General features: G+C 47.7%; 2 protein-coding genes and 1 long non-coding RNA gene across 3 annotated transcripts; 2 read left to right on the top strand and 1 right to left on the bottom strand.

Moving 5' to 3' along the window:
* The first annotated feature begins 49,651 nt into the window (after window positions 1-49,651).
* Window positions 49,652-100,812, top strand: tmx4 (thioredoxin related transmembrane protein 4). Its single transcript, XM_033026235.1, has 8 exons — window positions 49,652-50,008; window positions 75,300-75,415; window positions 89,210-89,255; window positions 91,477-91,605; window positions 93,467-93,512; window positions 95,061-95,162; window positions 97,149-97,212; window positions 100,273-100,812. Exons 1-8 carry the CDS (start codon window positions 49,830-49,832, stop codon window positions 100,518-100,520), a joined length of 930 nt encoding a protein of 309 aa, XP_032882126.1. The 5' UTR covers window positions 49,652-49,829; the 3' UTR covers window positions 100,521-100,812.
* Window positions 100,601-100,907, bottom strand: LOC116976388. The gene is made up of 2 exons (XR_004412943.1): window positions 100,814-100,907; window positions 100,601-100,747 (listed from the first exon to the last, which is right to left on the bottom strand). It is a non-coding gene; the product is annotated as an uncharacterized LOC116976388 (long non-coding RNA).
* A 5,710-nt stretch (window positions 100,908-106,617) lies between these two features.
* hao1 (hydroxyacid oxidase 1) lies at window positions 106,618-137,423 on the top strand. Its single transcript, XM_033026234.1, has 8 exons — window positions 106,618-106,859; window positions 116,935-117,086; window positions 123,072-123,327; window positions 126,238-126,410; window positions 128,307-128,398; window positions 133,708-133,866; window positions 135,035-135,104; window positions 136,521-137,423. The coding sequence occupies exons 1-8, from the start codon at window positions 106,723-106,725 to the stop codon at window positions 136,589-136,591; spliced, it is 1,110 nt and encodes a 369-aa protein (XP_032882125.1). The 5' UTR covers window positions 106,618-106,722; the 3' UTR covers window positions 136,592-137,423.
* Window positions 137,424-144,179: the final 6,756 nt, after the last annotated feature.

The raw sequence follows: 144,179 nt of genomic DNA, 5'->3' as shown, positions 1-144,179 counted from the left end.
GACATTTACAGACAATTAACCTATAGATCTGCACATCTTTGGAGAGTCGGAGGAAACCGGAGCACCCAGAGAGACCCCACGTGGTCACATGGAGTACGTGCAAACTCCATACAGACAGTCGGAACCGAACCCGGGTCTCCGGCGCTGTAAGGCAGCAAGTCTTCCACCCCTTACTTTAACCAGAAGTAAATAAATTACAAATATGCTTTTCCAGAACTTAAATAAATGTTCTTAATTGTTTTATGCACATGTTTAAGTTTTAAAATACTTCAAAATTGTCAAACATTTAAACAGCCAAATTCATTTACAGCTGTGACAATGTGTCTCCAGTCCAGTACTCCAAATCGTATTGCGTAGATCTTGACCGGAAACGTCACCTACTCCTTTTCTCCGGAGATGCCGTCTGACCCGCTGCGTCACTCCAGATGTTCGTGTGTCTATTTCCAAATTCTACTTTTGGTTTGTTCACTTTTTGGCCCAATGTCACGTGACTCGTTTCACAGTACAATATTTTTATGCTCATTGCTCACATTCTTAATGGCTGCGTCAATCGAGATGTGTCATCATTTCTTACCAAACTTGCCCATAAGGTGGCAATGTATAACGATCATCTCCTCATAATTCGCGCAAAGAGGTTTTGGGATAAAAATGCTCATCCACCATTTTGGGTTTGTTTAGTTTTTGAGACACAGCACTGAAAAGGCCATTCGACCCATCGAGCCCGCACCGACCAGCGATCCCCGCACATTAACACTACCCCGCACACACCAGGGCCTTTTTTTATAACATTTATAGCAAGCCAATTAGCCTACAAAGCTGCACGTCTTTGGAGTGTGGGAGGAAACCGAAGATCTCAGAGAAAACCCACGCAGGTCACGGGCGAGAACGTACAAACTCCGTACAGACAGCACCCGTAGATCAAGCCCGGGTCTCTGGCGCAGTGAGGCAGCAACTCTACCGCTGCGCCACCGTGCTGCCCAGTGTTCTGTGGCCACGATTCAACCCCTCAAACATTGGAAACTAAACAATATGTACATAATTATGGTTATTGACAAGGCGATCAGATTTGCCCTTGCACCAGTTTGTAATGAACGATCTTGTTCATGTTCATAAGTGATAGGAGCAGAATTAGGCCATTCGGCCCATCAAGTCTACTCTGCCATTCAATCATGGCTGATCTATCTCTCCCTCCTAACCCCATTCTCCTGCCTTCTCCCCATAACCTCAGACACCCGTACTAGTTAAGAATCGATCCATCTCTGCCTTAAAAATATCCACTGACTTGGCCTCCACAGCCTTCGGTGGCAAAGAATTCCACAGATTCACCACCCTCTGACTAAATAAATTCCTCTTCATCTCCTTCCTAATGGGACATCCTTTAATTCTGAGGCTGTGACCTCTAGTCCTGGGCTCTCCCACTAGTGGAAACATCCTCTCCACATCCACTCTATCCAAGCCTTTCACTATTCGGTACGTTTCAATGAGGTCCCCCCTCATTCTTCTAAACTCCAGCGAGTACAGGCCCAGTGCCATCAGGAGCTCATCATACGTTAACCCACTCATTCCTGGGATCATTCTTGTAAACCTCCTCTGGACCCTCTCCAGAGCCAGCACATCCTTCCTCAGATATGGTGCCCATCTTGTGTTTCAATCTTAAGGGCTTATCCTTTTGTGTGTCCGACAATGATTATCCCAGAGAAGTGACCAGGCCAGTGGAATACAGAGTCTGCATATATGCCTCTGCTTAAATGTAAAACAACAAAATCATGAGAGGAATAGATCGGGTAGAGTGCTTTACCCAGAGTAGGGGAATCGAGGACCAGAGGACACAGGTTTAAAGTGAAGGGGAAAAGATTCAATAGGAATCTGAAGGGCAACTTTTTCCACACAAAGGATGGTGGGTGTATGGAACGAGTTGCCAGAGGAGCTAGTTGAGGCAGGGACTATCCCAACTTTTAAGCAACAGGTCGGCAGGTACATGGATGGGACAGGTAATGGCGGGTTTAGACCAAACGCAGGCAGGTGGAACTAGTGTAGATGGGACATGCTGGTCGGTGTGGGCAAGTTGGGCCTGTTTCCACACTGTATCACTCTATGACTCTATCACACAGAGCAATCTGTCCAGCCCTGTGGTACATTGAGCAGCATGGCAGAACACAACACAAGGCAGGTCTACTGTCAATGCTTCTGTCCGCCAATGGAGCGACCTTTGATCGTTCAATTTTAATCAATACCCCTCATTACCAGAAAGAGTATATTAATCACATCATTCTCATATCACTGTCTCCGCAAATGTAAAAATCATTCAGCCGAGTAATAGGAAAAGATTTTTCCTTGAAAGAGCTGCTCAGTTTGAGAAGATAAAGGTTTCTGCAGAGCCACTCAAAACCTCTGGATATCAATGAGAGAAACTACAGCCCTATTAGAGGAGCTGATTCTTACACACAGTTTAGATTTATTATTGCAGGCAGGCGGGACGAGTGTAAATGGGGCATTCAGTCCAAAAAAGGGACTATACATTTAATATACTTTAGGGATACATTATGGTGGAAGTCCCAAAAACTGTTGGAGATGATTCAAGTTGCCAGCTAGCGTCTGCCATTAGGCTCTTAGGCCTAAAGGAATCAAGGGACGTGGAAGCAAAAAGCAGGAACGGGGTACTGATTTTAGTCTGAAGAAGAGTTTCAGCCCGAAACGTTGCCTATTTCCTTCGCTCCATAGATGCTGCCTCACCCACTGAGTTTCTCCAGCATTTTTGTCTACCTACTGATTTTAGATGATCAGCCATGATCATGTTGAATGGCGGTGCTGGCTCGAAGGGCCAAATGGCCTACTCCTGCACCTATTTTTCTACGAACACATTCATTTCATTTTTTTCTAGAAAATAGGTGCAGGAGTAGGCCATTCGGCCCTTCGAGCCTGCACCGTCATTCAATATGATCATGGCTGATCATCCAACTCAGTATCCCGTACCTGCCTTCTCTCCATACCCCCTGATCCCTTTAGCCACAAGGGCCACATCTAACTCCCTCTTAAATATAGCCAATGAACTGGCCTCAACTACCTTCTGTGGCAGAGAATTCCACAGATTCACCACTCTCTGTGTAAAAAATGATTTTCTCATCTCGGTCCTAAAAGACTTCCCTCTTATCCTTAAATTGTAGGTATGGAGAGGAGAGGGCCGTCGGATCGCGGGCTGATCCGGTCGAAGGTGAGAGAGGAGGAAGGCCCTGCTGAAGCCTGGGGCTCGCCTGGATCGGGAGCCGCTCCAGTAGACCGAGCAGGCGGGCAGGCTGACCGGACTTTGGAAATGGCGACAAAACATGGCGGCTCCCGCATGTGTAAATATGCACAAAGAATCTCACTGCGCAGTGGCACATGTGACAAATAAGACACCATTGAGTCAAATAACTACCTCTACAGGTAGCGTTCGAACATGCCCTTACAATGTTCACAGTTGTTTCAATGACATTTTCATTTTATCAAAACTCACCCAATAGTGAAAGGCCTGGATAGAGTGGATGTGGACAGGATGTTTCCACTAGTGGGAGAGTCAAGAACCAGAGCTCAGAATTAAGGAACATTCCTTTAGGAAGGAGATGAGGAGGAATTTCTTTAGTGAGAGGGGGATGAATCTGTGTGATTCTTTGGAGGCCAAGTCAATGGGTATTTTTAAGGCAGAGATAGATTCTTCGGTAGACAAAAATGCTGGGAAACTCAGCGGTTGCAGCAGCATCTATGGAGCGAAGGAAATAGGCAACGTTTCGTCCCGAAACGTTGCCTATTTCCTTCGCTCCATAGATGCTGCCGCACCCGCTGAGTTTCTCCAGCATTTTTGTCTACCTTCGATTTTCCAGCATCTGCAGTTCCTTCTTGAACATAGATAGATTCTTGATTAGTACGGGTGTTAGGGGTTATGTGAAGGCAGGAGAATGGGGTGAGATAGATCGGCCATGGTAGAATGGCGGAGTAGACTTAATGGCCTAATTCTGCTCCTACTACTTATGACCTTGTTATATACAAGATTGGCTTAAATTTTGATTACATTGCGCACTCCAATACATTAAAGGGATGTCTAGCAACAGCTGTCAATTGCTCTTAAAACTGTCAGGGCCCTGAGCCGCAGTGTCAGAAAGCAATAAAATCAGTCGGAGTTGACAGATAGGCCAAGCCCCACAATAAAGTGAAATAATAGAGTTGAAAGGCTGGAGAGAGGGAGAGAGGGATAAAGTGTTATCTCATATTGGCAGTAACCTTGGAACACATGAGAACAAAAAATCTGCTGGCCTTTGTAATGTTGCCTGGTAAATATAGGGGTTGATTTACAATCTCACCCTGTCAACCTTTAACTACAGAGGCCGAATTTAGTTTGGCTTTAGATTTTATTCCCGCCGAGTTACTCCGGCATTTTGGGTCTATCTTCTGTTAACTGAGAAGGACTTTTTTCACTGGGATTTTAGTTCATAGCTTAGTTTAGAGATACAGCACGGAAACAGGCCCTTCGGCCCACCGAGTCCGCGGCGACCAGCAATCCTTGCACATTACCACACACACACACACACACACAGACACAACCACACACACACCACAACCACACACACCACAACCACACACACCACACACACACCACAACCACACACAACCACACAACCACACACACCACAACCACACACACCACACACACCACACTCACCACACACACACCACAACCACACCACACACACCACACACACCACACACACACCACAACCACACACCACAACCACACACACCACACACACCACACACACCACACACACCACACACACACCACAACCACACACACCACACACAAACCACACACACAACCACACACCCACACCACACCACACACCCACACACCACACACCACACACACACCACACACACCCACACCACACACACACACCACACACACCACACACACCACACACACCCCAACACACACCCACACACCCACCCACCACACCCCAACCACACACAACCACACACACCACAACCACACACACACACACCACAACCACACACAACCACACACACCACAACCAAACACACACACCACAACCACACACATACACACCACAACCACACACACACCCCCACACACCCACCCCCACACACACCCCCACACACACACCCACACACCCACCCCCACATACACACCCACACACACACCCACACACCCACCCCCACATACACACCCACACACACACCCACACACACACACACCCACACCCACACCCACCCCCACACCCACACACCCACACACCCCCACACACACACCCCCACACCCACACACACAGGACAATTTACATTTATACCAAAGCCAATTGGCCTACAAACCTCTTTGGAGTGTGGGAGGAAACCGAAAATCTTGGGTAAAAACCCACGCAGGTCATGGGGAGCACGTGCAAACTCCGTACAGACAGCACGCAGAGTCGAGATTGAACAACCAGTGTCTCTGGCGCAATAAGGCAGCAAGTCTACAGCTGGGCCACTGCACCGCCCTTAACAATCCTTGTGACGCATTCACCATGACAATAACGGTGTCCAGTTTTGACTCCTTCACACAGAGATGGATACATTGGTCCAGGAAAAAGTTCCACTGAAGTTCCTCCGCTCAGTCCGTCCTAACCAACCTGATCTCCCGGTGGCCCAGCACTTCAACTCCCCCTCCCAGTCCCAATCTGACCTTTCTGTCCAGGGCCTCCTCCATTGTCAGAGTGAGGCCCAGCGCAAATTGGAGGAGCAGCACCTCATATTTCGCTTGGGTAGTTTACACCCCAGCGGTATGAACATCGACTTCTCTAATTTTAGATAGCCCTGGCTTTCTCCCTCCTTCCCCTCCCCCTTACCCAGTTCTCCCACAGTCCTACCGTCTCCTACTTCCTTCCTTCCCCCCGCCCCCCCTCCCGACATCAGTCTGAAGAAGGGTCTCAACCCAAAAAGTCATCTGGGGAGAAGGCAGGAACGGGGTACTGATTGGGGATGATCAGCCATGATCACATTGAATGGCGGTGCTGGCTCGAAGGGCCGAATGGCCTACTCCTGCACCTAGTGTCTATTGTCTATTGTGATATTTCTGAACACACTTGTTCACTGAATGATATTTCCTTCTCTCCATAGATGCTGCCTCAGCCGCTGAGTTTCTCTAGCATTTTTTTGTCTACCCACTGAATCAATACTGTATTTGTAGGAAGGAACTGTGCAGATGCTGCTTTAATAGACAATAGGTGCAGGAGTAGGGCATTCGGCCCTTCGAGCCAGCACCACCATTCAATGTGATCATGGCTGATCATCCCCAATCAGTACCCCGTTCCTGCCTTCTCTCCATATCCCCCGACTCTGCTATCCCTCAGAGCTCCATCTAACTCTCTCTTGGTTTATACAGAAGATAGACACAAATTCTGTGGAATTCTCTGCCGCAGAGGGCGGTGGAGGCAGGTTCTCTGGATGCTTTCCACAGAGAGCTGGATAGGGCTCTTAAAAATAGCGGAGTCAGGGGATATGGGGAGAAGGCAGGAACGGGGTACTGATTGGGCATGATCAGCCATGATCACATTGAATGGCGGTGCTGGCTCGAAGGGCCGAATGGCCTACTCCTGCACCTAGTGTCTATTGTCTAAAATGCTGGAGTAACTCAACGGGGCAGGCAGCATCTCTGGAGAGAAGGAATGGGTGACGTTTCGGGTCGAGACCCTTCTTCAGACTGAGAGTCAGGGGAGAGGGAGGCTAGAGATATGGAAGGGCAAGGTGAGAAAACAAGAGATCAAAGGGGACAAAGCTAAAAGAAAATGTAGCATGGATCATTGTTAGCTGAGGGGAAGGTGACAACGACTCATTTTACTGTCCACCTGATTATATTTTACTGATTGTATGTCTTGTTCACTGAATTATATTTCTGAACAAAAAAAATAAATTAAACGACCCTTTCTTTTCTTCTATGCTCCTTCAATCCTTATATTTTTCAAACTGGAGTGAAGTTTTCCATGGGGATGAGGGGAAAGGTGTAATTGGCTTGGTTAGGTGTTTGCTAGTCTGTGCACCTTAGTGAAAATAGATGTCAAACCTCAGTGAATAGAAAAGGAAAATCACATTTTACATTATTTTACCAATAAAGAAAAAGAGAATGAAAGTAAAGTCTGAAGGTCACTATTAAGAAACTTTAAACTCATAGTGGGTGGTACGGAGGCGCAGCGGTAGAGTTGCTGCCTTACACAGCGTCAGAGATCCAGTTTTGATCCCGACTACAGGTGCCGGCAGAAAGGAGTTTGTACGTTCTCCGCGTGACCCGCGTGGGGTTTTTTTCCGGGGTCTTCGGTTTCTTCCCACATTCCAAAGATGTACAGGTTTGGAGGCCAATCGGCTTCGGTAAAAATTGTAAATTGTCCCCAGTATGTTGGGTATTGTTAGTGTGCGGGGATCGCAGGTCGGTTGTATCTTTTGATCAGTTTAGAGATACAGCGCGGAACCAGGCCCTTCGGCCCACCGGGTCCGCGCCGGCCAGCGATCCCCGCACATTAACACTATCCTACACCAACTAGGGACAATCTCTACATTTACCAGGCCAATTGGCCAACAAACCTGTACGCCTTTGGAGTGTGGGAGGAAACTGAAGATCTCGGAGAAAACCCACGCAGGTCACGGAGAGAACATACAAACTCCGTACAGACAGCACCCGTAGTTGGGATTGAACCCGGGTCTCTGGCGCTGTAAGGCAGCAACTCTACCACTGCGCCACAATAATGCTTGCTTTACCCCCTCTCCATACTGCACTGGAATATTAACCCATGTTTTTTGGTGGTCATGATTTGTGGATAGGGAATTGAACCCTTAACCTTCTGACTAAGAGGCAAGTGTGCTCTCCACTCAGCCACAGCTGACACTCTGAACTAAACTATAATTCCAAGGCTATTTAATGCCAAAATGTCATTGGCTCTAGCTGTGGGTTATATTTAGCACAGTATCCAACCTTGCCACATCTAAAAAATATATATCCTCCACTATGAATGTGCTCTAGGGGCTAGTGGAATGGAGAGATATGGGGAGAAGGCAGGCACGGGTTATTGATTGGGGACGATCAGCCATGATCACATTGAATGGCGGTGCTGGCTCGAAGGGCCGAATGGCCACCTTCTGCACCTATTTTCTATGTTTCTATGAATAACTAACGACTAATGACTCCGTTAATCTCTCCTACCCATGTCATTGTACCTGTTTCAAAGTCTTCTTGTTGAGTCTCGTTGTCTGTAACTCGTTTTCACCTAGCCCACAGCTAACAATGGCCCGTTAACTTTATCAACGTTACTTTTGTGCATATCTTTCATTCATTTGTCCTACATCGCCGTCTACATCTTTCGTTCCCCCTCTACCCCGACTCTCAGTCTGAAGAAGGGTCTCGACCCCAAACGCCACCCGTTCCTTTTCTCCAGATACCCGCAGAGTCCCTACAACATTTTGCGTCTGCCTTTGATGAGGAAACAAATATTTGCTCGCAGTGCAAGTCATTCTAAAGCATTACCTTGTGCTCTCATGTGTTGCAATTTACGACAGAAACATCTGCAAGGAACCTGCAATCACAACATCCTTCCGAGATCCGTGAGCAACTTCAAGAAGAACGTCTCGCCAGATTAGCCGCGCCACAGAAAACAGTACATCAGCCGAGGAGAGTTGGTGCCAAAAGCAACTGGATTAGAATAGTGGAAGGTGGCTTCTCCCTGTGGTTTTCCCATGCATCATTGAACCACACATAAAGCATCAGCAAGCTGCAACATCAATGATTCAACTTTCTACCATTTCACAATTAAGGATGGACATTTACATGAAACATTCTAACAGCTTGTCCGGCACAGTGGTGCAGCGGTAGAGTTGCTGCCTCACAGCGCCTGAGACCCAGGTTCGATCCTGACTACGGGTGCTGTCTGTACGGAGTTTGCACGTTCTCCCCGTGACCTGCATGGGTTATCTCCGGGTGCTCCGGTTTCCTCCCGCACTCCAAAGACGTGCAGGTAGCTAATTGAAGCAGGTACTATAAATAGCAATTAAAAAAAACACTTGGACAGGAAAGGTTCAGTGACTAGTGAAAGGCCTGGACAGAGTGGATGTGGAGAGGATGTTTCCACTGGTGGGAGAGTCTAGGACTAGAGGTCACAGCCTCAGAATTAAAGGACGTTCCTTTAGGAAGGAGATGAGGAGAAATGTATTCAGTCAGAGGGTGGTGAATCTGTGGAATTCATTGCCACAGAAGGATGTGGAGGCCAAGTCAGTGGATATTTTTAAGGCAGAGATAGATAGATTCATGATTAGTGCGGGTGTCAGGGGTTATGGGGAGAAGGCAGGAGAATGGGGTTGGGAGGGAGAGATAGATTAGCCACGATTGAATGGTGGAGTAGACTTGATGGGCCGAATGGCCTAATTGTAACTTATAATAACTTATGAACATGAAAATGTCCCCGAAAACTGTATTGCTGTGTTTCAGTGGGAAAATTTGAAGAATTTCAGATCGCAGCCCCAGGCTAAACTGAGAGGCCTCCACACTTCAGGGCCCAGGGCTGATGTACACACTCACCTTGTCACACCCATATAACCATATAACCATATAACAATTACAGCACGGAAACAGGCCATCTCGACCCTTCTAGTCCGTGCCGAACACTTATTCTCCCCACCCGCTGGGTGTGTGGATGTAGTTAAGGATTCCTGTCTTTATCTGATTCTGTTGTAAGAAGAGAAACTTTGTTCTTAAAGGCACATGCTCGCTCGCACACACACACACGCTCACTCGCACACATACACACGCTCGTGCTCATACACACGCTCATACACACGCTCATACACATACACATGCTCATACACATACACACGCTCATACACATACACATACACACGCTCGCTCGCACACATACACACGCTCGTGCTAATACACTCGCTCATACACACGCTCATACACACGCTCATACACATACACACGCTCATACACATACACACGCTCATACACATACACACGCTCATACACATACACACGCTCATACACATACACACGCTCATACACATACACACGCTCGCTCGCACACATACACACGCTCATACACATACACACGCTCATACACATACACACGCTCATACACATACACACGCTCATACACATACACATACACACGCTCGCTCGCACACATACACACGCTCGTGCTCATACACTCGCTCATACACACGCTCATACACACGCTCATACACATACACACGCTCATACACATACACACGCTCATACACATACACACGCTCGCTCACATACACACGCTCGCTCACATACACACGCTCATACACATACACACGCTCGCTCGCACACATACACACGCTCATACACATACACACGCTCGCTCACATACATACACTCAGACTCACACACACATGCTCGCACATACTCATGCACACTCACTCGCTCGCTCTCATGCGCTCTCGACCCCAACTACGGGTGCTGTCTGTACGGAGTTTGTCCGTTCTCCCCATGACCACGCGGGTTTTCTCCGCGATCTTCTTTTTCTTCCCATGCTCAAAGTCGTTCAGTTTTGTAGGTTAATTGGTTTGGTATGAATGAAAAAAACTGTCCCTAGTGTGTGTAGGATAGTTTTAATGTGCTGGGATCACTGGGCGGTGAGGACCTGATGGGCCGAAGGGCCTGTTTCCGCGCTGTATCACCAAACTAAATTAAATTAGTAAAAAGCAACATCCATGATACAACGTTCTACAATTTCACCATCCAGGGTGGACATTCACATTGAACATTTTTACAGCTTGTGCTGTTATGTGTTAAGTTTCATAACATCACGGTTCCAAGACATTCAGTCCTTGTAATCAGTCGGAAAGAAGCATTAAATACCTCAAGTTATTGGAAAAATGTTGTCAAGCTGGAAAGGGTGCAGAGGTTTACAAGGACGTTGCTAGGACTCGAGGGCCTGAGCTGTAGGGAGAGGTTGGGCAGTCTGGGACTCAAGTGAATCTCATCGTACATCTCTTTTTTCTTTTAAAATCTTTTTGTTAGGTTTTCTTTTCCTAAAAAACAAAAACAAAACAAGACAGAACAAAAAGAATAATGATAAACATAACAATGATATTGATACATAGGGATCAGGATTACATTAATAATAGGTGTAACCTAATATGAGCCCAGTGACAAAATACACATTGACTATAGACCTCCCGGTCTCTATGTAAATACAGTTAAATGTTTAAAAGAAAACTTATATATGTAGAAAAAAAATCAAAGATAAAAAGACAAAAAAAAAAGAGAAAAAGAGGAAAAACCCTAAAGGGGAAAAAAAAAAAAAAAGCAAAACAGAATCTGAACTGCGAATTTCAACAATTTAAGTCTGTTTGTCGTCAAGTCCGTTCCACCATATAGAGAGAGGTAAAATAGTTTTTATAACGGTTGGAGAGGGAGCAATTTATGTTGTATGAAAGTGTTGAATAAATTTTCCCCAAGTCTTATCAAATTTAACCAGGGGTTCAACAGTGTCACTCCTGATTTTTTTTCAAAATTTAAACATGTTATCGTTTCAGAATACCACTGGAGTGTGGTTGGAGGGTTGGAGTCTTTCCATTTAAATAAAATAGATCTTCTGGCGATTAGTGTGGTAAAAGCAATCAACCGATGGGCGGAGCGGGGCAAATGAATAAAATCTAACATTGGCAGCCCAAAAATTGCAGTAATAGGGTGAGGTTGTAAATCAACACCTAAGGCTACAGAAATAGTATCAAAAATTTATTTCCAATATTTTTCCAAAAGTGGGCAGGACCAAAACAAGGGGTGGTGAGGCCACTTCAGAATTACATCTGTCACAGGTAGGATTTATATGACCATAAAAACGAGCTGACTTATCTTTTAACATATGAGCTCTGTGAACCACCTTGAATCATATGTCTTGCACACATTGAAGAGGTATTAACAAATTGAAGAATCCTCTCCCATTTCTCTATAGATAAAGAAATTTGGTTCTCTTTCCCAGTCATTCTTAATTTTATCAAATGTATCGATTTGTAATTTCAAAATCAACTCATAAATAGTTGTTATTAATCCTTTCTGATAAGGGTTCAAATGTAAATTTTTTCCTAGATTTCGGTTTGATGTGGTAGCGGTAAAAAGGGTAGAGTAGCCTTCAAAAAAGGTCTAATTTGTAAATATCTAAAAAAGTGTGAATCAGGTAAATTATATTTATTGGAGTTGTTCGAAAGACATAAAACAACCATAAAATAGGTGCAGGATTAGGCCATTCGGCCCTTCGAGCCTGCACCGCCATTCAATATGATCATGGCTGATCATCCAACTCACTATCCTGTACCTGCCTTCTCTCCATACCCCCTGATCCCTTTAGCCACAAGGGCCACATCTAACTCCCTCTTAAATATAGCCAATGAACTGGCCTCAACTATCTTCTGTGGCAGAGTGTTCCAGAGACTCACCACTCTCTGTGTGAAAAATGTTTTCCTCATCTCGGTCCTAAAAGACTTCCCCCTTATCCTTAAACGGTGACCCCTTGTTCTGGACTTCCCCAACATCGGGAACAATCTTCCTGCATCTAGCCTGTCCAACCCCTTAAGAATTTTGTAAGTTTCTATAAGATCCCCCCTCAATCTTCTAAATTCTAGCTAGTACAAGCCGAGTCTATCCAGTCTTTCTTCATATGAAAGTCCTGACATCCCAGGAATCAGTCTGGTGAACCTTCTCTGTACTCCCTCTAAGGCAAGAATTACTCCCTCTATGGCAAGAATGTTGGAAGAGAAAATTAGATAAGATAGGACTCGATAAGATAAAATCATTTAGTCCAAAAAACTTACGAAATTGAAACCATGTTCGAAACGTATGTCTTATTATTGGGTTTCATTGTCCATCGCAGGTGCTGGGGTGACACGGTGGAGCAGCGGTAGAGTTGCTATCTCACAGCGCCAGAGACCCAGGTTTGATCCTGACTACGGGCGCTGTCTGTACGGAGTTTGCAGAATCCGTAAATTATCCCGCGTGTGTAGAATGCGAAGGTGGGATAACGTAGAACGTGTGTCCAGTTCATATCAGAGATACAGTGTGGAGACAGGCCCTTCGGCCCACCTATTCAGTGCCGACCAACGATCACCCGATACAGTAACACTGTCTTACACACACACATACACACGAGGGACAATTTATAATTTTTACCGAACCTACACGTCTTTGGAGCGTGGGAGGAAACCGGAGCATGCCGGGAAAACCCACGCGGTCACGGGGAGAACGTGCAAACAGCACCCGTGGTTAAGTTCGAATCCAAGAATTTTGCGCAGAAAGGCAGCAACTCTACCGCTGCACCAGCGTGCCGCCCGGGTGATCGATGGTCGGCGTGGACTGGGTGGGCCGAAGGGCCTGTTTGCATGCCGTATCTCCCAACTAATCTGAAGGGGATAGAACATTTGCAATTTGCCTGCTGGAAACTTGGCACTCCTCCCATCCCTTGTGCAAGAGGTCTCCCACATTGTTAATATACTGAAGAGCTCACACTCCAAGATATTTCACTTTTGTTTAGAGATAGAGCAGAAACAGGCCCTTTGGCCCACAGAGTCCACACCGACCAGCGATCCCCACACACACTACCCTACACAAACTAGGGACAATTTACATTCATACCAAGCAAATTTACCTACAAACCTGTATGTCTTTAGTTTAGTTTAGAGATACAGCGTGGAAACAGGCCCTTCGGCCCACCGAGTCCGCACCGACCAGCGATGCCCGCACATTAACACTACCTTACACACACTAGGGACAATTAACAAGCCCATACCAAGCCAATTAACCTACAAACCTGTACCTCTTTGTAGTGTGGGACGAAAGCAAACTCGGAGAAAACCAACGCGATCACGGTGAGAGCGTACCTACTCTTTCAACTAACTTAAATGGCATAGAACCTTTACAATAGACCTACTGGAAACTTGGTATTCCATCCCACCCCTCATGCAAGATGCTTCCTACATTGTCTATACACTGAAGTGGTAAAGCTCCGAGATATTTCATCGCCAATCCATAAATAAGAAAACTTCAGCACATTGCTAAAGTGTACAACTCAGGCCATCAGCTGATCTGACATTAGCTTTCAGTGCAGCCAGTCACATTTTGTTTGCATCTAATGAGTGGAACAGATATCACACAAGTCACTTCAATTACTGGCAGATATTCAGGGCACGGATGATTAATTTTTGTAAATGAATATGGCAACACAACAAAATATTAAGCAATAAGCCCGTCAGAAGTGAAACAAGAACAGAAGGATGGCACAGTCTCACAGTGCCAGTCACCCGGGTTTGATCCCGACTACGGGTGCTGTCCGTACAGAGTTTGTACGTTCTCCCAGTGACCTGCGTGGGTTTTCTCCAAGATCTTTGTTTTCCTCCCACACTCCAAAGACGTGCAGGTTTGTAGGTTAATTGACTTGCTATGAATGTAAATTGTCCTTAGTGCGTGTAGGTTAGTGTTAAATGCCTGTGCCACTTGGCAATTTTTTCAGCGACTGCCAGCATCATTGACTGACGTATCAGGTCACCGAAAAATTTGCGACACGATACCGCGTGATGGCATATTGACACGAGGCGTTTTCTCAAGTGTCGCAACGTATTTTTGTCGCCGCTGGATTTCGAAATGTTCAAAAACTTTTGCCGACGCTGATATGACACCGGCAGTCGCCGAAAAAAAATCCGCAAAGTGCGGGGATCGCTGGTCGGTGCGGACTCAGTGGGCCGAAGGGCCTGTTCCTGCGCTGTATCTCTAAACTAAACTAAACTTGCGGATTTTTGTTCAATCAAAAAGGGAGCAAAGCGTCAACAGATGAACCGGTAACTAAACACGCACATAAAGGATGGACACTAAAAACTGGAGTGACTCAGCGGAACAGGCAGCATCTCCGGGGAAAAGGAATGGGTGACGTTTTTGGTCGAGACCCTTCTTCAGACTTACTGTCTACTTTTTCCCCGACACGGTGGCGCAGCGGTAGAGTTGCTGCCTCACAGCGCCAGAGACCCGGGTTTGATCCTGACTATGGGTGCTGTTTGTACGGAGTTTGTACGTTCTCCCAATGTGCTTTCTCCAGGTGCTCTGGTTTCCTCCCACACTCCGAAGAGATGCAGATTTGTAAGCTAATTTGCTGTCTGTGGGGATCGCTGGTCGGCACGGACTCGCTGGGCCGAAGAGCCTGTTTTCTGCGCTGTATCTCTAATGTTTAAAGTCTAAAGTCTGGGACGACAGATGGCACAATGGGCTAAGTGTTCGGCTGGCAACCGGAAGGTAGCCGGTTCGAATCCCGCTTGGAGTGCATACTGTCGTTGTGTCCTTGGGCAAGACACTTCACCCACCTTTGCCTGTGTGTGAATGTGCGTGAATGTGTGTGAGTGACTGGTGGTGGTCGGAGGGGCCGTAGGCGCAGATTGGCAGCCACGCTTCCATCAGTCTGCCCCAGGGCAGCTGTGGCTACAGAAGTAGCTTACCACCACCGAGTGTGACTGAGGAGTGAATGAATAATGCGATGTAAAGCGCCTTGAGTATTAGAAAGGCGCTATATAAATCCCATCCATTATTATTATTATTAAATTGAGGGGCAACTTGTATTTTTAAACTATTTCACTACACACAGAGGGTGGTAGGTATTGAATTGAATTAAATTTCTTTCAAAAACAAGTTTGAACAAAATTTCGATGCCTCGCAGTCATAACAGTAACAAGCAAGAAAATATACAACTAAACACAAACTCCAGGCACCTCCTCACTGTGATGGAAGGTTAAAAAAGTCTTATCACTATCCTGCCCCTTTTCCCACGGTCAGGCAGTCAAACTGCTGGTTTAAGGCAATCGAGGCTCCCGATGTGGAAGCCCCCCGTCGGGCGATGGAAGATCCCGCGCCCAATTTTAAGCCTAGCCGAGCAATGAAAGGCCCTGCGAATGGGCCGATTCAATATGAAATGAGCTGCCGGAGGGGGTAGTCGAGGCAGGTTGCAAAGACATTTGGACGGGTACATGAATGGGAAAGAATTTGAGGGAAATCGGCCAAATGTGGGTAGGTGGGACTAGTGTAGTGGGGCATGTTGGGCTGAAGGGCCTGTTTCCACACTACAACTGAACTGTAATGAAAAGGAAAAAACACACCAGAAAAGCAAAAAGGAACGAGAGAATGCTTTTTCACACATTGTGGAACAGTACATCCCACTGATGAAGTAATATACAAAAATATAATATACAAAATACCAAAGCATTTATTTTCCCCTTAAACCACCAGATGGATGATTTATTTATCGTGATGACAAATCTGCATTCTTTTCAATCCAAAATGGCACCGCTATTTGCTGCACAGTTTTACATTTTGCTGCCTCATTTATTGGGAAGAAAGAGCTACTTTAAATGTAGTTGCATCTGGTTGGGTAACTATAGTTGGGTGGAGATTATTCCATGCTTTAATTGTGCGGGGGAAGAACGAATTGCTGTACACATCTGTCTTTGTAGCTGGGATCACAAATTGGATCGAATGCCCTCGTCTGCTCCTAATTGGTTTGGGTTTGGTGTAGGTCTTCCGGAAGTGGCGGCGCTGTGAAACGGCTGCGGCTCGCCTGCAGTCTGTCTGTTTTTACTTTTTTTGTGTTGTTTTTTTTGTCTAGTTCAGTTAAACTTTTGGTTATTAGGTGGTGTTATGTGTGTGTGTGGGGGGGGGAGGGGGGGGGGGTGAAACAGGGCTTTCTGTCTCTCCCTTCGGGGGGAATGCGACTTTTTTGTCGTATCCCCCTTCTCTTCCCCCCGCCCGAGCTGAGGCCTAATGGCGGAGCTGGCGGCCTCCAACCTGCGACCGACCTCGAGGCTCCGGAGGTAGAGCCAGCCAGGACTCACCAACGCGAGGCTGGCCGTCTTCGAGCTGCGGCAACGTTCCGGCAGCGGCACGACTCGGCGCTCCGGTGAGGGCGGACGGCGCGGGGCTGAGACACTCCTGTGTGGGCGGCCCGGCTACCGGCTGGAAGGCGCTCCCGTGAGGGCGGCCTGAGTCCTGGCTGGAAGGCGCTCCCGTGTGGGCGGCCCGGCTCTCGGCTGGAATGCGCTCCCATGTGGGCAGCGCGGTGCGGGGCTGAGACGCTCCCGTGTGGGCGGCCCGGGGTGGAGACGGTGCTCCGGTGGCTGAGGCGGCGTTATGGCGGCGGCGACCTTAATCCGGGGCTTGGCCGCGGGCCAGTGGACGACATCGTCGGGAGCTCGCAGGTCACAGGCTGGTGCCTGCTATCCGGAGCGCCCGTGGCAACAGCTGCGTCCGCTGGACTGGAGGGCGGCAGCTTCGACCACCCCCGGGCCGCGGAGCTTGAACCGCGGGACTGACTTACCATCGCCCGGTGGGGTATCGCCTCGGCGCAGAGGGAGAAGAGGAGGGAAGAGACAGTAACTCTAAGACTTTTGCCTCCATCACAGTGAGGAGGTGCTTGGTGAACTCACTGTGGTGGATGTTAATTTGTGTTTATTGTGTGTTGTTATTATTACATGAATGACAAATAAAGGATTCAATTCAAGTCTTGTAGTCTATGTCCAGCTGACCATTTAACATTTTGTAAAAACAGGAACTGCTCCAGGTTTCAACAAGGCAACCCTCGGCAAGGCCCAGCAGCATAATCAAGGGCCAGTCTCACCCTGGTCACTCCCTCTTCTCCCCTCTGGCACGAGGTACAGAAGTGTGAAAACGCACACCACCAAATTAAGGGACAGTTACCTCCCAGCTGTTATCAGGCAACTGAACCATCCCATCACCAACTAGAGAGCAGTCCTGAGCTGCCATCTACCATACTGGAGACTTTCAGAGAATCTTTAATCGGACGTTATGGGACTTCATCTTGCACTAAACGTTATTCCCTTCATCGACACAAAAAGCTGGAGTAACTCAGCGGGACAGGGACCATCTCTGGAGAGAAGGAGTGCGTGACGTTTCGGATCTTATAGAAACATATAACATTATAAAAGGATGGACAAGCTAGATGCAGGAAAAATGTTCCCAATGTTGGGCGAGTCCAGAACCAGGGGCCACAGTCTTAGAATAAAGGGGAGACCATTTAAGACTGAGGTGAGAAAAAACTGAGAGTTGTGAATTTGTGGAATTCCCTGCCACAGAGGGCAGTGGAGGCCACATCACTAGATGGATTTAAGAGAGAGTTAGTAGGGCTCTAGGGGCTAGTGGAATCAAGGAATGATGATGAAGGAGACAGGTCATTGTAAGCTTCATCTGTACACTGTGGACGGCTTGATTGTAACCATGTATAGTCTTTCCCCCGACAGGATAGCACGCAACAACAAAAAACTTTCACTGTACCTCAGTACATGTGACAAGAAACAAAAAATTAAATAACATTAAGGGCAGCACGGTGGCGCAGCGGTAGAGTTGCAGCCTTACACCGCCAGAGACCCGGGTTCGATCCTGACTACGGGTGCTGTCTGTGTGGAGTTTGTACGTTCTACCCGTGACCTGCATGGGGTTTGTCCAGGTTTCCTCCCACACTCCAACGACGTACATGTTTGTAGGTTAATTGGCTTAATATCATTGTAAATTGTCCCTAGTGTGTGCAGGGTAGCTATAGCGTGCAGGGATCGCTGGTCGGCACGGACTCGGTGGGACGAAGGGCCAGTTTTCACGCTGAATCCCTAACCTAAACTTTAAGACAGTAAATAGGAAGCCTTTGCCAATAGGCGAATGCACGAAAAGCGTGTAATTCTGTAAAAACATATTTGGACAACTTTTCAATAGACAATAGGTGCAGGAGTAGGCCATTTTGCCCTTCGAGCCAGCACCGCCATTCATAGAAACATAGAAACATAGAAACATAGAAATTAGGTGCAGGAGTAGGCCATTCGGCCCTTCGAGCCAGCACCGCCATTCACTGTGATCATGGCTGATCATCCACAATCAGTACCCCGTTCCTGCCTTCTCCCCATATCCCCTGACTCCGCTATCTTTAAGAACTCTATCCAACTCTCTCTTGAAAGCATCCAGAGAATTGGCCTCCACCGCCTCCCGAGGCAGAGAATTCCACACAGAAAACCATTTTTTTTTTCAGACCAATCGCCCGGCATCAAAACTAAGTTTTGCTTGAGGATTGTTTCCAAAAATTAAACTCTGCTCGTTGTGCCAATGGGCGGCCTAATGACTTTACTGGTTATGGTTCCGAGCATCTGCTCTTAATTGCTTTCAGCTGCAGTCATTGCAGGCAGATAGCAAGGTCTTGACAAAATACCAGACAAAATGCATGAAGATGTTGAACAGCAGATGGTCTTATTAACACTGTCATTTCTTCGTCAGGAATGTCTCAGTTTTCCCATCTGGAGAAGGTGCAAGGCAGAAATGTGAAGAGCAACAATACTGGAGGAACTCAGCAGAGTCAGGCCAGCATCGCTGGAGAACATGGATACGGGACGTGTCGGATTGGGACCCTCTCGAAGTTAGAGTTAGAGCATGGAAACAGGCCCTTCGGCCCACCGAGACCGGGCCGACCAGCGATCCCCGTACACCAGCACCATCCTACACACACACACACACTAGGATAATTTACCATTTTTAAACCACAGCTAATTAACCCACCTACCTGCAAACTCTGTACAGACAGCGCCCATAGTCAGGATCGAACCAGGGTCTCTGGTGCTGTGAAGCCCCTGTCCCACTGTACGAGAGTTCTCCTGAGTTTCCCCTGATACGAACTCGGGGAGTTACGGTAATGGCCGCTCGTAGGTACTCGGGGCTCTCGTGGACATTTTTCAACATGTTGAAAAATCTTCACGAGCTTACCGCGTTTCCCAGAGTACCTGCCGTTAGCGTTACAAGCCGCTAAGAGACGTCCCCGAGCTCCGACGTACATTCTACGTACTTACCACGAGGTTGATTTTTTTTTTTTTTTTTTTTAAACTCGGGAGAGCTCTTGGGTAAACTCGTACAGTGGGACAGGCCCTGGCAGCAAATCTACCACTGCGCCATCATGCCGCCCCTCTGTGAGGTAAATTGCAGTTACGCGATTCAGTTTGCTCTGTGGACAAAGATGCAGAATGCCAAGACCCTGGCTGTTTGCAGCAGTTTGGCACAAGTCCTGTCGAAGTGGATATTGTGTAGCCTGACCTCTTCACCCCTTGTTCATGGCGTATCAACCACAAACATTAAATGCAATCAGCTATACCAAGCAACAATAAGCCATCATTCAAGTGAAATTAGGTAATGGCATACAAAGGCATTTCTCTCTCTCTCCCTCTCCATTTATTGATTATCAACTGTGCACTGTGGTCAGACACGTCGAACCCTAATTACTTATTTAGATTCAAATGAGTGCCCGTAAGTGGTCATTTAATAAGCAAATCTTTCTGCCAAGTGAATAAAGAGCCAAAAAAACAAACGAACGCCATAGGTCTCGACCCTGAAACGTCACCATTCTTTCTCTCCAGAGTTGCTGCCTGTCCCGCTGAGTTACTCCAGCATTTTCTGGTGATTTTAGTTTAGAGATAACACGCACACAGACCAGGGACAATTTACATAAACATCAAGCCAGTTAACTTACAAACTTGGAATGTGGGAGGAAACCGGAGCACCCAGCGAAAAACCATGCAGGGGGGGGAAAACGCACAAACTTTGTACAGACAGCACCTGTAGTCAGGATCGAACCCGGGTCTCTGGCACTGTAATGCCCCTGTCCCACTTAGGAAACCTGAACGGAAACCTCTGGAGACTTTGCGCCCCACCCAAGGTTTCCGTGCGGTTCCCGGAGGTTGCAGGTGGTTGCCGGAGGTTGCAGGTAGTGGAGACTGACAAAAACCTCCGGGAACCGCACGGAACCCTTGGGTGGGGCGCAAAGTCTCCAGAGGTTTCCGTTCAGGTTTCCTAAGTGGGACAGGGGCATTAAGGCAGGAAGTCTACCACTGCGCCACCGGGCCGCTCCACAACTCGTACAAATAACATTGAAGTAAAGGACAAGAACTTATTAACATCAACAGTTTCCACCGGTTTCTTCCCACATTCCAAAGACGTACAGGTCTGTAGGTTAATTGCCTTCGGTAAAGTTGTGAATTGTCTCTAGCGTAAGCGTAGGATGGTGTTAGCGTGCAGGGATCGCTGGTCCGCACAGACTCGTTGGGCTGAAGGGCCTGTTTCCATGTTGAATCTCTAAACGAATATTCTGGAATGGGAGACAAATTCGAATTCAGAGAAGAATTTGGGTGTATACACATGTACGGCAAAATTCTTCTCGGAATTCAATTGGTCTTCTATTCCAAAATAGAATGAATATATATGAATGAACATATATAAATATATATATATATATACACACGAGGCACTAAGATCATAAGTGATAGGAGCACAATAAGGCCATTCGGCTCATCAGGTCTACACCACCATTCAATCATGGCTGATCTATCTCTCCTTAGCGGGAAACATGTTCCCGATGTTGGGGGAAGTCCAGAACCAGGGGCAACAGTTTAAGAATAAGGGGTAAACCATTTAGAACAGAGATGAGGAAACACTTTTTCCACAAGAGTTGTGAGTCTGTGGAATTCTCTGCCTCAGAGGCCGGTTCTCTGGATACTTTCAAGAGAGAGCTAGATAGGGCTCTTAAAGATAGCGAAGTCAGGAGATATGGGGAGAAGGCAGGAACAGGGCACTGATTGGGGATGATCAGCCATGATCATATTGAATGGCGGTGCTGGCTCGAAGGGCTGAATGGCCTGCTCCTGCACCTATTGTCTATCTCTATGTAACTCCATTCTCCTGCCTTCTCCCCACAACCTCGGATAACCGTACTAATGATAGCTTGGATCTTACCTGAAGCTTGGTGTTTGGGTTGGGCAAGTAGCAGAATAAATCATTAAAACAAGCTAGGATGATTACAATATTCCAATATCAAAATGCTTTGAATGTCCTCATGCCAACCTGAAGTCACGGAGGTTTTTAAAATGCACTTACCTGCAATACATTTTATACTCGTGGGTTGTGCCACAGTGAGATTTTAATTGTTCAAATTAAAATTATGCTTTCACCACAATTTTATTCAGAAATCAGTGCTGATTTTGTTAATGGAATAGCTTTGGTCGTGTCACTAAACAATTCGATATAGTCTTTAGAAAAAAAAAGTGTTTAAATATTTATTTTTCTAATGTGATATTTAAACCCACTTTCATTAATCCATTGTAGAAACAAGGAACTGCAGATGTTGGTTTACCAAAAAAAAGCATAGTGCTGGAGTAACTCAGCGGGTCAGGCAGCATATCTGGAGAACATGAACAGGAGACCCTTCCTGAGATAAGGGAAGGGCCCCACCTTAAAATGTCGCCTGTCCATATTCTCCAGAGATGCTGCCTGGCCCGCTGAGTTACTTCAGCATTTTGTGTCTTTTTTCCCCCCCAATATTAATCCATTCTTGCGTCCAATACACACAACATTCCAAACATCTTCAACACAAGATTCATTTGGAATATTTCCTACACATAATTTTCCCTACGCATTTTGTCAGCATCTGCAGTCAGGTCGGGGGTGGGAGAGTTCCCCCCCCCCTCCACGGGTACCATGTAATCCCGTGCCACCTGCTCCATGGTCAGGTAGTCAGCGACAAAGCCGTCTCCCCTACCCGGTTTGCCAGGTGAGGAGGGGGCTGTGGACCCCCAGCAGGACCATAAAACAAGACCTGTCAAAGAGCCGACGGCCACTTCAGTAGAAGTTGCGATCACTGTCGTACATTGCATTGTAAGGAATGATGATAAAGCACACGCACACACCAAAATCCTACACTTCCAGCGGCGGAAGTCTGCAGGAACTGGAGGACGGCGATGTGTGGTGCGTCCGTCACTGTTCCCATTGGAAACTGGCACTAATGTTTTCAACAATGACGATGAATGCAGTTTCCTACACATTTTGTCTCCGACCAGTCTTACTGTCCCAGACTACATATTATCTCTGCAGTGCCACTCCCCCGACATCAGTCTGAAGAGGGGTCTCGACCCTGAAACGTCACCCATTCCATCTCTCCGGAGAAGCTGCCTGTCCCGCTGAGTTACTCCAGTATTTTGTGTCTATCTTTGATTTAAACCAGCATCTGCAGTTCCTTTCCTACACATTCATTTGGAATACTTGTTTGCGTAAAGAGAGAAACCACTGTTTTGATGCATTGGTGAAAAGGAACACACAATTAGCTGATATGAAACAAAAATCCACCCCAATCACCTCCACAGCAAAATAAAAACAAATGTCCCGAAGTTATACAGCATCAGCAAAAGTCATTTATCTGGATCAGTGTTTTGTGGCGCCATCTGGTGGTTGGGCCAGTTATTGATCGAACCCTCGTTGGTAGTACTGGAACTGGACTGCGTTTGAAGGAAAGATGACATAGAAACATAGAAAATAGGTGCAGGAGTAGGCCATTCGGCCCTTTGAGCCTGCACCGCCATTCAATATGATCATGGCTGATCATCCAACTCAGTATCCTGTACCTGCCTTCTCTCCATACCCCCCCTGATCCGTTTAGTCACAAGAGCCACATCTAACTCCCTCTTAAATATAGCCAATGAACTGGCCTCAACTACATTCTGTGGCAGAGAATTCCACAGATTCACCACTCTCTGTGTGAAAAATGTTTTTCTCATCTCGGTCCTAAAGGATTTCCCCTTTATCCTTAAACTGTGACCCCTTGTTCTGGACTTCCCCAACATCGGGAACAATCTTCCTGCATCTAGCCTGTCCCTTAAGAATTTTGTAAGTTTCCATAAGATCCCCCCTCAATCTTCTAAATTCTAGCGAATACAAGCCGAGTCTATCCAGTCTTACTTTATATGAAAGTCCTGACATCCCAGGAATCAGTCTGGTGAACCTTCCCTGTACTCCCTCTATGGCAAGAATGTCTTTCCTCAGATTAGGAGACCAAAACTGTACGCAATACTCCGGGTGCGGTCTCACCAAGACCCTGTACAACTGCAGTAGAACCTCCCTGCTCCTATACTCAAATCCTTTTGTTATGAATGCGAACATACCATTCATAACATGACATCATTAGCCACGTGTGTTCCCGACTGCAACTGCAAGGACTCAGTTAAGGGCCTGTCCCAACGCGGGGTCCTAATTTGCGAGTTTAGAAGAGTTTACGCTCGACTCAAACTCGCAGCATGGTCGACACATGGTCCTAGGAGGTCTATGTAACTCTCCTTCATGCTCGAGAGAAGTTCCTGCATACTTGTGGCCTCATTTTTGTTCGAGGAGTATTTTTTTTAGCATGCTGAAAATTGGCCGCGAGTAAAAATTGGTCGGCATGGAAAAAAAAAAAAAAAAAAAAAAAAATATAAAACATTTATATCATTTTTTTTCTCGTCGGTTTAGCCGAAGTAGGTCGTAGTAGGTCGGCATGTTATTCAAAGGCAGTCATAGAGAGTGATAGTATAGTCGAAGGTGGTCGTCTTCACTGTTCGGTGTCCAGAAGTTAGTCGAAGCTAGTCTTCAACTTAGTCGAAGAAGATCGAAGGAGGTTCTCTTCTCTACATAGTCGAAGGAGGTCGTAGGAGATGTTCTACTTCGGTGATACAACAAGACCATGATACTTTAAAAAAAACTTTCCTAAACTCTTCTAAACACACAAATCAGGCCTCCGCAGTGGGATAGGCCCTTTAGTGCTCACCCTTCAGCGAGCGAGTAGCCTGTGAATAAAGATCACTTTATTCTGAACTGGTGACTAGCCATAGTTTATATTGAAAAGAAAAGAGAAACTTCTCAACAATGGCAATGGTTTCTTTATTATCATGCGAGCCAGGTTGGGTGAGATAAATACATTTTCTGCATCCAGATCCGGTGTGGTGGCTCAGCGGCAGAGTCGCTGCCTTACAGTGCTTGCAGCACCAGAGACCCGGGTTCGATCCCGACTACGGGCGCTGTCTGTATGGAGATTGTACGTTCTCCCCGTGACCTGCGTGAGTTTTCTCCAGGATCTTCGGTTTCCGGCGGGTGTAAGCTAGACTTTACTTGGCCCACGTCTCCATTCACCCCCCCCCCCCTCTCTTTGAGGGTATGCAAATGGGTTCCTGATGATAGGTTCATTAATTAGCAGGAAGGAACTGCAGATGCTGGTTTACACCGAAGATAGACACAAAATGCTGGAGTAACTCAGCGGGACAGACTCTGGAGAGACTGGTCTGTAGAAGGGTCTCAACCCCGAAACCGCACCCATTCCTTCTCTCCAGAGATGCTGCATGTCCCGCTGAGTTACTCCAGCATTTTGTGTTTCCCTTCATTAATTAGGACTTCATTGGCAGTCTATTGAGTGGAGATGCCAGTCTCAAATGGAAGGTGTTCGAGTCATACAGTCATGGAGTGATCCAGTATGTGGTCAGCCACCAATATACACTGCGCAATCTGTACAGGATACAACGGATTAGAATAGAAATAGCAGAAGCTTGACTAGGAGATCCCACTGCGAACTTGCTTGCTATTTTAAACTAAACATGGTAGAGGTGAGCTTTCTGCCTGAGAAAATTCAAGAGTCGGAGGTCACGTGGTACAGTGGTGGAGTTGCTGCCTCACAGCGCCGGGGATCCGGGTTCGATCCTGACTACGGGTGCTGTCTGTACAGAGTTTGCACGTTCTCCCCGTAACCTGCGTGGGTTTTCTCCGAGATCTTCGGTTTCCTCCCACACTCCAAAGACGTACAGGTTTGTAGATTAATTGGCTTGGTATAAATGTAAAAATTGTCCCTTGTGGGTGTAGGATAGTGTTAGTGTGCGGGGATCGGTGGTCAGCGCGGACCCGGTGGGCCGAAGGGCCTGTTTCCACGCTGTATCTCTAAACTAAAGCCATGTTTCTTGTGGAAACAAAGGACTGCAGATGCTGGTTTACAAAAACAAGACACAAAGGGCTGGAGCAACTCAGCTGATCAGGCAGCATCTCTGGGAAACATGGACAGGTGACGTTTTGAGATGGGACCCTTACAGGAAGAGCTAGATAGGGCTCTTAAAGATAGCAGTGTCAGGGGATGGACATATAGAAACATAGAAAATAGGTGCAGGAGTAGGCCATTCGGCCCTTTGAGCCAGCACTGCCATTCGATATAATCATGGCTGATCATCCAACTCAGTATCCCATCCCTGCCTTCTCTCCATACCCCCTGATCCCTTTAGCCACAAGGGCCACATCTAACTCCCTCTTAAATATAGCCAATGAACTGGCCTCAACTACCTTCTGTGGCAGAGAATTCCACAGATTCACCACTCTCGGTGTAAAAAAATGATTTTCTCATCTCGGTCCTAAAAGACTTCCCTCTTATCCTTAAACTGTGACCCCTAGTTCTGGACTTCCCCAACATCGGGAACAATCTTCCTGCATCTAGCCTGTCCAACCCCTTAAGAATTTTGTAAGTTTCTATAAGATTCCCCCCTCAATCTTCTAAATTCTAGCTTGATATGGGGAGAAGGCAGGAACGGGGTACAGATTTGGGACGATCAGCCATGGTCACATTGAATGGCGGTGCTGGCTCGAAGGGCCGAATGGCCTACTGTCTAGTTGTGAGCCAAGTCAGGTGTGGACTAACGCAGGCATTTTAACATGGTTAACACAGGGTGGACCTGCATTATAATTGACCATCGGAGTTTAGGCATCAGACGCAGCACCATTATTACAGACAGAAATAGAATTTAGAACAGTTTAAGAGATAACAAAATGAAATTTCTCCTGATGTTTATCATCTTGGGCAAGCTGGCAGCTTTGATTAAGCCTCACCGTTGTTCAATATGTTCCATTGCGAATGATAAATTGGATAAAACTAGTTTCTCTCCTGAAAACAAATGCCCAAGGTCAAGTTTCTTTTCCCCATCTGCTTTTTTTCCCACCCCCCACAAAACTTCCACAGAAGAGGCGGCACGGTGGCGCAGCGGTAGAGTTGCTGCCTCACAGCGCCAGAGACCCGGGTTCGATCCCGACCACGGGCGCTGTCCGTACGCAGTTTGTACGTTCTCCCCGTGACCTGCGTGGGTTTTCTCAGAGATCTCCGGTTTCCTCCCACACTCCAAAGGCGTACAGGCTTGTAGGCCAATTGGCTTCGGTGAAAATGTAAATTGTCCCCAGTGTGTGTGTAGGATAGTGCCAGTGTGCGGGGATCGCTGGTCGACGCGGACCCGGTGGGCTGAAGGGCCTGTCGTGGCGCAGTATCTCTAAACTAAACTAAACAAATAAAAGCAGGATTAAAAATAAATCTAAGATGGACACAAAACGATGGTGCAACTCAGCAGGACATGCAGATTGCAACCTTCACGTAGTCCACCCCGTTTCCATGAATGCAATCAACCTGGCGTGCACGATCAAATAGAACAAGTTGTCGTACAACTTTAGGCTGCACACTCCATACACAAGAAGCAGGCAGCATCGCTGGAGAGAAGGAATGGGTGACATTTCAGGTCGAGACCCTTCTAATCTTTTTGACATCATTTCCCTCACTTTGAATTTGAAACATCATAAATCGCACGGCTGTTTGCCTGACAATCAATACTAACAGCTGAAGTGACATTAAATCATTCACAGCTAATGTCAAGGTCGTTTTCACTGCTCCATGCCTGCATAAGCCCAATGCTTTGAAATTCCTCCCCTAATCTCACCACTGTTGTTCTTTCCAAAGCTACCACTACAGCCAGGCTTCAGATCAGCTGTCCCATCCTTGTGTGGCCCTGGGTTAGACTTTGATTCAGTTTAGCTCAGAGATACAGTGGAAAAAGAGACCCTTCGGCCCACTGAGTCTGCGTAGGCAGTGTCCTTTGATTATTTCCCCCCCCACTCCCACTTTGAAAGATGTGCAGTTCACAGCATGCATCAAATGGTACAATGGTTAAACTCATGGTGAACAAAGCAAAGACCTTTTTAAATGGACCTCATCTCATCAGGATACCAAAAGTGCCAACGTCACACTTTCCTAATGAAACGGTGATGATCTCAGGAGAAACTCAGCTCGTTAATCACTCGACAGAGGGCACGGACAAGAGATGGTTTGTCTTTGCGGGTCCATTTTGCGACAGAATCTTTCCCCTTTGATCTTCTGTGTGATGTCCCGTCCTCAACTCCAAGAAGACGAAGGAACTTATTGTCGACTTCAGGAAGGTCAGAGGGGGCAGACATACCCCCATCCACATAAACGGGACTGAGGTGGAGCGCGTCTCCAACTACAAATTCCTCGGGGTACACATCTCGGAGGATCTGTCCTGGTCCCTCAACACCTCCAAGATGATCAAAAAGGCACAGCAGCGCCTTTACTTCCTGAGGAGGCTCAAGAAAGCCCACCTGTCCCCCCAGATACTGACCAACTTCTACCGCTGTACCATCGAGAGCATCCTGACCACCTGCTTCACGGTATGGTACAGCAGCTGCACTGTTGCGGACAGGAAGGCACTACAACGGGTGGTGAAAACCGCGCAGCACATCATCGGTGCCCCGCTCCCTGCCATGGATGCCCTCCACCGAAAACGGTGTCTGAGACGGGCTGGGAAGATCATTAAAGACCCCTCCCACCCCAACCATGGACTGTTTGCCCTCCTCCCATCAGGGAGACGGTACAGGAGCCTCAGGTCTCGTACCAGCAGGATGAGGAACAGCTTCTACAATTATACCGTCGCATTGCTGAACTCGGAGTCCCGCCGATAGATTTCTCCGGTCCCTCCGTCCCCATTGTTTAATTATTCTGTATTTTTGATTATTCTGTATCTTCTTTTTTTTTAAATTTCTATATGCACTACTACTACGGACTGATGCAAAACTGCATTTCGTTGTACCCATACTTAGTATTTGTGCAATGACATTAAAGTTGAATTGAATTGAATTGAATTGAATGTAGTTCAGATGAAACGGACATTTTGCTCTAGTTAAATGTACTTGTTTGGGCAATGTGGAAACTGAGCCATACAAAACAAGAGGGGAGACCCGTGCAAATAATGGGTGTAGGAATTGAACTGCAGATGCTGGTTTAAACTGAAGATAGAGACAAAAGCTGGAGTAACTCAGCGGGACAGGCAGCAGCTCTGGAGAGTAGGAATGAGCGACGTTTCGGGTCGAGACCCTTTCTGCAGACCTGGCGTATCAGGGTGGAGGTTTGGGGCGGGTGCAGGAGAGATTTACACTTTACTTTATGAAGATACAGCGTGGAAACCAGCCCGTAGGCCCATTAAGTCCGCGCCGACCAGCAATCCCCGCACACTAACACTGTGCTACAATTTAGAGTTTTACCGGCCAATTAACCTACAAACCTGTGTGTCTTTGGAGTGTGGGAGGAAACCGGAGCAAACCCACAATGGTCACAGGGAGAACGTACAAACACCGTACAGACAGCACCCATGGTGAGGATGAAACCAAAACTGCACACTGCAGAGAGAGCACAACACACACACAACCACACCCACACCCACACCCACAACCACAACCACACCCACACAACCACACACACAACCACACCCACACACACACAACCACACTCACACTCACACACAAACACACACAACCACACACACAACCACACACACAACCACACACACAACCACACACACAACCACACACACAACCACACACACCCAACCACACACACAACCACACACACAACCACACACACAACCACACACACACACAACCACACAAACACACAACCACACAAACACAACCACACACACACTGCTTACCAAGTTAGAAATGAATGAAAAATAGGAAGCCGTTACTTTTAACCACATGTAATCATGTTTTTGCACCGATTTCCCCCAATGCTTGATGTTTTGCTCAACAATGACAGCATCGTGTGTTGTGCATGTTCCCTGCAGTTGTTGAGGGATCGACACTGCTGTGATCTTCCTCACACCATCCGTCAGCACATCACAGGGATCTCACTCCACTTGCTCTTCACCTCCCCTTCCTCTCCCCACAATAATCCATTCTCCATCCGAGTCATTGCTCATTTCAAGGTCTTGGCTATTTAGTTTAGAGATACAGCGCGGAAATAGGCCCTGACGCCCAGCGAATCTGCGCCGACCAGCGATCACGATTGCCCCCACACCCTAGAGACAATTTACGTTTATACCAAGCCAATTAACCTACAAACCTGTACATCTTCGGAGTGTGGGTGGAAACTGGAGCACCCGGAGAAAACCCACACAGTCCACGGGGAGAACGTACAAACTCCGTACAGACGGCACCCGTAGTCGGGATCGAACCGGGGTCGCTGGTACCGTGAGGCAGCAACTCTACCACTGCGCCATCGTGCTGCCCAATTGTGGGAGATACCAATGAGTTAGCCATCATTGACGATCTATCTAATGCTTTTCCACCAGCAGAACAGTTCATTTTTGTTGCAACTCTCAGCTCCTTTAAATCTAGACTGAAGGCTTTTCTGTTTGCCGCTGCCTTTCAGTAAACAATACAATTTATTAATTACCTCTACTGCACTGTAACTTCTATTCCTGGTTTTATTCTATTTTAAATATTTTATTTGATTGCTTTTAATTTTGTGATTATTTTATCTGAATAATCTAATAATCGTTTTACATCTAAATGTCATTTTATATGCGTTTCTTTCCAATGCATTTAATGTTTTATGTAAAGCACTTTGAATTACCTTGTTGTTGAAAGGTGCTATACAAATAGACCGTCTGAAGAAGGGTTTCGGCCCGAAACGTCGCCTATTTCCTTCGCTCCATAGATGCTGCTGCACCCGCTGAGTTTCCCCAGCAATTTTGTGTACCTTCGATATTCCAGCATCTGCAGTTCCCTTTTGAACGCTATACAAATAAACTTGCCTTGCCTAAGCACATTAATTTGTTGAGGCGTTATGTTTAGGGTGAGCACATACATAGTGTCCTTATCACAGTTAACTAATTGCGCCAATGCAATTAGTCTGAGCCTGGCATGAAGTTTACCTTCTGCTCTATCTCACGCGCATTCATTCTGAACTACCAACTCATCCAACGGATATAGATCACGGTAAATGTATTCCGCACAAACACATCCTTGTCACTAGAGCAAAACAAAGGTAGGTAGACTCACAGAAATACCAGAGGAGTTGAGCTAAGCAAAGATCCACAGTCTATTCAATAGACAGTAGGCAGTAGGCAATAGGTGCAGGAGTAGGCCATTTGGCCCTTTGAGCCAGCACCACCATTCTATGTGATCATGGCTGATCATCCCCAATCAGTACCCCGCTCCTGCCTTCGCCCCATACCCCCTATCTTTAAGAGCCCTATCTAGCTCTCTTGAAAGCATCCAGAGAACCTGCCTCCACCACCCTCTGAGGCAGAGAATTCCACAGACTCACCACTCTCTGTGAGAAAGTCTCCGTTCTAAATGGCTTACTCCTTATTCTTAAACTGTGGCCCCTGGTTCTGGACTCTCCCAACATCGGGAACATGTTTCCTGCCTCTAGCGTGTCCAAGCCCTTAATAATCTTATATGTTTCAATGAGATTCCCTCTCATCCTTCTAAACTCCAGAGTGTACAAGCCCAGCCGCTCCATTCTCTCAGCATATGACAGTCCCGCCATCCCGGGAATTAACCTGTAAACCTACGCTGCACTCCCTCAATAGGGAGCCTCCTATACAGAGCCTCCTCCCAACTACTCACTACAATTAGTCCACCCCACCAGACAGAGACATTATTAATATCTTGAACATGAATCTTTTGGATTTCCACAAGTTCTTTGCATTTGTACACAAGACAGCATCAGCAAGTCTCAACACGGTGGTGCAGCGGTAGAGTTGCTGCCTTGCAGCGCCAGGGACCTGGGTTCGATCCCGACTACAGGGTTGTGCCTGTACGGAGTTTGTACGTTCTCCCCGTGACATGCATGGGTTTCCTCCGAAATCTCCAGTTTCCTCCCACACACCAAAGACACTGCAGGTTTGTAGGCTAATTGGGTTGGGACAGCTTGTGTAGGATGGTGTTAATGTGCGGGGATCGCTGGCCTCAATGGGCCCGTAACCACACCGTACCCCGAAACTAATAACAAACTAGGATAGGCATGAAGCAATTGGGTGAAGGGCCTGTATTCTGCTGTACAATTATGACAAGAGAAATTCGGCTCATGATCATAAGGTCATAAGTGACAGGAACAGAATTAGGCCATTCGGCCCATCTACTCCGCCATATCTCTTAACTAAACTAAGATATTTGCCTTCCAGGTGTAAATCCTGTACCCAGAATTACAGGGAAGGAAGAGGGGACTTCAAGCCTTTGTATTCTTCTTTACTTTTTAATTAACCCAACCTTGGAAGCATTGGAGTTAAATATCATCGATTAGAAGTTTGTGTTCCAGCTTGGTCATCCGGTTATTCCCATTTAACCATGTCCAACTCCTTACAATGCTATCATCAGGGACCTCATTGAAACTTACCGAATAGTGAAAGGCCTGGATAGAGTGGATGTGGAGAGGATGTTTCCACTAGTGGGAGAATCTAGAACCAGAGGTCACAGCCTCAGAATTAGAGAACGTTCCTTTAGGAAGATGAGGAGGAATGTATTTCGCCAGAGGGTGGTGAATCTGTGGAATTCTTTGCCACGGAAGGCTGTGGAGGCCATCAGTGGATATTTTTAAGGCAGAGAGAGAGAGATTCTTGATTAGGACAGGTGCCAGAGGTTATGGGGAGAAGGCAGGAGAATTAAGTTAGGAGAGATAGATCAGGCATGATTGAATGGCAGAGTAGACTTGATGGGCCAAATGGCCTAATTCTGCTCCTATAACTTATCAGTCAGGCGAAAATGAAATGCTCGGAGAAGGAGAAAGAGGTGCAGCGCATAGGTCTTGAACCTGGTGAGATGCAGGAGGAGCCCGGCCAGGACTCACCCCACAGAGTTCAGTCCCTCCACACACACTAGAGTCTCCCAACCCCTGCAGAGTGGTTACTAAGATGGCTGATCCGTGGGCAGTTGCTGCTGGGCCTGATCAACCACGGCTGGGTGAGGGTGTCTGATGTTGTGAGACCCGAAACACCCGATGACCCCTGGTCACATCAATGAGGATGTGTCCCAGCGCATCTAGAAGATGTATCTTTTTCACATGACCTGATGATCATGAACAGTATTTATTTTGTCATAATTGTACAACAGAAAACCGGCCCTTCAGCCCACTGCATCAGACGAATCATAGTTTGTTTTTTAGCTTTGAGATACAGTGCAGAAACAGGCCCATCGGCCCAGAGTCCTCACCGACCAGCAATCCCTGCACACTAACATTATCCCACCAATTAACCTACAAACCTGTACATCTTTCAGGTGCGGGAGGAAACCGGAGCACCCGGGGAAAACCAACGCTGCTCACGGGGAGAAAGTACAAACTCCGTGCAGACAGTGCCCGTAGTCGGGATCGAACCCGGGTCTCTAAGAGTTGCAAGCACTATAAGGCAGCCACACTAATGCTGCACCACCGTGTCCATGCCAACTGCTTGGTGTGTAAAGCAAGTCAACAAAGAAAATGCAAAGGTCAATTCTTGGCTTCAACACCACATCGAAAACACTTACTTCATTCAGAGGAAGATTTTGATCTGGAGGTAGTAATAATTTATAAACTACAGACCGATCGCTTGCAGCCCTGCACAGGCAGGTCTGGTGCTCGTCTGCTTTGATTTAAAAGGAAAAAGGTGCTGCTGTTAACCTGTGCTTGGCTTTAATGACACTGGATAGATGCCACCTGTGGCAAATTGGAGCAATTAGCCAAACACCTCAAAGTCATTAGTGGCTTCAGAGTGAAAACATGACTGTGGTTTGGCATCTGTGTGCAGGTTCTCAGCTTCACAAAACTGGGGCGGGGGGGAATGATGGGATTTGTTTGATATCACTATTGCAGGAAGAGATGGAGTCATAGATTGATACAGTATTGAAACAGGCTCTTCAGCCCAACTTGCCCACACCAGCCAACAATGTCCCTGCTACCTTTTTGTCCCACCTGCCCGTGTTTGGTCCATATCCCTCCAAACCTGTCCTATCCATGTACCTATCTAACTGTTTTTTAAATGTTGGGATGGTCTCATCTTTTTATTCTGGATTTAAATTCATGTATTGTGTTTTATTAACATATAATTTTATGATGTTTATAAGTGATATACTAAGATTTTATATGTAATATATTTTATGATTTTTAATATGCAATGCATTTTTATGTAATGTTGTCCCTTGTCTGGACCTTGAGTCCGAAATAAAGTTTATTATTATTATTATTATTATTATCAACTACCTCCTCTGGCAGCTTGTTCCATACAGTTACTCCTCAGATTCCTATTAAATCTTTCCCCTTCACCTTAAACCTATGTCCTCTGCTCCTCGATTCACCTACTCTGGGCAAGAGACTGTGCAATTAGTTATCTGATCTAATCCTCTCATGAATGTATAAACTTGTGATCAAATTTGGGCCCCATATCTGAGGAAGGCTCATCTACCCGATCTATTTAGCTCATGATCTTGTACACCTCTAAGATCACCCCTCACTCCTCATCCTCCTGTGCTCCAAGGAGTAGAGTCCCAGCCTGCTCAACCTCTCCCTATAGCTCACACCCAGAGCCATAGAGTGATACAGTGTGGAAACAGGCCCATCAGCCAAATTGCCCACACCAACCAACATGGTCCCACCTGGCTTGCGTTTAGTCCATATCCCTCCAAACTTGCCCTATCCACTATATATGTGTAGGAAAGAACTGCAGATGCTGGTTTAAATCCGCTGTTCCAGGTGTCAACTCTTGTACATCGGCGAGACCAAGCGCAGGCTCGGCGATCGTTTCGCCGAACACCTCCGCTCAGTCCGCCTTAACCTACCTAATTTGTCTGTTGATCAGCACTTTTCTCCCCCTCCCATTCCCACACTGACCTTTCTGTCCTAGGCCTCCTCCATTGTCAGAGTGAGGCCCAGCGCAATTGGAGGAACAGCACCTCATATTTCACTTGGGTAGTTCACACCCCAGCGAAATAAATTTTATTATTATTATTATTATTATTATTATTATTATTATTATTATTATTATTATTATTATTATCAACTACCTCCTCTGGCTGCTTGTTCCATACACTCACCACCCTCTGTGTGAAAAAGTGAAGAAGTCATTGACTTCTCTAACTTCAAGTAGCCCTTGCTTTCCCTCTCTCTCCATCCCCTCCCCCTTCCAAGTTCTCCCACCAGTCTTACTGTCTCTGACTACATTCTATCTCTGTCACGCCCACTATCGTGGCATCAGTCTGAAGAAGGGTCTCGACCCGAAACGTCGCCCATTCCTTCTCTCCAGAGATGCTGCCTGTCCCGCTGAGTTACTCCAGCATTTTGTGTCTACCTATCCACTATCCATCTCTCTATCCATCTCTCTATCCATCTCTCTATCCATCTCTCTATCCATCTCTCTATCTATCTATCTATCTATCTATCTATCTGTCTGTCTGTCTGTCTGTCTGTCTGTCTGTCTGTCTGTCTGTCTGTCTGTCTGTCTATCTATGTATATGTATATATATATCTAAGTTCTGTTGTGACTGGCAATTAGAAATATTTATCTGCCGAATGCTCCTCGGTAATTAAACCTTTTTGGTAAATTCCCAGTGACATTTGCAGCTGGTGCAGTAACAAATGAAGCTGAATCATAGACTGCTCGTGATCTTGTGCAGTCTTTGCTTCTAACTGTTCTTCCAGGTGCGTTATAAGGTTCTGAAGTGTTAATGGAGATGAGAACAGAGCAGCATATTTTTAGAACGTACAAAGCACAGTGTCTCAGCCTGACACGAAACGTTACCTATTTCTTTTCTGCAGAGATGCTGCCTGACCCGCTGAGTTACTCCAGCACTTTGTGTCTACCTTCGGTGGAACCCAGCATCTGCAGTTCCTTCCTTTACAGGAACAGGCCCTTCGGCCCATAATGTCTACGCTGAACATGATGCCAAGACCAACTCCTATCTGCACGCACATAATCCATATCATAAGATTCATAAATTGTAGGAGCAGAATTATGCCATTCGGCCCATCAAGTCTACCCCGCCATTCAATCATGGCTGATCTATCTTTCCAACCTAACCCCATTCTCCTGCCTTCTCAGCATTATTACCTGCCACTGTTTCTTTCCACTTCTTACACCACCTGGTGTACCTGTGCATGGTTTAATTGCAATCGGGTATAGTTTGACTGTAATATGAGGAAAGATTGGAAAGACTGGGCTTATTCAATGGAATTTAGAAGGATGAGCGGGAATCTTGTGGAAATGAGTAAAATTATAAAAGGACTGGACAAGCTAGATGCAGAGTTTTTTACCCCAATGATGGGGGAGTCCAGAACCAGGGGCCACAGTCTAAGAATAAAGGGGAGGCCATTTCAAACTGAGATGAGAAAATAACTTTTTCACCCAGAAAGTTGTGAATTTGTGGAATTCTCTGCCACAGAAGGCAGTAGAAACCAATTCACTGGATGCATTTAAAAGAGAGTTAGATAGCGCCCTGGGGGCTAGCAGAATCAAGGGATATGGGGAGAAGGCAGGCACGGGTTACTGATTGTGGATGATCAGCCATGATCACAATGAATGGCGGTGCTGGCTCGAAGGGCAGAATGGCCTACTCCTGCACCTGTTGTCTATTGTCTATTATTTCTATGGTTTGCATGGAGAGCAGGAATTGTGGACGCAGCCCAGACCATCACACAAACCAACCTCCCTGCCAGTGATTCCATTTATACCTTAAACAAAGTTTATCACAGCATCTTGGTACACGTGACAATAATAACCACGTCAATAGTTATGCCAATTAATTGTGGACAAGGAGTGTGAACAGGAGTCCCGATACTGGAGTCAGAGTCATACAAGACTGGAACAGGCCCTTCAGCCCAACTTGCCCATGCTGACCAAGATGCCCCATCTAAACCAGTCCCATTTGGCTGAACCTCCTGCAGTATTAGTTCAAGTTCTGATTTACTTTAGTTTAGTTCAGAGATCCAGCACGGAAACAGATCCTCCGGCCCACAGAGTCCACGCCAACTGTCGATCGCCCGCTCACACTAGTTCTATGCTATCCCACTTTCTCATCGACTCACTACAGACTAGGCACAATTTACAGAGGTCCGATTAACCTACAAGCCTGTGCGTCTTGGGGATGTGGGAGACAATAGACAATAGGTGCAGGAGTAGGCCATTCGGCCCTTCGAGCCAGCACCGCCATTCAATGTGATCATGGCTGATCATCCACAATCAGTACCCCGTTCCTGCCTTCTCCCCATATCCCCTGACTCCGCTATTTTTAAGAGCCCTATCTAGCTCTCTCTTGAAAGTATCCAGAGAACCCGCCTCCACCGCCCTCTGAGGCAGAGAATTCCACAGACTCACAACTCAGTGGGTGAAAAAGCGTTTCCTTGTCACCGTTCTAAATGGCTTACTCCTTATTCTGAAACTGTGGCCCCTGGTTCTGGACCTGTTTCTTGCCTCTAGCGTGTCCAAACCCTTAATAATCTTATATGTTTCAATAAGGATCCCCTCTCATCCTTCTAAACTCCAGAGTGTACAAGCCCAGCCGCTCCATACAACGTGTGGATACAAACAGTGAAACCGAGAATGACCACAGTGAAACTAGTACAACGACTCGGGTGTGGGGGAGAGGCGGAGGGAGTGGGGATTGCAAGGGCTACTTGAAGTTGGTGAAATCAGTATTCATATCACTGGGTTGTAAGCTGCCCTGTTCTCCTCGGGATGGTTAACCGAGCAGTAATATAGTTTCCACCAGGGCACCTGCTACTCTCTGGCACTATGCCCATCCGTCTTCATAATGAGTGAGGCTAGACACAGCCTTGTTGTGCTGGTCCCAGGAGGGTTGCAGTCAAAGCTAATCCAAGCAACCTCACGTCCAAGTGTAGACAGAACAAGTGTATTATAACCAACAATAAGCAACATTTTCATTCCTGTATTACATTGAGATCCTAGGAATGGGTAGGTTAACCTACGATGAGCGTTTGTCGGCACTGGGCCTGTACTCGCTGGAGTTTAGAAGAATGAGGTGGGGGGGGGGGGGCCTCATTGAAACATTCTGATGAAGAATCTCATTTGAAGACCACCTCTGTGTCAAGTGGGCACCGAGCTGCTTGTAGATTCTCTCAGCAAATATCTGGGGGCTTCACTATCAGCTGCATAGTCACACATGATGAAACACAGATTCCATCTCAGGCACCTGTCACTTAAGCTGTGGAATTTGCAATCTGGGTTTTATCTGTTGACTTGCCAAATCTGCAAACTTTCAAAGACACGGGTGGCACAGTCGCTGCCTCACAGCGCCGGAGACCCGGGTTCCATCCGGACTACGGGTGCCGTCTGTACGGAGTTTGTACGTTCTCCCCGTGACTCGCGTAGGTTTTCTCCGGGAGCTCCGGAAGTTTCCTTGCGGCACTCCACTCCACTCCATTCTTAAAAGGACCCGTTCACTCCTACTCTTTGCTTCCGGTCTGCCAACCAATTTTCTATCCATGTCAACACCCTACCCCCAATACCATGTGCTCTAATTTTAGTCACCAGTCTCCCGTGCGGGACCTTAAGAAAGGCTTTCTGAAAGTCTAGATACACTACATCCACTGGCACCCCTTCGTCCATTTTACTTGTCACATCCTCAAAACATTCCAGAAGATTAGTCAAGCATGATTTCCCTTTCATAAATCCATGTTGACTTGGACTAATCCTTTTACTTCTATCCAAATGCCCCATTATTACCTCTTTAATAATTGACTCCAGCATCTTTCCCACCACCGAAGTCAGGCTAACTGGTCTGTAATTCCTCGTTTTCTATCTCGCTCCTTTCTTGAAAAGTGGGATAACATTAGCTACCCTCCAATCCACAGGAACTGATCCTGAATCTATTGAACATTGGAAAATGATCACCAATGCGTTCACTATTTCTAGAGCCACCTCCCTGAGGACCCTGGGATGCAGACCATCTGGCCCAGGGGATTTATCCTTCAGTCCCATTAGCCTAGCCAGTCATACGTTCATAGGTTCTAGGAGCAGAATAAGACCATTTGGCCCATCAAGTCCACTCTGCCATTCAATTATGGCTGATCTTCTGCCTTTCCCTCAACCACATTCTCCTGCCTTCTCTGACCCCTGACACCTGTACGAAACAAGAAGCCGTCAATTGCCACCTAACAAATATCCATTGACTTGGCCTCCACAGCCGTCCGTGGCAATGAATTTCACATATTCACCACCCTCTGGTTCAAGAAATTCCTCCTCATCTCCTTTCTAAAGGTATGTCCCTTCATTCTGAGGCTGTGGCCTCTGGTTCCAGTCTCTCCCACTAGTGGAAACATCCTCTCCACATCCACTATATCCAGGCCTTTCACTATACAGTAGGTTTCAGAGGAACCCCCTCATCCTTCTAAACTCCAGCGAGTACATGCCCAGTGCCTTCAAGCGCTCTATTAATCAGTCACTATTAACAAGGATGTTGCCAGGACTTGGTCTGTGTGACAGAGAGAGGATGAGCAGACTGGGACTCCATTCCTTGGAATGTAGAAGGATGAGGGGTGATCTTACTGAGGTGTTTGAAATCATGAGAGGCAAAGATTGGATAGAGTAGGCGCATCGAGGACCAGAGGACATAGGTTGAAGGTGAAGGGGAAAAGATCTAGTAGGAATCTGAGGGGTGGTGGGTGTATGGAACGAGCTGCCAGAGGTGGTAGTTGAGGCTGGGACGATCACAACGTTTAAGATACAGTTAGACATGTACATGGATAAGGACAGGTTTAGATGGAAATGGGGCAAACTCAGGCAGGTGGGACTAGTGTAGCTGGGACATGTTGGCTGGGGTGTGGGCAGGTTGGGCCTGTTTCCACGCTGTGTCTCTGTGATTCTATCACCTATCCATATTCCGAAGGTTTACTCCAGCACTTTGTGTCCTTCCAGCCCACTTAATTCCTCTGATGATCAAGAGAATCAGGAGAATACCAAGCCAGTTAACGCCTTTGGAGTGTGGGGGGGGGGGGGGGGGGGGGCACGGGAATCGGAGATCTCGGAGAAAACCCTCGCAGGTCACGGGGAGAACGTACACACCCGTAGCCGGGATCGAACCCGGGTCTCTGGCGCTGTAAGGCAGCAACTCTACCGCTGTATCACCGTGCTGCCCAACTCTGCGACTCCGAGGCTGACAAAGGTGGAGCCGGTGGGGAAGCAAGGAACGGCGGGCAGTAGCAGGTCCTTACTTGATGCATCCGAGCATCTATCCGCAGATGCCAGTGTTGGCTGCCCAGTGAATGACAATGGATGCTGACTGCAGCATCATTATTGCAGCGATATCTGGACCATTCCATCCAAGGACCAATTAGTAGAAGCAGCGAGCAGTGCAAAAGTTGGGACTGGTTCGCTGGCACAAACATTAGTTAGTTCGACAGCAAATGCAGATGGTATATTTCTTGGAAGGGTCCCAGTTGAATAATTTTCCGCACTTTTGATCAGGATCCAACACATTCTTGGCTCCGGAGTCTTCTTTTTTAATATTTCATACTTTTAATTTAACTTTTTTTTAAGCCATCGTTTGGGTAGCAGTGGGCTGACAAATCCCACCTCATGAATCCACAACACGGATTTCGTCTGGCCAAGAATTTAGATTGCATCCTCAAAAAAAAAAGTAGTTAATTAAATCTGCTTCATTCCAAAAGTTTACTCAAAGAATTGTCTGACTTTAATTGCAATTCACACGGTACCCAATTTGCTGATGAAGGTTGACTCGAAGTGCTGGAGTAACTCAGCGGGTCAGGCAGCATCTCTGGAGAAAAAGGATAGGTGATGATTCGAAGGGTCTGAAGAAGGGTCTCGGCCCGAAAGGCCACCCATTCCTTTCTCTCCAGAGATGCTTGCCTGGCCCGCCAGCATTTTGTGCCTATCTTTGGTGTAAACCAGCATCTGCAGTTCCTTCCTGCACATTTCGTCTGAAGGAAAAGGATGGGTGACGTTTCGGGTTGCGACTCTTCTTCAGACCCACCCTTTTCCTCCATAGATGCTGCCTGACCCGCTGAGTTACCCCAAGCACTTTGTGTCAATCTTCGTTATACACCAACATCCGCAGTTTTTTTCTACACCTTCTTTATGAATCAGCCTTGCGTCATTAGCCTTGAGTCAAACAACAGAAAGCTAGCTTTCAAATTAAAATAAAATATGGGCAAAATCTTTTTTTGCATAACATCCCAATGTTGGGCGAGTCCAGAACCAGGAGCCACAGTCTTAGAATAAAGGGGAGGTCATTTAAGACTGAGGTGAGTTAGATAGAGCTCTAGGGGCTAGTGGAATCAAGGGATATGGGGAGAAGGCAGGCATGGGTTATTGATAGGGGACGATCAGCCATGATCACAATGAATGGCGGTGCTGGCTCGAAGGGCCGAATGGCCTCTTCCTGCACCTAATTTCTATGTTTCTATGTGTTATTTCAGACTCATAATAATAATAATAATGGATGGGATTTATATAGCGCCTTTCTAATACTCAAGGCGCTTTACATCGCATTATTAATTCACTCCTCAGTCACACTCGGTGGTGGTAAGCTACTTCTGTAGCCACAGCTGCCCTGGGGCAGACTGACGGAAGCGTGGCTGCCAATCTGCGCCTACGGCCCCTCCGACCACCACCAATCACTCACATACATTCACACACAGGCAAAGGTGGGTGAAGTGTCTTGCCCAAGGACACAACGACAGTATGCACTCCAAGCGGGATTCGAACCGGCTACTTTCCGGTTGCCAGCAGAACACTTAGCCCATTGTGCCATCTGTCGTCCCTCTAACTCATAACTTCATATACCAGGCCCTTCGGCCTGACTTGTCTCTGCTGACCAAGATGCTCCACCTTATCTTGCCCCATTTTCCCCATGTTTGACCCATATCTCTCCAAACCGTTTCTATGTAGGTTTAGTTTAGTTTAGAGATACAGCGCGGGGACAGGCCCAACGAGTCCGCACCGACCTGCGATCCCCGCACACTAGCACTGGCCTACACACGCTAGGGACAATTTACACTGAAACCAAAGCCAATTTAACTACAAACCTGTGCGACTTTGGAGTGTGGGAGGAAACCGAAGATCTCGGAAAAAAAACCCCGCGCGTTCACGGCGAGAACGTACAAACTCCGTACAGACAGCGCCCGTGGTCAGATCGAAGACGGGTCTTCGGGGCTGCAAGTGCTGTAAGGCAGTAACTTTACCACTGCGCCACCGTGCCTCCGTATGTACCTGTCCAATATATCGCCAGTTATTCATAAGGGTATATATTTATAATACAGTTTTAACAATGGAACCCACATTTTATCGTATAGTATTTAAATGAGATGTGGTTATCTCCTTTCATTATGTTGCAACTATTAATAATATGTACAGCTGAATGAACAGCTTCAATGTTCAGCTGAAGATTGACACAATTGCCCTGAAATTTATCTGTGGTGTTACCGCTAAAGGTTGCATATAGGAAGGTCAATATAATATGTAGGAAGGAACAGCCATGATCACATTGAATGGCGGTGCTGGCTCGAAGGGCCGAATGGTCTACTCCTGCACCTATTGTCTACTGTCTTTGACCTCCCCACCATCGAAGGTATCTATCGTAGTCGCTGCCTCAAAAAGGCCGCCAACATCATCAGAGACCCACACCATCCTGGCCACACACTCATCTCACCATTGCCATCGGGAAGAAGGTACAGGGGCCTGAAAACTGTAACGTCCAGGTTCAGGAACAGCTTCTTCCCCACAGCCATCACAACATGTTAAACACATCAAATAAGCTCTGAGCTCTGAACTGCAAAAGACTATATTATTACTGCACTATATTTATTATTTATTGAACTTTTTATTCTCTTCCCCCATTATGTACTATGTTTACATATTCACATATTCTGTTGTGCTGCAGCAAGTAAGAATTTCATTGTCCCATCCGGGACAATTGTGTGTTGTGTTATTTTACTGTTATTTTACTGTATGGCTGTTTGCAAAAACAAATTTCAGACCTCGGTCTGACAATAAAGTGCCATCGTATCGTATCGTTTAAAACACTCTTGACTCTTTGTCAAGTCAAGTCAAGGTTATTCGTCACATACACATATGAGATGTGCAGTGAAATGAAAAGTGGCAATGCTCGCGGACATTGTGCAAAAAGACAAACAAACAAACAAACAACCAAACCAACTACAAACTGAATGGAACAGAATCACATATTCAAGTTCAAGTGAGTTCAAGTGAGTTTATTGTCATGTGTCCCTGTATAGGACAATTAAATTCTTGCTTTGCTTAAGCACACAGAAAAATAGTAGGCATTTACTACAAAACAGATAAATGTGTCCATATACCATGATATAAATATATACACACATGAATAAATAAACTGGTAAAGTACAAATAACAGAAAGTGGTTATTAATAATCAGAGTTTTGTCCGAGCCAGGTTTAATAGCCTGATGGCTGTGGGGAAGTAGCTATTCCTGAACCTGGTTGTTGCAGTCTTCAGGCTCCTGTACCTTCTACCTGAAGGTAGCAGGGAGATGAGTGTGTGGCCAGGATGGTATGGGTCTTTGATGATACTGCCAGCCTTTTTCAGGCAGCGACTGCGATAAATCCCCTCGATGGAAGGAAGGTCAGAGCCGATGATGGACTGGGCAGTGTTTACTACTTTTTGTAGTCTTTTCCTCTCCAGGACGCTCAAATTGCCGAACCAAGCCACGATGCAACCGGTCAGTATGCTCTCGACTGTGCACCTGTGGAAGTTAGAGAGAGTTTTCCTTGACAATCCGACTCTCCGTAATCTTCTGAGGAAGTAGAGGCTTTTTTGATAATTGCGTTATGGGGCTTTTTCACGGGGCGACTTGACGCAAGAGTTAACCAGAGTTTAACATCATGGGAACCTCGTACGATAACAGTACGGCATTCGTGGACCACCGTGGACCACCGTGGCGCTAACGGCAGGTAATCGTGTAACTTGGTTACTCGGGAGAAAATTCAAGCAAGTTTGAATTTCTCCAAGAGTGACGTACACTTGTGGTTGAGCATTGCAACATTATATGAACGTAGTGGCCAGTGCGATATCCGTGCGATATCCGTAATAACTCTTGCGGTTACCGTGGGAACTCCTGCGAACGGTGAACCCGGAAGCTGGACAGAGGGGACAGAAGGTGAGTAAAAATTGTGGGATTGAATTTAAAAAATAAAGATTTGCATCCGCATATGGACATCAACTTATTCATGAGTTATGTTAATGAGATTCAAGAATCTTTAAAAGGGACTTTACTGAAAGGTCCCGCATTTTTAGGGTCCGAAATTTTTCACATGTACTTCTTTGAGAGATACAGCTCGGAGTCCTCGCCGACTAGCGATCGATGCCTTTCCGAAGCAGGGTCCGGAACGCTACCAATCAATGTTCTCCAGAGACCCGTGTAAGGAGTGAACTGCACATGCTGGTTTAAACCGAAGACAGACACAAAAAGCTGGAGTAACTCAGCGAGTCAAGCAGCATCTCTGGAGAAAAATAGGTGATGTTTCGGGACGAGACACATCTTCAGACTCAATTCCGATTAGGATGTCTGAAGAAGGGTTCCAATTCGAATCCCCCCCCCCCCCACCCCACCCCCCACCCCCCAACTCCCACCCACACACACAAATGCTGGAGAAACTCAGCGGGTGCAGCAGCATCTATGGAACGAAGGAAATAGGCGAAAAGTTGCCTATTTCTTGTGCATGTGTCGGAAGGAACAGCAGATGCCGGTTTAAAGAGAATGCTGGAGTAACTCGATGGCAGGCAGCATCTCTGGGGAGAAGGAATGGGTGACATTTCGGGTCGAGACCCTTCTGATATGCTGCTTGTCCCGCTGAGCTACATGTTGTGTCTATTTTCGTTTTAATCCAGCATCTGCAGTTCCTTCCTGGCCGAACCCGATTGAAAGATGAGAGGCTGGGCGATAGAGCACTAGGTGTGACAAGGATCAGGCTTCAGTAAGCAAAATAAAGAGAGGTGGCAACGTTATGGAAATGAAGCGGGTAATCCGAGTGATGGCGAGACGGTATCCTCTAATGTGTCGGAAAGAACTGTAGATGTTGGTTTGCGCCAATGATAGACACAGTAATACTGGAGACAGACATAAAATACTGGACGGCCAGCATCTGGATAAAAGGAATGGGTGACGTTTCGGGACGAGACTCTGAAGAAGGGTCTCGAACCGAAACGTCACACATTCCTTCTCTCCAGAGATGCTGCCCGTCCCGCTGTGTTACTCCAGCATTTCGTGTCTATCTTCCGTATGCTCTGTGATGGTCATCTCGGAGTCAAGTGGCAACTCTGGTCTGTAGACACGAGGAACTGCAGATGCAGGAATCACGAGCAAAACACAGAGCGTTGGACGAGCCTGACCCTTTGAGTTCCTCCATCACTTTGTGTTGAAGTCAGGTCTGGACATTGCTTGGCTCAGTCTCAGGCGCCGGCTAACTAGGAAGGTCGAGTCAAAGTCCAGCACTAACACTCAAGAAATAACGTTTGCGGCCTGATGTTCCCAATATTTAATTGAAATCATTAATAAAGTAAATAAATAGATACCGGTCTAATCAGTATCTACGGGATTGGACAGGCTAGATGCAGGAAGAATGTTCCCGATGTTGGGGGAGTCCAGAACCAGGGTCCCAGTTTTACAGTCTACTGTGGGAACTCTTTAACTCAGTAAAGTAAAGTAAAGTAGCCTTTATTGTCATATCAGCGCACAGGCAGCAGTTGATTGTTGCTCTATTCAGTTTCCCAGGGGGTCGGGACGGGACTGGAGTTGGGAGGGAAAGGTGGGGGAGTCGAGGGAGAGGAGGGGGAGACAGATGGGGGTGTCTTCATTTACTGGCGGCGGGTGTCTGTCACTGAAACAGGCAGGTGAGATTTCACATCCACCTTGTGTGTGCCTCTCTCTCTCTCTCCCTCCCTCCCTCTTACACAGGCTGAGAGACTCTGCCTCTGTGAGTGTACGTCTCTTTCTCCCCCTCTCCCACACACAGTAAGACCGAGGTACTGTGCTCAGTCCATCTGTGTCTCCCACATACACAGTAAAACATGTCTCCAAATGAGCCAATTCAACCAAGGGAGGATATTTATAGTGTGTGAAAAAAAAGTGACATCATTTGTGCCACGTGATGATTTGACAACACTTCACGATGTTCATTCAAGATTTAACGGGAAAGCTCGGGAGACGGACAAGTCACTCGCACAAATAACAGAAATGCCGAGTACCGTGGGAACTCTTTATCTACCCCCCGTTATATCGTGTGATATCGTGCTAGACCACGACCACTTCACTCTGGTTACATCTTGCGTCAAGTCGCCCCGTGAAAAAGCCGCATTAGTGTTCTCGGACCAGGAAAGATCTTCAGAGATGTGCACGCCCAGGAATTTGAAGTTCTTGACCCTTTCAACCATCGACCCGTTGATATAAATAGGGCTGTGGGTCCCCCTCCTACTCCTTCTTTTCCATATTAAATATTGTGGGCGGAAGGAAAAAGGGAAAAAAAACAGCAATTTAAAAAAAAGCAGTCGAGTGGTTCAGTAAAGTTAGTCCCTGGTGAGATAGGAGTTTACAGTCCTAATGGCCTCTGGGAAGAAACTCCTTCTCAAACTGGAGCACCCGGGAAAAGCCCACGCGGTCATGGGGAAAATGTACAAACTCCGTACAGACATCGAACCCGGGTCTTTGGCGCTGTCAGGCAGCAACTCTACCGCTGAGCCACCGTGCCGGTCCATTTGGATTCCATAGTAAAACAAAGCTTTTCATTTTACCTCGATGCACATGACAATAATAAACTTAAAGCTAAACTTTGTAGGTTATAATTAGGGCAGTCAGCTAAGGGAAAGTATTGTCCAACTAATTTTCTGAGAAGTTTTAAAAAGGTCAAGTTAACACTTCCACAGTAGATTTGTTGAATTTCAGCCATGTTGTGAGCACAAAATGGTGGAGTAGCGGGCCAGGCAGCATCCCCGGAGGTCTCAGCATGACCACGAGCAGAAATGTGGCGAATAGAATGTGGCAAGCAGAGAAATGTGAGGCAGTTAAAGGAAGTGAATAACGGGAAGAGTTCGGGAAGTTTATCGGAAAAATAGAAAGATCTTGGATCGTTCAGGCCTACAGGACTCTTCACTCAAGATAGACGCAGAACGCTGGAGTAACTCAGCAGGACACGGAGCATCTCTGGAGAGAAGGAATGGGTGACGTTTCAGATCGAGGCCCTTCTTCAGACTGAGAGTCAGGGGAGAGGGAGAGACAGAGATAGGGAAGGGTTAAAGTGTGAAAACAATAGACAACAGGTGCAGGAGTAGGCCATTCGGCCCTTCGAGCCAGCACTGCCACTCACTGTGATCATGGCTGATCATCTACAATCAGTACCCCGTTCCTGCCTTTTCCCCATATTCCTTGACTCCGCTATCTTTAAGAGCTCTATCCAACTTTCTCTTGAAAGCATCCAGAGAATTGGCCTCCACTGCCTTCTGAGGCAGAGAATTCCACAGATTCACAACCCTCTGTGTGAAAAGGTTTTAAATGGCTTACCTTATTCTTAAACTGTTGTCCCTGGTTCTGGACTCCCCCAAAATATGGAACATGTTTCCTGCTTCTAGCGTGTCCAAACCCTTAATCTATCTATATTACTAAAAGTCTGATCTTGACCACTTCCTGTTGTTCTGTATATTGATTTTAGAAAAAATGCTACCACTTACTGTCACTCCCCTCTCATCAGCCCAACTCTCCTCACCTGTTGCACTCAGTTGCCTCTGATCACCAATTAACCCGGTATATAGACTCTCCTCACCGTTCACACAGTACCAGATTGTTCTCAGCATTCATGCAAGACTCTCCAGCGATTTCCCGACTTCCTGCCTGGCTTCGACTCTCCTTTCGTCTGTCCCTCGCTGGTTTGTTTGCATCGTGTGTTGGATCTCCTGGTGACCGGACCTTCCGCTACCCCGACTACGTCTCCTGCCTGCCCCTCTTCGGAACCCTCGCTCAATCCTGAGCCTCTGTGTGAGTACGGTGTACCCATTCCTGTGTTACCACTCTGTGTTACAGTATCGTAATAAAGTTCATTACCAACTATACCTGCCTGATTCTGTGCTGCTATTGGGTCCAAGCTATACCCGTTACACTTACGACTGCGATTTTTGGCCATCTTACTCAGTCCCCCCTCCACTCATCAGATGCAGAGGATTCTTCCCATCAATTAAAAATAAAAGTGTTATTAGTGTTTAAAAAATGTTGAGAATCTGTGGACTTGTACCCTGCTTGAAGTGGTATGAAACTGCACTTGAGTTTGGTGGCCTTGCACCCTGCTTGAAGTGGTATGAAACTGCACTTGAATTTGGTGGCCTTGCACCCTGCTTGAAGTGGTAAGAAACTGTAAGAAGATAGCCTCTCATCCTAAATTCCTGAGCATTCAAGTCCAGCCGCTCCATTCTATCAACATATGACAGACCCGCGACCCTAGGAATCAACCTGGTGAACCTACGCTGCACTCCCTCAAACGACTGATCAAGGAGATGCAGATTGGTTCATTGTTAGCTGAGGGGAAGGTGACAACGAGGCATACAATCAGTATAATTATTCAGGAGGACAGTGAAACGAGTCGGAGATCTAGGGGTGGGGAGAGAGAGAGAAAGCAACCTAATTGCTCCCTTCCCATTCCCACACTGATCTTTCTGTCCAGGGTTTCCTCAATTGTCAGAGTGAGGCTAAACGCAAATTGGAGGAACAGCATCCCATATTTCGCTTGGGCAGCTTATGAATATGCATGGTATGAATATTGATTTCTTTCACTTCAGGTAGCCCCGACATTCCCTCTCTCTCTCCCTCCCTCCCTCCCCCATGTACATCGCACCAGCTTCTCGTTTCCACCCAACAAACAGCTATTATCATTATCAGTTATCATTACTTTTGTGCCTATCTTTCATTCATTTGTTCCATATCTCTCTAAATCATCGTCTATATCTCTCGTTTCCATCTCCGCTGACTTTCAGTCTGAACAAGGGTCTCGACCCGAAACGTCACCCATTCCTTCTCTCCAGAGATGCTGCCTGTCCCGGTGAGTTAGTCCAGCTTTTGGTATCTATCTCGGGTTTCAGGGTATAATTGACCTGAAACGCAAACAAGGTTTTTCACTGAGTCAAGGGCGTGTCCCACTTGGCCGTCGTTTGCGCGTCACGCAGATGGCGCGGGAAGATTTTGTACATCACAAAATCCTGCGACGCAGCGTGTGGCCGCGGGTCACTGCCTATGTCATCATGCACCATGCGCGCGTAATGCGCTTCATGTCCGCATCATGTCGTGACTTGTGACGCGTCGATGATGTTGCGCAAATGACGGCCAGGTGGGACAGGCCCTTCAGTCTCGGTCTACCCCACGACCAAAGATTGCCCACCACATGAGAGGGGGGAGGGATGGAGTTGTACAGTTTGATAGCCACAGGAAAGAAGGATCTCCTGTGGCGTTCTGTCCTGCATCGTGGTGGGTTACCCCAACAACCCGCTGAGTTACTCCAGCATGTTGTGTCTATCTTCGGTTGAAACCAGCATCTGCAGTTCCTTCCTCCAACAAGTGTATCTGGGCACTTCTTTACCAAGCCGCTCTATGATCTTTGAGCATTACTTTCAGTTTGAGGGCGGAGTTACTTGAAGCACTCTGACCTCAGCCGCTGGGGGTTTGTGCGGCAGCGACGATACAGGCGGTAGTTGGTGGGAGCGCGAACGGAGTTTGAAATAGAGGCGGCTGGTTTATTTATTTTTAAAAACCAGCTTCTTTGAAAACCCGTTGCATTTAAGGTTTTGGAGGGGGGGGGGGAGAGGCAACGACAACAACAAAAATGGTGTGTTGCAGGGTGCAATCGGCCTGGATTTGGAGCCTGTGGCTGGTGCTGGCCCAGTCTGCCCGCTGCACGGCAGAGCAGGGAGGCAGAGCCGAGCTGACAGCCGAGCCTGCGGTCGAGCCGCTGGGCGACACCAACTGGACGCTGATCCTGAGCGGAGAGTGGATGCTGCAGTTGTGAGTAGCAGAATACAGTGCGGGCCCGGATTGTTACAGTGCAGGGGGGATTCCCCATGGAACGCGGGCCCAGATTGTTACAGGGGAGGGGGGATTCCCCATGGAACGCGGGCCCAGATTGTTACAGGGGAGGGGGGATTCCCCATGGAACGCGGGCCCAGATTGTTACTGGGGAGGGGGGATTCCCCATGGAACGCGGGCCCAGATTGTTACAGGGGAGGGGGGATTCCCCATGGAACGCGGGCCCAGATTGTTACTGGGGAGGGGGGATTCCCCATGGAACGCGGGACCAGATTGTTACTGGGGAGGGAGGATTCCCCAAGGAACGCGGGCCCAGATTGTTACTGGGGAGGGGGGATTCCCCAAGGAACGCGGGGCCAGATTGTTCCGGGGAGGGGGGATTCCCCATGGAACGCGGGTCCAGGTTGTTACAGAGGATTCCCTCTGGAGAGATTGCCCACCTTGTTACAAGGGGGGCTCTTCCTGGAACGTGAGCCCAGGTTATTATTACAGAGGGGGATTCCCCTTGGAACGCGGGCCCGGGGCTCAGGTTTTTACAGGGAGGATTCCCACCTGGAGCGTTTGGCCACCTTGATACAGGGGATTCCCCTGGGAACGTGCGACAGACCCTGTTGCAAGGGATCCCCCCTTGGGGGAGGGGGGGGGGGGACCTTCAGGTTACAGGGGGATTCCTTCTGGAACACAGGGCCCACCTTGTTATGAGGTCATGTGATAAGAGCAGAATTAGTCAATTTGGCCCAACAAGTCTACTCGCCATTCAATCATGGCAGATCTATCTCTCCCTCCTAACACCCTCCCTATTACAAGGGGTTCTCCCTGGAGCACTTGGCCCAGACCCTACTACAGGGGGATTCCGGGGACCACCTGACCCCCAGGTAGCTCAATAGACTGTACGCCAAGCAAGTACGATTGAGGAGTGCTGATGTGGGCCGCTGCATGCTCCTGGAAATACGGCGGAGGTCACACAGTGCAATGCATCATTTGAATGAAGGCTCTCTATTTTTTTAATACAATCCAATGGTGCAATAGTGCTGACACGGCATTTTAAATGGCGAAAGGTCGTTGCAACTCAATTGCATCTCAGCTTTTACACGTCCACTGCAGACGCAAGGAACTGCAGATGCTGATTTACAAAATAAAGGGACACAGAGTACTGGAGTAACTCGGCAGGTCGGACGGCAACTGCGGAGAACACAGATGGGTGATGTTTCTGGTCGGGACAGCGTCATTCTTCAGTCTGAAGAAGGGTCCTGACCCAAAACGTATCCTATCCAGGTTTTCCAGAGATGCTGCCTGACCCACTGAGTTACTCCAGCACTCTGTGTCCTTTTTTACATGTTCGCCTTTTGTATGTTCAGTCAGCCTGTGCCGTGTCAAACCCGAACTAGTGATATTAGATGACTTGCCTTATGATGACGGCTTACAGCTAAAGCTTGTTGAGTTGCAGTCATTCAGCGTGGAAACTAGCCCAACGTGTCCACACCGGCCAACATGTCCCAGCTACACTAGTCCCACCTGCCTGCGTTTGGCCCATATATCCCTCTTAACCTGTCCTATCCATGTACCTGTCTAAATGTTTCTTAAACATGGTGATAGTCCCAGCCTCAACTACCTCCTCCGGCAGCTTGTTCCATACACCCACCACCTTTGTGTCAACAAGCTAAATCTCCCCCCCCCCCCCTCACCTTTAAGCCCATGTCCTCGATTCCCCTACTCTGTGCTTCTACCCGATCTATTCCCCTCATGATTTCATACACCTCAATAAGATCAGCCCTCATTCTGCACTCCAAGGAATAGAGTCCCAGCCTACTCAACCTCTCCCTGTAGCTCAGACCCTCTAGTTCTGGCAACATCCCTGTAAATCTTCTCTGCACCCTTTCCAGTTTGACAACATCTTTCTTATAACATGGTGGCCAGAACTGAACACAATACTCTAAAATCGTCCAAGATCATAGACAGATTTGTGTGACAAGACATCCTTATGAATAAAGCATGTTTCCATGTTGTATCACCAAACTAAACTAAACTAAGAAAAAGACGTCAATGTTTCCAGTGGAGGCCCTTTCGTCAGAACTTAAAGCAATAAAATGAGAGTAGTACTCATTTATAAGCAACTTCAAGGAATAAAGTCCTAGCCTGCTCAACCTCTCCCGAAAGCTCAGGCCCTCGAGTCCTGGCAACATCCTCATAAATCTTCTCTGCGCCCTTTCCCGCTCGCCAACATCGTTCCGATAACACGGTGCCCAAAACTCAAAACTTGGGGTTACTGACCATCCCGCGTTCTAGGCATAAGCTCAGGGGCGACTGCGCCTTTGCGGTTGCAACTCCTAGACTGTGGAACAACATCCCTCTTCCCATCAGAACTGCCCCCTCCATCAACTACTTTAAGTCAAGACTTAAAACTCATCTCTACTTCCAAGCCTTTCTTGACGTCCTCTGAGGGAGGGCTATATGTATGTATTTGTATGTACTTAATCTATGAACCAATGTTGTATAACGTTAGTATCTCCACCAATGTCAAGCACTTTGGCCAACGGGCCTTGTTTTTTAAATGTGCTATAGAAATAAAAGTGACTTGACTTGACAATACTCTAAATGGGGCCACAACAACATCTTAAGGGCCTGTCCCATTTGGGCGTTATTTGCGTGTAATTTACGCGACATCATTTACACGTCACAACATGGTGCCTGGTGACGGAGGCAGTGACACACGGTCGCGCACGGCGCCCCAGGATTTTGGGATGTACAAAATCTTTGCGCGCCATCTGCGTGACGTGCAATTGACGCCCAAGTGGGACAGGCCCTTTATAAAACTGCAACATGACTCCCCCCCCCCCCCCCCCCCCCCCCCCCCACCCCCCACCCCCCCCCCCCCCCCCCCCCCCCCCCCCCCCCCCCACAACCTCTGTACTCAATGCTCTGACTGATGAAGGCCAATGTGCCAAAAGCCTTCTTGACCAACAAGCCACAAGTTATATCAAAGATCTGTAAGATGCAGCAAAGTCTAAATCTTTCCTCTCTTGTGAGGTGATGGTAGGTTTCTGGATCAAACCATATATGACAGGAGTTGATATTACAAGATATTAACGTAATCATAAAACTAATTCCTGTGCCCAGAAAAGTCATGGAATATGATCTGGATATTGCTCCCTTCAGATCCATTGCGCATTGCACAACATTTTGCAAAATTAATTACACAGGCAGTTTAAAATGTGTGATTTCAATATGATATGCATTGCTGTATCATTGATAGCTAATTTAAAATGTTAAGGAAAGTTCATGTTCATAAGTGATAAGAGCAGAATTAGGTCATTCAGTTCATCAAGTCTACTCCACCATTCAATCGTGGCTGATCTATGTCTGTCTCCTAACCACATTCTCCTGCCTTCTCCCCATAACGTCTGGCACCCGTACTAATCAAGAATTTATCTATCTGTGCCTTAAAAATATCCATTGGCCTCCACAGCCTTCTGTGGCAATGAATTCCACAGACTCACCACCCTCTGACTAAAGAAATCCCTCCTCATCTCCTTCCTGAAGGAAGTTTTTTATTCTGAGGCTGTGACCTCTAGTCCTAGACTCTCCCACTAGTGGAAACATCCTCTCCACATCCACTCTATCCAGGCCTTTCACTATTCGATAAGATTCAATGAGGCCCCCCCTCGTTCTTCTAAACTCCAGCGAGTACAGGCCCCAGTGCCGTCAAACGCTCACCATAGGTTAACCCACTCATTCCTGGGATCATTCTCGTAAACCTCCTGTGGACCCTCTCCAGAGCCAGCACATCCTTCCTCAGATATGGGAGCCCAAAACTGCTCGCAATACTAAAAAATAATTAGTAGTTGCGTGCAAAAGGTAACAAACAACAGAAATCCTGTATTCTTTATTGAAGGGAATGATTCTCTCTCCTCAGGCTTGGCAGCGTCTGTTACAACAATGTTTCAAGTTCATCCCAGTTGGTACACTTAGTTCCTCAAGACCTGAATATGGCTTCCCCTTCAAAAATAATTCCCCGTACATCCATTAAATATGATGTGGCTCGCAGTTACAACGATATACGGTTAAATTCAACCAGTCTATTAATTCTAGACACAGTGCTGGAGTTTTGGGCGGCTCAGATGTCGAGTTACTGCCTCACTGCCCCAGAGACCCTGGTTCGATCCCGACTAAGGGGTGCTACCTGTAAGAGGAGATTCAAGAAATATTTATTTGTCACATGTACCAATTGGTCCAGCGAAATGTGTGGTCATCATACAGCCATACGAATAAAAAAGAACACAGAACACAATAGACTTTAACATAGACATCCCCACACAGCGGGATCAAAGTTTCCCACTGTGAGGGAAGGCACCAAAGTTCAGTCCTCCTCTGTTGTTCACCCGTGGTCGGGGGGCTCCCGAATGTCGCCGCTACGGTATGTTCAGGCCCGCTCGCCGGATGATGGAACTCCGACGTCGGAACGGGAGAACATCCTCAGCGGCTTGGACTCCCGAATCGGCCGCTGTACGGAGTTTGTACGTTCTACCCGTGACCGCGTGGGTTTTCTCCGGGTGCCCCGGTTCCCTCCCGTACTCCAAAAACGTGCAGGTTCGTTGGTAATTGAGGCAGGTACTAAAGTCACTTGGACAGGAAAGGTTCAGTGAATAGTGAAAGACCTGGACAGAGTGGATGTGGAGAGGATGTTTCCACCAGTGGGAGAGTCTAGGTCACAGCCACAGAATTGAAGGACGTTCCTTTAGGAAGGGGATGAGGAGGAATTTCTTTAGTCAGAGGGTGGTGAATCTGTGGAATTCTTTGCCGCAGAAGGCTGTGGAGGCCAAGTCAATGGATATTTTTACGGCGGAGATTGACAGATTCTTGATTAATACGGGTGCCAGGGGTTATGGGGAGAAGGCAGGAGAATGGGGTTAGGAAGGAGAGATAGATTAGCCATGATTGAATGGCGGAGTGGACTTGATGGGCCGAATGGCCTATAACTTATGAACATGAAATGTTCCCCAAAAACTGGATTGCTGTGTTTCAGTGGAAATATTTGAGGCATTTCAGATCGCAGCCACAGGCTAAACTGTGGCCTCGAGCACTTGGGCTGATGTACACACTATCCTTATCACACTCGTAGGGTGTGCAGATGTAGTTAAGGATTCCTGTCTTCATCTGCCCATTATCTGATTCTGTTGTAAGTAGAGTCTTAAAGGCACACACTCACTCGCACACAACTCACTCAGACTTACGCACTCACTCATACACTCTCATGAGCACACACAAAAAAAAAAAAAAAAAATATATGAAGTTGTACAGGGAATGTATTATGTTAACATAATTTTGGGAACCTGTAAAAAGGTACCACTGTATTGTACTTCTAATTTAAAAAAAAAAATGAGCACACACACACACGCACACACACACACACACACACACACACACACACACACACTCGTGTGTGCTCTCTCTCACACACACACACACACACACACACACACACACACACACACACACACACACACACACACATAAAGATGACTGAGCAGGCAAACATGTAAAAGTTTAATTTTTTGATGTTGATCCTGCTTGGAAGTCTTTCACGTGCAGGAAAGAACTGCAGATGTTGGTTTAAATCGAAGGTAGGCACAAAGCTGGAGTAACTCAGCGGGACAGGCAGCATCTCTGGGGAGAAGGAATGGGTGACGTTTCGGGTCGAGACCCTTCTTCAGACTTCTTTCATCCTTTGCATTTAGGGAGCAGAAAATAAAATGTTTTTGTAACTTTGTCAGCACCAGGAACGTGGTGACCTCAGTCTGAAGATGGGTCCCGACCCGCAACGTCAGTTACTTCAGCACTTTGTGTCTATCCACGGTGTAAACCAGCATCTGCAGTTCCTTCCTAATAATAATAATAATGGATGGGATTTATATAGCGCCTTTCTAATACTCAAGGCGCTTTACATCGCATTATTCATTCACTCCTCAGTCACACTCGGTGGTGGTAAGCTACTTCTGTAGCCACAGCTGCCCTGGGGCAGACTGACGGAAGCGTGGCTGCCAATCTGCGCCTACGGCCCCTCCGACCACCACCAATCACTCACACACATTCGCACACATTCGCACACAGGCAAAGGTGGGTGAAGTGTCTTGCCCAAGGACACAACGACAGTATGCACTCCAAGCGGGATTCGAACCGGATACCTTCCGGTTGCCAGCCGAACACTTAGCCCATTGTGCCATCTGTCGTTCCCACACATACGACACAACGTTCATTCCGCCTGGACCTATCTGATCACCCGGTTGCCAAACACTTTAATTCCCATTCCCATTCCCACACTGACCTTTCTGTCCTGGGCCTCCTCCATTGTCAGAGTGAGGCTAAATGAAAATTGGAGGAACAGCATCTCATATTTCGCTTGGGCATCTTACACCCCAGTGGTATGAACATTGATTTATCTACAAGTAACCCCGGCATTCCCTCTCTCTCCATCCACTCCCCCACCCAAGTCGCACCAGCTTCTCGTTCTCACCCAGCAAACATGTTTCCTTTATAATTGTTACATTTTTTGCATATTTTCCATTCATTTGTTCTATATCTCTCCTTTTCCACTGACTACTCTGAAGAAGGGTCTCGACCCAAAACGCCACCCATTCCTTCTCTCCGGTGATGCTGCCTGTCCCGCTGAGTTGCTCCAGCATTTTGTGTCTGTCTTCGGTTTAAACCAGCATCAGAGATAGATAGACCCTTGATTAGTGCGGGTTTCAGAGGTTGTGGGGAGGAGGCAGGAGAATGGGGTTAGGAGGGAGAGATAGATCAGCCGTGAATGAATGGCCTAATTCTACTCCGATTCCTTATGACCTTATGACTTGCAGTTTGTTCCTACACACTTGTGTACATTCTAGGTGTGGTCCACTGTGTGATTTTACTGGATTGTATGAAAAGCAGATAATATCACTGCATCGATGTGGGTGCTCCCGTTTCCTCCCACACTCCAAAGACGTACAGCTTACTAGGCTATTCGGCTTGGCATAAATGTAAATTGTCCCTGGTGTGTGTGTACGGATAGTGTTAGTACGCGGGGATCGCTGGTGGGCGTGGACCAGGTGGGCCGAAGGGCCTGTCTCCGCGCGCTGTGGCTCTAAACTAAACCAGAGTAAAGACCAGCTGACTGGACATGCTGTGTTAGAAAAGGTCAGAAGAGTTCTACTGCAGTTGTACAGGGTCTTGGTGAGACCACACCTGGAGTATTGCGTACAGTTTTGGTCTCCAAATCTGAGGAAAGACATTCTTGCCATAGAGGGAGTACAGAGAAGGTTCACCAGACTGATTCCTGGGATGTGAGGACTTTCATATGAAGAAAGACTGGATAGACTCGGCTTGTACTCGCTAGAATTTAGAAGATTGAGGGGGGATCTTATAGAAACTTACAAAATTCTTAAGGGGTTGGACAGGCTAGATGCAGGAAGATTGTTCCCGATGTTGGGGAAGTCCAGAACAAGGGGTCACAGTTTAAGGATAAAGGGGAAATCTTTTAGGACCGAGATGAGAAAAACATTTTTCACACAGAGAGTGGTGAATCTCTGGAATTCTCTGCCACAGAAGGTAGTTGAGGCCAGTTCATTGGCTATATTTAAGAGGGAGTTAGATGTGGCCCTTGTGGCTAAAGGGATCAGGGGGTATGGAGAGAAGGTAGGTACAGGATACTGAGTTGGATGATCAGCCATGGTCATATTGAATGGCGGTGCAGGCTCGAAGGGCCGAATGGCCTACTCCTGCACCTATTTTCTATGTTTCTATGTAAAGGGAATAGTTTTGGGGAAAAAATAGTGCTACAGTGTTATTGGTGAAGATGGACACAAAACGCTGGAGTAACTCGGCGGGACAGGCAGCATCTCTGGAGAGAAGGAATAGGTGACGTTTCGGGTCGAGTCCTTTCCTCAGGCAGCTATGAGGAGCTGATGTCAGCATTATTATCTGTGTGGACAGAACATCTTCTGCGGGGGTCTGTTATAGATAGCAGTCTGTGAAGTGGATAAAGTTGCGGTTGACTGACGATGAGAATAGATTAAACATCAAAAAAAGCAACTGGTGCATTTGCACAAAATGCTGGAGTAACTCAGCGGGACGGGCAGCATCTCCGGAGACAAGGAATAGATGACGTTTCGGGTCGAGACCCTTCTTCAGACTGAGGGTGAGGGAGGGGGGAGACTAGGGGTATCCATCTTCCCTGAGTTTTCGATGCGTGTTCTGGTCCTTCCCCTGTCCCTGGAGAGACTTTGATCAATAACTACCAGCAGACGTCCAATCAGTTGGGCTGAAGGGCCTGTTTCCATGCCGTATATATCTCTAAAGTTTCCGATAGTCCAGTTTGTAGTTTGTGAGAGAGAGACACAAAATGCTGGAGTATCTCAGCGGCAGGGGCAGCATTTCTGGATGGAAGGAATGCGTGACGTTTCGGGTCGAGACCCTTCTTCAGACCCGAAACGTCTCCCATTCTGCCTGTCCCGCTGAGTTACTCCAGCATTTTCTGTCTATCTTCAGTGTAAGCCAGCATCTGCAGTTCCACCCGACACATAATCCAGTCAGAGACACAGTTCAGCATAAACATGGGTTAAAATAAACATGGGTTTTCACCCAGAGAGTTGTGAATTTATGGAATTCCCTGCCACAGAGGGCAGTGGAGGCCAAATCACTGGATGGATTTAAGAGAGAGTTAGATAGAGCTCTAGGGGCTAGTGGAGTCAAGGGATATGGGGAGAAGGCAGGCACGGGTTATTGATACGGGACGATCAGCCATGATCACAACGAATGGCGGTGCAGGCTCGATGGGCCGAATGGCCTCCTCCTGCACCTATTTTCTATGTTTCTATGTTTCTAAAAGAGTGGGTTAGACTCAACATGGGTTAGACTGAAGAAGGGTCTCGACCCGAAACATCACCCATTCCTTCTTTCCAGAGAAGCTGCCTGTCCCACTGAGTTACTCCAGCATATTTGTGTCTATCTTCGGTGTAAACTAGCATCTGCAGTTTCTTTCTTCCCCATTGTAGATTGTGAGGCCTGTGATGCCCCTGGCGGCCAAGATCTTCTCCTTAGACAACAGACAATAGGTGCAGGAGTAGGCCATTCGGCCCTTTGAGCCAGCACCGCCATTCAATGTAAATATAAATATATTTTTAATAATCGGCTGTGTTAAAGAAGAGGGCGGCACGGTGGTGCAGCTGGTAGCTGTCTCACGGTGCCAGAGACCGTTTCGATCTTGACCTCGGGCGCTGTCTGTGTGGAGCTTGCAGGTGCTCCCCGTGACGGCGTGGGTTTTTGCGGGTGCTCTGGTTTCCTCCCGCATCCCAAATGCAGGCGGGTTTGTAGGTGAATTGGCTTCTGTAAACTGCCCTCTAGCGTGTAATGGTCGTGGTATAGATCTAGTGTGAACGGGTGATCGCTGGATAGTAATTCACATGCTTCATCATAATAGTCCGGACAAGGAGCTCTTAAAGATAGCGGAGTCAGGGGATATGGGGAGAAGGCAGGAACGGGGTACGGATTGGGGATGATCAGCCATGATCACATTGAATGGCGGTGCTGGCTCGAAGAGCTGAATGGCCTACTCCTGCACCTATTTTTCTATGGTTTTCTCTAGTTTACGTACTTCTGGATGTGTTCGGTTTGAGTTTTGTGTTGTTCCTTGCCCTTTTAGTTCTCGACATGTTTTATGATTGGTGTGGGAGATCTTGCCCCTTAGCTCCGTAAACTCTTTCAGTAACACATTAAATGTTAATGCGCTGGAGAATTGGCGTGATAAATCATCCCGACCCCAGCTCCACAGGGCAACTGGTGGGTTTGTCTTCCACTTTATCAGCCGGCTGCGTTTATTTAAGTGTGGTATTGCCATGAAGGTAGTTTAGCTCTCTGGAGAGCCACTCTGTATATGACTCTGATGCTTGTTGGAGGAAGTGAAGTCTGTGTTGCTCGCGATATATGATATGATGCAATAGAACTTTATTTATCCCAGGAGGGAAATTTGATTAAAACACAACAAGACACGTGAAACATGAAATTAAAGTGACGAGTGGAAAGGATTGGGGATGTGCAAAGATTGGGCAGGAGGGAGGGGGGGGGGGAGGTGGATCTGGGGAGGGGAGTCATTCTCAGTCTCAGTCTACCCCACGACAGAAGGGGGAGGAGTTGTACAGTTTGACAGCCACAGGGAAGAAGGATCTCCTGTGGCGTTCTGTGCTGCATCTTGGTGGAAACCAGTCTGTTGCTGAAGGTGCTCCTCAGGTTGACCAGTGTGTCACGGAGGGGGTGAGCTGTATTGTCCAGGATGCTCCGCAGTTTGAGGAGCATCCCCCCCTCCGAGACCACCTCCAGTGAATCCAACTCCGCCCCCAGGACGGAGCCAGCCTTCCCGATGAGTTTGTTGATCCTGTTGGCGTCTGCAGCCTTCGCCCCAGCGCACGGCAGCGAAGAAGATGGCACTGGCCACCACCGGTTGGTAGAACATCTGCAGCATCTTACTGCAGATGTTGAAGGAGCGGAGCCTTCTCAAAATGTACAGCTGGCTCTGTCCCTTCTTGTACAGGTCTGCAGCGTTCCTGGACCAGTCCAGTTTACTGTGTGGGCAGGTTGGGCCGAAGGGCCTGTTTCCACACTGTATGACGCTATGATTATTTCTGTCTGTATGGGAAGTGGACATTTCATCTTATTAGTTTGGTCGTTTTCCCCCCTTTGGGCTGTGGGCAAGCCTCACCACGTTGCTAGTGGCAACACCTAATGCAGACCGCGGCGAGGTGGCGCATCTGGTGGAGTTGCTGCCTCACGGCACCAGAGGCCCCGCTTTGATCCTGACCTCGGGTGCTGTCTGTACGGAGTTTGCACGTTCTCCCCGTGACCTGTGTGGGTTTCCTCCAGGAGCTCCGGTCTCCTCCCACACTCCAAAGACGTGCAGGTCTGTAGGTTAATTTGATTGGTATAAATGTAAATTGTCCCTAGTACGTGTAGGATAGTGTTGGTGTGCGGGGATCGCTGGCCAGAACAGACTCAGTGGGACGAAGGGCCTGTTTCCTCGCTGTATCTCTAAACTAAACCAAACCCAAAGATGTGTATGTTTATAGATTAATTGGCCCCTATAAATTATTTGTAGTGGGTTTACATGCACCTATATCCATGCAGATCTCTAAACTATACTCTTAAGCAGGCAGTGAGGTGAGATGTGATTCTAACAATTGTGTTAACTCATTTGGTCTCGCCCTATGGAAGATATATTTCCTTTATGGTGGAGACAAGAGAATGCAGATGCTGTAGTCTTGAGCAAAATACAAAGTGCTGGAGTAACTCTGTGGGTCAGGCAGCATCTTTGAGTCTGAAGAATGGTCTCCACCTGAAACGTCACCCATCCCATCTCTCCAGAGATGATGCCTGTCCCGCTGGGATACTCCTGCCCTCTGAGCATCTCAATTCAGTTTAGTTTATTGTTGGGTGTACCAAGGTGATCTTATAGAGAGGTGTGTAAAACCATGAGGGGAATAGATAGGATGAATGTGTTCCAGTCTATGGGGAATCTTTTACCAGAGTAGGGGAATCAAGGATCAGAGAACATTGGTTTCAGGTGAGAGGGGAAAGATTTACTCGGGACCGGAGGGGAAATGTTTTCACAGATGGTGGTGGGTGCATGGAACGAGCTGCCAGAGGAGGTAATTGAGGCAGGTACGATAAACAGCAATTGGACAGGAAAGGTTCAGTGAATAGTGAAAGGCCTGGATAGAGTGGATGTGGGAGAGTCTAGGACTAGAGGCCATAGGCCCAGAATTAAAGGATGTTCCTTTAGGAAGGAGACCAGGAGGAATTTCTTTAGTCAGAGGGCGGCCACGGTGTCGCAGCGGTAGAGTTGCTGCCTTACAGCGAATGCAGCGCCGGAGACCCGGGTTCGATCCTGACTACGGGTGCTGTCTGTACGGAGTTTGTACGTTCTCCCCGTGATCTGCGTGGGTTTTCTCTGAGATCTTCGGTTTCCTCCCTCACTCCAAAGACGTACAGGTTTGTCGGTTAATTGGCTTGGTAAATATAAAAATTGTCCCCAATGGGTGTAGGATAGTGTTAGTGTGCGGGGATCGCTGGTCGCGCGCGGACCCGGTGGGCCGAAGGGCCTGTTTCCGCGCTGTATCTCTAAACTAAACTAAACAATAAAAGGTGGTGAATGTGGGGAATTCATTGCCACAGAAGGCTGTGCAGGTCATGTCAATGGATATTATTAAGGTCCATGGATAGGACAGGCTGAGAGGATGTTGGGGGTTATGGGATGAAGGCAGGAGAATGGGGTTAGGGTGAGAGATAAATCAGTCATGATTGAATGGCGGAGTTGACTTGATGGGCCGAATGGCCTAATTCTGCTCCTATCACATGAATTTATGTTTAAGAAAGAACTGCAGATGCTGGGACAATCGAAGGTAGACAAAAATTGCTGGAGAAACTCAGCGGGCAAGGGAGCATCTATGGAGAGAAGGAATAGGCAACGTTTCGGGTCGAGACCCATTCCTTCGCTCCATAGATGCTGCCTCACCCACTGAGTTTCTCCAGCTTTTGGTCCACCTTCAATTATGGCTGATCTATCTCTCCCTCCTAACCCCATTCTCTTGCCTTCTCATAACCTCTGACACCCGTACTAATCAAGAACCTGTCTATTTCTGCTTTAAATATATCCATTGACTTGGCCTCCACAGCCGTCTTGTCCTAGTGCAACGCCCTGTCAGTGACTCATGCAGAAGTGCCTTCAGAACCTGCACACCCGGCAGATGTTGGGCTTTGCCACACTGCAGTAAACCACACGCCCGCATCGCTGAAGCTGCACAAATCAAATGCAGCAGGGCTTGCAGCTGGGAGGAAACTGTCCCTGAATCTGGAGGCGTGTGCGTTTTCACACTGCTGTGCCTCTTGCCTGATGGGGGAGGGGAGAAGAGGGAGTGGCCAGGGTGCGACTGGTCCTTGATTATGCTGCTGGCTTTGTCCAGGCAGGGTGAGGTGTAGGTGGAGTCAATGGAAGGGAGGTTGGTTTGTGGTGATGGTCTAGGCTGTGTCCACAACTCTCTGCAGCTTTTTGCATCAGTTCCTCTTTAAAGACAGCACAGATAATATCTAATGTGGCTGGGTGCCGCAGAAAAGTAGGAAGGAAGGAGATGAGATGATTATATTTAAGAACAGGTCGTCGCTGAAATGTCCTTGCTGAAACAGGTCTTCTTCTGAACAGTGCAGGAAGGAACTGCAGATGCTGGTTTAAACCAAAGATACACAAAATGCTGTCGTAACTCAGCAGGACAGGCAGCATCTCTGGAGAGAAGGAATGGGTGACGTTTTGGGTCGAGACCCTTCTTCCTTATTCTGAAGTGTTTTGCAGTGTATTGAGAGAGGAAGAGAATAGGCAGAAAAAAATAAAATGATTATAAAAGACCAACTCTTCAACATATTACTTATTCTAAAAGTGGACTTTAACTTGGTCCAAACTTTTGGTTGATTCTACTTCGAGTGAAAGATTCATCATGGAAACGGGCCTTTCGGCCCACCGACTCACCACTGGCCATCGATCACCCGGGCGCTCGCACTAGTTTTATGTTATCCCACTTTCAATTCTGCTCCCCGCACACTGTGGGGGCAATTTACAGACCCGCGCGTCTTTGGGATGTGGGGGGAAGCTAGAGAGCCCACGCGGTCACGGGGAAAACGGGAAATGCCCACACACACACATAGACAGCGCCCGAGGTCAGGATCGAACCCTCGTCCCTGGCACCGTGAAGTGGCGGCTCTTCCAGATGCTGCTTTTCCCATCACTCGCACCCAGGGTGTTCAAGGATTATGACAGATTAGTGGATTACTTGCCTGTTACAAACTGGAGGAACGGCATTTCATTTTCCAGTTGGACCCGGTGTGGGAGGGGGGGGGGGCACTGTAAGGGAGGGGGAGGGGGAGGGGGGGAAGAACAAAGGGGGACCTGGCGCGAGGGGATACTTTGTAACTTTGAATACGCCCTTTATGTGGTGACTATTTGCATACCTTGAGTGTGCAACGAAGAATTTCACTGTGTTAATCCATTCACTTGGGTAGTTTACAACCCAATGCTATGAACCTGTAACAAACCCTCCCCCCCCCCCTTCCTCCCAAACAACTTGGAACTTGCTTGTCCACTTCCTCCTTTGTTAAGATGAGTTCAGATATCATAAATTTGAGCAATAGTTTTGTTGAGAAGCAATTTCCGCTTTAAAACCCCCTTAAAGTTTCCCCATAAGCTATTGCCCCCCCACACAGGTTAATGGACATGTTAATCACTACAGTGCAGACAGAATATGTCATCTATTGAAGGTACACAAAAATGCTGGAGAAACTCAGCGGGTGCAGCAGCATCTATGGAGCGAAGGAAATAGGCAACGTTTCGGGCCGAAACCCTTCTTCAGACTGATGGGGGGTGGCGGGGAGAAGAAAGGAAAAAGGAGGAGGAGACAGCCCGAGGGCTGGGGATGGGGAGGAAACAGCAATGGCAAACAGAATTGGGAGAATTCGATGTTCATGCCCGCAGGATGCAGACTCCCCAAGCGGAATATAAGGTGCTGTTCCTCTAATTTCCGGTGTTGCTCGCTCTGGCCATGGAGGAGACCCAGGACAGAGAGGTCGGATGGGGAATGGGAGGGGGAGATGAAGTGTTGAGCCACCGGGAGGTCAGGTTGGTTAATGCGGACCGAGCGGAGGTGTTCGGCGAAGCGATCGCCCAGCCTCCGCTTGGTCTCACCGATATAGATCAGCTGACATCTAGAGCAGCGGATGCAGTAGATGATGTCATGTATTGATTTTTTTTGTCACCTTGCATTAGGGGCGGCACGGTGGCGCAGAGGTAGAGTTGCTGCATTACAGCGCCAGAGACCCGCGTTCGATCCTGAGTACGGGTGCTGTCTGTACGGAGTTTGTACGTTCATGGGTTTCCTCTGGGTGCTCTGGTTTCCTCCCACACTCCAAAGACGTACAGGTTTTGTAGGCCAATTGGCTTTGTTAAATTATCCTTGGTGTATAGGATAGAATTGGGTGTGAGGGCGATCTTTAGCCAGCGTGAGCTCGGTGGGGCGAAGAGCCTGTTTTCATGCTGCATATCCAAACTAAATTACACTAACCTACACTAAACTGCACTAAACTGCACTAAACTGCACTAAACTGCACTAAACTAAACAACTAAACTAAACTAAACTAAACTAAACTAAACTAAACTAAACTGCACTAAACTAAACTAAACTAAACTAAAATAGTCCTCATAGAGTGATACAGTGTGGAAACAGGCCTTTTGGCCCAACTTGCCCACACCGGCCAACATGTCCCAGCTACACTAGTCCCACCTGTCTGCGTTTGGTCCATATCCCTCCAAACCTGTCCTATCCATGTACCTGTTTGTCCTCCAGTTCACTGCATGGCAGAAGATGATCTGAGTTGGATGATCAGCCATGGTCATATTGAATGGCGGTGCAGGCTAGAAGGGCCGAATGGCCTACTCCTGCACCTATTTTCTATGTTTCTAAGAACTTTTCCAACATTTATCGAGTCCCTAAAAAAAGACCTTAAATTATCCTCCTCTCTGCCCGTCCCTATCAGGAGGGAACTAATAGCTTGGAGTGCATAATTGCTTCTCTTGGTATTAATTTAGTAATCCACCCCTGCACACTCACTCGCTACACTCTGGGATCTACGTGGGCTGACATAGGCACTGAAACTACTCTTCACCAAAAAATGTTGCCCCCTCTATCCCCAAGCAGACAGTGTTTGTTTTCTCCACCACTGTCCTGCCCTGGGATGATCTACACTGAGCTGACAGCTTTTAGCTTAGTTTAGTTTTGGGATACAGTGCGGAAACGTATCTAACGAGTCTACACCGACCAGCGATCCCCGCACATTAATACTATCCGACACACACTTTCTACTGAGTTAGGTAGAGCTCTTAAAGGTAGCAGAGTCGGGGGATATGGTGAGAAGGCAGGAACGGGGTACTGATTGTAGATGATCAGCCATGATCACAGTGAATGGCGGTGCTGGCTTGAAGGGCCGAATGGCCTCCTCCCGCATTGTCTATTGTCTGCTGGCTGGTTAATAGGCAACAAAAGCTTTTCACTGTACCTCGATACAGGTGACAATAAACTAAACTAGGGACAATTTACAATTTTGCCGAAGCCAATTAGCCTACAAACCTGCACGTCTTTGGAGTGTGGGAGGAAACCAGAGCTCCCGGTGAAAACGTACGCCGGTCACGGGCAAACTCCGTGCAGACAGCACCCGAGGTCAGGATTGAACCCAGGTTTCTGGCGGCTGTAAGGCAGTGACTGTACCACTGCGCCACCCTGCCATCACCTATCCATGATCTCCAGAGATGCTGCCTGACCCGTTGAGTTACTCCAGCACTTTGTGTGCAGTTCTGGTAGACACCTTAGATTCAAGTCAAGTCAATTTTATTTCTATAGCACATTTAAAAACAATTCTCGTTGACCAAAGAGCTTTACATTGGTGCAGGTACTAACTTGCTACATACAGCGCTCCCTCAGAGGATCTCAAGATCTAGTCTAGACTTAAAAGAGTTGATGGAGGGGGCAGTTCAGATGGGAAGAGGGGATGCTGTTCCATAGTCTAGGTGCTGCAACCGCAAAAGCGCGGTCGGCCCTGAGCCGCGGGAGGAAAGACGAGTTGGCTTTGGAGAAGTTGGCTCGGAGCTGGGGCAGCGGCCACCCGGCCTCGAAGCTGGGGCAGCCGCAGCGGCCACCCGACCCGACCGCGGGCCCAGTGGACGACATCGTCGGGAGCTCGCAGGTCACAGGTTGGTGACCTGTTCTCCGGAGCTCCCGCAACAACAGCTGCGTCCGCTGGACTGGAGGGCGGCAGCTTCGGCAGCTTCGACCAACCTCGGGCCGAGGAGTTGAACCGGCCCGTTCGCGGAGCTCGGATTCAGCCGCGGGACTGACATTACTTACCATCGCCCGGCGGGGTCACAACATCTGAAGCCTGGATCGCCTTGGCGCAGAAGGAACATAAGAAGGGAAGAGACAAAGACTTAAGACTTTTGCCTTCCGTCACAGTGAGGAGGTGCCTGGTGAACTCACTGTGGTGGATGTTAATTTGTGTTTATTGTGTGTTTTTGTCATTTTTACTATATGTAGGACTGCAAGGCAACAACATTTCGTTCAGACCACAAGGTCTGAATGACAATAAAGGCTACTTTGACTTTGACTTTGACTTTGAGAAGGTGCAGAAGAGATTCACCCGGAAGCTGCCTGTATTGGAGTGGATGAACTACAAGGAGAGATTGGACAAGCTTGGAGAGTTGTTGCTTTTTCCCCAGAATGAGAAGGTTGAGCTTGGTAATGGGAGGAACGTATATGAAACAAAATGAACAAAATTTGTCTTTAGTCATGAAACTGGCTCCAGGGAATTGGCTGTGCCTTGTTTGCAAGCTGGTGATCTATCCTGAGGATTAGTTATTTGACTTAAATGGCTTTTCACTCTATTTCCAATTATAAATGTTAAAATGAACCTCGCATAACTTGAACAATTACAGGGCAATTGTTGCTTCGAGAGCTTTTCCATTAACAGGGCGGCACGGTGGCGCAGCGGTAGAGTTGCTGCCTTACAGCGCCAGAGACCCGGGCTCTATCCTGACTGCAGGTACTGTCTGTAAATTCTCCCCATGACCTGTGTGGGTTTTCTCCAGGTGCTCCGGTTTCCTCCCACACTCCAAAGCCGTACAGGTTTGTAGGCTAATGGGATTCGGTAAAAAATGTAAATTGCCCCTTGAGTGTTTGGGATAGTGTTAGTGTGTGGGGTGATCGCGGGCACCGGAGGCTGAAGGGCCTGTTTCCGTGCTGTATCTCTAAAGTCCAAAAACAACCTACTTATTATATTTGGCTGCTTGTTCCTTAATATGATTAGGTCATTCTTGCTATTGAGGGAGTGCAGCGTAGGTTCACCAGGTTAATTCCCAGGATGTCGGGACTGCCATATGATGAAAGAAGGGGTCGACTGGGCTTGTGTTCACTGGAATTTAGGATGAGAGGGGATCTTATAGAAATTCGTAAAGGATTGGACAGGCTAGATGCAGGAAAAATGTTCCCCATGTTGGGGGACTCCAGAACGGGGGGTCACACAGTTTAAGAATAAGGGGTAGGCCATTTAGGACTGAGATGAGGAAAAACCTTTTCACCCAGAGAGTTGTGAATCTGTGGAATTCTCTGCCACAGAAGGCAGTGGAGGCCAATTCACTGGATGTTTTCATGAGAGAGTTAGATTTAGCTCTTGGGGCTAAATGAATCAAAGGATATGGGGGGAAAAGCTGGAACGGGGTATTGATTTTAGATGATCAGCCACGGTCATATTGAATGGCTCGAAGACTCCTGCACCTATTTTTCTATGTCTATGTTTCTAACTAGTGCACACACAGACGACTCTTAACATTATGGGCATTTGGGTTACATACAACATTGGAACAGTATGGCACAGAAAACATCGAAAGTAAGTGCAGAAGTAGGCCATTCGGCCCATCGAGCCAGCACCGCCATTCAATATGATCATGACTGATCATCCAAATTCAGTACCCCGTTCCTGTCTTCTCCCAATATCCCTTGATTCCGTTAGCCCTACGAGCGATATCTAACTCTCTCTTGAAAATATCCAGTGCCTTCTGTGGCAGAGAATTCCACAGATTCATAACTCTCTGGGTGAAAAGGTTTTTCCGCATCTCAGCCCTAAATGGCCTCCCCCTTATTCCTGAACTGTGACCCGTGGTTCTGGACTCCCCCCCCCCCCCCCCCCAACATGGCAAATATTTTCCCTGCAAATGTTCAGAAACAGGCCCTTCGGCCCACAATGGCTGTTCTGAACAGAATGGCAAGCTAAAACTATCTCATCTGATCTCCCCTCTTGTAAAAATTCACAGTTTGCTGACTAAGATCTTGAGACACGGAATAAAATTCACTCTCACGGGACTTTATGTGGAAAAAAAGTAAATAAATCAATATTTGAGCATAACACGGCGGCGCAGCGGTAGAGTTGCCTCCTCACAGCGCCGGAGACCCGGGTTCGATCCCGACTACGGGCGCTGTCTGTATGGAGTTTGTACGTTCTCCCCGTGACCTGCATAGGTTTTCTCCGAGATCTTCGGTTTCCTCCCACACTCCAAAGACGTACAGGTATGCAGGTAAAATTGGCTTGGCACAAGTAATGTGCAGGGATCGCTGGCCGGCACTGACCCGGTGGGCCGAAGGGCCTGTTTCCCCACTGTATCTGTAAACCTAAAACTAAACACATGATTACACTGTCAGCAGTACATTTGAGCATTAAATGTTGGCTGCAGAGGTTATGGGGAGAAGGCAGGAGAACGGGGTTAGGAGGGAGAGATAGATCAGCCATGATTGAATGGCAGAGTAGACTCGATGGGCCGAATGGCCTAATTCTGCTCCTATCACGCATGTCCTTAAATGAACAAGGGTGGCACAGAGAGTGGTGAATCTCTGGAATTCTCTGCCACAGAAGGTAGTTGAGCCCAGTTCATTGGCTATATTTAAGAGGGAGTTAGATGTGGCCCCTGTGGCTAAAGGGATCAGGGGGTATGGAGAGAAGGCAGGTACGGGATACTGAGTTGGATGATCAGCCATGATCATATGGAATGGCGGTGCAGGCTCGAAGGGCTGAATGGCCTACTCCTGCACCTATTTTCTATGCTTCTATGACCTTTGTGGGCCGAAGGACCTGTTTACATGCTGCATCTCTAAACTAGTTTAGCTGGGTTAGTTTATTGTCACGTGTACCGAGGTACAGTGGGAAAAAAAGCCTTTGTTCACTGTACCTCGATACAGGTGACAATAAACTAAACTAAACAAACAAAACTAGTTTAGACTAAACTAAAAACTAAACAATGCATAGAGATTAAGGGGTTGCAGCTTGTAAAATGCTGCAGGTATTTTGTTTACTAGTAAATAATAACATTGCACTTGGGAAAATGTGATGCTTACTATTCAGTACTTTTGGATCTGTTTATTCTTCACCAAACTTTACCGGGAGGCAATGAAATAGCAATGCATAACACAGTACATTATTAATGGAATAAATAAGATTTCAAAACTGGTAGCGATTTTTTTCCTTTCCTTTTCATTACTGGCTCAAAGCTTTAGGGAAAAAGCTGAATGCATTTTAAACACAAAACTAATTTTCCTTTAATTGAAGTCACTAAAATGAAGCATGACTTGTGTGCCCCAAGGGCTTTTTGAGTTGGGGAAGGCAGATGAGTTTGCATTGGTGTGGTTAGGATAGATCTTCATCCAAAGTGTATTGGTCATCCCACCCATTGCAGTTGATAGAATTAAATATAGGGCACCGTGGAGGTCCACGCGTTGTGTAAACTGTTTCTTTATTAATCGATACAGCCCCGTCACTCACATGCATTCAGTTAATATCTATATTACTAAAATTCTGATCTTGACCACTTCCTGTTGTTCTGTATATTGATTTTAGAAAAAAACACTGCCTCTTACGGCTGTGATTTTTGGCCATCTTACTCAGTCCCCCTCCGCTGCGCAGGACAAGAAGATTTTTCCCATCGATAAAAATTAAAAGAGTTATTAGTGTTTAAAAAATGTTGAGATTCTCTCTCCTGAAGGCCACGCCCCTTCCGGAGGGACTATAAAACCCGGAAGTGTTGAGTGCCTCAGTCAGTCTCTGCAAGATGGGGGAAGTGAGAGGGTCACGTCTCTCAGTCCGAGCTGTGTATAACACCGAACACATGTCAACCTAACTGTGAGTGTGGTTTTACTGACGTTGAGTGCCCTTAATGTGGTTTGAAAATGAAAATGTGGTTGGTTTGAAATAAAGCACAGCAAATGGCTGGTGGTGGTTGGTTTGAAATAAAGCACATGATTAAAAGTCTAAACTTGACAACTTCCTGTTTGCACTGTATATTGATTTACGATTTGAATTTGGTGGCCTTGCACCCTGCTTGAAATGGAATTTCAAGGAATAGTCGTGAGTCAACTGCCAGCCCACCAGCCGTGAGTGAGCTGCCAGCACATCAGGCTTGAGTGACTGAGCTGCCACCCCAAGAATCCATTTGGCCCACAATGTCCATACTAGCCCTCTGGAAACCAGTCCCTTCAGCCCACAACACCCAAGCTAGCGCTCCAGAAAGCCCCACCCCCCCCCACTGGCCACCAATATTGGAAATGGTGGAGAGGTGGAATATTACGTTGGGGGACCAGCCCTCCCGTGTGAAGATGGGACCCAATGGATCCCTCTTAGTCTAGTTTAACTATAACCGTGCCGTCGTTCTTGAGCACACACACCAGTTAACTCCCAACTCATAAATTCCGCGCGGCAACGGCCTGCCGGCCCGCAGCCGCATTGAGGCCGTACGCACCGCCTCGACGGGCATACGCAGCGTCTTGACGCCGTACGCAACGTCTTGATGCCGTACGTCACGCGCGAACTTCCCGCGGACGTCACTCGAACTTCACGTCGCTCACTCGACCTCCGCGCGGCCCCCGCTTCCGGTTTGGTCGCGCAGTCGCATGCTCGGGGGCCATGCCCTTAACACTACCCTACACACACTCGGTACAATTTTACAATTTTTACCAAGCCAATTAACTTACAAACCCGTACGTCTTTGCAGTGTTGGCAGGAAACCGGAGCTCCCGGAGAAAACCCACACGGGTCACGGGGAGAAAACGGACAAACTCCATATAGGCAGCACCTGTAGTCAGGATCGAACCCTGGTCTCTGACTTTGGAAATTGGCGTTACAGAACGTTTTCTAACAACAAAGGCGGACAAATGGGACAGGCTTTGATGGGGGCATGTTGGTTGGCATGGACGAGTTGGGCCGAAGGGTCTGTTTCCGTGCTATAAGGCACTACGATTCTTTGACGCCTGGAGTTGCCCATTGTGTGGTTTAGCTTTATGTTACGTAAATATCTTTTGATGTTTGATTATTGATACTCTGTTCATATCTGTCGGAATTTCAGGCTGGCTATATTAATATCCGTGAGAAGCTGGCAGTGTGATGAGGACAAATGTTTTTAATATAATGTTCACAGGCAGTTCTTATAGTCATGGTTGGGATCCGATGTTCCTCAACGTGTGTTTAACTACTGTGAAATATTATTTATTTCCTATGTTTAAGAAAGAACTGCCGGTGCTGGAAAAACTGAAGGCAGACAAAAATGCTGGAGTAACTCAGCGGATGAGGCAGCAGCTATGGAGCGAAGGACCCGAAACGTCACCTATTCCTTCGCTCCATAGATGCTGCCTCACCTGCTGAGTTTCTCCAGCATTTTTGTCTATTTATTTTCTATGTTCCCATGAGCGGCACGGTGGCGCAGCAGTAGAGTTTCTGCCTAACAGCGCCAGAGACCCGGGTTCGGTCCCGACTGCGGGCGCTGTCTGTACGGAGTTTGTACGCTTTCCTTGTGGTTTTCTCCGAGAACTTCAGTCTCCACCCACACTCCAAAGGTGTACAAGTTTGTAGGTTAATTGGCTGGGTGTAAATGTGCGGGGATCGCTGGTCGGCGCGGACTCGGTGGGCTGAGGGGCCTGTTTCAGTGCTGTATCTCTAAACCAGACGAGAAAAGCTAAACTCTCTGCCTCTGTAATGTTGTTCTCAATGACTCAAGCTTTCTCGAAAGGTTGGTTTGTAGGATGGGGCACGGCTGTAATACACTATTACACAACAACAGCTTCAGACGTAGGAGGAGGAGGGGGGGGGGGCATCATTTAATAAGGATATTATTCCACCAGAATTATTCCTTTGTCATAATATCGCCACTTCTATGGACCATTATCCATGTCCATAAATTACCAGGCAAATAGGCTTTAAGTAACGTGCAGGAAGGAACTGCAGATGCTGGTTTCCACTGAAGATAGACACAAAATGGTGGAGTAAACTCAGCGGGACAGGCTGCATCTCTGGAGAGAAGGAACAGGTAACATTTCGGGTCGAGTCCCTTCTTCAGACTGGGAGTCGGGGAGAAAGGGGAACTAGAGATATGAAAAGGGACAAAGAACGAGAGAAAAAGAAGTGCGGCACGGTGGTGCAGCGGTAGAGTTGCTGCCTCACAGCGCCAGAGACCTGCGTAAAAGTGAATGATTTGCACTGAAGCATTTTCAGGCCCTTGGTACTCTCAGTAACATTGCAACTCTCATATGTGTGCTAACCTTGAGCGACAGTGTATGGGTGTGGTTCAACTGAGTCAGAAACAAACCTACTTCCCTTCCATTGACTCAATCTACACCTCGTGCTGCCTCGGCAAGGCCAGCAGCATAATCAAGGACCAGTCGCACCCCTGGCCACTCCCTCTTCTCCTCTCTCCCATCAGGCAAAAGCTATAGAAGTGTGAAAACGCACACCTCCAGATTCAGGGACAGTTTCTTCCCAGCTGTTATCAGGCAACTGAACCATCCTACCACAACCAGAGAGCAGTGCTGAACTACATTGGAGTCCCTTGTAATATCTTTGATCGGACTTTACTGGATTTTATCCAGCATTAAACACTTTATTCCCTTTTATCCTGTATCTGTATGCTGCGAACAGCACAATAGTAATCATGTATTGTCATTCCGCTGACTGGTTGGCACGCGACAAATGCGTTTAAATGTACCTTAGTACACGTGACAATAAATTAAACGAAATAAATAACATAGAAACATAGAAACATTGAAAATAGGTGCAGGAGTAGGCCATTCGGCCCTTCGATCCTGCACTGCCATTTAATATGATCATGACTGATCATCCAACTCCGTATCCTGTACCTGCCTTCTCTCCATACACCCTGATCCCTTTAGCCACAAGGGCCACATCTAACTCCCTCTTAAATATAGCCAATGAACTGGCCTCAACTACCTTCTGTGGCAGAGAATTCCACAGATTCACCACTCTCTGTGTGAAAAATGCTTTTCTCATCTCGGTCCTAAAAGATTTCCCCCTTATAACGAAAATCAATAACTAAATGTGGTACAGCTGGTGGTGCCCCTGCCTCATGGTTGATCCAGACCTCTGGTGCTGTCTATGGGGAGTTTGCACGTTCTCGCCTCGGGTCCAAGACTCTTCCAATAGTGGAAACAACCTCACCACATCCATCCAGGCCTTTCACTAAGTTTCGATGAGGTCCCCCCCTAAACTCCAGCGAATAGAGGCCCAGTGCCGTCAAACGCTCATCACATGTTGACCCATCATACCCAGGACTTTGTGCCTATCTTTGGTATAAACCAGCATACAGTCAAGCGGTATGAACATTGACTTCCCTAACGTCAAGTAACCTTTGCTTCCCTCTCTCTCCATCCCCTTCCCAGTTCTCCGACCAGTCTGGCTGTCTCCTACTACATTTTATCTCTGTTTGCTTTGTTGTTCCCTTCTCCCAACTAACGATGATCAATTCTACATTATCCTTGATCTCCATTCCCCTTTGTCCCGTTTTCACACCTTACACTTCATTATCTGTGGATCTCCCTCTCCCCTGACATCAGTCTCGACCCGAAACGTCACCCATTCCTTCTCTCCGGAGATGCTGCCTGACCTGCCGAGTTAATCCAGCATTTTGTGTCTTACAGTAACTTCAGTTTAAACCAGCATCTGCAGTTCCTTCCTACACATTTTGTCTGCAGTTCCTTTCTACAAACAGTATTGTTCACATGTAGAGTTGCCAACTTTCTCACTCCCAAATAAGGGACAAATTCCCGACGGCAATTCGTTGACCGACTCGGCCGTGGCTGGGTGAATGATGAGTTGGCCCGGGTGCTGGACTGCACACAAAGCCCAGCCGGCGGGCCAGCTGAGGAGTTTTGGCCCGGGCCGCGCGACGTCGCGCGCAAAGTCCGGCACCCCATCCAACTCATGAACCAATGATCGGCCATGAGGTGGTGGTGTCGGCGGTAAGCGAAGGTCCGAAGGTCGGACAGCTGGCCGGGCTGCCGACCGACGGGGCCACGGGCGAGGCGCTGCTGCTGCACTCCATGGGCTGCACTACGTCGGGACGGGTGAGGCGGGGCTGGACGCGGCGCTCTGACCCGACAGTCCCCTCGACCCAAGTAGTAGCAGTCAAATACGGGACAAGGGCGGTCCCGTACGGGACAAACCAATTTAGCCCCATATACGGGATGTCCCGGCTAATACGGGACAGTTGGCAACACTATTCGCATGTAACTGGACCTGGGTCTTTTGCCCAAAAAAAATGCCTCAACCAAAATGCTTGGGTTGAATAAAATTCCTGTTGTAATCTCCGGCTTTCCTTTCACTCCGGCAGCCATGCACCCTGGTGTCCCGCCTGCAAACAGATCCAGGTCGACTGGGAAGATCTCGGGAAGGCCCGCGGGGATCTTGGCATCCACGTCGGGAAGGTGGACGTCACCCGAGAACCAGGTACGCTGACTGACTCCGTTCCCACCGGCGGGAATTCCGGGCGGCACGGTGGCCATTGCAGAGTGTAGATCGATAGGCACAAAATGCTGGGGTAACTCAGCGGGACAAGCAGCGTCTCTGGAGAGAAGGGACCGGGTGACGTTTCGTGTCGAGACCCTTCTTCATTGAGTCTGAAGAAGGGTCTCGACCCAAAACGTCACCCGTTCCTTCTCTCCGGAGACGCAGCCGGTCCCACTGAGTTACTCCAGCATTTTGTGTCTATCCTCGGTATAAAGCAGCGTCTGCAGTTCTTTCCTACACAGGATGCTTGAGTGTTTTGGTTTAGTTTAGTTTAGAGATACAGCGTGGAAACAGGCCCTTCGTTCCACCGAGTCCGCGCCGACCAGCGATCCCCGTACACTAGCGCTAACCTCTTGGTCTCATGAAAATAAGTGATACGGAACTACAGCAGTGATTTATTATAACTTGGGTGGATATTATTTTTATGAACCCATGGAGGGTGCAGAAGAGGTTTACAGGTCCCGACCGAAACATCGTTTGAGGCGGCACGGTGGCGCAGCGGTAGAGTTGCTGCCTTGCAGCGCCGGAGACCCGCGTTCGATTCTGTCCACGGGTGCTTGTCTGCACGGAGTTTGTACGTTCTCCCTGTGACCGTGTGGGTTTGCTCCGGGTGCTCCGGTTTCTTCCCACACTCCAAAGACGTACAATTTGTAGGTTAGTTGGCTTAGTAAAAATGGTAAATTGTCCTTAGCGTGTGTAGGATAGTGTTAGTGTGCGGGGATCGCTGGTGGGCGCGGACTCGGTGGGCTGAAGGGCCTGTTTCCGCGCTGTATCTCTAAACTAAACTGAAGCCCCAAAGACGTGCGGGTCCGTCGGTCGTTTGGCCCCCTGTAAATTGCCTCTATGTGTGTGGGGGAATGGATGTGAAAGTAGGAAAACATATAACATAAGTGTGATCGGGCGATCGATGGTTGGCGTATACATGAGGGGCTGAAATGCCTGTTCCCGTGCTTTTCCTCTAAGCTGATATCATTGTTATCATTACCTGTGTGCTCTTAAAACCAAAATGTGGATCTCTTCATAGTTTCATAAGGTTGCCAAATATTTAATGCATGCCAAATAAAATGTAAAAGACCACACCGTTATACAATATCACATGAGCAACATCCCCCACATATAATACTCAAAGCTGATGTTGCTCCTGCCTTTTGAAACTATTTTTTCTATTCACTTGCTACCTGCTGGATAAGTTTATAATTAATTGGGGGAGAGTAGGAGCGATCTTTCAAAACTCCTATTTCTTTATGGGGGAAGTTTGCATTCCTGATTAGGAAGTCTAACATGGGCAGGACCTGCACAGTGGATGATAGTGGGCAGTGTTGTAGGGCAGAGGGATCTAGGAATACAGGTGCATGGCTTCCTTAAGGTGGATTTGCAGGTAGAGCAGGTGGTCAAAAAAGGCTTTTGGCACATTGGCCTTCATCAGCCAGAGTATTGAATATAGAAGTTGGGAGGTCATGTTGCAATTGTATAAATGTTGGCGAGGTCACATTTAGAGTAATGTGTTCAGTTCTGGGCATCTTGTTATAGCGGCTGGGCTTGTATTCTCTGGAGTTTAGAAGGATGAGAGGGTATCTTATTGAAACATATACGATTATTAAGGGTTTGGACACGCTAGAGGCAGGAAACATGTTCTGATGTTGGGGGAGTCCAGAACCAGGGGCCACAGTTTAAGAATAAGGGGTAAACCATTTAGAACGGAGTCGAGGAAACACTTCTTCACACAGAGAGTTGTGAGTCTATGGAATTCTCTGCCTCAGAGGGCGATGGAGGCTGGTTCTCTGGATACTTACAAGAGAGAGCTAGATAGGGTTCTTAAAGATAGCGGAGTCAGGGGGATATGGGGAGAAGGCAGGAACGGGGTACTGATTGTGGATGATCAGCCATGATCACATTGAATGGTGGTGCTGTCTCGAAGGGCCGAATGGCCTACTCCTACACCTATTGTCTAGAAATATATTGTCAAGCTGGTAAGGGCACAGAGAAGATTTACGAGGATGCTGCCAGGACTGGAGGACCTGAGCTATAGGCAGAGGTTGAGCTGGCTGGGACTCTATTCCTTGGAGCGCAGGAGGATGAAGGGTGATCTTATAGAGGTGTGTAAGATCATGAGAGGAATAGATCCGGTAGACGCACAGAGTCTCTTGCCCAGAGTAGGTGAATCGAGAACCAGAGGACATAGGTTTGAGGTGAAGGGGGAAAAGATTTAATAGGAATCTGAGGGGTAACCTTTTCACACTGAGGGTGGTGGGTGTATGGAACAAGCTGCCAGAGGAGGTAGTTGAGGCAGGGACTATCCCGACATTTAAGAGACAGTTAGACAGGTACATGGATAGGACACGTTTGGGTGGATATGGACCAAACGGAGGCAGGTGGGACTAGTGTAGCTGGGACATGTTGGCCGGTGTGGGCAAGTTGGGCCGAAGGGCCTGTTTCCACGCTGTGACTCTAAATGTACTCCATTTGCTTTAGAATGTCGACTGTGACTATGACGATGACTCAATCTATTCCTCTCAGAGGATTGAACCTGGGTCACTGGAGCTAAAGCAAAAATGATGGCCAATTTGCACACAGCGGGCTCCCATAAGCAGCATCATGCTTTGTCATTGATTAATTGAGAGAGTTAATCGAGGGTAAGAACTGGTTCAAAGTCTGCATCGAGGCCCATTTCCAGCACGCAGGCCTAGCCCCAATAGTACTGGAAACCCGTGCCAGTGACAGGACTGGCTGGCGTACAACCATTGAGTATGCGGCCGGCTGTTTCGAAGGTACACGGTGGCGCAGCGGTAGAGTTGCTGCCTTACAGCGAATGCAGCGCCGGAGACCCGGGTTCGATCCCGACTACGGGTGCTGTCTGTACGGAGTTTGTTCGTTCTCCCCGTGACCTGCGTGGGTTTTCTCCGAGATCTTCGGTTTCCTCCCACACTCCAAAGACGTACAGGTTTGTAGGTTAATTGGCTTGGTGTAAATGTAAATTGTCCCTAGTGGGTGTAGGATAGTGTTAGTGTGCGGGGATCGCTGGTCGGCGCGGATCCAGTGGGCCAAAGGGCCTTTTTCTGCGCTGTATCTCTAAACCAAACTAAATAATCGCCGAAGCCGACTTGTTAGTGCCAGAGACAGGAGGAAGGAAGAGACAGGAGGAAGGGAGGACATTTTATACAACTGCAACATGACCTCCCAACTCAATACTCAATACTCTTTTTCACCCAGAGAGTTGCGAATCTGTGGAATTCTCTGCCACAAAAGGCAGTGGAGGACAATTCACTGGATGTTTTCAAGAGAGAGTTAGATTTAGCTCTTAGGGCTAACGGAATCAAGGGATATGGGGAGAAAGCAGGAACGGGGTACTTATTTTGGATGATCAGCCATGATCACATTGAATGGCGGTGCTGGCTTGAAGGGCCGAATGGTCTACTCCTGCACCTATTTTCTATGTTTCTAAGGCTGCAGCCCTAAGTAGCGCCCTTCGCATGCCTCCACTGCGCCAGCGTATGTGTGGTCTCTTGAGCCACACTCGATCATGGGGCAAGGTGGCGCAGCGGTAGAGTTGCTGCCTCACAGAGCCAGGGTCCCGGGTTCGATCCTGACTACGGGTGCTCTCTGTATTGAGTTTGTTCGTTATCCCCGTGACCGTGTGGGTTTTCTCTGGGTGCTCCGGTTTCCTCCCATATTCCAAAGACTAGCAGGTCTGTAGCTTAATTGGCTTCTGTAAAGCTTTCCCTAGTGTCTAGGGTAGAATTTATATACATTTTGATCGATGGTCGGTGCAGACGCGGTGGGCCGAATGGCCTGTTTCCACGCTGTAATTCTAAACTCAACTAAACTAAAGTACCTCATCCCAAAATGTCACCTACCCACGTTCTCCAGCGATTCTGCCTGATCCGCTGAGTTACTGCAGTACCTGGATAGAGTGCAGGCCTAGATAGAGTGGATGTGGAGAGGATGTTTCCACTAGTGGGAGATTCTAGGACCAGAGGTCACAGCCTCAGAACAGATCATCAGATCTTCCTTCAGGAAGGAGATGAGGAAACATTTCTTTAGCCAGAGGGTGGTGAGTCTGTGGAATTATTTGTCACAGAAGGCTGTGGAGGCCAAGTCAGTGGATATTTTTAAATCAGAGGTCATAGACATAGAAATAGAAAATAGGTGCAGGAGGAGGCCATTTGGCCCTTCGATTGTGATCATGGCTGATCGTCCCCTATCAATAACCCGTGCCTGCCTTCTCCCCATATCCCTTGACTCCACTAGCCCCTAGACCTCTATCTAACTCGATAGATTCTTGATTAGTGCGGGTGTCAGAGGTTATGGGGAGAAGGCAGGAGAATGGGGTTGGGAGGGAGAGATAGATCTGCCTTGATTGAATGGCGGAGTAGACTTGATGGGCCGAATGGCCTAATTCTGCTCCTATCTCTTATGAACATGACTATTATCTTTCCAAAGTTGAACTTCATTGCATGCCAGACAGAATATCTGCACCTTCACATCATGGTCAGTAGCAATGTCACACATTGGCCTTTCTACATATTATCCTCAGTAAATCAGTACAAACTAGTTTTAGGAACATTTTGTTCCGAAATTTGAATTTATATACAGTAGATATAGTTATTGCCTGAAATAAAACATATCTCGATTGAAAAATATTTCTTGGAGAAAAAAATTGTCTTGCATACATCCGGTTTAAAGTTCAAACATTCGAGTAAATTGTGCTGTTGTGGTAAGGAGCTTGGATTAATCTTATAATTATCAGTGCCTCAGAGCACACCGAAAGAATTTGTAACCACAAGCAGAGTTGCTGCCTTACAGCGCCAGAGATCCGAGTGCAATCCTGACTACGGGTGCTGTCTGTACGGAGTTTGTACGTGACCTGCGTGGGTTTTCTCCGGGATCTCTGGTCTCCTCCCACACTCCAAAAACATGCAGGTTTGTAGGTTCATTGGCTTTGATGAAATTGTAAATTGGCCCTAGAGTGTGTAGGATAGTGTTAATGTGCCGTGATAGCAGGTTGGCCATCTTGGCCGATCTATCTCCCCCTCATCACGTCATAAGTAACAGGAGTAGATTTAGGCTGTTCGGCCCATCAAGTCTACCCTGCCATTAAATCATAGCAGATCTATCTTTCTCTCCTAACCCAATTCTCCTGCCTTCTCTGGGCTGCAGGGCCTGTTTCCGCGCCAAATCTCTAAACTAAACTAAACCAAACACAAACTGTTTTAGCATTGTTATCTCTGTTCATGAGTTGGCAAGTGCCTGTATCCAATTGACCGCAAGAGTCCACAAAGGCCACATGACGTGTATGTGCAGGAAGGAAGTGCAGATGCTAGTTTAAACCGAAGATAGACACAATAAGCTGGAGTAACTCACCGGCACAGGCAGCATCTCTGGAGAGAAGGAATGGGTGACGTTTCGGGTCGAGACCCTTCTTCAGACTGAGAGTCAGGGAAATCGACCCTAAACGTGACATGTCAGACTGGTTAATATGTTCACACAGAGAGTGGTGAGTCTGTGGAATTCTCTGCCTCAGAGGGCGGTGGAAGCCGGCTCTCTGGATGCTTTCAAGAGAGAGATAGATAGGGCTCTTAAAGATAGCGGAGTCAGGGGATATGAGGAGAAGGCAGGAACGGGGTACTGATTGGGGATGATCAGCCATGATCACATTGAATGGCGGTGCTGGTTCGTAGGGCCGAATGGCCTACTCCTGCACCTATTGTTTATTGTGTATTGTCTATTGATTACAATGGTTGAGGGGAAGGCAGCGTTGAAAGGCAGCAAGCGATGGTTATTAATATTGATGCTCCCTCAACCCTGAAACAGCCAGGCTGGTTGCCAGTTTAGTTTCTTAGTTTTGTTTAGATTTTCACCGTGAAAACGTGCCCTTTGGCGAGTGTTGCCAACTGTCCCGTATTAGCCGGGACATCCCGTATATTGGGCTAAATTGGTTTGTCCCGTACGGGACCGCCCTTGTCCTGTATTTGACCGCTACTACTCGGGTTGAGGGGACTGTCGGGTCGGAGCGCCGCGTCCGGCCCCGCCTCACCCGTCCCGACGTAGTGCAGCCCGTGGAGTGCAGCAGCAGCAGCGCCTCGCCCGTGGCCCCGTCGGTCGGCAGCCCGGCCAGCTGTCCGACCTTCGGACCTTCGCTTACCGCCGACACCACCACCCCTCCTTCTCGTGGGTGAAGTGCCTTGCCCAAGGACACAACGACAGTATGCACTCCAAGCGGGATTCGAACCAGCCGAACACTTAGCCCATTGTGCCATCTGTCGTCCCGAGTAGAGTCCATCAAGTACGTAGCTTGCACCCCAGCAGTCTGAATATTGACCTCTCCAACCGTAACCGTTGCGTCCCCTCACTCTCCATCCCTCCCCCACCCTCGCCATTGTTCTAGTTTCTTCTTTAAAAACATTTTTTTTAAATGTTTATTTTATTAGAAGCAATGGTACAAGAATAAAGCAATCGGCATAACAATGATACAATTTTCATACAGCTTCATTTTTAACATTTTATAAATTGATACGTGAATCGGGGGAAAAATGTTTCCAAACTGTATCACTCTATGACCCTATCTTGGTTCTTGGTTTCTTGGTCCTCCAAAATATTCCAAATGGAATTTAAACTGGAGGTGGTGGAGGGAGGGCTTAAGCCAGAAAGGGTTATTGGGAAGAAAGAGCTACTTTAAATTTAGTTGCATCTGGTTGGGTAACTATAGTTGGGTGGAGATTATACCATGCTTTAATTGTGCGGGGGAAGAACGAATTGCTGTACACATCTGTCTTGGTAGCTGGGATCACAAATTGGATCGAATGCCCTTGTCTGCTCCTAATTGGTTTGGGTTTGGTGTAGGTCTTGTAGTCTATGTCGAGCTGACCATTTAACATTTTGTAAAAACAGGTCAAACGGTGAGCTTCACGTCTGTCTTGGAGAGGGTCACACCCCAGAGAATTCAGAAGTTTGGTGACACTCGCTTCTCTCTCATAGGTGTTAGTAACAAATCGAGCTGTTTCTCTCTCCCCAGACTCAGTTTGAAGAAAGGAACGTCACCTATTCCTTTTCTCCACAGATGCTGCCTGTGTCCACAGAGTTACTCCAGCTTTTTGTGTCTATCTTCAGTTTAAACCAGCATCTGCAGTTCCTCCCTACGCAATATATAGACCTTCCTATCTGCAACATTTAGCATTAACACCACAGTTACATTTCTGGGCAATTATATTGTTCCCTATAGATCAGTTTAATAACCTACTAAATTGCTTGACATTATACACTGAAAATTCACTCCTGTTTAACATATAAGGGCATATTTCAATCCTCGTTACCACACTGGAGATATTCCAGGTACGGCGCGCAAAGGATTTTGATCCGATTTTTATTTATCACCAGTTTTAAAACTGAGATATGAATGTTGTATGTATCCAAGGTAAGTCTCATAAATATATTTAATTAAGGCAGCATAAATTGCTTCACTGCAAAAATCTCCACAAAGTACAGTTTAGTTTAGAGATCTCTTTGTCTTGTTATATATGGTTATATACAGTGTGGAAACTTATATGAGAGAGTTAGATAGAGCTCTGGGGGCTAGTGGAATCAAGAGATATAGGGAGAAGGCAGGCACGGGTTATTGATTGGGGGCGATCAGCCTTGATCGCAATGAATGGCGGTGCTGGCTCGAAGGGCTGAATGGCTTCCTCCTGCACCTATTTTCTGTGTTTCTATGAAATAGGCCCTTCAGCCCACCGAGTCCACACACACACACACACACACACACACACACACACACACACACACACACACACACACACACACACACACACACACACACACACACACCTACACACACACACCTACACACACACACACACCTACACACACACACACCTACACACACACACCTACACACACACACCTACACACACACACCTACACACACACACACCTACACACACACACCTCAAGTTTAGTTTAGAGATACAGCACAGAAACCGGAGCACCCGGAGAAAACCTGTTCTCTCCCGACAGGAAGTAATTGCCACCCTCTCTATGAAACATCAATAGACAATAGGTGCAGGAGTAGGCCGTTCTTCAAGCCAGCACCGCCATTCAACGTGATCATGGCTGATCATCCATAATCAGTACCCCGTTCCTGCCTTCTCCCCATATCCCTTGATTCCGCTAGCCCTAAGAGCTCTATCCAACTCTCTTTTGAATGTGAACCTGCCTCCACTGCCCTCTGAGGCAGAGAATTCCACAAATTCACAACTTCAGGTGTGAAACAGTTTTTCCTCATCTCCGTTCTAAATGGCTGACCCCTTATTCTTAAACTGTGGCCCCTGGTCCTGGACTCCCCCATCATTGGGAACATGTTTCCTGCCTCTACCTTGTGCAATCCCTTAGTAATCTTATATGTTTCAATAAGATGCCCTCTCATCCTTCTAAATTCCAATGTATACAAGCCCAGCCGCTCCATTCTTTCAACATATGACAGTCCCGCCATCCCGGGGATTAACCTTGTGAACCTACGCTGCACTCCCTCAATAGCAAGAATGTCCTTCCTCAAATGTGGAGACCAAAACTGCACACAATACTCCAGGTGTGGTCTCACTAGAGCCCTGTATACCTGCAGAAGGACCTCTTTGCTCCTATACTCAACATCACCTGTCCATTCCCTCCACAGACGCTGCCAGGCCCGAAGTTCCTCCAGCACTTTGTACTTTACACAAGATTCCAGCATCTGCATTTCCATGTGTCTCCATGTATTTGAAAGCAGCTCCCTTTCATTGCAGAAGATTTATTTTTATTTCCACGAGGCTTCATAAGATCATGTTCGTAAGGGATAGGAGCAGAATTAGGCCATTCGGCCCATCAAGTCTACTCTTCCATTTGATCATAGAAACATAGAAATTAGGTGCAGGAGTAGGCCATTCGGCCCTTCGAGCCTGCACCGCCATTCAATATGATCATGGCTGATCATCCAACTCAGTATCCCGTACCTGCCTTCTCTCCATACCCCCTGATCCCTTTAGTCACAAGGGCCACATCTAACTCCCTCTTAAATATAGCCAATGAACTGGCCTCGACTACCCTCTGTGGCAGAGAGTTCCAGAGATTCACCACTCTCTGTGTGAAAAAAGTTCTTCTCATCTCGGTTTTAAAGGATTTCCCCCTTATCCTTAAGCTGTGACCCCTTGTCCTGGACTTCCCCAACATCGGGAGCAATCTTCCTGCATCTAGCCTGTCCAACCCCTTAAGAATTTTATAAGTTTCTATAAGATCCCCTCTCAATCTCCTAAATTCTAGAGAGTATAAACCAAGTCTATCCAGTCTTTCTTCATAAGACAGTCCTGACATCCCAGGAATCAGTCTGGTGAACCTTCTCTGCACTCCCTCTATGGCAATAATGTCCTTCCTCAGATTAGGAGACCAAAACTGTACACAATACTCCAGGTGTGGTCTCACCAAGACCCTGTACAACTGCAGTAGAACCTCCCTGCTCCTATACTCAAATCCTTTTGCTATGAAAGCTAACATACCATTCGCTTTCTTCACTGCCTGCTGCACCTGCATGCCTACTTTCAATGATTGGTGTACCATGACACCCAGGTCTCGCTGCATCTCCCCTTTTCCTAGTCGGCCACCATTTAGATAATAGTCTGCTTTCCTGTTTTTGCCACCAAAATGGATAACCTCACATGGCTGATCTATCTCTCCCTTCTAACCCCAATCTCCTGCCTTCTCCCCATTACCCCTGACACCCGTACTAATCAAGAATCTATCTATCTCTGCCTTAAAAATATCCATTGGCCTTCTCAGCCGTCTGTGGCAAAGAATTCCACAGATTCACCACCCTCTGACTGAAGAAATTCCCATGCATCTCCTTTCAAAAAGTATTCTGAGGGTATGGCCCCTGGTCCTCGACTCTAGTGGGAACATCCTCTCCACATTCACTTTAGTCCGACTTTAACGTTTGACGAACTATTTGGAGGGTAAACATTGCAATCTAATGGAGACTATGTAGGGAGAAACTACAGATGCTGGTTTAAACCGAAGATAGGCTGAGAATGCTGGAGTAACTCGGCGGGATAGTCAGCACCTCTGGAGAGAAGGAATGGGTGACGTTTTGGGTCGAGACCCTTCTTCAGACTGATTCACAACACTCCAGTTCCCCAATGCAGTTCCGCCATCTAGTGGAATTAATTTATAATTCTTCCGTTGAAAGATTCAGAGTGCAGCAAAATCTTCACTAACTTGCTGGACCCGTTGGACTCTGCTTGTTATTGCCTTTGGTTTTTAACCCTAGCCTGACACAATCTAGAAAGGTAGACACAAAATGCTGGAGTAACTCAGCGGGACAGGCAGCATCTCTGGAGAGAAGGAATGGGTGACGTTTCGGGTCGAGACCCTTCTTCAGACTGTGGCTTCAGAGCCCTTCCGGCACAATTTAGATCACGGTGAGCTAGGAGTGATCATGGATGGACATTTGTGGGACACATATCTCCTTTATGTTGGGTTGGGTCAACAGCAAGTCTCATTCTTAACTGTGATCACATCACGACACAACCTCCTTTCCCACTTCTGAATTTGGTCCCTACACTACAATCAGCCACAAGTGAGAGGGCGATTTGTCTCGACCCGAAACATCACCCATTCCTACTTTACAAAGATGCTGCCTGTCCCGCTGAGTTAATCCAGCATTTTGTGTCTATCTTCGGTGTAAAGCAGCACCTGCAGTTCCTCCCTAGACAGTTATGAACATCTCTGAATAAAGGTCTCGACCCGAAACGTCACCATGTTATCCAGCGTTGCTGCCTGACCCGCTGAGTTACTCCAGCGTGCCGGATATTAGATCAGAAAGTTTCAGTCATAGAATGATACAGCGTGGAAACAGGCCCTTTGGCCCAACTTGCCCACACCGACCGACATGTCCCATCTACACTAGTCCCACCTGCCTGCATTTGGCTCGAACACCTCTAAACCTGTCCTATCCATGCACCTGTTCAAATGCTTCTTTCCAACTACCTCTTCCACCAGCTCGTTCCTTACACCCACCAGTCTTTGTGTGGAAAAAAAGTTACTCCTCCGGTCCCTATTAAATCTTCCCCCCCCCCCCCCCCCCACTGTTCAATCGATAATGTTTTATTATTAATCTTTAATGTTTTGTGTGTCATTCCTGACTGTCACTATATGTCATGTTGTCACTTGCGGGCGGAGCACCAAGGCAAATTCCTTGTATGTGAATACTTGGCCAATAAACTTATTAATTAATTCATACATTCATTCCTTCACATTAACTCAACCTTAACCTATAACAATTTGACTCTTGACCTTAAATTCACCAGGGTAAGGGAATCAAGAACTAGAGGACATAGGTTTAAGGTGAGGGGGGAAAGATTTCATAGGGACCTGAGGGGCGACCTTTTCACCCACAGGGTGGTGGTTGAGGACATCGAACGAGCTGCTGGGGACGTTGCAGAGGCGGGCACTCTAACATTATTTAAAACACACCTGGGCAGGTACATGGATAGAACCAGTTTAAATGGATCTGGGCCAAAGATGGGAACAAGGGACAACATCCCATATCATGTATCTATATCCATGCACCATAAATGGCTCGATAGTAACCATGATCCATCCTTCCGCTGACTGGACAGCACGCAACAAAAGCTTTTCACTGTACCTCGGTGCACGTGACAATAAACTAAACTAAACCTGCCCAGTTATAGTTTAGACAAAAATGCTGGAGAAACTCAGCGGGTGAGGCAGCATCTATGGAGAGAAGGAAATAGGTGACGTTTCGGGTCGAGACCCTTCTTCAGACTGATGTGAGGGTGAGGGGAGGGGGGGGGTGGGAAAAAGAAAGGGAGAGGCGGAGACAGTGGGAAGGGGAGGGGAAGGAGGGAGAAAACAAGGACTACCTGAAATTGGAGAAGTCAATGTTCATACCGCTGGGGTGTAAACTATCCTCTCTTTCGTAAACAATTTTATTTGCCAAGCCTGTCATACAAATAAAAAGCATCGGAACACACAAAACACATTTTAACATAAACATCCACCACAGTGACTCCTCCACATTCCTCACTGTGATGGAGAGGTGGAAAAAATGTTCCGATCTCTCCCCTTCTTTGCTCTCCCGTGGTCGGGGGCCTCGATCCTTCCGTTGCCGGGACGATCTTGACTCCATTTGCCGGCGGCGTTTGGGCCCTCGCGTTGAGGCGATCAAGCTCCCAGAAACTGAGCAGAACTGAGGTGGGACTAGCACGGAGGGGACTTCTTGGCCAGCACGGGCTAGTTGGGCCGAAGGGCCCATTTCCGTGCTGTGTGACTCTATGACTTTAGTGGTTCATTTCGCCAAATTGGCACACAAAGAAGTGAGTGTGAACCTTGAGTGTGACGATACTGACATCCAAATTCTCAGTTCTCAGTTTATTTTATGTCCCGTGTACCGAGGTAAAGTGAAAATCTTTTGTTGCGTGCTATCCAGTCAGAGGGAAGACAATACGTGATTACAATCAAGCCGTTTACTGTGTATAGATACTTGACAAGGGGATAATGGGCGGCACGGTGGCGCAGCGGTAGAGTTGCTGCCTCACGGTGCCAGGGACCCGGGTTCGATCCTGACTACAGGTGCTGCCTGTACGGAGTTTGTACGTTCTCCCCGTGACCTACTTTCTCCCCGTGACCCGGTTTTCTCTGAGATCTTCCGTTTCCTCCCACACTCCAAAGATGTACAGGTTTGTATGTTAATCAGCTTGGTATAAAATGTAAATTGACCCTGGTGTGTGTTGGATGGCGTTAATGTGCGGGGATCGCTGGTCGGTGCGAACTTGGTCCAAAGGGCCTGTTTCCACTCTGTATCTTTAAACTAAACTAAAAAGAATAACGTTTTGTGCAAGGTCAAGCCAGTAAAGTCAGATCAAAGATAGTTCAAGGGTCACCAATGAGGTAGATAGTAGTTCAGGGCCAAGAGTTCAATCCTTTCAAACATTAACTTAAAACTCAAAATTAAAACGCAAGCATTTACTGGAATCCACACAGTGTTACGACAAATGTAAGATTAAATAGGAATCTGAGGGGTAACTTTTTCACACAGAGGGTAGTGGGTGTATGGAACAAGCTGCCAGAGGAGGTAGTTGAGGCTGGGACTATCCCAACATTTAAGAGACAGTTAGACAGGTACATGGATTGGACAGGTTTGGAAGGATATGGGACGAAACGTGGGCAGGTGGGACTAGTGTAGCTGGGACATGTTGGCCGGTGTGGGCAAGTTGGGCCGAAGGGCCTTTTTCCACACTGAATCACTCTATGACTTTGAATGCACACAATTTGCTTTAGAATGTCCAGAGGTGATGAAAAACAAGTTATAAACGCAAGGTTTTATGTAAAAATATAAGCGCACATCATGTTAAATACATTGGGTCCTTAAAGCATGTGGTATAATTGTATGTTTAAGAAGGAACTGCAGATGCTGGAAAAATCAAAGGTAGACAAAAGTGCTGGAGAAACTCAGCGGGTGAGGCAGCATCTATGGAGAGAAGGAATCGGCGACGTTTCGGTTCTCAGTCTGAAGAAGGGACACGACCTGAAACCTCGCCTATTCCTTCTCTCCTCACCCGCTGAGTTTCTCCAGCATTTGTGTCTACCTTGTATGGCTGTATAATTATTTTTCTTTTCTAAAATCAATAATTGTATATGCATTAAGACACGTAATACTTTGATTAAACTTTTTCTTCAAAATCTCTTCCTTAGGTTTGAGCGGCCGTTTCTTTGTGACGACTCTGCCGACCATTTATCAGTAAGTGCATTTCCATCCATTTTCAGTGTCCAATTCTTAATTAAAATTCAGTTTTATTAACACTCGTCAAAATGACCTGATTATCTGCAGCCCTTGTGTTTTCGGGCACTTGGTGATGTGATGGAAGTTTCCTTGTCCTGGGTGTCAGGGGTTGTGGGGAGAAGGCAGGAGAATGCGGTTAGGAGGGAGAGGTAGATCAGCCATGATTGAATGGCGGAGTAGACTCGATGGGCCGAATGGCCTAATTCTGCTCCTATCACTTGTTGGCTGTAAGTTGGAATGCTTCGGGACCCCAACAGCAATGGTAAAATGCACAAAGTGCTGGAGTAATTGAATGCTTTATTGTCAGATGTGACAAGTCAGTGATATTCTGTGCGCGGCAGGTCCCCCTTTGTTCTTTCCCCCTCCCTCACGACGGTTCTGCCCACTCCATTGTTACTTCCCTCAGCAGCGGCGTCCCCACTTCCACGTGTCCGTCCTCGTCCGTCGGTCGACGCCATCATCGACCGCCGCACCGACCTCTCCACTATCGCCGCCGGGTCCCCTTCGGACACGGACCCAGGTCCCAGCCGCGGGCTCCGCAGACCCAGGGGCCGATGGCCGCGGGCTCCGTCAACCCGCCAGGCTCCGGCCTCGGCTACTCAACGGCACCTCCGGAAGGCGGGAAGCAACTCGGTCTCCATTTCGTCTCTCCAGAGATGCTGCCTGTCCCGCTGAGTTACTCCAGCATTTTGTGTCTAGCTTCGGTGTAAACCAGCATCTCATAGAAACATAGAAAATAGGTGCAGGAGTAGGCCATTCGGCCCTTCGAGCCTGCACCGCCATTCAATATGATCATGGCTGATCATCCAACTCAGTATCCTGTACCTGCCTTCTCTCCATACCCCCTGATTCCTTTAGCCACAAGGGCCACATCTAACTCCTCAAAAAGTTAGAGGAGTTAATAAAGTTAAAAGTGATGTTCCTTCCTACACAGCAATGGTATAAAATTAGTCAAATGTGTTTGAAGTCTTGGGGAGGATGGGAAAGAATCTTTTTCAAGTTCAAGATTCAAGATTCAAAAGAGTTTAATGTCATGTTTCCCAGATAGGACTATGAAATTCTTGCTTTGCTTCAGCACAACAGAATATTGCAGGCATAAATAAATACAGAACAGTTCAGTGTGACCATATACCATTGAATATATATATACACACATAAATAAGCATATAAAGTGCAATAGGCTATTAATGTTCAGAGTTTTGTCTGAGCCAGGTTTAATAGTCTGATGGCTGTGGGGAAGTAGCTATTCCTGAACCTGGATGTTGCAGTCTTCAGGCTCCTGTACCTTCTACCTGAAGGCAGCGGAGAGATGAGTGTGTGGTCAGGATGGTGTGGGTCCTTGATGATGCTGCCAGCCTTTTTGAGGCAGCAACTGCGGTAGATCCCCTCGACGGTAGGGAGGTCAAAGCCTATGATGGACTGGGCAGAGTTTACAACTTTTTGCAGTCTTCAGATCATAAGATCATGAGTGATCGGAGTAGAATGAGGCCATTCGGCCCATCAAGTCTACTCTGCTATTCAATCATGGCTGATCTATCTCACCCTCCTAACCCAATTCTTCTGCCTTCTCCCCATAACCCCTGACACCCGTACAAATCAAAAATATATCTATCTCTGCCTTAAATATATCCACTGACTTGGCCTCCACGGCCTTCTGTGGCAAAGAATTCCACAGATTCACCACCCTCTGACGAAATAAATTCCTCCTCGACTCCTTCCTAAAGGAACGTCTTTTTTAACTGTTGTAGTGCTGTTGGAGTCGTGATGTAGATTGAGCTGCCTGACTGTGTTGTCTGACGGAATCGAGCCTCCGTTTTCCATAAAAACATAGAAATTAGGTGCAGGAGGAGGCCATTCAGCCCTTCGAGCCAGCATCGCCATTCATTGCGATCATGGCTGATCGTCCCCAATCAATAACCCGTGCCTGCCTTCTCCCCATATCCCTTGATTCCACTAGCCCCTAGAGCTCTTTCTAACTCTCTCTTAAATCCATCCAGTGATTTGGCCTCCACTTCCCTCTGTGGCAGGAAATTCCACAAATTCACAACTCTCTGGGTGAAAAAGTGTTTTCCCGCCTCAGTCTTAAATGGGCCCCCCCCCCTCTATTCTAAGACTGCGTACCCCCGGTTCTGGAGGTGTTCCAGTGTGCTAACCGCTGCCTCTTGCCTTCCGTCGACAGTGCCAAGGAAGGTGTTTTCCGCAAGTACCACGGCGCTCGGATGCTGGAGGACTTCCATAGTTTCGTGAAGGAGAAGAAGTGGGAGGCTGTGGAGTCGATCAGTGGATGGAAATCACCGTCTTCCATTGTGTAAGGACCGCATTTCTCTCCATTGGGGCCACGAGGGGGGAGAGCCACTCTATCCGTGACTGTAAGGTAGACTGGAGAATCTCAGCGGGCGAGGCAGCATCTATGGAGCGAAGGAAATAGGCGACGTTTCGGGTTGAGAGACCCTTCCTCAGATTAATGTGGGGATGGAGGGGTGGGGGGGACGGGAAGAAGAAAGGAAGAGGCGGAGTCGTAGACTCCGCCTCTTCCTTTCTTCTTCCCGTCCCCCCCCACCCCCACTTCAGTCTCAACCCGAAACGTCACCTATTCCTTCGCTCCCTAGATGCTGCCTCACCTGCTGAGTTTCTCCCGCATTTTTGTCAACCTGCGATTTTTCCAGCATCTGGCGTTCTTTCTTAAACTGTACATAACTCTGATGCTTGTTGGAGGAAGTGAAGTTTGTATGACTTGAGATACAATACAATACGATATGATACGATAGAACTTTTTTTATCTCAGGAGGGAAATTGATCTGCCGACAGTCATGAAACACAAAATACATGACACATGAAATTAAAGTGACCAGTGGAAAGGACTGTGGATGTGCATAGATTTGGGGGAGATGGGGAGGGGAGTCACTCTAACCCTGGGATAAAATGGGGAGGAGTTGTATAGTTTGATAGTCACAGGGAAATACGATGTTTCTGAAGACGTGGAGCCTTCTCAAAATGAATATGACGTGGAAATAAGCCCTTCGGCCCAACATGCCCACCCGAGCCAACATGTCCCATCTACACTAGTCCCACATGCCTGAGTTTGTCCCAAATTCCTCCATACATGTCCTATCCATGTACCAGCCTAACTGTTTCCTAAACGTGGGGATAGTCCCAGCCTCAACCGCAGGAAATGCTACCTACACCTGTCGCTTTACCTCCCCCCCTCGACTCCATCCAAGGACCCAAGCAGTCGTTCCAGGTGGGGCAGAGGTTCACCTGCACCTCCTCCAACCTCATCTATTGCATCCGCTGCTCTAGATGTCAGCTGCTCTACATCGGTGAGACTAAGCGTAGGCTTGGCGATCGTTTCGCCGAACACCTCCGCTCGGTCCGCATTAACCAACCTGATCTCCCGGTGGCTCAGCACTTCAACTCCCCCTTCCATTCCGAATCTGACCTTTCTGTCCTGGGCCTCCTCCATGGCCAGAGTGAGCACCACCGGAAATTGGAGGGGCAGCACCTCATATTTCGCTTGGGTAGTCTGCACCCCATTGACTTCTCCAATTTCCGGAAGCCCTTGCTGTCTCCTCCCCTTCTCAGCTCTCCCTCAGCCCTCTGGCTCCTCCTCTTCCTTTCTTCTTCCTGCCCCCCCCCCCCCCCCCCCCATCCTAGAAGAAGGATTTCAGCCCGAAACTTTTCCTATTTCCTTCGCTCCATAGATGCTGCCGCACCCGCCAAGTTTCTCCAGCACTTTTGTCTACCTGGGAACAAGGCAAGGCATTTGAGACTGAAGAAGGGGTCTGAACCTTTTAGTTTAGTTTAGAGAGATAGCGCAGAAACAGGCCCTTCGGCTCACCGTGTCCGCGCCGACCAGCGATCCCCGCACACCTACACTACCTTACACCCACTAGGGACAATTTTTACATTTACACCAAGCCAATTAACCCACAAACCTGTACGTCTTTGGAGTGTGGGTGGAAAGCGGGAGGTCCCGGAGGAAATCCACGCAGGTTACGGGGAGCTCGTGCAAACTCCGTATGAGTGCTTGGGATCGAACCCGGGTCTCTGGCGATGTGAGGCAGCAACTCTACCGCTGCGCCACCATATGTTCTAAAATGGTTGACGGTGGAGCGCGGCTAAATAGTACGTGTCATGAATTTGCTCTTGTTTACCCCTTTCTCCTTTAGGATGTCCGGAATGGCGGGACTTTTCCGGCTCTCCGTATGGATTAGAGTAAGTGTCAACCTTGCAAAACTACTCATGGAGCAAATATTAATTTTTTTAAGATTATATGATCATAAGAGATAGAGGAGTGGAATCAGGCCTATGTCCAGGTCTGGGCCTATAAAGATCTATTTCTAGTGTGGAATATCACAAACTTGGGAGACGAGTGACACAAAGCCACATCGGTCTAGGTAGATATAGCTATTTAACAGCCAGAATTAAAATTAATCAGCCCCATAGCCTTCATCAGAGTGTAAAATGGACCAAACAAACGACCATGGATGTGGAGAGGATGTTTCCACTAGTGAGAGAGTCTAGGACCAGAGGGCAGAGCCTCAGAATAAAAGGATGTACCTGCAGAATTGAGCTGAGGAGGAAATTCTTTGGCCAGCGGGTGGTGAATCTGTGGATTTCATTGCCACAGATGGCTGTGTAGGGCAAGTCGATGGATATGTTTAAGGCAGAGATTGATAGACTAACATGCATTAACCAGTGTTAATGGGAGGTCCTTCTGCAGTTGTACAGAGCCCTAGTGAGACCACACCTGGAGTATTGTGTGCAGTTTTGGTCCCCTAATTTGAGGAAGGACATTCTTGCTGTTGAGGGAGTGCAGCGTAGGTTCACAAGGTTAATTCCCGGGATGGCGGGACTGTCATGTGCTGAGAGAATGGAGCGGCTGGGCTTGTACACTCTGGAGTTTAGAAGGATGAGAGGGAATCTTATTGAAACATATAAGGTTTATTAAGGGTTTGGACACACTAGAGGCAGGAAACATGTTCCCGATGTTGAGGGAGTCCAGAACCAGGGGCCACAGTTTAAGAATATGGGTAAGCCATTTAGAACGGAGACAAGGAAACACTTCTTCACACAGAGAGTTGTGAGTCTGTAGAATTCTCTGCCTCAGAGGGTGGTGGAGGCCGTTTCTCTGGATACTTTCAAGAGAGAGCTAGATAGGGCTCTTAAAGATAGCGGAGTCAGGGGATATGGGGAGAAGGCAGGAACGGGGTACTGATTAGGGATGATCAGCCATGATCACATTGAATGGCGGTGCTGGCTCGAAGGGCCAAATGGCCTACTCCTGCACCTATTGTCTATTGTCTATTGATAGATTTTATATATGGCATTGTATATAACATTTGATCTTATAGAGGTGCATAAAATCATGAGAGGAATAGATCGGGTAGACGCACAGAGTCTCTTGCCAAGAAGGTGAATCGAGAACCAGAGGACCTAGGTTTAAGATGAGGGGGGAAAGATTTAATAAGAATCTGAGGGGTAACTATTTCACTTTTTCAGTGTGTGTACGGAACAAGCTGTCAGAGGAGGTAGTGGAGCCGGGTCCTATTGCAACGTTTAAGAAAGATTTAGATGTTACATGAATAGGGACAGGTTTAGAGGGATATGGACCAAATGCAGGCAGGTGGGACTAGTGTAGATGGGGCATGTTGGTCGGTGTGGGCAAGTTGGGCCGAAGGGCCTGTTTCCATGCTCTATGACTCTAATAAAGTCTTGAGCAACTTACACAGTCAATGTCAAATATTTCCTTTTGATCCACAGCAAATGCATAGTTATCTGACTGAGACGATGGGAATTCCAGTCTGGGGCTCCTATATCATCTTTGCTTTGGCAACTCTCGTGGTGGGTCTCATTCTGGGCCTGGTAAGTCTATATCCACTGTCCGGTTATGAATGGCTAGAAAGTGTTTCGTGGGCTATTGGCCAAATGCAAGCAAACGGCACTGGCCCAAAAATGCCAACTTGGTCAGCATGGACAAGGTGGGCCGAAGTGCCTATTTCCGTGCTGTACAGGTCCGTGATTCCGTATAATCAGGCATGATATCCTTCCAATTTAAATCGGAATTCCGTTTTTTTTTTTTTTTTCCTATTTGTCAATTTTTTGTTGCCCGATTTTTTGGCGGCCAATCAATTGCTGTCTCTAAGGGGGGTTTATTTAGCGAATGCAAAGTCCTTTAGCCAAGCAGTTGCCTCTTGATCTGCTGTATGAAGGGTGACAAGTCCTCCTTTGAGTCTTTGTTGAGGGCATGCTTCAATGATGTGTTGCATTGTTTGCTGCTCTCCACAAGCACACCGTGGGGTTGGGCTGCTGCCCCATTTGTGAAGGCTGGCCAAGCAGGGGCCATGTCCAGTCCTGAATAGCAAAGAAGATCAAAGCCATTGATGGTGTAACGGCCCGCTTCCTCTGTGCCCAACGTGAGTCTCTTGGAGACAGATGACGTCGATGGAGTGTTGGTGGGCAAGGACTTCGATGAGGCGTCGCTTGGCTGCAGAGAGGCCTTCAACATTCAGTTGTAGTATTCGGAGAGCAGGTCCAACTGCTAGGTGCTCTTGAGGCTGGTCGTTGTTGCTGCTTTCGGCTTTGGGATAATGACTAGGATTCTTTGACTTGGCTCTCAGGCGTCGTCTTGTAGAATTTAGTCTGCTGGGAGGATCATTGGCTTCCCCAGGCGAGCCTGGGTACTGACGGGGGGCGCGGCGAGAACGCTGATCCATTGCCCCCCTAAAGGACTTTGCATTCGCTAAATAAATCTAAGGGGGGTTGCGTCCAATCACCGACCAGATTCCCTTAAAATTCCCGTCCAATCAACAAATTCCCGTCCAATCAGCCGCTGTCTCCAAGGGCATTGTGTCCAATCACATAATGCACAGGTCACTCGGCGCCCAATCAGACGCAGTCTCCGATGGGAGCTGCGGCCAATCACCGACCAGCTTCCCTTACTGAAGCAGAAGATGGCTGCAGCCAACACTTTTTCACACCTGTTTGCACACAGTGCTAGGCAAAGAGACATTTCAGGTAACATTTTTTGTTATGATTTTTTTTAGCTGTAGGAAGTCATTTATTTCATGAAATATTTATCTTTTGGGGGTTATTTTACCGGTTATGTGTTCGAAAAATTCTAAGCGTTTGTTATGTAAACTACCAGCAGAAAGCTCGGGAATCACTTTCAATTTATTGAAAATGCAGGATCCCCCTGAATCGCCACTGGGGGGCCTAACTGGCCTCCTGGACCCTCCCGGCCAATAATTCCTACTTTTTTTCTGGGGGTGAATATCATGCCTATATAATATAGAGTCATACCGGGGACCACCCCAGGTTTGTCTTTCACATTTCACAGATGGATCCATGGAGTGATGTTAAGGGGCGTACTAAATGTTGGATTATTTAGAAGAGAAGATAGACACAAAATGCCGGAGTAACTCAGCGGGACAGGCGCAGCATCTCTGGAGAGGAGGAACGGGTGACGTTTCAGGGTCGAGAGCCTTGCTTTAGTTTAGTTTAGTTGAGAGACACTGCGCGGAAACAGGCCCTTCGTACCACCGAATCCGCGCCGACCGGCGATCCCCGCACATCACACATTATCCTACACACACTAGGGACTTTTTATACATCCACCAAACCAATTAACCTACAAACCTGTACGTCTTTGGATTGTGGGAGGAAACTGAAGATCTCGGAGAAAACCCATGGGGAGGTCACGGGGAGAACATGCAAACTCCGTACAGGCAGCACCCAGAGTCGGGATCGAGCCCGGGTCTCTGCCGCTACAAGGCAGCAACTCTACCGCTGCGCCGCCGTGCTCTTAACTCCTAAAAAGTCAGTGTTCAATTTTACCTCTTTGGTTTTCAGATTTTGGTCTTAATTGCTGATTGTATATGTCCTCCGAAGCGCCACGAGAGCAGCGAAGTATCAGGTAAGAACTTATTTAGTGAGATATTTCCACTCAATGCAACAATCTACATCCACATGTAAACTTGCAACTATCCAAGTGCCTCTCGAAAACCCTCTTAAATTCCCCTACTTATCTGCATTGGTCCGTAACTCACTGAAAGTGGCAAGGCAAGTAGATGGAGTGGTAAAGAAGCCAGATGGGGAGGAATTTCTTCAGTCAGTGGGTGGTGAATCTGTGGAATTCATTGCCACAGACGGCTGTGGAGGCCAGGTCTTTGGGTATTATTAAGGCAGAGATAGACAGATTCCTAATCGGTACGGGTGTCGGGGGTTAAGGATAGTTAAGGATAAGGGGGAAATCTTTTAGGACCGAGATGAGAAAAACCATTTTTCACACAGAGAGTGGTGAATCTGTGGAATTCTCTGCCACAGAAGGTAGTTGAGGCCACAGTTCATTGGCTATATTTAAGAGGGAGTTAGATGTGGCCCTTGTGGCTAAAGCGATCAGGGGGTATGGAGAGAAGGCAGGTACAGGATACTGAGTTGGATGATCAGCCATGATCATATTGAATGGCGGTGCAGGCTCGAAGGGCCGAATGGCCTACTCCTGCACCTAGTTTCTATGTTTCTATGTTATGGAGAGAAGGCAGGAGAATGGGGTTGGGAGGGAGAGATAGAATTGAATGGCGGAGTAGACTTGCTGGGCCGAGTGGCCTAATGGTGCTACTATTACTCATGAACTAAGTTCATATACGCCTCAACCTTCTCACCGCGGCAGCGTGTTCCAGGAACTCACCACCGTCTGTGTAAAAACAAACCTTGCCCCTCTTACATTCTAGTATTTGATATTTGAACAATAGACAATAGACAATAGGTGCAGGAGTGAGTAGGCCATTCGGCCCTTCGAGCCAGCACGGCCATTCAATGTGATCATAGCTGATCATCCCCAATCAATACCCCGTTCCTGCGTTCTCCCCATATCCCCTGACACCGCTATCTTTAAGAGCCCTATCTAGCTCTCTCTTGAAAGTATCCAGAGAACCGGCCTCCACCGCCCTCTGAGGCAGAGCATTCCACAGACTCACAACTCTCTGTGTGAGAAAGTGTTTCCTCATCTCTGTTCTAAATGGCTTACCCCTTATTCTTCAACTGTGGCCCCTGGTTCTGGACTCCCCCAACATGTTTCCTGCCTCTAGCATGTCCTAGGATTTCCATCCTAGGATAAAGGTGTTGACTGTCCACCCTCTCTATGCCTCGCATTATTTTATATAAACAGATAATTTCGTCAACTCTCCCCGCAACCTCCGGCACTCCAGAGAAAAGTCTGTCCAACATCTCCCAGTAGCTGATGTCCCCTCATCCAAGGATATGTGAATGGAGCAGAATTAGGCCATTCGGCCCATCAATCTGCTCCGCCATTCAACCGTGGTCGATGTATCTCTCCCTCCCAACCCCATTCTGCCGCCTTCTCCCCATAACTCGTCTTTCTTCTGAAGTTGTATAGGGCTCTGGTGAGACCACATCTGGAGTATTGTGTACAGTTTTGGTCTCCTAATTTGAGGAGGGACATCCTTGTGATTGAGGCAGCGCAGCGTAGGTTCACAGATTGATCCCTGGGATGGCGGGACTGTCATATGAGGAAAGATTGAAAAGACTAGGCTTGTATTCACTGGAGTTTAGAAGGATGAGGGGGAAATCTTATAGAAACACTAGACCAAGTGCAGACCCGTTGGGTCTGTTCCCCCAACGTGCGATTGTGGGGGGGGAGGCGGCATGCAGCGTCACACACTAACTATCCCCCCCCCCCGCACTCACGCTAATTACCCCCCTTGATATTATATTAATATTATTAATTTGCTCCTTTTACCCCATAACCACCCTATCTACTGACGCATAGCCCCCAACTTGCAGTCACATCTAGAGAGGGGGGGGGGGGGGGCGGGGGTAGAGAGGGAGGGCAGCGAGAGAAGGGGCAGAGACGGAGAGAGAGACAGAACACAGAGAGAGGGGCAAGAGGGATAGGGGGGGGAGAGGAGGAGAAGAGGGAGTGTGGGTGAGGGGGAAGGTGGGGAGGAGGGTAGGGAGAGGAGAGAGGGTGCGATGAGGGGGAGAGCGCGGTTGTGAAGAGGGAGGTGTGGTGAGAGGGGGGGAGATGAGAGGGGGGAGAGAGAGAGGGAAGGAGAAAGGGAGGGGAGAGAGGAGAGGAGGAGAGGAGAGTGGTGCCTTTTTACTTCAACCCAAACCCCCCAAACAACCATTTGCAGGCAGTGCTTTTTTTCCCTCAAACTAACCATATTTTCATTTTCAAACCACATTATGGGTACTCACAGCTGTGGAGACATTTGTTCAGTGTCATTCAGAGCTCTGATTGAGGCACACCACTTGCAGAGACTGATTGAGGCACACCACTTCCTGGTTTTATAGTCCCTCCCCCTCCCTCCAGCAGGGGCAGCAGAGAGAATGGGGAATTTTGTTAAAACATAAATATCTCTGTCACTTTTAATCGACGAAAAAATCCTCGGCACACATGCGGCGGAGGGGGGCTCTGAGCGAGGTGGCCAAAAATGACGGCCGTAGGTGGCGGCGTTCTCTCGGAAATTGCAGCACAGATGGCCAAAACCGGTCAAGAACAGACTTTTAGTAATATAGATACAGATATAAAATTATAAAAGGACTGGGCAAGCTAGATGCAGGATAAATGTTCGCAATGTTGGGCGAGTCCAGAACCAGGGGCCACAGTCTAAGAATAAAGGGGAGGACATTTAAGGCTGAGGTGAGAAAAAACGTTTTCACCCAGAGAGTTGTGAATTTATGTAATTCCCTGCCACAGAGGGCAGTAGAGGCCAAGTCACTGGATGGATTTAAGAGAGAGTTAGATAGAGCTCTAGGGGCTAGTGGAGTCAAGGGATATGGGGAGAAGGCAGGCACGGGTTATTGATAGGGGACGATCAGCCATGATCACAATTAATGGGGGTGCTGGCTCGAAGGGCCGAATGGCCTCCTCCTGCACCTATTTTCTATGTTTCTATGTTGAATCGACTGTGCCGAATGATAACGGACTCCCTGCTTTCTGCGATGACAGAGGTTTTCGAGGTAGAAAACGAGGCGGAGGAGGAAGAGGACGAGGAGGAAGGGGAGAAGAAGGTTCCGGAAGCTCCCGGTTGGGAAGCGGATGGCTCGGAGGCGGAGGATGAGAGGGAGGCCTTTGACGATTCCCCGGTTGAGGGTGACCATGGCAACAGTGAGCATGAAGACGAGTTGGAGCCACAGCCTTCCAGCAGCGAGACAGATGGTGCGGTCAGAAAGAGAATACTGAAGGAAGACTCCTAAACGAACATCACCCATTGGAACCTGGACCAAAGCAATGTGCTTCTGGGGATTTTCTGCCCCACACTTTTGAACTTAAAATCTTTTTTTTAGCTTGTTTGAATTCAAAATTATTTTTTTTTCTCCCGTTTCTGAATTTATTGGCTGTGACAATCTGAGGTCAAATTTCAATTTGCTGGATATGCCTGTAAAAAAATAATCGTACAAAAAAAAATGTTCAAAAAAATAATCTTACAAAAAAAAGCGCTTAAAAAAAATAAATAATTATATTTAAAAAACGCTTTAAAAAAAAAAACGCTTGACGAATACTCCCGAACGAAAGGGGCGGCATTTGAACGAATGGATGAATGAGTGAATGATGCGTTATTATCACGTGACGAGTCGCAGCGAGATTCTGCGGCACCCACCGCCAACGCGACCTCATGAGGGGTAGAATCAGGCCATTCGGTCAGCCAAGTCTACTCCGCCATTCAATCCTGGCTGATTTATCTCTCCCACCCAACCCCATACTCCTGCCTTCTCCCCATAACCTCTGACACCCGTACTAATCGACCTCGGCTGGCCGACCCCTTGCGCGACCTCGACCGCAGGCATTTGTTCAGTAAGTAAGCTTTACCTGCCCCACCGCACGTGTGCAAATGGAGGTTATCTTCAAAACAAATAACATGTTTGCCGACAGTATACACAGGCACATTGCCTTGCCTCACCCAGGCATACCCTGCGCTTCCTGTGCACCCTTTTACAGTGTGCATCTTAATAGGAATTCTGTTTTTAGTAGAGCCATGGATACATACAGCGTGGAAACAGGTCCCTTCGGCCCAACTTGCCCACGCCGGCCAACAGGCCCCATCTATGCTAGTCCCACCTGCCTGCGTTTGGCCCATATCCCTCTAAACCTGTCCTATCTATGTACCTGTCTACCTTGCAACAATACCTGCCTCAACCACCTCCTCCGGCAGCTCGTTCCATACACCCACCACCCTGTGTGAAAATGTTACCCCTCAGGTTCCTAGGAAAACTCCCCCCCCCCCCCCCTCCTCCCCTCACCATAGATAGAAGTTGGATGGTTTAAGTTTCAAAGTTTGGAACTTTTGAATGCTTTTGGCACCTTACACTTGGAAAAGTGAATTCAATGAACTCGGTAAGATCAAAGTAAAACAGTAGGATGGGTCTCGAACTGAAAACGTCACCTGTTCCTTCTCTCTGCCTGTCCCGCTGAGTTACTCCAGCATTCTGTGTCTATCTTTGGTGTAAACCAGCATCTGCAGTTCCTTCCAGCACAGTGAGATTTCCATTGAAGGGCATAGTTCAGTTTAGTTTATTGTCACGGGTACTGAGGTACAGTGAAAAGCTTTTATTGCGTGCTAACTCGTGAGCGGAAAGACAATACACGATTACAATCGATCCATTTACAGTGTATAGATACATGATAAGGGAATCACGTTTAGTGCAAGGTAAAGCCTCATCAAGGATAGTCCGAGGGTCATCAATGAGGTAGATAGTAGTTCAGCACTGCTCTCTAGTTGTGGAAGGATGATTCAGCTGTCTGATAGACAATAGGTGCAGGAGTAGGCCATTCGGCCCTTTGAGCCAGCACCGCCATTCACTGTGATCATGGCAGGACAAAGTCTGGCAAGTGATGGGTGAATACAGGTGAAGGGGGGGGGGGGATTAATTTGCAGATGAGAAGTAAGTGACAAATCTTAGAGGTGAATGGGAGACAAAAGGGTGTCGGATGAAGGGAGGAGAGGAGGAGTGAAATGTAAAACTAGAGGGGAGGATAGGGGTGGAAGGGAACAGGAAGACCTGCACTACTAGGCCATTCAGCCCATCAAGTCTACTCCGCCATTCAATCATGGCTGATCTATCTTTCCCTCTCAACTCCTGCCTTCCCCCCACCCCCCCATAACCCCTGTCACCAGTACTAATCAAGAATCTATCTATCTCTGCCTTAAATATATATCCATCGACTTCACCACCACAGCCTTCTGTGGCAATGAATTCCACAGATTCACCACCCTCTGACTGAAGAAATTCTTCCTCGTCTCCTTCCAAAAGGAACGTCCTTTAATTCTAAGACTATGACCTCTGGTCCTAGACTCTCCGTTGGTGGAAACCTCCTCTCCACATCCACTATATTAGCTTTTTTGGTGCCTGTGTGTGTGTATGTGTGGGTAGATTTATAACAAGGAACCGTTGATTTTGGGAATGAAATGGAATTACGTTGTTCTGAAATGTTTCACATTGTCTATATATTTTGAGCAATATTCTAGCACGTTTGCATGTGCCCCGTGCGTTTGTCAGATGGGTTTAACAAAACTTTTGCTTTTTGTACATAATCGGTGAGTAATCCTCCCTCAATATCCTCCCTCAATCTAACATTGGGCTTGAAGTGTGAAGATTTGTACTATTTTTGTAAAGAATCTTTCTTTCTGGGTTTGTATTGAGGGGGGGCAAGGAAAGCTGTATTTTGAAATTCCGGTTTTTTTTGTATTTCAAGACCACAGTGCCCACAATATATCACTTTTGTAAGATGAATGCAGAAATACCTGTTATATTTTGTATTTATTGCTTTGCCCATAGATTGGCTGCACCCTTGTTACAAGTCATGCAGAGGTTTCTGAAAACTTTAATAAAAAATTATCTGCAGATGCTGGTTTATACCAAAGATGGACACAAAGTGCGTGGAGTGACTCCACGGGGTGACACCATGGTACAGCGGGTAGAGTCGCTGCCTTGCAGCGCTTGCAGTGCCAGAAACCGGGGTTCGATCCCGACTACGGGTGCTGTCTGTACGGAGTTTGTACGTTCTCCCCGTGACCTGCGTGGGTTTTCTCCGAGATCTTCGGTTTCCTCCCACACTCCAAAGACGTACAGGTTTGTAGGTCAATTGCCTTGGTGTAAATGTAAATTGCCCCTAGTGTGTGCGCGCAGGGTAGTGTTAGTGTGTTGGGATCGCTGGTCGGTGCGGACTCGAAGGGCCTGTTTCCGTGCTGTATCACTAAAGCAGGTCAGGCAGGAACATGGAGAGGTGACGTTCTGGGTCGCGACTCGAGAGAAGTTTTAAAGTGTGACCCATGAAACGTCACCTATCCACCTTCTCCGGAGATACTGCCTGACCCGCTGAGTAACTCCAGCGCTTTGTGTCTATCTACTGAAAGCTTTCGCGCCTCTGCGCTGCGAGTTACCGGGATGAGTGCAAAGTGAAATGAATGGCTGCTGCTCTTATCCATCCACCTTGCCTTTTTTTTTTTTAAACAAAAATGTTCACAAGTTTTATTGTTAATGATGTGCAATGTTAATTTATGAGTTCCCATGAAAGCTCAGAGGGGTGGATAATGCTTCTTGGTTTCCTGGTCCTCCAAAATATTCCAAATGGGATTTAAACTGGAGGTGGTGGAGGGAGGACTGAAGCCAGAAAGGGTTTTTGGGAAGAAAGAGCTACTTTAAATTTAGTTGCATCTGGTTGGGTAACTATGGTAGGCTGAAGACAATTCCATGCTTTAATTGTGCGGGGGAAGAGTGAATTGGGCTGTGGAGCCAAGCACATTGGAGAGGTCAGGAGACCAGAAGATGTACGGCACGGACTTCCCACTCGTTAATAGCTGTTCCCGTTACGCAGCAGAAGGTATGTAATCACTTAAGCACGACACTTTCTGTTTGTTATTTTTGGAACCAGAGGCATACTTTTTACCACGCGGGTGTTATTTCTAGTGATCCATTTATTTCTGTTATATCTAATAAAGGCATGCCTTTGTACACCTCTGCTTGTGTTATTTGGGAAGGTTCTTAACATCGAATACCGCGCGTGGCATCATTTCAACCCGCACCCATCACTCGCTAGAGCACCTCTCACCAACTTCTACAGATGCGCCGCGGAGAGCCATTCTATCCGCCATGCATGGCGGCACGGTTTGGGAACAGCTCCGTCCGAGACGGCGAGAAAGTGCCGCGAATTGTGGACGCAGCCCCAGACCATCGCTCGAACTGGCCTACCTTCCATCGACTCCATCTACACCTCACGCTGCCTCGGCAAGGCCAGCAGCATAATCAAGGACCAGTCGCACCCTGGCCAATCCCTCTTCTCCCCACTCCCATCGGGCAAAAGGTACAGAAGTGTGAAAACGCACACACCTCCAGATTCAGGGACAGTTTCTTCCCAGCTGTTATCGGGCAACTGAACCATCCTATCACCAACTAGAGAGCAGTGCTGAACTGCTACTCGCCTCATTGGAGACCCTCGGACTATCATTGATCGTACGTTACTGGCTCTAGCACTGAATGTTATTCATATATAGGTTACGTATACCAGGTGTCATCTAGTATATAGTCCAGCACTATGCAATTAAATGCAGTGTTGTATAGTCACAGAGTGATACAGTGTGGAAACACACTGCCCACACTGGCCAACATGTCCAAGCTACACTAGTCCCACCTGCCTGCATTTGGTCCATATCCCTCCAAACATGTCCTACCCCTGTACCTATCCAACTGTTTCTCAAACGTCTCAACTACCTCCTCCGGCAGCTCGTTCCATACACCCACCACCCTTTGTGTGAAAAAGTCACCCCTCAGATTCCCATTAAATCTTTTCCCCGTCACCTTGAACCTCAGTCCTCTGGTCCTCGATTCACCTACTCTGGGCAAGAGACTCTGTGCAATTAATTGCCTGATCTAATCCTCTCATGATTGTATAAACTTGTGAGCAAATTTGGGCCCTGTATCTGAGGAAGGCTCAGAATTAAAGGGTGCTCTTTTAGAAAGAAGTTGAAGAAGAACTTCTTTAGTCAGAGGTTAGTTAATCTATGGAACTCATTGCCACTGAGGGTTGTGGATGCCAAGTCAGTGGATGTTTTTAAGACAGGTAGACTACACTTCTTCCCACCCTGCTTCCCTTTACCTCCCCCCTCGACTCCGTTCAAGGACCCAAGCAGTCGTTCCAGGTGCGACAGAGGTTCACCTGCATCTCCTCCAACCTCATCTATTGCATCCGCTGCTCTAGATGTCAGCAGATCTATATCGGTGAGACCAAGCGGAGGTTGGGCGATCGTTTCGCCGAACACCTCCGCTCGGTCCGCAATAACCAAGCTGATCTCCCGGTGGCTCAGCACTTCAACTCCCCCTCCCACTCCGTCTCCGACCTCTCTGTCCTGGGTCTCCTCCATGGCCACAGCGAGCAGCACCGGAAATTGGAGGAACAGCACCTCATATTCCGCTTGGGGAGTCTGCATCCTGGGGGCATGAACATCGAATTCTCCCAATTTTGTTAGTCCTTGCTATCTCCTCCCCTTCCTCAGTCCCCCTGCTGTCTCCTCCCATCCCCCAGCCTTCGGGCTCCTCCTCCTTTTTCCTTTCTTGTCCCCGCCCCCCCCCCCACCCCCGATCAGTCTGAAGAAGGGTTTTGGCCCGAAACGTTGCCTATTTCCTTTGCTCCATAGATGCTGCTGCACCCGCTGAGTTTCTCCAGCTTTTTTGTGTACCTATTGAGTATAGAAGTTGGGAGGTCCTGTTGCAGTTGTATAAGACATTGGTGAGACCGCATTTAGAATATTGTGTTCAGTTCTGGGCACCATGTTTTAGGAAAGATATTGTCAAGCTTGAAAGGGTTCAGAAAATATTTACGAGGATGTTGCCAGGACTAGAGGGTGTGAGCTATAGGGAGAGGTTGAGCAGGCTGGGTCTCTATTCCATGGGGTGCAGGAGGATGAGGGGTGATCTTATAGAGGTGTACAAAATCATGAAAGGAATAGATCGGGTAGAAGTACATTTTGCCCAGAGACGGGGAATCGAGGGCCAGAGGACATAGGTTCAAGGTGAAGGGGAAAAGATTTAATGGGAATCTAAGCGGTAACTTTTTCACACAAAGGGTGGTGGGTGTATGGAACAAGCTGCCAGAGGAGGTAGTTGAGGCTGGGACTATCTCAACGTTTAAGAAACAGACACGTACATGGATAGGACAGGTTTGGAGGGACGCAGGCAGGTGGGACTAGTGTGGCTGGGACATGTTGGCCAGTGTGGGCAAGGTGGGCCGAAGGACCCGTTTCCACACTATGACTCTCTGTCTCACCCTCCTTTCCACATCGATTGCACAGCCACTGTCATCACGAGAGTTAAATGTTAACTGTACGGATAAACATAGGGCAATGTCACACACTTAGTTGCCGACTGATTGCATCGACCTCTCGCTCGAGCTAACGTTGAAATAATGTCCAGTATCCCAGTGTGCATCAATGATTTTGAAAAGGTCGCGGAAGGAATTCTACCCAAAGCAGTCTACGACTATTACTCTTCAGGAGCCGATGAACAGCAGACCTTGAAGGACAATGTGGCTGCTTTCTCCAGGTACTTTAAACAGAATGGCAGCACCTCCCACCCCCCCCCCCCCCCCCCCCCCCCCCCCCCCCCCGTGACCTGCGTGGGTTTTTCTCCGAGATCTTCGGTTTCCTCCCACACTCTAAAGACGTGCAGTTTTGTAAGTTAATCAGCTTGGTGTAAATGTAAAATTGTCCCAAGTGTGTGTAGGGGTAGTGTTAGTATGCGGGGATCGCTGGTCGGCACGGACTCGGTGGGCCGAAGGGCCTGTTTCTGCGCTAAACCAGATGAAAAAGCTAAACTCTCTGCCTCTGTAATGTTGTTCTCAATGACTCAAGCTTTCACAGGAGGTTGGTTTGTAGGATGGGGCACGGCTGTAATACACTATTACACAAAAACAGCCTCAGACGTAGGAGGAGGGGGGGGGCATCATTTAAGGATATTAGTCCAACAGAATTATTCTTTTGACATCATATCGCCACTTCTATGGACCATTATCCATGTCCTTAAATTACCAGGCAAACAGGTTTTAAGTAACGTGCAGGAAGGAACTGCAGATGCTGGTTTGGACCGAAGATAGACATAAAATGGTGTGAATATAAAATTGTCCCCAGGGTGTGTGCAGCGTTAAGTTGTGGGGATTGCTGGTCACTGCGGACTTGGTGGGCCGAAGGACCTGTTTCCACGATTTGCCTCTAAACTAAACTAAACTAAACTAAAACTCTGTTGGCATGGGTGAGGCTGTACAAGACTGGCCGTGACATTCAGGCTAAGTTGTTATTCTATAGACAGGCACATGGATAGAACAGGTTTGGAGGGACAGGGGCCAAATTGAAGAATGAAGATTGAGGGGGGATCTTATAGAAACTTACAAAATTCTTAAGAATTTGGACAGGCTAGATGCAGGAAGATTAGAAACATAGAAACATAGAAATTAGGTGCAGGAGTAGGCCATTCGGCCCTTCGAGCCTGCACCGCCATTCAAAATGATCATGGCTGATCATCCAACTCAGTATCCCGTACCTGCCTTCTCTCCATACCCTCTGATCCCCTTAGCCACAAGGGCCACATCTAACTCCCTCTTAAATATAGCCAATGAACTGGCCTCGACTACCCTCTGTGGCAGGGAGTTCCAGAGATTCACCACTCTCTGTGTGAAAAAAGTTCTTCTCATCTCGGTTTTAAAGGATTTCCCCCTTATCCTTAAGCTGTGACCCCTTGTCCTGGACTTCCCCAACATCGGGAGCAATCTTCCTGCATCTAGCCTGTCCAACCACTTAAGAATTTTGTAAGTTTCTATAAGATCCCCTCTCAATCTCCTAAATTCTAGAGAGTATAAACCAAGTCTAACTGTACGCAATACTCCAGGTGTGGTCTCACCAAGACCCTGTACAACTGGAGTAGAACCTCCCTGCTCCTATACTCAAATCCCTTTGCTATGAAAGCTAACATACCATTCGCTTTCTTCACTGCCTGCTGCACCTGCATGCCCATTTTCAATGACTGGTGTACCATGACACCCAGGTCTCGCTGCATCTCCCCTTTTCCTAGTCGGCCACCATTTAGATTGTTCCTGATGTTGGGGAAGTCCAGGACAAGGGGTCACAGTTTAAGGATAAGGGGGGAATCCTTTAGGAAACGAGATGAGAAAAACATTTTTCACACAGGGAGTGGTGAATCTCTGGAACTCTCTGCCACAGAATGTAGTTGAGGCCAGTTCATTGGCTATATTTAAGAGGGAGTTAGATGTGGCCCTTGTGCCTAAAGGGATCAGGGGGAATGGAGAGAAGGCAGGTACGGGATACTGAGTTGGATGATCAGCCATGATCATATTGAATGGCGGTGCAGGCTCGAAGGGCCGAATGGCCTACTCCTGCACCTATTTTCTATGTTTCTATGTTTCTCTGATATAGCGTGGAAACAGCCATTTGGTCCATCAAGTCTACTCCGCCATTCAATCATGGCTGACCTATCTATCCCTCCTAACCCCATTCTCCTGCCTTCTCCCCAAAGCCCCTGACACCCGTACTAATCAAGAATCAATGATTGGGGTCTGAGAGCGGCACGGTGGCGCAGCGGTAGAGTTGCTGCCTTACAGCGCCAGAGACCCGGGTTCCATCCTGACTATGGGTGCTGTCCGTACGGAGTTTGTACGTTCTCCCTAGGACAGGTTTGTAGGTTAATTGACTTAGGTAAAATTGTAAAATTGTCCCTTGTGTGTAGGGTAGTGCTGGTGTGGAGAGATTCACTGGTCGGTGTGGACTCGGGCCTGTTTCCGCGCTGTACCAACTAAACTAAACCACTACCATAATAAGAAATTGCAAAGTATTCATAATGGCCATCAGTGATAGGAGTAGTATTAGGCCATTCGGCCCATCAAGTCTATTCCGTCATTCAATCATGGCTGATCTATCTCTCCCTCCTAACCCCATTCTCCTGCCTTCGCCCCATAACCCCTGACACCCGTACTAATCAAGAATCTATCTATCTCGGCCTTAAATATATCCACTGACTTGGCCTCCACAGCCTTCTGTGGCAATGAATTCCACAGATTCACCACCCTCTGACTAAAGAAATTCCTCATCTCCTTTCTAAACAGATGTTCACCCGAAAACGTCACCCATTCCTTTTCTCCAGAGACGCTGCCCGTCCCGCTGAGTTACTCCAGCATTTTGTGACTACTTTCCCTCACTCATCCACTCCCAATCCGTGACCCTTCAACCAACCTGGTCATCTCTTCCCTCTGAACCTTAGCACTTAACTTCATGCAGGAAAGGCATTGACCGCACAGATCACAATGTTTTGGGCGTTATATAGTTTTAATAAGTTTTAATGGGAATATATGGGAATAAAGGACGTCAATGGATATTTTTGATAGATTCTTGATTAGTTCGGGTGTCGGTGGTTGTGAGGAGAAGGCAGGAGAGAGGGAGAGACAGCTCAGCCATGGTTGAATGGAGGACTGGGCATGATGGGCCGAATGGCCTAATTCTGCTTCTACAACCTATGAACTTAGGAAATAACCTGCCCAGATCATCAGCTCAACAATTCACCCAGACGAGCATCGCACTGTCCCTCTTTCAATAACCCTGTAATTTCCGACCTGAAAGGTCACCTCTCCTTGTTCTCCAGAGATGCTACCTGATCCATCTGCGGTACTCCGGCACTTTGTGTCCTTTTGTGTATCGACCAGCATCCGCAGTTCCTTGTGTTTAAGAAGGAACTGCAGATGCTGGAAAATCGAAGGTAAACAAAAAAATGCTGGAGAAACTCAGCGGGTGCAGCAGCATCTATGGAGCGAAGGAAATAGGCAACGTTTCGGGCCGAAACCCTTCTTCATCCGCAGTTCCTTGTTTGGTTATGTTTCAACACTTTTGGTCTTTATTGCTTTCTTGCTGCCTCCCTTCGGCAGCCATCCGCATCCAAACACCCTCCTATTCCTGCTCTTGGAAGCTGAGTGGGAAACCACCGCTGCCCGCGAGTTTCAGATTCCCTTCCACTTCAGGAGGTTCATAGGAGTTCATTGCTCTGCCTGCCTGCGACCGCTTCCATTCGCCAAACAACACGCCATCGATTAACCAAAGTCCACTCGCTTTAGCAGCATTCAGGAAACAAAGTGCATTCGGTTAAATTCAATGCATCAGCAGAAAGACAGCATAGAGACTGAAGAAGGGTCTCGACCCGAAACGTCACCCATTCCTTCTCTCCAGAGATGCTACCTGTCCCGCTGAGGCCATTAGGACTGTAAACTCCTATCTCACCAGGGACTAACTTTTACTGAACCACTCTACTGCTTTTTTTAAAATTACTGTTTTTTCCCCCTTTTTTCTTCCGCCCACAATATTTAATATGTAAAAGAATATGTGATTCTGTTCCATTCTGTTGTAGTTTGTTTGTTTGTCTTTTTGCACAAAGTCCGCGAGCATTGCCACTTTTCATTTCACTGCACATCTCGTATGTGTATGTGACGAATAAACTTGACTCGTGGTATACTACGAACACCTACGACCTTCCACGACTATGTTCACAAACTCCTACGAACTCCCACGACTATTTCGATGCCCTCCTTACGAGTAAAAAGTTGCAATTTCTTTCATCCCGACCATTTTTTTACTCGTGGGCATTTTTTATCGGGCTGGAAAGAACATCCCGACTTACCTGATGCCACGAGTACCTACGGCTGGCATAACGAGCCGCTACGATATATCTACAAACTCCTACGGACTCGTTACGAACATTCTGCAAGTTTGAATCAGGGGAAAACTCGGGAAAATTTGTGAATTACCTCATGAAAGTGGGACAGGCCCTTTAGGCCATTTGGTCCATCAAGTCTACTCTGCCATTCAATCATGGCTGACCTGTCTCTCCCTCCTAACCCCATTCTCCTGCCTTCTCCCCAAAGCCCCTGACACCCGTACTAATCAAGAATCAATGATTGGGGGCTGTGAGCGGCACGGTGGCACAGCGGTAGAGTTGCTGCCTTACAGCGGCAGAGACCCGGGTTCCATCCTGACTATGGGTGCTGTCTGTACGGAGTTTGTACGTTCTCCCTAGGACAGGTTTGTAGGTTAATTGACTTAGGTAAAATTGTAAAATTATCCCTTGTGTGTAGGATAGTGCTGATGTGGAGAGATTCACTGGTCGGTGTGGACTCGGACCTGTTTCCGCGCTGTACCAACTAAACTAAACCACTACCATAATAAGAAATTGCAAAGTATTCATAATGGCCATCAGTGATAGGAGTAGTATTAGGCCATTCGGCCCATCAAGTCTATTCCGTCATTCAATCATGGCTGATCTATCTCTCCCTCCTAACCCCATTCTCCTGCCTTCTCCCCATAACCCCTGACACCCGCACTAATCAAGAATCTATCTATCTCGGCCTTAAAAATATCCACTGACTTGGCCTCCACAGCCTTCTGTGGCAAAGAATTCCACAGATTCACCACTCTCTGACTAAAGAAATTCCTCATCTCCTTTCTAAACAGATGTTCACCCGAAACGTCACCCATTCCTTTTCTCCAGAGACGCTGCCTGTCCCGCTGAGTTACTCCAGCATTTTGTGACTACTTTCCCTCATCCACTCCCAATCCGTGACCCTTCAACCAACCTGGTCATCTCATCCCTCTGAACCATAGCACTTAACTTCATGCAGGAAAGGCATTGCACGCACAGATCACAATGTTTTGGGCGTTGTATAGTTTTAATAAGTTTTAATGGGAATATGTGGGAATGAAGGACGTCAATGGATATTTTTGATAGATTCTTGATTAGTTCGGGTGTCGGTGGTTATCAGGAGAAGGCGGGAGAGACAGCTCAGTAATGGTTGAATGGAGGACTGGGCATGATGGGCCGAATGGCCTAATTCTGCTTCTACACCTTATGAACTTAGGAAACAACCTGTCCAGATCATCAGCTCAGCAATTCACCCAGACGAGCATCGCACTGTCCCTCTTTCAATAACCCTGTCATTTCCGACCTGAAAGGTCACCTCTCCTTGTTCTCCAGAGATGCTACCTGATCCATCTGCGGTACTCCGGCACTTTGTGTCCTTTTGTGTAACGACCAGCATCCGCAGTTCCTTGTGTTTAAGAAGGAACTGCAGATGCTGGAAAATCGAAGGTAAACAAAAAAATGCTGGAGAAACTCAGCGGGTGCAGCAGCATCTATGGAGCGAAGGAAATAGGCAACGTTTCGGGCCGAAACCCTTCTTCATCCGCAGTTCCTTGTTTGGTTATGTTTCAACACTTTTGTGTCTTTATTGCTTTCTTGCTGCCTCCCTTCGGCAGCCATCCACATCCAAACACCCTCCTATTCCTGCTCTTGGAAGCTGAGTGGGAAACCACCGCTGCCCGCGGGTTTCAGATTCCCTTCCACTTCAGGAGGTTCATAGGAGTTCATTGCTCTGCCTGCCTACGACCGCTTCCATTCGCCAAACAACTCGTGCCATCGATTAACCAAAGTCCACTCGCTTTAGCAGCATTCAGGAAACAAAGTGCACTCGGTTAAATTCAATGCATCAGCAGAAAGACAGCATAGAGACTGAAGAAGGGTCTCGACCCGAAACGTCACCCATTCCTTCTCTCCAGAGATGCTTCCTGTCCCGCTGAGGCCATTAGGACTGTAAACTCCTATCTCACCAGGGACTAACTTTTACTGAACCACTCTACTGCTTTTTTTTTAAATTGCTGTTTTTTTTCCCCTTTTTCCTTCCGCCCACAATATTTAATATGTAAAAGAATATGTGATTCTGTTCCATTCTGTTGTAGTTTGTTTGTTTGTCTTTTTGCACAAAGTCCGCGAGCATTGCCACTTTTCATTTCACTGCACATCTCGTATGTGTATGTGACGAATAAACTTGACTTGACTTGTCCTGACTTGGGTTACTCCAGATTTTGTGTCTACCTACAGCATTTAGACAGGTAGTCTTGACATTGATAAAATAAATCTACAAAGTGCTGAAGTAACTCAGCAGGTCAGGCAGCATCTGCGGAGAACATGGCTAGCTGACGTTTTGGGTCGGGAGCAGTCCATGTTCTCCAGAGATGCTGCCTGACCCGTTGAGTTACTCCAGCACTTTGTGTCTTTTTTCGTTGACCAGCATCTGCAGTTCCTTGTACTCACAAGTGTTTAATTGTCACACCTACTGACAATGAAGCAATGAAATTCTTATTCGGAATAGCATCACGGGCCTGTAAACAATATACACATAAATAATGCATAGTAAATAGTGATTTAATAAATTGAGAAACAATACCAGTGCAAAAACCCTAGGGATAGCCCATAGAAGTACCTAGTTGTAGTTAATGCTGCACAGTGTTCAGGATCCTGATGGTTAGACATTAGACATTTTGCTCCTGTCCCACTTAGGTGATTTTTTAGGCGAGTACAGGCGGCTAGGCTGTCGCCCCATGGTTGCCGGGGTGTCGCCTGTACGGTCGTGAGTCGTCTCCTCAGTCGCCCAAAGAATCGTAGCGTTTTTCTGGTCGCTGCTGGATTTTGAAATGTTCAAAACTTTTCGGCGAGGGTTGGCTTGTCGTAGGTTGTCGCCAGGATGACGTAGGTTTTCGCCAGGGTGCTGACTTCGGTGAATTCCACTGTCGATTAGGTACGTCAACCTATGTCAACCGGCGACAGGTGCCGGCGACTGAACTGTCTTCAGTTGTCGTAGCTTGTCGCGGGTGGACGTAGGTGTGGTCGTAGGTGGATGTCCTAATGGGTCCATAGCTTGCCGTCGACTAGGTGGTGGTTTCTCATGGACATTGTCGTAGGGGGATCCAGTCACCGGTTTTTCGGCGACCTGCTACGACTAAGACAGTCACCGAAAAAAATCGCCTAAGTGGACAGGCCCCTTAGACCAGGGGTCGGCAACCTACGGCTCTCGGGCCGAATGCGGCCCGTAACCCGAAATCATCCGACCTGCAGGCGTAATTTTTTCCCCATAATCATCCAGCCCGCTGACTTCTGTCATCTCCAGTGCCTCCCGGTCCTGAGGCCACGGCGCTCAGGCACGGTGATGCAAGGACGCAAGGAGGCCTGCGCTGGCGGCCGCTATGGTGGAGCAGCCGAGTGCGGCCGAGCGCGGCGAGCTCTGGCTGTACCGCATCCTGCGCGAAGCCGCCGGTTCATCCGCGCACCTTCTGTGTCTGGGCTTCACTGTCAATAGGCCGGGGATGAGTGACTGTGAGTACGTGGGTTCACCATGTTCGTGAGCGCCCGTAACTAGGGGCCAGTGCTCCGGGTGGTGTCCTCGAAGGGGATTTGATGCCTGCCATCCGGGGCGGGATGGGGGCGGGATCTATGTGTACACGTGGTAGATGTGGCCCGCCATCCGCTCACAGACATGCGTCCCGGCCCCAATGCAGAACAAGGTTGCCGACCCCTGCTTTAGACTATCGCGAGAAAGTGCGGGAACAGGCCCTTCGGCCCACCGAGTCGGCACCAACCAGCAATCACCTGTACACTTGCACTATCCTACACACACTAGGGACAATAGACAATAGACAATAGGTGCAGGAGTAGGCCATTCAGCCCTTCGAGCCAGCACCGCCATTCAATGTGATCATGACTGATCATCCCGATTCATTACCCCGTTCCTTCCTTCTCCCCATATCCTCTGACTCCGCTATCTTTAAGACCCCTATCTAGCTCTCTCTTGAAAGCATCCAGAGAACCTGCCTCCACCGCCCTCTGAGGCAGAGAATTCCACAGACTCACAACTCTCTGTGTAAAAAAGTGTTTCCTCATCTCCGTTCTAAATGGCTTACCACTTATTCTTAAACTGTGGCCCCTGATTTTGGACTCCCCCAACATCAGGAACATGTTTCCTGCCTCTAGCATGTCCAAACCTTTAATAATCTCATATGTTTCAATAAGATGCCCTCTCATCCTTCTAAATTCCAGAATATACAAGCCCAGCTGCTCCGTTCTCTCATCATATGACAGTCCCGCCATCCTGGGAATTAACCTTGTGAACCTACACTGCACTCCCTCAATATGAAGAAGGTCCTTCCTCAAATATGGAGACCAAAACTGCACACAATACTCCAGGTGTGGTCTCACTAGGGCCCTGTACAACTGCAGAAGGATCTATTTGGTCTATACTCAACTCATCTTGTTATGAAGGCCAACATGCCATTCGCTTTCTTCACTACCTGCTGTACCTGCATGCTTACTTTCATTGACTGATGAACAAGGACCCCCAGATCCCATTGTACTTCCCCTTTTCCCAACTTGACTCCATTTAGATAATAATCTGCCTTCCTGTTTTTGTTCCAATTTACGATCTTTTACTGAAGCCAATTAACCTACAAACTTGTACCCACACAGAGTTTGTACATTCTCCCTGTGACCACGTGGGTTTCCTCCGGGTGCTCTGGTTTCCACCCACATCCCAAAGACACACAGGTCTGCAGGTAAATTATCCCTAGTGTGCAGGATAGAACAAATGTACGGGGTGGTCGTTGTTCAGCATGGACTTGGTGGGACGAAGGGCCTGTTTCCACACTGTGTCTATAAACTAGAGGGGTTATGGGGAGAAGGCAGGGGAATGTGGTTAGGAGGGCGAGATAGATCAGCCATGATTGAATGATTGATTGATTATACCTTTAATAATCCTTTACAGGAAATTACAGTGCCACGACAGCTTCAAGACAGACATAACACCACACATTTCCTCAAATAGCTTCCATACTTAACAAGTTAAAATACAAGTTAAAATACAAGTTAAAATACAATTAATGAAAAATAGTGCAGTTATTTATGCGCATTATATAACCTTATAGCAGCTGGTAAACAGGACTTCCTATGTCTCTCAGTTTTGCACATTGGTGCAATCAGTCTCTGACTGAAGATGCTGCTCTTGATCACCTTCAGGGCATGGAGTGGGTGAGTGGGGTTGGTCATTATTGAACCCAGTTTGGTCAGAGTTCTGGCCTCTGCCACCTGCTGGACCGTTCGTTGCTCAGCCCCGACCACTGAGCCGGCCTTCCTGATCAGCTTGTCCAGTCTGTTTTTGTCCGCTATGCGGGCGCCATCTCCCCAACAGGCCACAGCAAAAAACAGAGCACTGGCCACCACTGAATGGTAGACACTGCACAGTAGGGGTTGGCAGATGTTAAATGACCTCAGCCTCCTTAAAAAATACAGTCGGCTTTGTCCCTTCCTGTACACCGCCTCCATATGACACTTCCAGTCCAGCTCACTGTCAAGCTGCACCCCAAGGTACCTGTGGTTAGCGACCACCTCCACCTCAGTGCCCTTAATGGTGATCGGTGTCGCTTGAGTCAGTATGGCAGAGTAGACTTGATGGGCCGAATGGCCTAATTCCGCTCCAATCACTTGTGAACTTCTAAACTAAACAGTTAAGTCTGGTTTATTGTTACGCGTACCGAGGTACAGTGAAAAACGTTTTGTTGCGTGCCATCCAGTCAGCAGAAAGACAATACATGAATTCATTCGAACCATTTACAGTGTATCAGGTACATGGTAAGGGAATAACTTAGTGCAAGGTAAAGCCAGTAAAGTCCGATCAAGGATAGTCCGAGGGTCACCAAAGAGGTAGATAGTAGTATCTAACTTCTAACTTGGCTGTCTGCTTTTCTAGATGGCAACTGTGCCCGCGTGTCCTCAGGGATGTGTCAAACATGGACTTATCCGTGACTATCTTGGGACAAAGAGTTAGCATGCCCATCTGTGTCTCTGCTACAGCCATGCAGCGAATGGCACATCCAGAAGGAGAGGTGGCAACAGTGAGAGGTAATTGTTGTGTCGTTGAAGTGTTTGTATCCACCTACCACGGTTTGCATTGAAATTGAGTCATAGAGTGTGGAAACAGGCCCTTCGGCCCAACTTGCCCACACCGGCCAACAATGTCCCAGCTACCCTTGTCCCACCTGCCTGCGCTTGGTCCATAACCCTGTCCTATCCATGTACCTGTCCATGTACCTGTCCATGTACCTGTCCATGTACCTGTCCAACTGTTTGATTGCGTAACCAATCTTTCATTTGATTTTCAATTATTTGACGTTAGCGTCTTGGCGGAGGTTAGTGTTAGCAGCCTCTTTGAATCACTTTCCTCTGGAAGGCGACTCCGGATTGTCAAGGCTGCCACAGCCAGACATGAAAACAGTTTTTATCCACGAGTAGTTGTTCTACTCAACAGCCAAAAATCTGTAGCCTCCCTTTGATCTGGTGTTTTGTTGGTTCACATGCTTGATCAATGGCGTTTTATCATTAATGTTTAATTATTATTAATGTTTAGTGTTTTCTGAGTCATTCGTAACTGTCACTGTATGTCATGTTGTTACTTGTGGGCGGAGCACCAAGGCAAATTCCTTGTATGTGAATACTTGCCCAATAAACTTACTTGCTTACTTACTTACTTACTTTGATGCAACAGATAAAGTCGTGTGATCCTGGAGAGCAGGGAAGGGATGAGGCGGCTTTTAGCGTAGTTTAGTTTAGTTTAGTGTGGTTTAGAGATACAGCGCAGAAACAGGCCCTTTGGCCCACCGAGTCCGCGTCTACCAGCGATCCCCGCACACTAACGCCATCCTACACACTCTAGGGACAAGTTTATACATACACCAAGCCAATCGTATTGCGTACAGTTTTGGTCTCCTAATCTGAGGAAAGACATTCTTGCCATAGAGGGAGTACAGAGAAGGTTCACCAGACTGATTCCTGGGATGTCAGGACTTTCATATGAAGAAAGACTGGATATACTCGGTTTGTACTCGCTAGAATTTAGAAGATTGAGGGGGGATCTTATAGAAACTTACAAAATTCTTAAGGGGTTGGACAGGCTAGATGCAGGAAGATTGGTCCCGATGTTGGGGAAGTCCAGAACAAGGGGTCACAGTTTAAGGATAAGGGGGAAATCTTTTAGGACTGAGATGAGAAAAACATTTTTCACACAGAGAGGGGTGAATCTGTGGAATTCTCTGCCACAGAAGGTAGTTGAGGCATGTTCATTGGCTATATTTAAGAGGGAGTTAGATGTGGCCCTTGTGGCTAAAGGGATCAGGTGGTATGGAGAGGGCAGGTACAGGACACTGAGTTGGATGACCAGCCATGATCATATTGAATGGCGGTGCAGGCTCGAAGGGCCGAATGGCCTACTCCTGCACCTATTTTCTATGTTTCTATGTTTCTATGTACTGATTATGGATGATGAGCCATGATCACATTGAATGGCGGTGCCAGCTCGAAGGGCTGAACTGAAAGGCTACTCCTGCACCTATTGTCTATTGTCATCAGGCCTTTGCATTCCCTCCATGGATGCTGCCTGACCCCCTGAGTTTCTCCAACGCTGTTTTGCTGATGTTGAGTAATGTGGGGCATTGTCTGGACTGTAAATCCTGTTCCAGTTCAAACTGAAGAAACATTCTCATCAGTGGTTGCTTTGGCCTTTTTAAACGCAAAGTAGAAAGAAAGAAAAATAATCCTCATTGACTCTTCTGGGTAATATAGAGAACCCTGGGGAGGAAATGTCCAAACCAGATTAAAGTTTCGGAAGCACAAAGAGGGCCTGGGGGATGAACACACACACACAATGTTAAGCATGGCAATAAAATATTCTGGCGGTAAAATAAATGTCCTCCAGATTCAGGGACAGTTTCTTCCCAGCTGTTATTAGCCAACTGTAACATCTCACCACCAACTAGAGAGCAGTTCTGACCTCCTATCTAGCTTATACAGCAAAATGATGCATCAGGGATTTAAACCTATAGAGGTGTATAAAATCATGAGAGGAATAGATCAGGTAGATGCACAGAGTCTCTTGCCCAGAGTAGGGGAATCGAGGACCAGAGGACATAGGTTCAAGGTGAAGGGGAAAAGATTTAATAAGAATCTGAGGGGTGACTTTTTCACATAAAGGGTGGTGGGTGTATGGAACAAGCTGCCAGAGGAGGTAGTTGAGTCTGGGACTATCCCAACGTTTAAGAAACAGTTAGACAGGTACATGGATCAGACAGATTTGGAGGGATATGGACCCAACGCAAGCAGGTGGGACTAGTGTAGCTGGGACATGTTGGCCGGTGTGGGAAAGTTGGGCCGAAGAGACTGTTTCCACGCTATATCAGAGAAACATAGAAACATAGAAAATAGGTGCAGGAGTAGGCCATTCGGCCCTACGAGCCTGCACCGCCATTCAATATGATCATGGCTGATCATCCAACTCAGTATCCTGTACCTGCCTTCTCTCCATACCCCCTGATCCCTTTAGCCACAAGGGCCACATCTAACTCCTTCTTAAATATAGCCAATGAACTGGCCTCAACTACCTTCTGTGGCGGAGGGTTCCAGAGATTCACCACTCTCTGTATGAAAAATGTTTTTCTCATCTCAGTTCTAAAGGATTTCCCCCTTATCCTTAAACTGTGACCCCTTGTGCTGGACTTCCCCAACATCGGGAACAATCTTCCTGCATCTAGCCTGTCCAATCCCTTTAGAATTTTGTACGTTGTAAATATCACTCTATGACTCTAACTGCAGATGCTGCTTTAAATTGAAGATAGACACAAAATGCTGGAGTAACACAGTGGGACAGGCAGCATCTCTGGAGAGAAGGAATGGGTGACGTTTCGGGTCGAGACTCTCTTCAGACAGATGTCAGGAGAGTGCGCGGTACATAGATAGGGACGTGCAGGTAAGGCAGTGTAGGGTGTGAAACCAGTACAAAGGGGCTGATGATCAAGGAAAATGTAGAATAGATCATTGTTAGCTGTGAGAAGGTAACAAAATAAACAGAGTTAAAAAATAGTCGGCTTGAATTAGCTGTAAAGTTAAAAATAAAATCATTAAAATACAAAAGGGATATTTTTCAGAAGCATTTTTGCAACAAACAAATCTCATTTGGCTCACCATTTGTGCAACGCATCTGACATAACAATTAGCTTTGAGTGTTTGACGGCACTGGGCCTGTACTCTCTGGAGTTTAGAAGAATGGGGGGGGGGGGGGGGGATCTCATTAAAAATATCCAAATAGTGAAAGCTTTGGATTCAGTGGACGTGGCTAGGATGTTTCCACGTGGGGGAGTCTAGGACGAGTGGTCATAGCCTCAGAGACGAGGAGAAATTTCTTTAGTCAGAGGGTGGTGAATCTGTGGAATTCTCTGCCACAGAAGGCCGTGGAGGCCAAGTCAATTAATATTTTTAAGGCAGAGATAGATAGATTCTTGATTAATAATAATAATAATAAATTTTATTTATGGGCGCCTTTCAAGAGTCTCAAGGACACCTTACAAAAATTTAACAGGTAGAGGAAAAACATGTAAGGGGAATGAAATAAATAGTGGAGACATGACTAGTACACAAAGTAAAGACAGAATACAATTCAAAACACAATATGAGGCAATTAATGCACAGATGAAAAGGGAGGGGGATTTGACTTGAAAGACTTCACATCGTTGAGCCGTAGAGTTATACAGCACGGAAACAGGCCCTTCAGCCCAAATCACCTATAGCGACCAAGATGCCCCATTGAACTTGGTACCATTCACCTGTACACTTCCCACTAAATCATCCCTATCCATGTACCTGCCCAAATGCCCTTTAAATTATAATATTGTAGGCCTCAACTACCTCCTCTGGCAGCTCGTTCCATATACTGTATCTACCACTGTCTGTGTGCAAAGATTGCCCCTTAGGTTCCTATTAAATATTTTGGCATGGTGGTATAACGGTGGAGTTGCTGCCTTAAAAGGCCTGTCCCACCAGCATGCGACCTGCATGCGGCGAGCGTGACCAAACCGGAAGCGGGGGCCGCGCGGAGGTCGGGTGAGTGACGTGAAGTTCGAGCGAAGTCCGCGGGAAGTTCGCGTGTGACGTACGGCGGCGTCAAGACGCTGCGTACGCCCGTCGAGGCGGTGCATATGGCGTTGAGGCGGCTGCGGGCCGACAGGCCGTTGCCGCACAGAATTTTTGAACAACGTCAGTTTTTCGGAGCCCCGCGCGATGTCGGGACCAGCTCCGCACAACTCCATACGGCTCCGGCGATCGAAGTGGGACCGGCCCCGCGAGGCCGTACGGCTCAAGCGACCACGTTAGGTCGCGCTTGCCGCATGGAGTCGCATGCTCGTGGGACAGGCCCTTTACAGCTCCAGAGACCCGTGTTTGGACCTGACTACGGGTGCTGTCTGTACGGAGTTCGGACAATCTCCCCCCTTGACAGTGTGGGTTTTCCCTGGTTTCCTCTCACACTCCTTTTATTCTGAAGCTGTGGCCTCTGGTCCTAGACTCTCCCACTAGTGGAGACAACCTCTCCACATCCACTCTATCCAGGCCTTTCACTATTCGGTAAGTTTCAATCAGGTCCCCCCCTCATCTCCAGAGATGCTGCCTGACCTGCTGAGTTACTCCAGCACTCTGTGTTATTTTTTATGATATATAAATACCATGGCTCTAATCTTGTAACCCTGCGATGGAGACCCAATGAGGCCTCTTTGGGGGGGAGGGGGGGGAGGTGGCGGGGGGCGGCACCATCGACTCCACAGTCAAAAAGGCACAGCAGAGGATGTACTACCTGCAGGAACCCAGCGGGACAGGCAGTATCTCTGGAGAGAAGGAACGGATGACATTTCGGGTCGAGACCCTTCTTCAGACTGAGAGTCAGGGGAGAGGGAGACTGGGAGTTCGAAGGGTAAAGTGTGAAAACACAGATCAAAAGAAACGATGATCAAGGAAATGTAGAATGGGTTCATTGTTGGCTGAGGGGAAGGTGACAACGAGGCGTGCAATCAGTAATATGTAATCAGGAGGGCAGTGAAACTAGTCGAAGAACGAGGGTGGAGGAGGGATGGAGAGAGAGGGCAAGCAAGGGTTACTTGAAGTTAGAGAAATCAATAGAAGTTAGAGCTGCCCAAGCGAAATATGAGGTGTTGTTCCTCCAATTTGCTTTGGTCCTCACTCTGACAATGATAATTCACTCTCTGAGCTATCCTCCAAAATAATCTCACTGACAGTTTGGTATCAAGCAGTCAACATGTAAGTAAGTAATGAAAGTAAGTATTTTAATTGTTCTATCTTGGACAGATGGCAATAAAACGCTGTAGACAAATATTGCAAATGCAAAAGAGTCTCTAATTGCAAGGCACGGTCAAACACAAGAGGGCAGTGCAGCGCTGTGCACAGTTGGAATGCCCACTCCAAGAATTTGCCAGCATAAGAGGCCATTCGGCCCATTGTGCCCATACTGGCTATGTCCAGAGTCCTCGCAATTTTCTTCCTCTCAGACCAAGGGAACCAAGTTCGATCCTGGCCGTGATGTTATTCAGTCTGAGTTGTTCTTATTGTACAGACAGGTACATGGATAGGACAGGTGTAGAGAGATCTGGGCCAAATGCGGGTCGTTGTGGGCAGGTTGGGCTGAAGGGGCTAATTCCACAACGGACCCACATGTCCCATCTACACCAAGTCAAGTTTATTCGTCATATACACATACGAGATGTGCAGTGAAATGAAAAGTGGCAATGCTCGCGGACTTTGTGCAAAAAGACAAACAAACAAACAACCAAACAAACCCACTTGCCTGCATTTGGACCATATCCCTCTAAACCTGTCCCATCCATGCATACCTAATTGGAGGAACAGCACCTCCTATTTCACATGGGCAGCTGACAGCCCAGCGGTATGAACATCGACTGCTCTAACTCCAACTAACAATGACTCTATAATTCTACCACTCTCTGGTTAAGTCCCGCGGCTAACTCTCTCTTGTGTTGTGCTGGGGGAGCCCAGCTTGCAGGTCGCAGGGTACGGGCATGATGCTGAGCACCTGGGCTACCTCCAGCATCGAGGAGGTAGCCGAGGCAGCACCCGAGGCCACGCGCTGGCTGCAGCTGTACATCTACAAGGACAGGAAGGTCACCGCGTCCCTGGTGAGGAGAGCAGAGGCGGCTGGCTACCGGGGAATCTTTCTCACTGTCGACACGCCGTACCTGGGCAAGCGTTTAGCGGACGTACGAAACAAGTTCAAACTGCCCCCTCACCTCAGGTAATGGAAGGTGTTCGACAAACTCGCAGCACAAGTTTCACCCTTTCCCCAGCGGTATGAACATTGACTTCTCCAATTTCAGGTAGTCCCTGCTTTCTCCTTCTTTCCCCTCCCCTTCCCAGCTCTCCCACATCCCACTGTCTCTGCCTCTTCCACTCTTCTTCCCGCCCTCCACCCCTCACCACCACATCAGTCTGCGACTCACGTCACAGCGGCCTCTGCAGTCCGTCTGTCTTTTTGTCATTTTTTGTCTCGTTTTAATGTAGTTTTTATTTTTTTTTGATGGGGTATGTGTGTGTGTATGTGTGTGGGGGGGGGAAACTTTTAAAATCTTTCCCCTGCACGGAGAACCCGACCTTTTCCCTGTCGGGTCTCCGTTGTCATTGGGGCTGCAACGTGGAGCGGCCTCCGGCAGGAACGACCTAGGGCTCCAGTCGCGGAGCTGCGGACCTACTCATCATCGTAGAGCTGGCCGAGTTCGGAGCGGGTGGAGCGGTGGTGACGCGCTGCTGCGACCCGACCCCGGGGATTCGGAGGCTTACCGCAGGTCCGGTGGACAGTGACACCGGGAGCCCGCGGGTCCCTGATGGGAGACCGCTTTTCGGGGCTTCCGCAACGGCAACTTCTCCCGCCCGAGTCGCGGGGTCGAGGAGTACCTGGAGCGGGGCCTTACATCACCGCCCGGCGCGGCTTCAACGGCTGCGGGACTTAGTTAGCGCCCGCCGGGGGCTCCAACAACAAGACCCGGAGCGCGGCCTTGCATCACCCGGCGTGGCGTTAATGGCCGCGGGACAATTGCCATCGCCCGCCGGGGGCTTTGACTCTGACATCAGGAGGGGAATGGGGAGTGCAGGGGAGAGATAAGTTTTTTTGCCTTCCATCACAGCGAGGAGGAGATGCGCTGTGATGGATGTCTGTGTAGATTGTGTTGTGTCTTGGGTCTTTGTTTCTTGTGTGTATGACTGCAGAAACAACATTTCATTTGAGCCTCTATGAGATTCAAATGACAAATAAATTGTATTGTGTATTGTGTATTGTGTAAGAAGGGTCTCGACCCGAAACGTTGCCTCTACTTCCTGAGAAGATTACGGAGAGTCGGTTTGTCAAGGAAGACTCTCTCTAACTTCTACAGGTGCACAGTCGAGAGCATGTTGACCGGTTGCATCGTGGCTTGGTTCGGCAATTTGAGCGCCCTGGAGAGGAAAAGATTACAAAAAGTAGTAAACACTGCCCAGTCCATCATCGGCTCTGACCTTCCTTCCATCGAGGGGATTTATCGCAGTCGCTGCCTCAAAAAGGCTGGCAGTATCATCAAAGACCCTCACCATCCTGGCCACACACTCATCTCCCTGCTACCTTCAGGTAGAAGGTACAGGAGCCTGAAGACTGCAACAACCAGGTTCAGGAATAGCTACTTCCCCACAGCCATCAGGCTATTAAACTTGGCTCGGACAAAACTCTGAACATTAATAACCCATTTTCTGTTATTTGCACTTTATCAGTTTATTTATACATGTGTGTATATATTTATATTATAGCATATGGACACACTGATCTGTTTTGTAGTAAATGCCTACTATTTTCTGTGTGCTTAAGCAAAGCAAGAATTTCATTGTCCTATACAGGGACACATGACAATAAACTCACTTGAACTTGAACTTCCTTCGCTCCATAGATACACGCATTAGGAACAATTCACAATTTTACCAAATCCAATTAGCCTACAAACCTGTACGTCTTTGGAGTGTGGGAGGAAACCAGAGCACCAGGAGAAAACCCACGCAGGTCATGGGGAGAATGCACAAACTCCATACAGGCAGTAACCGTAGTCAGGTTTGAACCCGGGTCCCTGGCGCTGTAAGGCAGCAGTGCAGGAATTGGGACCCCGGTTATTTATAATATATACATTAATGATTTAGACGAAGGAATCAAATGGAACATCTCCACGTTTACGGATGACACAAAGCTGGGAGGCAGTGTGAGCTGCGAGGAGGGTGCTATGAGGCTACAGGGTGACTTGGATGGTTTGGGTGAGGGCAGATGTATGGCAGATGCAGTATAATGTGGATAAATGTGAGGTTATCCACTTTGGTGGCAAGACCAAGAAGGCAGATTATCTGAATGGTGTCAGATTAGGAAAGGTGCAACGAGGCCTGGGTGGCCTTGTACATCAGTCACTGAAAGTAATCATGCAGGTTCAGCAGGCAGTGAAGAAAGCAAATGGCATGTTGGCCTTCATAGCGAGAGTATAGGAGCAAGAAAGTCCTACTGCAATTGATACAGAGTCCTGGTGAGACCACACCTGGAGTATTGTGTGCAGTTTTGGCCTCCTAATTTGAGGAAGGACATTCTTGCTATTGAGGGAGTGCAGTGTAGGTTTCCAAGGTTAATTCCCGGGATGGTGGGACTGACATATAATGAAAGAATGGGCTTATATTCACTGGAATTTAGGAGATCTTATAGAACCATATAAAATTCTTAAGGGATTGGACAGGCTAGATGCAGGAAAATTTTTCCCGATGTTGGGGGAATCAAGAACTAGGGGTCACAGTTTAAGAATAAGGGGTAGGCCATTTAGGACTGAGATGAGGAAAAACTTTTTCACCTAGAGAGTTGTGAATCTGTGGAATTCTCTGCCACAGAAGGCAGTGGAGGCCAATTCACTGGATGTTTTCAAGAGAGATATAACTTATAGGACTAGCGGAATCAAGGGATATGGGGAGAAGGCAGGCACGGGTTATTGATTGTGGATGATCACATTGAATGGCGGTGCTGGCTCGAAGGGCCGAATGGCCTACTCCTGCACCTATTGTCTATTGTCTATTGTCTATCTTCTGACCTATCTTTCTTTTAATCTATCGTGGCATTTTCCAGACGGTCAAGCTTTTTGTTCTGAATTGTGTCCTTTAGGATGGCAAACTTCGAGAACCTCGATCTGTCCTTTTCCAAAAAGGACTATGGGGAAGACAGTGGTCTGGCTGTGTACACTTCCAGTGCAATTGATCCCACCATCAAGTGGCAGGATATCGCCTGGCTGAGACAATTGACCAAACTGCCGATCGTTCTCAAGGGCATCTTAAGAGGTGGGTAGCACTTTCCTGACCTCAGGTGAAAGGTACCATGTTACATTTAGGCATAGCTGGGACACAAAGTGCTGGAGTAACTCAGTGGGTAGGTCTGTACAATACAATGCAATACAATACAATATTTATTGTCATTTGAACCTCAGTGAGGCTCAAACAAAACTCTGTTTCTACAGCCATACAAACAAAAAGATTCCTACTAAACACAACAACCAATTTAATTCACACAAACATCTATCACAGTGATGGAAGGCAAAGTCCTTTCTCTCCCCTGCTCTCCATTTTTCTCCCGATTTGAAGCCCCACGATGGTGAAGCCCGATGTTGAAGCCCCACGATGGTGAGTCCGCAGCTCCGCAGGCTCCGAGACTGGAGCCCCCGGGTCGTTCAGGCTGGAGGCCGCTCCACGGTGCTAGGCCCCAACGACAACTGAGACCCGACAGAGAAAAAGGTCGGGTCTCCCGTGCAAGGAAGAGATTTTTTAAGTTTCTCCCGACCCCCCCCCCCCGACCCCCACATAAACACAGTTAAAATCAGTTTAAAAAAACACAACAACTACATTTGACTAGACAAAAAAATAAAAAAAGAGACAGACAGGCTGTAGGGGGCGCTGCAACAGTGTCGAGTCACCAACCAGTAAAGGCAGCTTCTTCAGACTGATTTGGGGGGGGGGGGGGGAGGGTGGTGGTGATTAACTAGTGCGGCACGGTGGTGCGGCGGTAGAGTTGCAGCCTCACAGCGCCGGAGACCCGGGTTCGATCCCGACTACGGGTGCTGCCTGTACGGAGTTTGCACGTTCTCCCCCGTGGTCTGCACGGTTTTCTCCGGGTACTCCGGCTTCCTCCCACACTCCAAAGACGTACATGTTTGTAGGTTCATAGGGTTTGGTAAAGGATTGTAAATTGTCCCTGATGTGTGTAGGACAGTGTTTCGGTGGGCGGCGCGACTCTCGTCAGCAGTGGCCTCTGCAGTCCGTCTGTGTTTTATTATTTTATGTCTCGTTTTTATGTAGTTTTTGTTATTTTTTTTGTTGGGGTATGTGTGTGGGGGGGAGGGGGTATATTTAAAATCTTTCCCCTGCACGGGAGACCCGACCTTTTCTTTGTCGGGTCTCCGTTGTCGTTGGGGCTGCAACGTGGAGCGGCCTCCAACAGGAACGACCTGGGGTTCCAGCTGCGGAGCTGCCGACTACACACCGTCGCGGAGCTGGCCGAGTCCAGAGCGGGTGGAGCTGTGGTTGAGCATTGCTGCCACCCGACCCCCGGAGATTCGGAGGCTGCAACTGCGGGTTTGGCGGACGGCGGCACCGGGAGCCCGCGGGTCCCTGCTGGGCGACCGCTTTTCGGGGCTTCCGCAACGGCGACTTCTCCCGCCCGAGTTGCGGGGTTGAAGAGCACCTGAGCGGGGCCTTACAGCACCGCCCCGCGCGGCTTGGAGTGGCCGCGGGACTCTGTGAGCGCACTCCGGGGGCTCTAACACCAAGACCCAGTGCGCGACCTTGCATCACCCGGCGTGGCTTTAATGGCCGCGGGACAATCGCCATCACCAGCCGGGGGCTTTGACTTTGACTCTGACTCTGACATCGGGGGGGAGAGTGCAGTGGAGAGATAAGTTTTTTTTTGCCTTCCATCACAGCAATGTGATGGATGTTTGTGTAAACTGTGTTGTGTCTCGGGTCTTTTTGTTTTGTAATGTATGGCTGCAGAAACGACATTTCGTTTGGACCTCAAGGGGTCCAAATGACAATAAATTGAAATTGTATTGTATTGTATTGTTAGTGTACGGGGATCGCTTGGCGGTGCGGACCCGGTGGGCCGAAGGGCCTGTTTCCGTGCTGTATCTCCAAACTAAACTCTAAACTTGACTAAACTAAGCTGCCGGGGCTTTGTCATTTTAGCCGACGATGCCAGGGAAGCGGTTAAACATGGAATTGCCGGAATACTTGTATCCAACCACGGAGCAAGGCAACTAGATTGTGTGTCGGCAACGGTAAGTTCACTCCCATTTATCACCTAAAATATTTTAAATATGTGGTACGGTGGCGCAGCGGTAGAGTTGCTGCCTTACAGCGCCAGAGACCCGAGTTTGATCCCGACTACGGGTACGGAATTTGCACGTTCTCCCCGTGACCTGCGTGGGTTTTCTCCAGATGCTCCGGTTTCCTCCCACACTCCAAAGACACACAGGTTTGTAGGTCAATTGGCTTGGTATAATTGTAAAGTTGTCTCTAGAGTGTGTAGGATAGCATTAGTGTGCGGGGGTGATCGCTGGTCAGAGTGGACTCGGTGGGCCGAAGGGCCTGTTTCTGTGCTGTATCTCCAAACTAAACGCGACATGTTCGTGACTGCAATAAATGGACTTTGGAGGTCGTCGTACAGAATGGTTTGGGATCAGCTCCATCCGAGATTACAAGATATCGCAGAGAGTTGTGGATGTAGCCCAGAGCAACCATCCATGAGTCCATCCACACTTCACGCTGCCTTGGCAAGGACACTGTTTTTTAACTGTGTATATGTGGGGGGCGTGTGGGGGGAGGGGGAAACTTTTAAAAACCTCTTCCCTGCACGGGAGACCCGACCTTTTTCCTGTCGGGTCTCCGTTGTCGTTGGGGCCTAGCACCGTGGAGCGGCCTCCAGCCGGAACGACCAGTCGCGGAGCCTGAGGAGCTGCAGACTCACCATCGTGGGGCTGGCCGGCCTCGGAGCGTGGGAAGTGGTGGTGGCTCGCTGCTACGGCCCAACCCCGGAGCTAGGAGGCACCAGCTGCAACCGTAGGTCCGGTGGACTGGAACATCGGGAGCTCGCGGGTCAAGTCAAGTCAAGTTTATTTGTCACATACACATACGAGATGTGCAGTGAAATGAAAGTGGCAATGCTCGCGGACTTTTGTGCAAAAGACAAACAACCAAACAACCAAACAAATTATAGACACAATCATACCACACATATTCTTTTACATAATAAATAATGAAGGGAAGAATGTTCAGTAGAGTTAGTCCCTGGTGAGATTGGCATCTACAGTCCGAATGGCCTCTGGGAAGAAACTCCTTCTCAACCTCTCCGTTCTCACCGTATGGCAACGGAGGCGTTTGCCTGACCGTAGCAGCTGGAACAGTCCGTTGCAGGGGTGGAAGGGGTCTCCCATGATTTTTTTTGCTCTGGAGTTGCACCTCCTGTTGTATAGTTCCTGCAGGGGGGCGAGTGAAGTTCCCATAGTGCGTTCGGCCGAACGCACTACTCTCTGCAGAGCCTTCTTGTCCTTGGCAGAGCAATTCCCAAACCAGATGGTAATATTTCCGGACAAGATGCTTTCCACCGCCGCTGCGTAGAAGCACTGGAGGATCCTTGGAGAGTGGAGACAGCTTTTTGGAGCTCCCGCAACGCGACTTCTCCCGCCCGTGTCGCAGGGTTGGAACGACCCGGTGCAGAGCCGTACATCGCCCGGCGCGGCTTTAATGGCCGTGGGACTTACCAACGTCCGCCTGGGGCTTCAACATTGGGAGAGAAATGGTGCAGGGGGAGAGAAAAGACTTTGCCTTCCATCACAGTGAGGAGGAGATTCACTGTGATGGATGTTTGTGTAAATTGAATTGTGTGTATGTCTTGTAGGAATTGTCTCTGTTTGTGTGGCTGTGGAAACTGAGTTTCGTTTGAACGTCACTGAGGTTCAAATGACATGTAATAAATATTCCATTCAATTCAATTCAAGCATAATCAAGGACCAGTTTCATCCCAATCATTCCCTCTTCTCCCCTCTCCCGTTAGGCAAGAGGTTTTCGATGAAGGGATCGGTTACCTGAGGATACAGATATAGGACACAAAGTGGAAGTGTAGCTCCGTGGGTCAGCTAGCGTCTCTGGTGGACGTGGATAGGCGACGTTTCACGTCGGGGCCCTTCTATATAGGAAATGATGGCAAAGGAACCACAGACGACACAAAGAATTACACACTGAGTTACCATGATCTTGGAGACAGCCTGTTGGGACGGTGAAAGCGGATGTAACAGTAGGTTCAGGAGAGACTTGAAAGGGAGATAAGAATGTTCAATGTTTTATGTGTCATTCCTAACTGTCACTGTATGTCATGTCACTTGCGGGCGGAGCACCAAGGCAAATTCCTTGTATGTGAATACTTGGCCAATAAACTTATTCTTATCGTGGCTACACGAAGTAAGTGAGATGAATAGGTCAGACTATCAAAGATCTGGCACAAACAAATTGGTTGGCTTGACCTCCTCCTGTCTCCCATCAAAGATCATGACATAGGAGCAGAATTAGGCCATTCAGCCCATCGAGTCTGCCCTGCCATTCGATGGTGGCTGATTTCCTCTTCCCTGCCAACCCCACTCTCCTGCCTTCTCCCCGTAACCTTTGATGCCCTCACTAATCAAGAACCCATCAAGCTTCATTTTAAAAGTGCCCAATGACTTGGCCTACACCGTTGTCTGTGGCAATGAATTCCACAGATTCTCTGACTAAAGAAATTCTTCCACATCTCCATTTTTAAGGGTACGTCCTTTCATTCTGAGGCTGCGCCCTCTGGTCCTAGACTCTCCCACTATTGATATAATTCCATGAAGCACAAAAGTGCCTGGAGCAATGTATGGCAGTCCCAGTTGACTCACAGCAAGCAGGAAATGGCTGGTCAGATAGTCATTCTAAATTGCTCCCTCTCTAACTGTTATAAAAACTATTTTACCCATATATGGTGGAACGAACTTGACGACAAACAGACTTAAATTGTCGAAATTCTCAGTTCAGATTCTGTTTTGCTTTGTTTTAAATTTTTTTTTCCTTTTCTTTTTTTCTTTAGTTTAGGGGGATTTGTTTCTACCTTTTTTCCTCTTTTTTTTGTCTTTTTATCTTTGTGTTTTTTTTCTACATATATAAGTTTTCTTTTAAAGATTTAACTATATTTACATAGAGACCGGGTCTATATTCAATATGTATTTTGTCCCTGGACTCATATTAGGTTGTACCTGTTATTAAATCCCTATGTATCAACACCATTGTTATGTTTATCATTATTCTTTTTGCTCTGTCTTTTTTGTTCTGTTTTTGTTTTTTGGAAAAAAACGAATAAAAAGATTTAAAAAGGTGTAATGTAATAACTACAAAATCCTGATCCTCACCTACAAAGCCCTCCACCATCTGGCCCCCCCATATCTCACTGACCTCCTCTCCCCCTACCAACCCTCACGGTCCCTCAGATCCACATCAGCCGGTCTCCTCTCCATCCACAAGTCCAACCTCCGCAGTTTTGGGGACAGAGCCTTCTCCAGGGCAGCTCCCAGGCTCTGGAACTCCCTTCCCCAACTGATCCGCAATTCCGTGTCCCTCACCATCTTCCAGTCCCGCCTCAAGACTCATCTCTTCACCTCTGCCTATCCTTAGCCCCACGTCCCCCTCCCTTTTCATCTGTGCTTGAATTGCCTCATATTGTGTTTTGTATTGAATTCTGTCTTTACTTTGTGTACTAGTCATGTCTCTACTATTTATTTCATTCCCCTTACATATTTTTCCTCTACCTGCTAAATTTTTGTAAGGTGTCCTTGAGACTCTTGAAAGGCGCCCATAAATAAAATGTATTATTATTATTATTAATGTTTTTAAACAGGTGTAATGTTCGAAACATTACACCTGGAAGAGATGAGACTCCTCCTAGCAGGCAAAGCAGACCACTTCCAAAAGACGTGGTCTGCATTTATGGAACTACTACAAGCATAAGGTGAAATAGTAATTTAAAAAATAAATGATGCCAGGATCTGGTAACGGGGGGTAAAAAATACGGTTGGTATATCCTTTTTTGCGGAGTTTTGTGTTATAATAGAGCGATTGTTTCTCTTTTTCTTCTTCTTTTTTTTCTAGGGTCTATTTCCTTTCTTTACTTCCTTCTCTAACTTCTTCTCTAAGGGGCTTACTTTTCCCAACTCTTTCCTGCACCTTCACGACTCTTTTTCACTTTCCTAACTTCTTTTATTTCTATCTTTCTTAAAGCTTAAAAAATGAAGTGGTACAACAAATGTAATAAGATATATGTGATGTGTATTACTGTACTTTATTGTACTTCTAATAGAAATATTTAAAAAAATAAAAAATAAAATAAAATAAATTGCTTGAATGTCAGAGTCTAAAAAAAATAAAAAATAAAGATTTTAAAAGAAAGATAGTCATTCTACCATTACTGGTGGAAGGTAGTGGAAATCTTCAATTAAGCTGGAGACTTGGGATGCAACTGAGGATGAGGGGGAACCTCATTGAAACTTACCGAACAGTGAAAGGCCTGGATAGATTGAATGAGGAGAGGATGTTTCCACTAGTGTTTACTGTAGAAGTTGGGAGGTCATGTTGCAGTTGTATAAGACTTTGGTGAGGCCACATTTACAGTATTGTGTTCAGTGCTGGGCACCGTGTTATGGGAAAGATGTTGTCAAGTTGGAAAGGGTAGAGAGAAGATTCTATTCCTTGGAGCGCAGGAGGATGAGGGGTGATTATATAGAGATGTATAAAATCATGAGAGGAATAGATCGGGTAGACGCACGGAGTCTCTTGCCCAGAGTAGGGGAATCAAGGACCAGTGGTCATAGGTTTGAGGTGAAGGGGAAAAGATTTAATAGGATTCTGAGGGGTAACATTTTCATACAAAGGGTGGTGGGTGTAGGAACAAGCTGCCAGAGGAGGTAGTTGAGGCAGGGACTATTTTAACATTTAAGAAACAGTTAGACAGGTACATGGATAGGACAGGTTTGGAGGGATATGGACCAATTGCTGACTGGTGGGACTAGTGTAGCTGGGAGATGTGGGTGTGGGCAAGTTGGACCGAAGGGCCTGTTTCCACACTGTAGCACTCTATGACTCTAGTGGGAGAGTCTAGGACCAGAGGGCACAGCCTCAAAATAAAAGGTTGTACCTTTAGAAAGGAGATGAGGAAGAATTTCTTTAGTCAGATGGTGGTGAATCTGTGGAATTCATGGCTCTGGAGGCCGTCAGTGGATATTTTTAAGGCAGAGATTGACAGATTCAGGATTAGTATGGGTGTCAGGGGTTATGGGGAGAAGTCAGGAGAATTGGATAGAGAGAGAAAGATAGATCAGCCATGATTGAATGGCAGAGTAGACTTGGTGGGCCAAATGGACTAATTCTGCTCCTAGAACCTATGAACAGATGAACATATGAACTTATAAATACATGACATAACTGATCTGGATGTAAATCTGTAATAACTATGCAGTAAGTAAATAAGAAGTAATATAAGATGAAATAAATGTCTGGTTCCTTTTTCTGGCGTGTCTTCCTGCAGATTGATGCTCTCCCTGAGATCATTGAGGCTGTGGAAGGGAGGGTGGAAGTCTACTTGGACGGAGGCGTGAGGAAGGGGACCGATGTGCTGAAAGCTCTTGCTTTGGGTGCCAAGGCTGTGTTTTTGGGAAGACCAGCCCTGTGGGGGCTGGCATATCAGGTAAAGAGAAAATAAGTCATTGTTGGAATAGTGGTGGATATAAGTAGTGTTGCCAACTGTCCCGTATTAGCCGGGACATCCCGTATATTGGGCTAAATTGGTTTGTCCCGTACGGGACCGCCCTTGTCCCGTATTTGACCGCTACTACTCGGGTCGAGGGGACTGTCGGGTCGGAGCGCCACGTCCGGCCCCGCCTCACCCGTCCCGACGTAGTGCAGCCCGTGGAGTGCAGCAGCAGCACCTCGCCCGTGGCCCAGTCGGTCGGCAGCCCGGCCAGCTGTCCGACCTTCGCTTACCGCCGACACCACCACCCCTCCTTCTCATGGCCGATCATCGGTTCATGACTTGGATGGGGCGCCGGACTTTGCGCGCGACCTGGGCCAAAACTCCTCAGCTGGCCCGCCGGCTGGGCTTTGTGTGCAGTCCAGCACCCGGGCCAACTCATCATTCACCCAGCCACGGCCGAGTCGGTCAACGAATTGCCGTCGGGAATGTGTCCCTTATTTTAACCTTTTGTCCCTTATTTTGGAGTGAGAAAGTTGGAAACCCAGGATATAAGCTCATAAGGAACCGAATTAGGCCATTCAGCCCATCAAGTCTACTCCGCCATTCAATCATGGCTGATCTGTGGCTCCCTCGTAATCCCATTCTCCTGCCTTCTCCCCATAACCCCTGGCACCCGGACTAATAGGAACCAGAAAGGCAACATTTTCACACAGAGGGTCATAAGGTCATAAGGAATTGCAGTTGCAGGAATCTTGATCAAAAAACACTCGGGTAACTGTAGGAGCAAAGTGGAAAGGCCACTGGGAGTTGATTTCACTTACTATGGGTCAAGTAAGGCTTGTGTTAATTGACATTAATTCTGCTTCTGTTAAGTCTATTACTGCCTCCTAGCGATCCACAGTTGCCGGATCGACCTTCATGACCTCTCTGTTCTACCTCAAGATGACCTCTCGTTTGTACATAAGTTCATGTTCATAAGCGATAGGAGCAGAATTAGGCCATTCGGCCCATCAAGTCTTCTCCGCCATTCAATCGTGGCTGATCTATCTCTCCCTCCTAACCCCATTCTCCTGCCTTCTCCCCGTAACCCCTGACACCCGGACGAATCAGGCCTTTTGTGTCTATCTTTTGTTTCCTAATCACTATTTTCTTTGAGCGACAGGGAGAAGAAGGAGTTCACAAAGTCCTTCAGATACTAAAGGAAGAATTCAGGCTGGCCTTAGCTCTTGCAGGTAAGTAGTACTTAGAAAAAATGGTGGTGCAGCGGTAGAGTTGCTGCCTTACAGCGCTTGTAGCGCCAACGACTCGGGTACGGGCGCTGTCTGTACGGAGTTTGTACGTTCTTCCCGCGACCTGTATGGGTTTTCTCTGAGATCTTCGGTTTCCTCCCACACTCCAAAGACGTGCAGGTTTGTAGGTTAATTGGCTTGGTATAAATGTAAATTGTCCCTAGTGTGTGTGGGATGGTCGGGGATACGCGGGGATCGCTGGTCGGTGCGGACTCGGTGGGCCGAAGGGCCTGTTTACGCGCTGCATCTCCAAACTATAACTTAAACTTCAGGGGGGACCTTATTGAAACTTACAGAATAATGAAAGGCATAGATAGAGTGGATGTGGAAGGATGTTTCCACTGGTGGGGGAGTCTAGGACCAGAGGTCGCAGCCTCGGAATTAAAGGGAGCTCTGTTAGAAAGGCGGTGAGGAGGAACTTCTTTAGTCAGAGGGTAGTGAATCTGTGGAACTCATTGCCACAGAGGGCGGTGGTGGCCAAGTCGGTGGATACTTTTAAGGCAGAGGTAGACAAATTCTTGATTAGAACGGGTGTCAAGGGTTATGGGGAGAAGGCAGGAAAATGGGATTAGGAGGTAGAGATACATGATTGAATGACAGAATAGACTCGATGGGGCGAATGGCCTAAGTCTACTCCTGTAATTTGTGAACTTGCCCCCAAAGTTTACTCCAAGGGCTTACTTCAGGTGAGTGAATTTCAGAGGCAGAATCATATCGGTGTGCTCTGGAGGTGAGGCTCCAGGGAAACTCCAGAGTTAAATGAGTAGTATTACAACTCCAAGGGGAGCAAGGATAGTGTCAGTGTGAATATCACTGGTCGGCACGGACTCGGTGGGCCGAAGGGCCTGTTTCCATGCTGTATCTCTCAACTAAACTAAACTAAACTAAACTAAAGTAAACTAAACTAAACTAAACTAAACTAAACTAAACTAAACCAAACTAAACGTACTTTGAGGAGATTTTTGCAATGAAGCGATATATGATGCTTCAATGGGACATCAATCCCATTCCAGCTCTCTAATGCCCCTGTCCCACTTAGGAAACCTGAACGGAAACCTCTGGAGACCTTGTGCCCCACCCAAGGTTTCCGTGCGGTTCCCAGAGATTGCAGGCGGTTGCCGGAGGTTGCAGGTAGTGGAAGCAGGTAGGGAGACTGACAAAAACCTCCGGGAACCGCACGGAAACCGCACGGAAACCTTGGGCGGGGCGCAAAGTCTCCAGAGGTTTCTGTTCAGGTTTCCTAAGTGGGACAGGGGCATTATCACCCTACAACCCATAGCCTAATGGCCTAATTCTACTCCGATAACTTGTGGATTTATGGACTGAACTTATTGAACTAAATGTGAAATATTCTTTCAGGGTGTCGCAATGTGAAAGAAATAGACGGGTCTCTCGTGAAGAAGGGTACCTGGGCAAGATCACGGATATGAAGGAAGTCACGAAGCTGGAATGAGACGAAGGAGTCGGCAAAAATATTGCCGCAGAGTGGTGGAACCACGGTTGGGAATTCTCCTGGGAATGATTCTGGATGGAAAATTTACTCTCATAAGGTGATAAATAATAGGAGCAGAATTAGGCCATTCAGCCCATCAAATCCACTCTGCCATTCAATCATGGCTGATCTATCTCTCCCTCACAACCCCATTCTCCTGCCTTCTTCTCTATAACCTCTGACACCCGTACTAATCAAGAACCTATCTATCTCTGCCTTATCCACTGACTTGGCCTCCACAGCCTTCTGTGGCAAAGAATTCCACAGATTCACCACCCTCTGACTAAAGACATTTCTTCTCATCACCTTCCTACAGGAATGTCTAATTCTGAGGCTCTGACCTCTAGTCCTAGACTCTCCCACTAGACTCTCGGTGAAAACACTGCAATCACAAAAGGACTGTTTCTTAGTCCAAGCGATATCTTGATTTACTGTATAACTTACAACAGGGAAATTCACAAGATGATATATTTTCTTTAACTTTCTCTAACCTTATAGTGTAAGGTAAAATCATACACCATATGGGCAGATCTGATATTAAATAAAAATTAAATCTGATGGAAACACTCACTCAGCCAGTCAGGCAGCATCGGTGAAACAGAGTTAACATATCAGGTCAAAGATTCTACATCAAAACCCATCTTAATCATAGTGAAGGGAGGAACTGCAGAGGCTGGTTTAAACTGAAGACAGACACTGGAGTAACTCAGCGGGTCCAGGCAGCATCTCTGGAGAAAAGGAATCGGTGATTTCAGGTCAGGGCCATTCTTCGGACTAACAGTCAGGCGAGAGAGAAAATAGAGATACAATACAATACAATACAATACAATACCTTTTATTTGTCATTTGAACCTCACATGAGGTTCAAACGAAATTTGGTTTCTGCAGCCATACAAAAAAAGAACCAAGACACACACCAACACAATTCAATTCACATAAACATCCATCACAGCGAGTCCTCCTCACTGTGATGGAAGGCAAAACTTAAACATATCTCTCCCCTGCACTCCCCTCCCCCCCCCATGTCAGAGTCAAAGACAGAGTCAAAGCCCCCGGCGGGCGATGTTAAATGTCCCGCAGCCATTAAAGCCACGCCGGGCGATGCAAGGCCACGCACCGGGTCTTGGTGTTGGAGCCCCGGCGGGCTCTTGGTGTTGGAGCCCCGGCGGGCGCTCACAAAGTCCCGCGGCCATTCCAAGTCGCGCGGGGCGGTGATGTCAGGCCCCGCTCCAGGTAATCTTCAACCCCGCAACTCGGGCGGGAGAAGTCGCCGTTGCGGAAGCCCCGAAAAGCAGTCTCCCAGCAGGGACCCGTGGGCTCCCGGTGTTACTGTCCACAGGCCTGCGGTAGGAGCTTCCGAATCTCCGGGTGTCGGGTTACAGCAGCGCTCCACCACAGCTCCACCCGCTCCGGACTCGGCCAGCTCCGTGATGGTGAGTAGATCCGCAGCTCCGCGACTGGAGCCCCAGGTCATTCCTGTTGGAGGCCGCTCCACGTTGCAGCCCCAACGACAACGGAGACCCGACAAAGAAAAGGTCGGGTCTCCCGTGCAGGGGAAAGACCTTAAAGTTCCCCCACCCCACCCCCACCCCCACACACATACCCCGACAAATAAAACAATAAAAACTACATAGAACAAGACAGAAAACAATAAAAAGACAGACGGACTGCAGAGGCCGCTGCAGACAAGAGTCGCGCCGATCTGTACCTATTCAGATATGAATAGGTACAGAACAAATCAGAGCTGGCCCCATTGACTCGGGAAAGGTGGAGCCCACAATGGTCCATTGTTGGCTATGGAAGAGGGTTTGACGAATGGATATCTAAAGATGGGTGGCTGATGGTCGGGGCTGACTCGATGGGCCGATAGGCATATTTCTGTCCTGTATCTGTTGAGCCACTTTTCAAAACAGCCATAATCCATTATATGAAGGTTCGAGTCATACAGCACAGAAATAGGCCCATCGGCCCATCGGCCTATCGGCCCATCGAGTCTGCCGCGAGGCATCACCGCCGCCAAGGCCTCACCGCTGTCAACGCCCCACTTCGCGCCTCCGTGCTGCCGGCCTAGGGCCCCAGCCGTGGGCTCCATCAGCGGCTCCGCCAAGCCACAACCTGACCCCGGGGCTTCTACGCGCCAATCCGGGTGGGATTGAGACCACGGCGTCTCGATAAAGGCCTCCAGCCGCGGTCCCAGTCCATAGCCGCGGCCCCGTCGGGAAGGTACATGGATGAGGACAATGGGGAATCTGGTGCAGACAAGAAGCTGAGACCTATGGAGATCATAGTGAATGGGCTGCAGACGTCAAGTGGCCTATTCCTGCACCTCGTTCCCCGTGGGAACATCATATTTCGCTTGGGCAGCTTACAACACAGTGGTATGAATATTGATTTCTCTAACCTCATAACCCTTGCATCCCCCCTCTCTCTCCGTCCCTCCCCCACCCTAGTCGTCGTACTAGTTTCACCGTCGTCCTGTTGAGTTTCACTGTCTGTGTTACTCGGTATCACCTTCCCCACAGCCAACAATGAACCATTGTGGGCTCCACCGTTCCTCGATCATTGTTACTTTTTGCATATCTTTCATTCAATTGTTCTATATCTCTCTCTATCACCGTCTATATCTCTCATTTCGCTTTCCCCTGACTCAGTCTGAAGAAGGGTCTCGACCCAATACATCACCTCTTCCTTTTCTCCAAACTTGCTGCCTGACCCCCTGAGTTACTCCAGCTGTTTGTGTCTATCCATGATTTCACTCACTATGGGTCAAGTAAGGCTAGTGTTAATTGACATTAACTCTGCTTCTGTTAAGTCTATTACTGCCTCCTGTTGGCAGATTGGCCTTCATGACCTCTCTGTTGTAACTCAAGGTGACCTCTCTTTTGTTCATAAGTTCATAAGTTTTTAAGCGATAGGGGCAGAATTAGGCCATTCGGCCCATCAAGTCTACTCCGCCATTCAATCACGGCTGATCTATCTCTCCCTCCTAACCCCATTCTCCTGCCTTCTCCCCATAACCCCTGACACCCGTACTAATCAAGAATCTATCTATCTCTGCCTTAAAAATACCCACTGACATAGTCTCCACAGCCTTCTGTGGCAAAGAAATCCACAGATTCACCACCCTCTGACTAAAGAAATTCCTCCTCAGCTACCCAATGGAACCTCGTTGAATTTTGAGGCTGTGCCCTCTGGTCCCAGACTCCCCTACTCGTGGAAACATCCTCTCCATATCCACTCTACCCAGGGCTTGGTAAATCTAGTTTCTATCAATAATATTGTGCTGGATAAGTACCCTTCTTCTTTCGTGTGGCGTGCACAGCCTAAAGTTGTTGGACAACTTGGTCTATTTGATCTTCCATTTGTGCACGTCGAGTTGATTGCATTAGTCGAAACAGGGCGGACCACGTGAAGGTTGCAATCTTCCACCCTGATAAGTACCCCATCGCTCATAACAGCTGCCAGGTGAAGCGGGAATGCATGGGATTGGGTAAGAGGGCCATGTTTCCACTAGTAGGAGAGTCTAGGACCAGAGGGCCACAGCCTCAGAATAAAAGGACATATCTTTAGGAAGGAGATGAGGAGGAATTTCTTTAGCCACAGGGTGGTGAATCTGTGGAATTCATTGCCACGGACGGTTGTGGAGGCCAAATCGTTAAAGCGGGGATCGGCAGGTTCTTGATTAATACGGATGTCAAGGTTTATGGTGAGCAGGAAAGAGAATGGTGATGAGAGGGAAAGATTGAATGGCAGAGTAGACTCGAAGGGCCAAATGGCCTAATTCTGCTCCTTTTTTGTGTCCATTTTCCATGTTTCAAATGTTGACCGTGGTCATCGTCCGTCCTGAAAAGGACGCAAGCTTCCACTGACAATCAGTGGGAGCCATCACTTGTTGCAATAGATGATGGTGGGGGTAGCAGAATTAGCTCAGGATACTTCCAGTCTCCAGCCCCGTGATGTGGACGCTTCTGCTATGAGGCCATTCTTCTCCTACGACTTGTGAACTTATGAAGTACCTTTTATGCCCTTTGCATGTCCCAGAGTACTTTACTGCCAATTTTGTACTGTTGCCAACGAGTGCTCGCCGTAGTAAAACAGGATTTATTTTAATTACATTTAATTGTGGCAACAGCAAAGTGAAGAAAAAAGTGAATGAATAAAAGCTCTTCAGGCAACGGAATTTATCTTTGAAAAAATAGAAATAAAAACAGACCACTTTCAAATTGAGCCTCTACAATGTTCTGTAATTTCAAGGAATTATCTTTGTTGGGTGAATGGGAATTTACTTAAAAACAGCTATTTTCAAGTGACTATTTTTATTTTATTTTATTTATTTATTTATTTATTTTTAATCAAAAATATTTATTCAAATATTAAAATAGTATTGACACTATAATAAAACAAAACACCACCATAATACAAGACGAACAAATATGCTAAGCAACTGCTAAACAATTATATTGCAATCCTTGTCAAGGATACATTGATCCCCCTCGGTGCCCAGCGGTCCCGGAACTCCCTCAGGGTGCCCGTAGACAGGGCGTATTCCCTTTCCATCCGCACCCGGGCACGGACGTATCCCCGGAAAAGGGGAAGGCAGCCGGCTCGGGTAGAGCCCTCCAACGTCTGGTGTCTTGACTCACGGATGGCCAGCTTGGCCAGGCTTCAAGTGACTATTTGGTGCCTGCCAGATTCTTTGAATTACGTTTCTAATAACGATACAATACGATACGATGGAAGTTTATTCATCCCCGTCGGGAAATTGGTCTGCTAACGGTCATAACACACAGCAAGGTACACGAAAAGCTGAAATTAAAATTGAATTAAATTTGAGGGTAAAAGAGAGAGAAATACAAGCGACTGTTGGATGGCTGCCTTGTGCGCAGCGCCTAAACCGGAACGAATGAACAAACAAACAAATTGAAGAGTCACCCTTTGAATGTCACAGATTAATATCGGTGGATAAATGAAAAAGGGCCTGTCTCACTTGGCGATTTTTTCGGCGACCGCCGGCATCATATCAGGGTCGGCAAAAGATTTTGAACATTTCAAAATCCAGCGGCGGCAAAAAAAATGTCGCGACACTTGAAAATACACCACACGCCAATACGTTGTGCAAGTGATATCTCCAGTGGAAGTGGTGGAGGCAGGTTCGATTTTAACATTTAAAAATAAATTGGATAGGTATATGGACGGGAAAGGAATGGAGGGTTATGGTCTGAGTGCAGGTAGATGGGACTAGGTGAGAGTAAGTGTTCGGCACGGACTAGAAGGGCCGAGATGGCCCGTTTCCGTGCTGTAATTGTTATATGGTTATCATGCCGCGTCACGTCGTGAATTTTTCGGTGACCTGATACATCAGTCAATGGTGCCGGCAGTCGCCGAAAAAAACCGCCAAGTGGGACAGGCCCTTTAGAGGAGCACAATTTCTCGACCCGAAACATCACCCTTTCCTTCTCTCCAGAGATTCTGCCCCGTTCTTCCGCTGAAGTGCGAAGTTAAGACTTCACTTCTGGAGTGGGATTTGAAGGAATAAGCTTGCCAATCTCAGATGTCTTTCTGCTAACAACTTCACTTAAAGGATTATGTTGTTATGACATATCCAAACATGCTTAATTCCTGCAGCAAGCCGAAGCAGCCCATTCTGACCAGCTACTGTGATCTCGGTATCAAATATCCTGCAATGTAATCGTCACATTTTCATCCGTCTTTTTGTGAACTTTCATAGTGATCTTCAGAGAATGTTCAATTCTGTGTTTACCAGTGTACGAAACCAAACATAGTTTAAGATAGACACAAAGTGCTGGAGTAGGGTCTCGACCCGAAATGTCACCCATCCCTTTTGTCCTGAGATGCTGCCTGACCCGCTGAGTTAGAATTTCTCCCTGAATTCTTTGAACAAGGGAGACATCAAATGCCCAACACTAGAAGGCACTCTAGTGTTAGACAATCCCCCTCCCATTCCCCAATCTGACCTTTCTGTCCTGGGCCTCCTCCATTGTCAGTGAGACCCAGCGCAAATTGGAGGAACAGCACCTCATATTTCGCTTGGGTAGTTTACACCCCAGCGGTATGAACATTGACTTCTCTAACTTCAGATAGCCCTTACTTTCTCTCTCCATCCCATTCCCCTTCTAGTCTTACTGTCTCCGACTACATTCTATCTTTGTCCAGCCCCCTCCATTGACATCAGTCTAAAGAAGGGTCTCGACCCGAAACGTCACCCATTCCTTCTCTCCAGAGATGCTGCCTCACCCGCTGAGTTACTCCAGCATTTTGTGTCTACCTATGACATTCCTCAATCTACCACTCAGTGCCAATTTGCATCAATTTGCCGACTGCATTACCAGTTGGGAATGAAGTGGATCAAATGCATCTTTAGACTTTACACTTTAGAGACACGGCGTGGAGACAGGCCCTTCGGCCCACCGAGTCCGCACTGACCAGCGATCATCCCGTATACTAAAACTATCCTGCACACACAGGGGACAATTTACAACTTATACCTACAAACCTGGACGTATTTGGAGTGTGGGAGGAAACTGGAGCACCCGGAGAAAACCCACACGGACCGAGGGAGAACGTACAAACTCGGTGCAGACAGCGCCTGTAGTCAGGATCAAACCCGGGTCTCTGGCGCTGTGCGGCAGCAACTCTACCGCTGCGCCACCGCGCCACATCTGCTGTGATCTTTATGAATTTCAACTTAATGAATTCAATAAATGAACTGAGCAGGACACGCATTGTTACCTTTAAAGAGAGAATACCATGAATTGCATAAATGTCTTATGCAGTCAGCATCCAATACGTTTCTGGGGAAACCACATTTTTTTTGTGTATGAAGTTGAGACACAAGGAACTGCAGATGCTGGCATTTTGAGCAAAACACAAAGTGCTGGAGTAACTCAACGGGGCAGGCGGCATCTCTGGAGGACGTTTCATGTTGGGACCCTTCTGGGGAGTTACTCCAGCACTTTGTGTTTTATTCAAGATTCCAGCATCTGCAGTTCCTTGCATCTCCAAACTCCTCCTGGGGTAATGTGAAGTCAAGATTCAGCCCCACAAGTCTCACTGGCTCACCTAAGAAACAGTTGGATAGGTACATGGATAGGACAAGTGTGGAGGGGATATGGACCAAGCGCTGGCAGGTGGGACTAGTGTAGCTGGGACATTGTTGGCCAGTGTGGGAAAGTTGACTCTATGACTCTGTGGCTCTGCCAAACCCAAAGTGCTGGGTCCCAAATGATTCAGACCCTTCCCAGTAGTGTCCCGACATTAAACATCAGCTGTCCATGTCTTCCACTGATGCTGCCTAACTCGCTGAGTTACTCCAGCAGTTTGACTTTTGTGAATGAAATGCCATCACCTGGGCAACGGGTCTTTATGGCCAAGTTAAGACTATTTTCTTTAACAACTTTGCATGAAGGGGGCAAAATGGCGGCAAGAACATGGCGACTCTTATATACTGCCTTGGTGTAATCTACCATTCTGACGTACACACAAATGCTGGAGAAACTCAGCAGGTG

This window comes from Amblyraja radiata, chromosome 8 (genome assembly GCF_010909765.2).
Source record: "Amblyraja radiata isolate CabotCenter1 chromosome 8, sAmbRad1.1.pri, whole genome shotgun sequence".
Lineage (NCBI taxonomy): Eukaryota > Metazoa > Chordata > Chondrichthyes > Rajiformes > Rajidae > Amblyraja > Amblyraja radiata.
This window is presented reverse-complemented; position numbering and strand designations above follow the sequence as displayed.

Coding starts and splice junctions, on each gene's coding strand:
- tmx4 (XM_033026235.1), top strand. CDS start 49,830: ATGGTGTGTTGCAGGGTGCAATCGGCCTGGATTTGGAGCCTGTGGCTG. Junction 89,256..91,476: donor ACTCTGCCGACCATTTATCA/GTAAGTGCATTT, acceptor TTCCGTCGACAG/TGCCAAGGAAGGTGTTTTCC. Junction 97,213..100,272: donor CGAGAGCAGCGAAGTATCAG/GTAAGAACTTAT, acceptor CTGCGATGACAG/AGGTTTTCGAGGTAGAAAAC.
- hao1 (XM_033026234.1), top strand. CDS start 106,723: ATGTCCAGTATCCCAGTGTGCATCAATGATTTTGAAAAGGTCGCGGAA. Junction 123,328..126,237: donor AAACTGCCCCCTCACCTCAG/GTAATGGAAGGT, acceptor TGTGTCCTTTAG/GATGGCAAACTTCGAGAACC. Junction 126,411..128,306: donor TCTCAAGGGCATCTTAAGAG/GTGGGTAGCACT, acceptor TTGTCATTTTAG/CCGACGATGCCAGGGAAGCG.